The following is a 127,526-nucleotide window of genomic DNA, read 5'->3' as shown; positions in this document are numbered from 1 at the left end:
ATACTAAATTTGACACTGAATGTCAATTTACTAGTAACTTTTGTTTACATAGTTAGCAAGTTCTATTGAATGACACTTTATAATGTAGCACCCTCGCGTGTTAGATTAACCATTGCTCGTCCATCTAAATTTGTTCGAATTCTGTATTAGAAGGGAAGCAAATAGCCTCTCTCATGTTGAAAATGTTGAAATTAGGTTAAGTGAGCCACTGTTCTTGCCTTGACCCTATTTGTCGTAGCACTTGGGAGAAGAACTTAGCGTGGTCAAACTCTAACAGTGCTTTTACTTTTATCTACACACATATATAGGCTCTATGATGCATTCAAACACCGCAAATTACGACCATCGTAAGGATAAAGTGTTTTGTTACAACGCTAATAGTAATAATATCGGCGATATCGATTTAATAAAACAAAGGAATTTGAATAGATCACATTACTGGTAAATGGCGGTCGTAACATCCCACACAATCGTATTTTAATAATGCCTTTTATTATGTAGCATTCACATAAAGTATAAACTATGTAGGATCTTAGGTACCTACTAATATTCCTGAATGTATTAGGTACTCCCATCTTAAAATGCCAGCAACGCACTACCCCTCTGATGTTGCAGGTGTCCATGGGCGACGGTAATCGCGTACTATCAGGCGACATCTACGTCTCCCATTTAATTTAAAAAATAACTAAATCACATTGTAATCTGTGATAAAGGGATGGTGTATAGGAGTACCCACCTATACCTATATTTTTTGTGGTAGGTACCTATACTAAGTATATTTTTGCGGCATTGCTATAAAATTTCGGGCACCAAATAAAATTAAGCTCACTAAGTTAGCATCACGCGTTTATAACATAAATTTGCATAATTACGAACCTAACCATAAAAAAAAACAATAACATTGATTTCACGCTTTTGTAAATCATAACAAAATAACTCCAGACGATTATGGACTTTCAGTTCAAATGCTAAAGTTCAAAATCAAATAGCGGTTTGATGGAAGATCGTTCTAAAATATGTGTTCTTTATTTAATTTGTACAAATTGAACGTAATATTTTATGGGTGTTTTTTAGTAGCGGTTGGCAATAAATCTTTTACGAAATTAAGACTGGCCGGTAGGTTCGGTAGCGACCGCTGGCCGACAGAGGAAATAATTTATTGTCTTTGGTTGCAGGGGTCGATCACATTTTGCACGTTCTAATGGTTTGTAAACCTCTCGCGCTCGCTCGAATTGATCCATATGACAGTTCGTTTTTATGCGGAGTCAGCGGAGTAGCTGTCACGTAAAAATATTTTTCTACTTTCGTACTTTTATCTGTCATTTAAAGGGTCGTGCACACACCTTTAAAACCCTACCTTATACTTGTCAAGTCAAGAGAAGTCTTTAGTTTATTCCCCAAAAAAGCATTTTTGCATACACGCAGTATAATCTTTTTTGCACTTTTTCGATACTTCGTGTAATGACCACTTAAAAAATATTGATTGAAATACATTGTTGCCAACCTTATTTTAAATGTCATCTCTGACAAATAAGTGAACCACAGACATGTTTTTTAAATTTCATTCATTCTTTTTTCGCCCGTACCCTCAAAAGTATTGTATGTAGGGTTACCAGATGACAGGAATTTTCCTGACATGTCTCCTGACCATTTTGGCCTTTTATCAGGAATGGGGACGGAATACGAAAAAGTCAGGATTTTTTTGAAATGATAGACTTTTTTTATAAAGTACCTTTTTATTTACTTTAGATCTTTTTAGAAATCGAAATCATGTCTAATATTCGCATTTGCAAAGATAACAATATCGACTCAATCGGGTGGCCATCGCTAACGGCTAAACGACCCCCCCCCCCCCCCCCCGTCGTCAAAAATGTTACTTACGCCACTCACCTTTTTTGACCTGTCTTAAACAACAGTTGCATAAAATACTATTATAGACGTTTTTTGGAAGTTTAGCACATTAATGTACCATTGTTTTAATTGAAAAACACACTTTAAAAATAAGTTACGGCAAATATGTAACAATTATGAATCTAATACGATCATTTATATTCTTCTGCTTTCATAAGTCATAGTTTTTGATTTTTAAAAAGCGTTTTTCAATTAAAATACATGTCAAGATCGCTTACCTTCTTGCAAGTTCTTTCTAATGCTAAAAAAAACGAACTATAGTACTATTAGATATTCTGTGCCATGACGCTCCGCGATTGTTGAGCCATTTGGGGTCCTATCTGAATTGGTTCATCAATACATACGCTATGGAATGTCCAATTTAGCTAGAACCCTAAATGGCTCAACAATCGCGGAGCGTGATCGAACCTTAAATGAAAAATTAATATAAAATGAAATGTGTTTTTTAAATTAAGACCAACCAAAAGAAATGTCATAGGGACAATCATTCGACGCTAGATGTATACCTAGTCCTAAACCAAAATGGATGTATTAAAAAAACTGCAAATTGTTCGCGACTCGTGCTCATTAAACAAGTGTGAACCGAACGTTATTTATTTGAATTGATGCGTTTTTCACTGATTTAAACTTTCACGATTTTTACACATTATTAAATTATACAACGGGACTTAATCGCGTATCTAAGTTTTAAGATTTACCTCCGACGTTTCGAGGACGGCGTTGTCCCCGTGGTCTCAGAGAAGACTGGCTTAAGTTGACATCAGCATCGTCTAACCGCGCGAGTTTTTCGAACTACCCGCACTTGGTCTTGTTTATCCGCTTGAACGTTTTGCGCACTAGGGATGTCACTCTGTCGACACACATCAACACTAACGATATTCGATTTATCGACTGTCGATATTCGTTTACGCTTACATTTACTAATGACTGGATTCCATGTGGATGAGATCTTGAAACGTCGGAGGTAAATCTTAAAACTTAGATACGCGATTAAGTCCCGTTGTATAATTTAATGATGCGTTTTTCGTTACTCACACAATGGAATAGAAATACTTTGAGACGTAGGGTTGGTCCACAGACCACCCTACTAGACGGAGCACATAAGACAATCGAGGTCACTACACATAAGCGCTCCCGTATAAATTTAGTACCTATGGAAGCGCGATCGCTTATTTCAGTGCCCACAATTACGACCTGCGCTCGTAACGAAATAGTAAATCAAAAATATGTATCTAAATCAAAACTGACGAGATCGGGTGTGAAACATTACTTACACATAGAAAATACAAAAAATAATACAAGTCAATTTAAATCAGGAACACCTTCAGTTGTAAACGCAATCTTATTCCCTTAAAATAACTTAGATCGCTTTTGTTGATATATTCAAAGAGAAATAGGGTAATTGTGTCTGTTTGCCGTCCAGTGCCTGTTTCCGTCCACTTGGCGGAGTTGCTACAAAGAATTGCGGAAAATTTGAATATAAACAAGCCTTCTCACACATGTTTGGATTTGTTGCAATCCATAATGTCTAAGCAATATTTTTACCAAAATAAAAGTGTTATTTGACAAATAGCGGCTTTAAAAAAAATTATGTAAGTGGCGGCATTGCATCCAGAGCTTGAAAACGTCATTTTGCAAGAAAAAAAAAGTGTTGGCGGCAAATGTTCACGGTAAGTTTATTAATTAATTTAACTAGTTTAAGTTACGTTATTGGCACATACTGCAACTTAAAAGTATAGTAAACGCAATTTTAAGTGTTTTTTATAGTTTTTTCATAATAATCTTTGATAAATTTAGTGGACGAGTACTGACATACTAATTTTGAAAAATATTTAGTTTCCGACCACACGGACGGTAACTGGAACAGCTAGGTGAGTATTTGTTATGATCGTTTTACTTCAAAAGACTTATAAACTACTATATATTTTCTCTTAAAATGATGTTTCTTGCTTATAAGATTATACATTTTAGTTTTCGTCCACGATTTTGTCAGTGTTGCTTGATTAAAATCATGTTTAAAATACGTGGTCGAAAACTAAAAATAGCTTTAAATATTGTTTCAGTTTCCGTCCATGTACTATGAGTGGTGTAGACGAGATTTATTATTACATGATTACTGAGGGCGAAAATAGCAATTCGTGGATGAGTTTCGATTTTGTTCGACGAAATGAAAGAATTGAACTGAGTCCGACAATGAGACGATTCCACGAATTGCTATTCCCACCGGAGCATAGTGGTTTGCCCCAAATATGCGAGGAAATAAGTTAAAATAGGCAATTAATTATTTAAGCATCAAGCATTACTCGAATCTTAATATAAAAAATGTCAAATCTTACGATTTTCCCTCCTTAATATCTCGCGCACGAGTGTGGAGCGGGCTTTAAAATAATTGAAATGTCTATGATTATTAAGCAGTATTTACACGATGTTACAAAATAGTCCTGCAAGAATGAGACATATAATTGTCTCCCTATCTCGCTCTATATCCTACAGCATGAACTGATAGCTGTACCAGGCCGTGTGGATGCTGGTTTAATAAGTATCTGTTTTTCGCTCTCACTTAAGCCCCGCATTCACACTCCTACCTTGTAGGCCGCCTCGTAGTCCGCCTCGTTGGGTAGGATTGTGTATGGGGGTTGTAGACTACGAGCCGTCCTACCGTTTAGCCGTTTGTAGGACGGCTCGTAGTCCACAACCCCCATACACAATCCTACCCAACGAGGCGGACTACGAGGCGGCCTACACGGTAGGAGTGTGAATGGGGCTTTATAAAACTGCGTCCTTAAAAGCCATCTCTTTCTCGCTCTCACTCATGGGTGCGGTTGTCTGTTACACGGCTTTAATGGACGTACATACGGCGGATCACCTTACACACGATCGAACGTGCGCCGGACCGCAAAGTCACGGTCCGGGCGTCTGTAAGGCCAAGCGCGCACCACGATTTTAATTTTTGCGAGACGATTTTAGAATCGCGCTGTAATTTATCGCAGAAAATTCACTGCGCGCACTGCGATGAAAAGTCGACGATTTGTTCATTCTCGAGTTTCTCGACATGGATTTCGTACCAGTCGCCAGGCGTGAAACAATATGCAATCGCTGTATGACTGAGTATTTATACCACAAAGGTGATCTCCTTCTATTTCTATAATTAAACGGTCAACATCTAGCGTCTCATCTTGTGACTCCATTGGAGAAGCAGGTTCCGATATGTTGACTCTTGGAGAGCGAAATGCCGACTGAGGTCCGGGGTGCGATTTTATTATCGCAGTGCGCGCGGGGCCATACAACTCCGTATGCTGCAATTCACTTTGTGACAATGGCGTCGCGAGCAGTCGCGGAAAAATGTGACAAATCACAATTTTAAAATCGCTGCGATTTTTTTGTCGCATATGCAAAACAAAACTAAGTCGGTACTAGTAACGTACATAGCTTAAAAATAAATGATTCCTTATTATATTGATATTATATATTATAAATGCGAATGTAACACTGTTTGTCGGTCTGAGTCCTGAGGAAGGAAATATATATAAATATTTATCACGAAAATAACCATTCTACGCGGTCGAAGTCACGGGCAGAAGCTAGTAACTAACTAAGAATTATCTATATAACATAAAAACAAAAAATAAAGATAGGTATAATTGATTTTCAATGCAATAATGCACCCTACAGTACTTTTTCATACAGTGGACGAAAACTGACTCATACGTGGACGAAAAGTAGCTCACAGGCGGACGGAAACTGAAATAACCCTACTTTTTCAAAATATATTTTTTATAAAATAAACCGTAAATATTATTTAAGGTCACGTAATATTAACCTAAAATAGACAATATGAGCAATACAAACAAATATAGCACATTTAAGTAAGACTACTTAAATATTTTTTTTTAGCATTTCAAAGTAGACATCTCCTATAATTGGACGGTATCTGACACAATTACCCTACGAATTTCTGAAAATAAATTTCTTTTTTAGATTTCGCCACTTTAATTAATTTAATTTTTGAATACTTTGCAAATTGCAAGTGAGTTATTTGGAATTTCCTTCCGCTAACACTCCTGCCCTAGTAGCACGGTCGCATTTTTATCGTTTGTCACCATGCCTGTCACGTTCTAACTAGTATGTAAGTGCGAAAGTGACGGGCATAGTGATAGTCGATAAAAATGGAACCGTGCTGAGCCCGCTGCTTCTGTTGTGGAATGAAGTCTTTAACGAGAGGTTGTCTCGAGGTAACACTGGGCTCCTAAAAAAAGAGTACAGGTTTTTAAGCGGCCAGCAACGCGCATGTGACAATAGTTGCATTCTTCCATAGGCTATGGTAGCCGCTTACCATCAGGTTGTATATCCTTCAATTAAATTACGATTCTTGTTCTAAGTATTAGGAATAAAAAAACTCATCACAAATGTTACGAAATAATTACCAAACTAAACCTCCTACGCCCTTCCATTATACTTTCACTATCAAATAACCAAAAAAACACTAAAGACCTCATGCCGGCAAACTACCGAAATCTGATACTCAAAACAAATTTCAACATGCCTTAGAAAAAACGCCTCTACGACAACGCCATAGAGTGTAAAGTTTTTTCAAAAGAAGGGTCCGAATCGCTCTTCATGCCCCTGCCAGGCAAGCGTGAAATACGTCCAAAGTGGGTGCTTCGCGCACGCAATCTAGCCACATGTGCGATTTGGAACGTCCGGAACGCGCAAATATTCATTACTGGCAACCCCGCGGAGAAAATTGGCGCGAAATCTCTTGCGTAGTGATAGTGCGGTGCTCGAAGTAGTGTGAGTTATCGATGTTTTGATATAATTACTGGGTGAAATTTTTAGGTGATAAAAGATAAATGTCAGTAAATAAGAACAAAAAAATCTATTCTCATCCTTTTCTTTTGGGTGCTAGTAATAGTGTAAGACAAAGGTAGTATGATTCTCTCTGTCTATGTTTGAAATGAGGCAGTCCTTTGACAAACTACATGTACGGGGTCGTACTCATTTCTAGGGTCAACTTTTCCTTTGCAACCCAGAAAACACAAAAAAAATATCCTGGTTTCCATATGTAGGTACATCGTGTATCGTGTCGAATTTAACTTCGGTACGGGGCACCAATTATTTGTGCGATTTCAGGGTTGCTCTCGTAACAAAACTTACTCATAGTAATGGGTACAGTCACGTATCTCATAAAAAATAGACGCGTTAAATGAACACGTTGTCATATTGATATATACATAATATATATGACATATTTCTACTGTTCGCAATGTTCGCATTCTAAAGTCTCTGTCACAGTCTATTATGGTCTAAATACAGGGACTTATTGAGGACTGCTAAGGGGTTATAATTTTTTTTTATGCTATTAGAGAATGATGTTGACATTGCCGACTGTAAAACTCCATTCATATAGCTTCATCATTTTTGTATTTTATTAATTTCAAGAACTTTACAATAAAATCAAATCATCATTTGATGAGGTTTATGTAGTCCGAAGCCTAAAAAAACCGGCCAAGTGCGTGTCGGACTCGCGCACTAAGGGTTCCGTACCATTACGCAAAAAACGGCAAAAAAATCACGTTTGTTGTAAGCTTAAATATTTATTTTATTTTATGTTATAGCGGCAACAGAAATACATCATCTGTGAAAATTTCAACTGTCTATTACGGTTTATGAGATACAGTCTGGTGCAGACAGACGGACAGACCGATAGGGTTCCGTTTTTACCCTTTTGGGTACGGAACCCTAAAGACGCGAAACTATCGATAATATCTGTATTAATAGAGGAGGCGTATGTTGCATCACTGAGAGGGGTGAAATTTAATAATATTCATATGGCAACTCCTGTTTATATTCGCTCTAACCGCGATGATGGGACCGCCGTATGTCTATTACTTCTAGATTTGAAAAAATGAAATCATTAAATAAAACTATATAAACGGATAGTTTCGAAACGTCGAGATGTATTTTAAATTCATTATACGCTACATACATATTATTATGAAATCCGTTTCGATATTGTTATATTATATCATATGAGTAGGCAACTATCTCAGTTACAAAACAATTATTAAAAAGTAATGATTACATTATTGAATTATTTCCAACTCCGGTGGAACCCTGGCGGATAAAAATTTCAATTTATTATTTGCAAACGTAAGCCTCACTTTAATTTGAACCTCGGTAATGGAAGAAAACAAACAGCGTGATATTAAAATGGAGTTTATTTAATAAAGTTGCTGTTAATACGCGGTTTTACTTCTATTTATTTAAACATCATACTGATAATAGTGATGATGTCTATTTATTTAAACATCATATTATTGATGTTCTTTTTATAGGTACCTACTAGTTCTTGCTAGTGTCCAACCGACGTTTCGGTTTCGGCATAAAAATCACGTTTCGGCCAAAAACTTCCGAACTATGTTCCGCGCCGAAACTGAAGTTTAGTTTCGGCAGAAACTAGAGCTAAACCAAATCTTCAATTTCAGTTTTGGTTCCTAAACCAAACCAGAAAAATCCCCCTTCCCTAGAAAAATCTGGTTTCGAACGATCAGACACTATAGTTACGGCCTGCTATTTTGTTTCACTTTACCTACAGGGTGTGTAAGTACTTTCGTAAGTAATTTCGAAAATCTGATACCTAGTAGGTAGGTAGGTAGGTAGGTATCAGATTTTCGAAACCTTCGTAATACGAAGTATGTGAAATGAATCTTGTCGTTTTAATGTAATATTTGGCCATAGGTAAGTGTTTTGTAATTAATTAAGTTATTTTTATACCTAATTTAATATATTTTTATTCATTGAATAATGTTTTATAATGTAGGTACCTAGCATTTATAGCAGGCGATTATTGAAACAAGAACTATATACCTTAGTACTTATATCTTGGTCCATGATATACATGATAGGTATACCTATAGATAGGTATTTTGGTCTAAGATAATCTTTCTGTTAAATTCTCAAAATTCAACATTCAATTCATGTGAAAATAATTTTATTATTCGGGTCCAGATTAAATTAAAATTGTAATTTTTTATTTGATTATTTCTTATTTGATACAATACAAGAATTAAAGTAGTTCTTGGCCAGACATCAATAATATTGTATAAGACATTTAATTCTTGGACGAAGATAGGTATCAAGTTTCCTTTTATCAAAATTCTTAGTAAGTACTTGAAACAATTTTTTTAGTGACGCGTACCTTAACTTAGTCGCACTACCTTAACTATACCTACTTTGCCAATTTAAGAGCTAAATTGAACACACAAATAACTTTCAAAAACCCTTCCACCAATGTATTGTATCTACACCTAATAAGCACGGAACCCCCGGGGCGAAGCCAAATAGCCGCCAAAACGCGCCATTACCCACCGGCGCCTCATTACTTAATGGACAACGACATTACATTTATTTTTGAGAATATGTATCAAGAAGAGAAGAAATCCCATACAGGGATAAGTTCGCCTTTGTTGTATTTAATTTACTCTGTAACTATGTTTCTCGTGTTTTTATTTCTATGTGCAATAAAGTATATACATACATACATACATACAAGCTTTATTATATTTTAAAAGCAATGTTTCATTTTCTTTCTAGTTTAAGTTTTTTGCGACTACATGGGATTTGGAGAACTAATTTAGGTAATTAATTTTCTGACATTGCCATGTAACATTTATCACGGAAACAGAAATCAACTTGCCAACGAAGTCATTACGAGATTAGATTTTTAATCAAAACTTTTATACTTACCTAATAGCGGAAAAGTAGCGATAGCTACAGGCAGTCACCTGCTTTATGTAATTTATGTTACAAAACGAAGGCATCAAAAATATCTGACACGATCTTCTTATAGAGCCATAAGCGTATCACATATTTTTGAGGCCTTCGAAGAGTAACATGTTATTGCAGGTGACTGTACAGAAAAGGAAAACATCGCGACTATCGCGAGGAAACCAGATAAATTCTAATATTTCTAATAAGGACAAAATAAATAGTAATTAATAGTTCCAATAAGAAAGGAATAATCTAAGTAGTTATTAACGTTTGCAATTACACTGATTTATATCATTCAGAATAAATATAAAAGTCAATCATAATGTTCTCAAGGATTCTAACCTGTGTTATCTAATCTCTAATACCTAATGTCGTTAGGATTTCATTTACCAATCGCACCTAACTTAGATTTAGGTACCTAACTGAAATAATCTCTACGTATACTCTCCTCTAATGGAAACCTCTGTAAATGAGACATACCTACATACTTACATATACTTATTTATACCTGGCTATCCAAGACACTGAATAAAAGTAATACCTCGACATATTTTCTGGTCACTCGCTGTCTCATTTATCCAGGTTTCACTGTATCCGATAACCCAAAACAAGCAGAGAAATAGTTTTCCCTTAAGTCTTATAAAATCTCGCTAAACCCTTAAAAACGATAAAGGCATGTTTATGAGTGCCGAAAATTCAATCTTAAGTCTTTGAGTCTCAATAATAAGCGTTCTTATACCTACTATTACTCTCTAATAGGCGTCTAGTCAGGCACACTTGAACACAATCACGACCATTACCCATTAATAAGCCCCTTGTATCTATTACATTAAATATCCATCGCTAGACTGTGCCCTAATCCCCTTACCTTTCCATAAATCATAAATACACCATTATTTATAGCCGCTTCAATTTCACCCACGTAAGTACGACATTCATTGTTTATTTCATCGCATAAAAAAACTGTCACGAAACTGTCGAGAAAAAAACATCTCGTGGGCCTCTTTTAAATAAAACAAAGACGTAGACATGTCGGTAAAACAATTGACTCGATATCGATAATGAACAGCACATCACTATGCTCTCGACATTCAAAATTTAAATTTCTCACTTACAAAATAAGGTTGAATTTATAGTTGCAAGTTTGCGGAATAAAGCCGTTAGGAGAGCGGAAAGACGCAACGGTTACATATTTATAAAATGGAATCGATTTTTAAATAAGCCAATGGTTGGCCTTCGTTAGAGGGGCGGGATGCGTGCAGTACCAATTTGTTTCTGAATTGTTAACGCCCTTATCTCGTTGAAACAGGGTCTATAATTGTGTATTAGTAACATGGATAGGTTGGTAGATCTGTAAGCCCCTCCCCGCTCGGCTCAGATGAGCGTCTGGCACGTTTTCTGTTTTCCGTTCACTCTCGCGTCGAACGCCGAGGCGGACGCATGGCCAGGGTTGGGCAGTATTTCAATTACATGTATTTGAAATACGTATTTGAAATACAAATTAGTATTTTGTATTTCAAATACTACCTCAAAAGTATTTTGTATTTGGTATTTCAAATACTGCACTCACATGTATTTAGTATTTTGTATTTCAAATACTTCAAGCTTCAAAATACATTTCTATAAATACATTTTATTAAATTCTATAATCCTAAAATGTCTAATCTCTCGCACAAGCTGTGAGCCGACCGCGAACCTCCGATCCAGCCGAGATACAATTTACATTGGCTGGATACTGGATCTATATTAGGTCAACTTCTGCGTGGAACTTTTCGTTTAAATCTAGGGGATAGGGTCATTGCAGTAGTTTCCGTCAATGCACTAGTTTTCGACGACTTGACGGATTATCAAATATATATTTCATTTTTAATTTACTACTTTTTGCGAAATCTTCATCTTCCTCGCGTTGTCCCGGCATTTTGCCACGGCTCATGGGAACTTCCGCTTGGAAACTAATCCCAGTAATTGGCGTTGGCACTAGTTTTTACGATAGCGACTGCCATCTGACCTTCCAACCCAGAGGGTAAACTAGGGCCGTAATTGGAATTACGAGGGGCGTTCAAAATATTCTCGGTATTGATATCTTACGACCTCTTCTAAAATTTCTTTCGTTACTGGCCGCTAAGGTTTATTCATTGACATTAAAAAAAAGTATAATTCGAACCGAGTTAGTCTTTTGTTTTTCTGCAATTGCTGAACAAACATGGACATCATGTGCGAATTGACAATGTTAACTAAATTAGAACATCGATGCGTGATAAAATTCTTGACAAAACAGGGTAAAAATCAAAAAACCATAAAAGAGGAAATGGATTGTGTTTACCGTGAGTCTGCTCCTTCTTTATCTACCATTCAAAAGTGGTCAAGCGAGTTTAAACGCGGAAGGGAGAGTATTGAAGATGACCCTAGACCTGGCCGGCCTGTAGTAGCTACTTCACAAGAAAATATTGATAAAGTGGAAAAACTTATATTGGAAGATGGTCGAGTGAAGGTAAAATCTATAGCACAAGTAACCAATCTCTCTATTGGTACCGTACATGATATTATACATGACCATCTTAATATGTCAAAAGTAAGTGCAAGATGGGTTCCGCGAATGCTGACTCGGCTTCAAAAAGACATGCGTGTAGCTTGTTGTTCCGATTTTATTGACCTGTGCGGTGAAAATCCTGATGAGGTGCTGCAAAGAATAGTTACTGGAGATGAAACCTGGGTTCATCATTATGACCCAGAGAGTAAACAAGAGTCCATGCAGTGGCACATTAAGGGTTCAGCTCATCCCAAGAAGTTCAAGGTCATCCCTTCAGCTGGCAAGGTCATGGCCACGATATTTTGGGATTGTGAAGGAGTATTACTAATCGATTATAAAGAAAAAGGTGTAAATATCACAGGACAGTACTACGCTAACATTCTACGTCAATTAAAGGATGTAATTAAAGAAAAGAGGCGAGGAAAGTTAACAAAAGCTTCTGCATGACAACGCCCCCGTCCATACTGCTCATATTGCCAAGGCAGCTATTGTTGAATGTGGGTTTAAAACTGTTACTCACCCACCGTATAGTCCGGACTTAGCCCCCAGCGACTTCTTTTTGCTCCCCAATCTTAAAAAGGATCTGCGTGGAAATAAATTTTCTGACGATGAAGCATTGAAGGCGGCAGTGGAGGAGCATTTTTACACGAAAGATAAAAAATATTTTTACGAGGGATTAAAAAAAATAATTGATCGATCTTTTAAGTGTATGAACATAGGGGGGAGTATATTGAAAAATAAAAATATCAAACTTTTCGTACTTGTTTGTTTTCATTCTCATACCGAGAATATTTTGAATACCCCTCGTAGTCCGGTTTCCTCACGATGTTTTCCTTCACCGAAAAGCGACTGGTAAATATCAAATGATATTTTGTACATAGTTCCGAAAAACTCATTGGTTCGAGCCGGGGTTCGAACTCGCGACCTCCGGATTGCAAGTCGCACGCTCTTACCGCTAGGCCACCAGCGCTTCCTTTTTGCGAAATATCATTGTTATATGTAGACAGATATATTGCTTAGACGCCTTAGACATAAGGATTGAAATCAGTCCAAATTTGTGCAGGAATGTAGGTATATATTCAAATTTCGTCAAGTGAACGTAAACTAGAGCTGGACGAAAACTAGCGCCCTATAAGTTTATATGAAAGGATATTCGTTAACGTTAAAACTAAATGCTAAACAAAAAAATAAATAAAGGTATATTTTGTAATTGAAATACATTATTTTAAACACTGTAATTTGTATTTTGTATTTCAAATACCCGTCACCAAAGTAGTTTGTATTTTGTATTTCAAATACTTTTAAAAATGTATTTTGTAATTTGTATTTCAAATACGTGGAAGCCAGTATTTTGCCCAACCCTGCGCATGGCTCACAGTTGATAAGAAGTTTATGGCTCATAATTATATGATAGTTAACGAATGGCTGCTTGAGTGGGACTAATGAGCTGATTAGTGCATAGATTTTGACCAAGCAAGATGTAGAGATGCTTAGTTCCGATTTTTTATTTTATTTATGCTTTGAAACTACTGCGAGATGTTGACAAAGCCGGATCTATCAGGCCTATTGGAAATTAAATGTAGTACCGTAAACCGGGGTGACTTTCAAATGCAGGGGCGACTTCGATATTTCAGTTTTTCAGCCGTTACATATTTTTATTCAGATTTTTTAGTAGTAGGTAAACAAGTATGTATAATAATCTAACTTGTTACACGAACAGTTCGAGAAAATAATGAATAATGATAATTTAGTGGCAGTTTTAAAACTATCAAAGTATCCCCAAAATTTCCTAAAGTCACCTCGTTTTACGGTACATAGGTATTCAGTATTCAGTATTCAGTTCTTTATTTGCGAATATAGACAAAAGCCATGCAAATACAATAATAAAATATCAAATAAATACTTAATCAATCAGTCAACAATAAAAACATTATAAGAATAACAAAAACAAACAAAGAAGAAATCCAGAAATAAAACATTACCAACAGTTAACAAATAAATTAGATTGCTTAATTAATTGTAAGTATAAGGAACGATCATTGCGTCGACTTTTTCCACTTTTCATTTATTTCTAAGCTTCGTGGTATCTATGTTTGCAGACGTTTCTGTTTAATACAACATTATTATTTTTATAGCCATTAATCTCAAACCAAATAGGTACACCTATGTTGAAAGAGACATTACTCTATGTTTGACCTATCACTGCAAAGGGCAAACGACTTTACGAGTGTTTTTACTACCAACCTGCCTATTTATTTTGGAGTTCCTTAGAGTTCTCCATCGTTACTCTATCAAGATAGGTAATTGAATTAAAAATTGTTCTAGAAACAAACACATCATTTATGTATAGGTACCTAAATGTAAACCCGCCATCAATTATAAAACAAGGCCCTCGTAATGCGAACTTTATTTGGTCTCGCAATCCGTCGTAATCTGTCGGCTCGACTCAATCGATGCGTCTGTCGTGAGTTTTAGAAGAGCGTTGACTTTTACTCTTACGGATCATGTCGATATCGATATTTGAGTGACAACCACATCCCTGCGTATAATCGTAGGTATATGTTTAAAGACCGTTTTGGTGTGCATACTTAAGTGATATACGCGGTCAGAATAAAGTCTAAGTACTTAATTGAATATATTATTACATAGTATACAATTTGTAGCGAATGTATACCTATACTCACACAAATGAGAAAACAAATGAGTAAATAGATAGGTACCTATATTTTTATGGAGACCGATATTTCCACCTCTTAAAGTAGAAATTTCAATATATATAATAAAACACTTATTTGTTATGATTTAGTTGACTGACACATTAGGTATGCCTAAACAGCTAGGTATTTCTACCTACATATTTATGCCTGACAGATCTGACAGACACGCCTAAATAATATCTATCGATAACTGTGTCCCACCACTAGCCATAAAATCGGTGCTAATTCTAGCTTACTGCGGCGACTAGTTTACAACCTAATATAAACTATAGTTCAATTGGTCGATCGCTATCTGTCACTCTCACATGAGTATTAAGAAAAGGAGACAGAAAGTATTTTAAAATCTAGATATGCTACATTTTGAGTGCGACTATATTTATTGAACGAAGCTATGTTATGTACTAATCGTGTAACCTTATAGAAATATCTCAAGTTCGGAAGAGTCCAGAGCCAGTTTCCGTCCACTTGGTTTATAAATAAATAAATTAGCAAATTTCATTTTTAATTTGCTTCTTGCGTATTTTTTTATGTAGATAGATAAATTATTTAGATATTGAGGGTTGCAATAAAGCCAAATTTGTGCAGCAATGAAGGTTTATATTCAAATTTCGTCAAGTGGAAGAAAACTATAGCGCAATGACCCTAGGGACTACCTAAGACTCTCCGTCTAAGCTCGACTTGAACAGAACAAAGTGGAAGAGTATCATTAAAAAAATCTTATTTTCATATAAATTTGTGATTAAGTAGATAATGATGAAATTACCACATTAAGGCTCACTTGCACCATTCCACTAACCCAGGGTTAACCAGTTAAACCTGGAGTTACCATGGTTACCAGGACAATTTGACACTGGGTTATCGGTTTAACCGCTTAACCTCGGGTTAGCGGGATGGTGCAAGTGGGCCTTAGGTACCTCTACTTACATTGCAAATGCCATGAATACAACAAACGTGATTTTTCACCGTTTTTTGCGTAATGGTACGGAACCCATCGTGCGCGAGTCCGACTCGCACTTGGCCAGTTTTTTATTATTCTTCGTTGATTTTGCTTTGAGTCATATTAAACTCGGTAAAAACGTAACGAAGGGGGAATAGTCAACCAAACCAACTCTGAACCGACTTGGCAAGAGACAGAGTGTGGCTGCGCCACTATAAAAACATGTGGGTGAACTTAGATGGACTCTTCCTTCTGCTGTAATAGGTAGAGCCCGTCACAGCTACTTAATTTCTACTGACTTGGATAGAACAATATGAGGAAGTGTCATTTAAGTGTATTTTGATATTTTCACAAAAATTTGACATTGATGATGACATTTTCACACTTTGTCATTGCAAATGCCATGCAGACTTAGGCTGACTGCGCCAAACAAGTATTTAAGATTACTTCTTCTTAAAACACTTTATTGTACAAAAATCAGAACAAAACAGGAAAAGTAACATTCGTCATTAGTACAAAGGCGAACTTATCTCTTTAAGGGATCTCTTCCAGTTTGTCTCTTCAAGATTATTACCTAATATAAACTATACTAACATTCTTCCTGCATTCACACAAGGTTCAACTTAGCGTGGCTCTACAACGATATCGTTTATTTTATGAGTAGGCATAGGTTGAAGCTTACTTTATAAAATCACACTTATTCGCGTACTTTAAATACGACAAAATGCAAACTAACATCACGTTTATATTATTATTTATAAAGTAGTTTCGCAACGAACATATTCCATACGCCACGATCCAAGGTCCAACGAAAAAAAAACACAATGTCCACCTCAACCGCCTCTGGAATGTCTATGCCGTCGTTCCTTTTTTAAATATTCAAATCGAATCACCCAAATTAAGTAGCCATAAACGGAATCAGCTTCCAAATTTGAATATTTCATTCGTGCTCGTACGGCGTGAGCTTCGATTTGTGTGAGTCATTTTGTGTATGTGTGTGTATAGTAGGGGTGAGGGATTATCGATAAAGATCTTTGTGATCGATAGATAGATGTGGTTATTGTGAATCAAATCGTATTGGCTGTATTTTGCTCTATGTAACCATGAGATGACGGAATATACTTTTTTGTCAATATTGTTTTGTTATTTTTACTTCCGCGTAACCGAAAACGATATTAAGGATGCACTTAATACTGTTATTATATAAAATCCCTAACTATAGAATAGAAGTTAATATTTAAGTTATGATCATACCACCACGCATTAATATTATTATGTGGAAACACCGGCAGTAATGCTAATTACACTGTTCCCTTGATAGCAAAACCTTATCGCGTTGTTTTCAAACACTAACGAGTAATCATTGCATGCAAACTGCATAATTAGCAGCTTAGTGCACTCAACAATAAGCAAGCATCGAGTGCATTTGTCTATAATAATTTAAGAACTAAATTGCAATGATAATTACAATTATAACTAGATAATAATAGAAATTGTTTTGTGAAAGTAAATTTCACATGGTGTTTTTTGGGATTAGCCTTATTTGTATAGAAAATTAGTATTCCCGCGTGCGTTAGTGATTTTGTTATTCCGCGGAAATATTTTGTGATTTTCCGGAGTTAAAGCCTGATTCAATCTGTATGTTCGTAGTCCTTTGTTAAGAAAACAATAATATTCCTTGCACAGTCTGTTCAACTAGAATAGGTAGAGGCTTTATTTTAGTTTTATAAAAATATTTACATTTACACTTATTTTTATGTTACATTTAATTTACTAGTGAGTTAAGCCATTTTTGTACGTATCTACTACCTAACTCAATTTAATTTAAAAAAATGTGTCTTTATAATACCATCATATCATAGCACCAACATCAAAAACCATTCTAACTAAATTATCGATAAGCCATCAAGAACCTATTCCCAACACTACACCTATTGTCGCATCCCGCCGCGCGTTGATAAGGAACCATTTTAAATTAGTAGAAAAGAAAAAATATTATAAAATTTATTTTTTATTTATATATTTTATCACGCCACAAAACGGGTAGCGGCTACCAGATATAAATTATATCATTTTTCATACCGACAACTGTGAGAGGTAAAAAATGACGTCCATTCATGTTCTGAGTTTGAAATCGCCGCGCTTTTTATGCGTTTCCGGGCGTTCGGATTCCAATTACAAAAACGGCCGTTTGGTTTAAAAGAGTTTGGTTCCATTGCTGGCCATAGAAAATGAGACGAAGGTTTTTTTTTGTAATAGGCATAGACAAGTGTAAGTTATGGTGGTAAACATAGATTTATTGGTCCAACTTCAAGCAGTTAGGTTAGATGCATTGCCTATTAACGCTTTCAGAGTTGAAGACATACCTAAGCCAAATTAGCCCCCGGCTTGCCTATGAATATGTTTGACGCGCCGCAACTGATAGGTAGGTATAGGTAGGTACGGTCGAAGATTTTAATTTCGGACCTATTTCGTACCTTGTCACAGTGACAACCAATAGAGTCTGTGCGGAAAGAGTCGTGGAATGCTGTGGTGGAATGTCAATACATATGCCCAATGGCCTCATACATTCCACGACTCTTCTCTTTCCGCACAGACTCTAATGAAAGGCGGTAGAGACCTCATACTATTGTCACTGTGACAAGGTACGAAATGGGTCTGAAATTAAAATCTTTGCCTGTTGGTACTATACCTACTCGAATTTTCCAAACCTTTAGGGCACTTTCCTTGGGTTTTTTACTGCCTGGGGCCCGTTTCTCAAAAGCTTGTAACTTGTAATTTTTTGCTTTTGAGAAACGGGCCCCTGATCTTATGCAAAACACAAATTATATAGGTACCTATACCTATAATTATACGCACTATACACCCTTATCACGATAGAGAAATATAAGTAAAGAAAGAGTGGTAACTCCATACATCAGTTTTCTTACCAAAACGCGAGTTATTTTGTAGTATATTTCTCTATGCTATCAAAAAACGCTGGTAGCCTAGCGGTAAGTGCATGCGACTTGCAATCCGGAGGTCGCGGGTTCGAACTCCGGCTCGTACCAATAAGTTTTTCGGAACTTATGTACGAAATATCATTTGATATTTACCAGTTCGCTTTTCGGTGAAGGAAAACATCGTGAGGAAACCGGACTAATCCCACTACGGGCCTAGTTTACCCTCTGGGTTGGAAGGTCAGATGGCAGTCGCTTTCGTAAAAACTAGTGCCCACGCCAATTACTGGGATTAGTTGCCAAACGGACCCCCAGGCTCCCATGAGCCGTGGCAAAATGCCGGGACAACGCGAGGAAGATGATGAAGATGATAATTTCTCTATGCTATCACTAGCTTAATTCAAGCCAGCAATGTACCCGAAACAAACTGTATTGTAAACTTTATTGAGCGTAGTTTATTCGGCGGAGTGTGACTAAACGACCTTTGATATGGGTCACTGATGTTATTTCATTCGGGATGCTCACTGATATCTTTTAAATACGCCATATTGATATCTCAGGTCAGTGACCTTGGTGTTGTAAATCTAGATATTATGAAAATAAAAGCACCCAGTATTTTTTATTCAAGTAAAACATTGTTTATTTTTAAAAATTAATATGTATAAATTTATTAACTCCGTTTGATTATTTCGGTTATTTTGTTATAACTTTACTAGCGACCCGCCCCGGCTTCGCACGGATTAACAAATTATACATAAACCTCCCTCTTGTATCACTCTATCTATTAAAAAAAACGCATCAAAATCCGTTGCGTTAGTTTTAAAGATCGAAGCATACATACAGACAGACAGACAGACAGCGGGAAGCGACTTTGTTTTATACTATGTAGTGATAGTGATTATAAGTGTAATAAGAGGTACGAGCGAAAAACTAATTCCATAGGTACCTTTAAATTTATAAAAGCTCCTAACTCTCTAAATTATGAGAGTTCATTTTTATATGGAAAAGCTGTCACATAAAGTGTCATTCTATGGAACTTGCTAACTATGTGAACAAAAGCCACTAGTAAATTCATCATCATTCAGAGACAATTTCAATATGGCGGTTTGTTTTCAAGCGCGAGCGGGAATCGTATGTCTGTGGTTTGTTTACATAGTTAGCAAGTTCCATAGAATGACACTTTATGTGACAGCTATTCCATATAAAAATGAACTGGTATAGGGACCATCATTCGACGCGAGAGGTATGGCAAGGTGCGAAGTCGGTGGAGGGGGAAGTGGCGCTGATCGACTAGGGCTTCCAATACCGGGATCCCGGTATTTCGGGATCCCGGGATCCCGTCTTTTTAAACGCATTTTTTTATACCGGTATTTTTAAAGGCAATACCGGGATCCCGGTATTTAAAAAAAATGAGGGAAATGCGCAGTATAAACCCTTTAAATCCATTATATTCGGCTGTATCAAAAAGCTTACTAAAGGTCAGACGCATCTAGAGTTAGACCAAGAAAAGTCTGCAACGATTTTGATAGCACGCGCAGTGCAAGTGTTATATTAAACGTCAAACTTCTATGAAATTATGACGTACAAATAATACTTGCACTGCGTATGCGTATGCTATCAAAATCGTTGCATACTTTACTTGGTCTAACTCTAACTGGTCTCTAGCCCGCATTTTATTATTGAAACAAGATCGTTGCCTAATGCGTCAGATAAATATTTGGTGGTTGGTGGTGGATGAATCCTGAAGTTATGTGAGTGATGAATATGATGATAGTGACATTAACATTAACATAATTAGTTCTTATAATTTTATCAAAAAATACCTAAAACGAAAGAGCAAGGATAACTGTAATAATGGCAAATCAATTTTGACGGAAATTTGAAAAAATGTTGTCTGGTTGGTTAAGTTGGACTACAAATGTGACTGGTGAGGTGAAGTCAACAAATTGGATAAAATTATTGCCAACCTGGAGTGTGAAATAAAATTATTGCAGATGGCGGCATTGATTGTTTATTGTTGTAATAGCTTTTAGGACATATCTGGTATTCCAGTGAGCCTTTCTAATTCCCCTTTTTAATAAATCTATATATTTTTAAGAGATTCATATCCAATACCGGGATCCCGGGATCCCGGTATTGATGAAGACAGTTTCGGTATTAATACCGGTATTGTGAGAAGTCCGGTATTTGGAAGCCCTATGATCGACACAAACACAAGTAATCTTGTGGAATGTCCGACATTAGTACTAGCGGCAGCCGCTTGAACTAATTTTACTCCATAAGATTTAAAAAAAACGTAGAAAGTCCGACCAAATGAGGGCAGCACCAGTCGTGCCCCTAGCGAATAGTAAAATCATCACATTAATACATATATTTAGTAAAATATCTAAGGTTAAATTTTAACACAAATACTGATTTTTATTTTAACCAATGGCTGGCTCTATCTAACATGTTATCATCAGATATTTTTAGCATTTGATCATATTATCGCAGGCAACTGTACCTATAATATAGGTTCAACATACCTACTTAACAGTTATAGCTGTAGCTACTGGATTATTATAAGGGACGATATAAAATTATAATATTTCTGTACCTAGGACCACCGGTGCACTAACATTCAGGTACAAAATTATGGAGGCGGTAAACGTGTGTTAAATGTCACACTTGAGTTGAGATCAATTAAAAAAGGCAACTTTCTATGGAAATGAATGTCCAAACTAACTGACCAGTTTTAAATGAGCTTAGGTGTATTTCAAACACGAGAATATTTTTTGTTTTGTTGAAAATCATCATCATCTACGTCTTTCTAGCATTGTTCTACAACGGTTGATTTGAGGAGTCTGGGGTCTGCTCGGCAACTTAATTCCAAGAAGTTGCAAAGGCAATACTTTTACGAAAGCGTCGACAATCTGATCTTTCAACCGTCTTACCGTAGCCTTACCACTACCACGACTGTCTTATAGCAGTCTCAAACTGACAAAGTACGAGCGAGATGCATAGAAAGTAAGTTACGCACATGCTAGCGAATATGTCAGTGTCAAACTGGTAGTAGCCGACCATGAGTCACTGACAGTGTCAAAGCTGACATTTACGCTATCGAGAACGTAATTTACTTACTATACATCTCGTTTGCACTAATATGATGCGAGTACGAGCGAGATATATGTATAGAAAGTAAATTACGTTCTCGACGGCGTTTATGTCAAACTGATGGTAGCCGTACAGGAGAGGTAACTAGGCGTTTTGGGGTCACCGGTAAGCCCGCAAGAATTTTTCACAAATAAAATAAAATAAAATAAAATAAACTAGGCTAACTAGGCTTTAATATTGGGATGAGTCCGAGTTCTAAAGATGTTTTTCTTCACCAAAAAGCGATAGGCAATGTCAACTGTTTGGTACAGAAGTTCCAAAAATTAATTGTTTTAAATTAAATGATAATTATGGTATTATAGGAGGCAAACAAGCATACTAATCTCCTTGTGGTAAGCGATTACCGTCGCCCATGGACACCCACAAGTCCCACAACCCACAACATGAGAGGGGTTGTAAGCGCGTTGCCGGCCTTTAAGGTGGGAGTAAACTCTTTCCTGTGAAGCACAACTACATAACGCATAGGTATGTTTGTCTGTGCGTTTTAATAAGTAGTATAAAACTAACCTCTTCGTAGCTCCTATAAAGGGCGCGCACGGCAGCGGCAAAGATAAACAACCGACAAAAATATAAATTTATGCGCGGCACTGAAAAGTAAAAAATATCGTATTTAACATATATCTCACTTTTGTGGCTCGCCGCGCCGCGCGCTAGCGACTAGTGGATACGACATGGCTGACTCATCTTTATTAGAAAAGCTAAATATACGATTTTTTTGGATTTATCATTTTTAGGGTTCCGTACAAAGGGTAAAAACGCGAGCCTATTACTAAGACTCCACTGTCCGTCTGTCACCAGGCTTCTCATGATAGAAATTCGTAGAAAATTAAAAATCTAATATAATGAAATCAAATTGCGAATCTGTCAGGTGGACGAAAACTAGAGCTGGACAGAAACTAACGCACCTACCCTATTTCTGTTGCCGCTATAACAACAAATACTAAAAAGTACGGAACCCTCGGTGGGCGAGTCCGACTCGCACTTGTTCGGTTTTTAATTATTCAATATAGATAGTAATCTACTAATTTTTTTGTAAAATACGCGTTGTTTTTAATCCTTACCCAGACTTTGCTCGATAAGAGGAGATAGGCCGGTCAAGGAATTTAATTTCAGTGCCAATTCGTACCGTGTCACAGTGACAATAGTATTAGGTCCCTAGCGACTTTCATATTGATTGTCACTGTGACAAGGTACGAAATGGTACTGAAATTAAATTCTTTGACTGTAGGTATATAACAGTTTTTATTATGGTTAAATGAAATATCCCACGTCCCACATAAAACATTGACATTTTATCAGGTAAAGTTGATAATTTATCATTATCAATGATAAAACAGTAAAAGGATATATTGACTTAAGAATCGACAGCCATGGAAGGTAAGTACTTTGTTAGGCTCCAAACAGGGATTAAAGCTCCTGTCAGGTAACAAAAGTGAACGGATACTTCTCAGAAAAAAGGTAAAAGTGAAAATCCTTTCGGATTTTGAGGTTAGAAATTCCCTATTGCTGATATAGGTAGCGCCAACTAAAATCAATGACTTTACGCTACTTGTCTAATGATTTATAACTCAAGATAGGTTATAGGCGTTCCAAAATTGAAGCGCTTACCTTGTGACAAATTGGACAAGTTGCCTTTAGTTGAGGCTGGACAAGAGAGAAATGTGCACGTACTAACGAGCTCCCGCACACAGAAAGAGAAAGTGACGACCTTATGTTTAACAACGAGTGTGACAAAGATGGATGGAATGAGAAAATTAATCAAAAATAACAGATTTCTTCGTAGGCACAGAAATAAATATGGAAGTATTTTTTGTGTACCTCAAGTATGAGTTTAACCTATCTATGGTTACCAAGTGGTTACCTATATAATATCATCTTGTCTCGATCCGGCCTTATTCCTGGTGATTCCTGCCCAATCTACCGCCAGTTAGGTCTTAAATATACAGGGTGGTCCAAAGTCCAAACATAGACGTCCAAAATTTTTTTTAGATTCATCACACAGTCTTCTTTTTTCCAACTCGCAGCCAAGTGAGGATGCTCATTTTTTTTAGCAACTGCGCCTGTAGGTATATGAAAATATGAATACTAAATAAATCGTAATATTTAAAAGAAACAACCAAAATAAAAATTATTAATTTTACGACATCTAAGGCACACAATATGTATCACAATGAGAATCGCAGTCGGTAGATTATGCAATCTTATCCTCCCAAACCTAGTCGTTTCATGTTCGAGCCTCCTTCATTAGCCGAACAAAACCAATGACATTTACTATCACCATCCCCATGACCAAACGATACAACTCCAAACAGCACCATTACAAAATCAACTCTATTCATTAAGCATAATAGTTCAGATTAGTTTGTACGGTTTTTCTAAATTAACACGTTTGGATAGGTGTGAAAGGTATGACATTTGAAAATGTACGCAGCGCAGTTGAAATTTGATTTTTAAATATCGAACGTTCGAATTGGGTTCTTTATTGCGGTCGTTTGGGTGGTAAAGGAAACTGAGGGTTTTTTATTTAGGAGTTTGATGGATTTGGAAGTTGATTTTTGAAGACGGGATTATATGAAACTTTTGACCGCCATTGGTCATATCCAAAAAAGTCAAGCTAGGTAAGTAAAAATATTGTTACAAACTAGCAAAAGCGTTCGCGGTGTGTTGGTTGTAAAGAGTTAAAGTTAAAGCTAGTAAAGCTAATGTATTGTATAATATAATAGATTATTACTTATTACCTATGTATATGTATATGTTTGGCCCAGTACTGTCTCATTTCAAACATAGACAGAGAGAATCATACTGTCATTATCATACGCTAGTAACTAGCACCCAAAAGAAAGGGATGAGTATAGTTTTCCTGGTTCTTACTGACTGACAAGTTGAATATGCCAGACTATACTGTCACCTTAACTGTTTTAATTTTTACGCGTATTGTTGGAAATATTATGTTATATTATTAGTTATACTTAGATTAAATAGTTATTAATGTTGCCACGCCCTAGTAGGGTCCATGAATGTACTAACTAACATAAGAACACCTTGTAGTACCATGGTTGCAATAAAGAATTATGATTATGATTATACATACACTCGGTCCAGCCAACCTCTAGAACTTATCTGTATATTTACTTGAATAATCGTTAAAATAAAATTCTGATTATTACGCGTTTCTTAAAAATAAAAAGTACTGTTTCCTAATCGCATGTGATTGTTATAAAGTACCCAATATGGCGGCACAGTAGCAGACATCGGTATTGTAACAGGATTGCTACTTAGGCATTCGGAGTTTTCGGAGTTTAAATTTAACATACGTGATAGCGTGATACATCGTTTTATGACAAAATGGACTCAATGTTTATATTTATTTAATCGTATGGCGATATATTAAAATAGGCATAATTATGGTACCCAAGCACACCGTTGATCATTTTAAAATATATACCTACCTATTTATAATAAATTAGCTTCTGCTCGCGACTTCGTCTGCGTTAAATGATGATAATGATTGATAAAACTATCCTATGTCCTTAAACTATTTCCATACCAAATTTCATCCAAATCACTTCAGCCGGTTTAAGCGTGAAGAGGTAACAGACAGACAGAGTTACTTTCGTATTCATAATACCTACTAGCGACCCGCCCCGGCTTCGCACGGGTTAACAAATTATACATAAACCTTCCTCTTGAATTACTCTATCTATAAAAAAAAAATCTGTTGCGTAGTTTTAAAGATCTAAGCATACATACAGACAGCAAGAAGCGACTTTGTTTTATACTATGTAGTGATTAAGTAATAAATTAAAGCTATTAAACTCTCTTAACCGTTCAAGTGGCATACGTCCTTTGTCAGTTGTTGGAATTTTATTTTATTTTAATTAGTCAAATTTCAAATTTAATTAACATAGGCAATCGACCACGCGCCGGTGACCGCCACTTGAAGGGTTATGGTTATGGCCCATATTAGCTATCCAGTCATTGCCCAAGTACCCATATTTATGGGTGGCGTATCAATGACTACAAATGGCGGCCCGGCCCGAACGATTTTGTATATTATTACTATTATCAGCCGGCTCTGGATCGGTATTCACCCTTCAAAATTCTTCAAATTCATATGATATTACTCTCATTGCTATTCGCTCACACCCAAACTATAATTATAATTTGAAAACCGCGTTAAGCATATGTGAGATGCACTGAAAGCAAGTCAATATCAAGTCAAAATCAGACTGCTAAATGTTGAATGCGCCTCCTGGTGAATGTATCTAGTTAATTCACAAATATTATCGATCAGCGTAACTCATATTTAATTACGCATAGTTGCTAGGAACATTAAAAAAAAACTAAGTACATGAGACCTCGGGTGACCCTAGCCTAGGGTTGGCTCATTCCTAGGTCAAAAAATAGGCATAGCCATCCAGCGGGGTAATGTAGCCAGCATCATGGGCACCCTTCCGCAGGGGACAGACTTGGGGGAAGGTAAATAGTACAGTTCGTATAAGGCCCACTTGCACCCTAGGTTAACCGGTTAAACCTGGAGTTACCATGGTTACCGTACACTTTGATACCAGGTTAACGGTTTTACCTCTTAACCCCGGGTTAGTGGGATGACACGCAGACACGCAGTAGTTGTGTATCTAGATCCTTTTGTAGCTAAGTTTAGAGACGAATACACCTAATTTACCACACATCCAATTTTTTAATACCTCTTCACCTTATCTCCGGTTCTCATGAAACTATGACAGCTAATCTTTTTAAACAGGTACCAGATTTGGACCACAGTCTTCCCAAATGCCAACAAACCGGTATCACAGATTACCGAAGAATTAGAGGGAATTTCGAATAACATAAAAAACACGATTTTTTAATGGGTATAGACAAAAGAAGGATTAGGGCTACCAACATTGACAATATTATCATTAGGGTAGCGACACACCATTGTTTCATTGCGAACTTTTGTTCTTTAAATAATGGGTGATAATCGTTCGCGTTGACAGCTTTTGTGTATATTTTTATTTCGTTTTGAGTAATTATTATTAAGGGTTAACAATAGTATGAAATAGATAAGTTATTATACAGTTAACAATCGACACTTTCACACTTAAGCTGCTTAATAAGCTGGTTGTTTGACTTCCATGAGTTTAACCATTTAGGTGGTCTGGTTAATCAGGTTTAGCCAAGAAACAGTGTATGTACCTTAGTTACACACAATTAAGAGTCTACCTTTTAGGTTTATATTGAAACTAGCGACCCGCCCCGGCTTCGAACGGTTAACAAATTATAAATAAAACTTCCTCTTGAATCACTCTATCTATTAAAAACCGCATCAAAATTCGTTGCGTAGTTTTAAAGATCTAAGCATAGGTACATACAGACAGACAGACAGACAGCGGGAAGCGACTTTGTTTTAACTATGTAGTGATGATTACACGATTAGCTGATTAACATGCTAAACATGCTTAAATATCAAGTTCAAGAGACATGAAAAAGGGCTATTTTCTATTGAGATATCCTCAAAGTGTGACCTGTTTTCCATGCCCTCAAGTGTATTGTGCAACCTTAGAAGACTTATGTGACAATATTATCAAAATAAAGGCAATGCTGTTTTCATTTAAGAGCCCGTTATCGATTTTAGAGCCAAAATGTAAAATGGATAGATTTAGTCGTTGAAATTGTACTCGTTTTGTTACGTAATTAATATCTAAATAACAAGTATTGGTTTCTATTAGCACGTCTTCTCATCTTGCCTTTTAATAATGAGGTCCCGAGCGTGCGTCACCGGCAATATATATGACGAGAAGGGGCAGTTTTTAAAAATTCATCAAAAAATATACTGGTAAATTAAAAAAAAAATGATGTATAAGAACAGTATCAGGAAATGTAGATTGTTTAAGTATCAAAATTACGTTGAAATTAAGTCGATTTTCACGAAAAATGTTCACTTGTTTTGAAGTAATTTCTGATGAAAATTGATTTCGTCTAACTTTCATTTACTCTTGTTATTTACCATATAACAAAAATGTAGTCTATGAAAGTTGGAGTACAGAATATTATGTGTAATACAAAATTACCATTTTTAGCAGTCCAAACTTTACGAAATTGATAAATAAGATCGACTAAATCAGTGCTTTACGCGCGTTTACCTAAACGTCTATCAGATAAATAAGTTTTTGGCAAAAAAATAATTTTTGGTACTAGCTTTTATCGCCGACTGTACTTTTCTTACGACAGACAACTAATACTCATCGAGACAATTCTAAAAACCCCTAACACAATTAGGTTGCGTTGTTTCATCACAGAGTTCCTATGGCCACCTCCTGTCTCCATCATCAGATCAGTTAGACAGTACCATATTATTGTATTGTCATCAGAACTACATACAGCTGCCAATTTTCATGACGCTACGATCCTTGGAAGATGGTTAAATTAGTTACCTTAGATTCCATTACATAGTTACATACAGGTCGACCTAATGGTTCCTCTACACGTTGGCCCAATCTAGTGGTCCAATATGATGGGCCAACGTGTAGAGAGGGTAGTGGTGTCGGTTGGCTTATGGCGCGGCGAATGGCGATGGGTTGGCCGCGGTGTCGATTTTTCGGCACACATCAAAGGTGTGTGTCGAGTGTGGACGTTTGTGCTCAGTATCAATTTACGGTTTTTTTTTATTAAAGCGCGTTTTGTTAGAGAGTGAGTCTTCTGTACCTAGCACTATTATTTATTCTGTGACTGGACATTAGACGGAACATTGGATGATAACATTCTTGCGGAAATGTCCGATATCGATTGCGAATGATTAATCGATTATTTGATTAAAACAAGGTTAAGATAAAAACATTATAATAGGTACATAGGTGTATATTATGTTTTTTTTTATACAGTTTGGTGACAAACAAGCATACGGCCCGCCTAATGGGAAGAAACAGACATTTCAAGGGACAAAGGCATATCAAGAAAATTATTAAATGACATCTAATAACGGACATGTGTCACATGTGCCTAGAGTTTTTTTTAATTTGTTTACCAAAGACACCCTTTTCACTCACTGTACTACTGACAGTTTGTTTACCTATGTAGGTACATAGTTAGGTACAGTTGCCATCAGATATATTGGAGCGGCCAAGGTGCCTATAAATATCTGAGCACGCCTCTATTGTCAGAGTGTTAGAGTGCTTGTTCAGATATTGTGAATACCTTGGCCGCTCCGATATATCTGATGGAGACTGTACTTAACTACCAATTGGCTATGTTAGAAGTTGGTGGTGGGAAATACAAGCGACGCCAAGGTACGACGTGGTGAAAATATGAACATTCGTGGGACGTTACGAGTGTTACAGCATCTTCATACTATTTGCAACCTGCGGTCACAGAAAATACTATCTGATATACCTACTGCGCGCAATACGGCCACATCTCACAATTTATGTTTTTTGGAGATTATAGTTCGTATTTAGCATTAGAAAGAGGGTAAACAGGGTATCTTTTTATTAAAAAATATTGAAAAACGCTTTAAAAAATTAGTTTATATTACTTATGAAAGCAAAAGAATGTAGGTATATGATTTAAAATTCTAACATATTGGCTATGACTTATTTTTTAATGGTGATTTTTAATAAAATGACATAGGTAATTAAGTATGTCAAGATCGCTTACCTTCTTTCTAATGCTAAAAAAACGAACTATTCATCTAAATTAACAAAAAAATTGATCAATCAGACTTAATACATAAGTAGGTACTATAAAATTCGTTACTTTTGTTAGGTAGGTATTGTTTTGTTGTGAACAAGAAATTTATTTTTGTGTAATATTTTGACATTTAATTATCTGTAATATATTGACATTAGTGTATACCTACCTAAGTTACTGAATTGTTAATTTGTTTTATTTTCTTGTAAATAACTGATTGTAAATATTGCATGCCTTCTCTGGTCTCTGGTAGAACATAAGACATGCTTTTTAAAAATGTTCGCAACCAAACAACACCAAGGGTTGCAAGACCGATTGGAATAAATAGGTATGTACCTATCAACAACCAATAGATAAAAACGTGAACTATTTTTAACAAAAATGTCTTCAGTGTTCATACGTAAAATACTTTTACAGATAGAACCTTGTGAAAAAAAGACTAGTATAAGCAAACAATAAATAAATTATGGTCAAAATATTTCATAGTACTGATTGCAGAAAATAATCGCTTCCAGGCAAAGGATCATAACCTCATAACCGCAAAAATACTTTTATTGCTTTACCATGTTTTTGGTAAGTATCTTAACTAAAATAAGTGAACTTTAAATTGTCCTGTATGCTAGCTTCCATTTACGTATTCGATTATTTAAAAAATCCAAATAAAGAAATAACTAAAATTGGTTATTTCATTATAAAAGTGTTTTTTTATTAATTGATTATCTATTAAATAAGCGATGTATAGGTACTCTTAAGCGCTTCTTTAAAAAAAGTCCATCTTGACCTATTTAATAAAAGGAAAATATAAACAAATTCATTTTCCACCGCGTAGGAGACCATTAACTTTCTAAATGACCGAGACGAGACAGGACAGCACGTGCCACTCGTGCAATTTAAACAAAAAGACCACCTACACACCATGAAACTACCTAATTTATGAAAAAGTCGACAATAGACAATTGACACTCGTTTACTTTTTTTTACCTGAAAATTGGTATGGTGGGAGGGGAGGGGTGCGGAGGGCGCGGAGCGCGGCAGTCTCGGTTCGGCCGCTCGAGGGGACGCCGTGCCGCTCGCTTTATCAACAATAGATCATAAAAATCGAACAAATCCTCACTATAACCTAGTTTTAGTAGTTTACATTTATTTTAAGCAACATTTTAATTAGTTTCAATTTAAAAAACGAAGTTTCCAACATCGACTTAGATAAAGAAATTACTCTAAGACTAAAAGGACGTATAGATTAAAATTGTGCCTCTTTTTAATTTCGATAAGATTAAGTTTTAACGAACGATAACGTGAGTGTGCGTGCCAGTGTCGGTAATTAACGCTTTTCAGTGCAGCGGTATTACTAGTGTTGTAAAAAGATTGGATTTTGGTGCTTTTAAGGTAAGTTTTGCCAAATAAACTATTCAACTAAAGCACAAACAGACTAATGCTTTTCCCAATGTTAAAAAATATATACTTTTTCTAAGCATTAATGAGTAAAACCCATGTTCTGGATGAGTTTTTTAAGAAATTGCAATTGTAAAGCAGTTCTCGCGCGGTACCGCCCTATATTTTCTTACCCTCATTTTATTCGATTTTAGAGATACGCCTACTGTGTACGGTGTGTACGCCTTCGTTATACGAATTATATCAGAAACTATTTAAAAAAATTTAATACCAAATAAATAAACAAATATTTCATAACACTACAATAACAGTGGCTTATTTTGCAAAAAAAGTATCAGTGTAAAAAATAATTTATTATACGTGTGTAATTACTTAAACTTAAATTACCTAGTATTCATGGAAAAAGTAATAATGTTCAATTTGAGGTTATATTTAGTTTTGCAATGAATATTTCAAAATAAGATTAGACGCCTCAGACACCTGTTTATGTTAAAGCCGTCTACTGATATCAGTCAGTGGTATTGAAAAAGTAGTGAGTAATTTAGATTTTTAGGACATATAGATAAACAGAGCAAAGCAAATTGTGAAATGAACTTATCAATCGATTAAACCCTTGAAAGATAATGTTCTAACTTTTTGTAGCTACTGACTTAACTGTATCAACAGTATTATTTTGGTACTTATTATTAAATTGTACAACGGGATTAATTCGCGTATTTAAGTTTTAAGATTTACCTCCGACGTTTCGAGGACGGCGTTGTCCCCGTGGACTCGGAGAAAACTGAATACTCGATTAAGTCCCACTGTACAATTTAATAATGTGTAAAAGTCGTGAAAGTTAATATCAGTATTATTATGGTATGTCAAAGAAAACTTAAAAAGTGAGTTACGCAGTTTTATACACCTACCTATTACTTAGGTAAAAAATTGTGTTTAACAATGAATCATAATTAATTAATTATTCCAATAAATATAAATTTGAAATTACATATTTTTACTTTTGTAATAATTATCTATTCAATGAAGTAGGTTAGATATCGATCCTAATATTTATTGAATAACTAATGCGGTAATGCGGTATACACACCATTACATCTAAATTCCGATTATGAATAACGTCCCGTCGGTCTATTGCTTTCTTAGGTATTTTAATTGGGTAAACCCTAAGACTAGTTTTCTTTAATTAGCATAAAATTATCTAAGTACCTACTTACTATTTTTATGATTTTGGTGATGGTTTAAAATTAAATTTCAATTTTAATTTTCAAACAATAATATTGTAGGGCCGATTTGTAATATTTGTATACATATTTAATATTTAGTAGGTATACTATCCTTATTTTTCGGAAAGGGTTCTTCTAGTACTACTTCAGGTTTCTGCTTCGGTCTGAAATGAACGCATATAATCTGAAGTTACAAGCAACCGCTACGGTAACCACTTTTTGCAGTTCCTTCTGGTATAAATAAATAAAAACTAGACACACCCGTCAAATTAGGAGCGAGTACGTATATACCTACCTACAATAGCAATTACTTCTACCTCTCAAACGTACCCCTCGCCGAAAACCATTAAGCTACCCCGCCCAGGGGTGGAACCAGGGAACCACCGTTGGCAACATCGTTGCGTAATAGTGGTGATGTCTATTGTTGGTTTTTATTTTATTTTTAAAAGCGCGGTTTTTGGGAATTGCTACTTGGATGGTTTTAGTGAGTGGTCTTTTTATAGTGATACTTTTTCTTACAATTCACAAATGGAACGTTTCTACAACGTCGTTGTAGGTAGGTACTTGATTTAAAAAAATAGTTATTTGTACAACAAGAGATCAAAGTTTGATATTTCTTAGAGTGCTTATTTTGAGTCCCGTGCAAGCGAAAGATTCTATACTAGAATCTTGAGCGTAGTAAGGGACTCAAAAGCTCACGAGATGTAAATAACTTTGATCTCGTGTAGTTCACAAAACTTTTCACCTCAGCGGTGAGAACATATTAGAGAACCCGAAAAATGTATTCCTTCTTCATCACTTACCTCTATTCACTCATGTTTTCTTAAGATATACCAACAATTAAATTTTCACCTCAGCAGCTCGAACACGGGTACTTTGCTATTTAAAAACAGTGACCAAAATCGCATTTTGCTCACTTAGTGAGCAAAATCGCATTTTGCTCATTTTGTCTCACTCAGTGAGCAAAATGCGTTTTTGCTCACTGTTTTTAAGTAGCAAAGTACCCTTGTTCGAGCTGCTGAGGTGAAAAAGTAGTTTTAATAGTGAAGAAAACAGCTTTAATTTTAATGTTTGTTTTGTATACTTTTCGTCATTTGTCTATGTTTATGAAACTACCTACTTGTAAAAATGTAGGTATCTTAGTGAAAATATTTTAAAATTTTCAATTCTTTTCCATGTTTAATGATACGATTCCAGACCGAAAATAACATATTTGTTTGATTAATTAAATAAATAATAAATTTTATAGATACATATATCTACATGAATATAGATACATGAATCCTATGATAGGTAATACAATTAGGTGTCTACCTACAAACTAAGGTAATAAAAAGGAACCGTTGTAATCACTAAAAAAACTAAAAACTTAACCATAACCGAAACTATGAAAGAACTATGATGTTTTAATTAAACATTAATGTAATATTAATAAAATACAACATTTCTTAGACCACCATCGATAGCAGGTAAACTTATCATTAACTCAGGATTAACAAAATCGGCTATTGTTTTAACCCTACCTACCTATATTTTAATTTTAATCTGCACTCAGAGAAGATGTACGAGAGATAATTTAAAACCACGTTTTAATCTGTCATTAACGCATCGTAATCTGTACTGTAATGGAGATTATATCGTCTGATAATTTTCTTAGAAATTCTGGCATTTCCTGATACGTTGCTATTTACCTACCTACCTGCTAAGCGCTTTTTTTAATTACTTTAACTACTTACCACTCTATTGTAAGCATCTGTTAAATTAACTACTTAGTTTTTAGGGTTCCGTAGCCAAATGGCAAAAAACGGAACCCTTATAGATTCGTCATGTCTGTCTGTCTGTCTGTCTGTCCGTCTGTCTGTCCGTCCGTATGTCACAGCCACTTTTCTCCGAAACTATAAGAACTATACTGTTGAAACTTGGTAAGTAGATGTATTCTGTGAACCGCATTAAGATTTTCACACAAAAATAGAAAAAAAAACAATAAATTTTTGGGGTTCCCCATACTTCGAACTGAAACCCAAAAATTTTTTTTTCATCAAACCCATACGTGTGGGGTATCTGTGGATAGGTCTTCAAAAATGATATTGAGGTTTCTAATATCATTTTTTTCTAAACTGAATAGTTTTCGCGAGAGACACTTCCAAAGTGGTAAAATGTGTGTCCCCCAACTTCTAAAATAAGAGAATGATAAAACTAAAAAAAATATATGATGTACATTACCATGTAAACTTCCATCGAAAATTGGTTTGAACGAGATCTAGTAAGTAGTTTTTTTTCTATACGTCATAAATCGCCTAAATACGGAACCCTTCATGGGCGAGTCCGACTCGCACTTGGCCGCTTTTTACTAATAACTAACTGCATTTCTGCAATACTAATCATGTGAATTAATTATTTAGTATGTAAATATACCGATAGTTATTAGTAATATGTTATTTTAACTCCCATTCTATTGTAAGCATAGGTATGTTAAATCACTTAATTGAAGTGAAAAAATAAGTGAGAAAACAGCCCAAGTTTTTTTTTATATGTAAATATACCTACTTATAGTTACTTGTAATGTTTAAATATTACACCTGGAGTCTGTGCGGAAAGAGAAGAGTCGTGAAATGTATACATTTCACAGACTATAGGTATAGGATGTAGGTAAATAGGTAATAAACATGCAGATTGTAATAGATTTTTTGTTAGTCAACAAGAGATAGAGTTAGAAATCAATTTCTAAATATATCCCCCGACGCAGACATAGTGATATTAAATATAAATATATAAATATACAGCTCAGCCATCTTCGAGAGGGCGTCGCCCAAACCACGCCCCTTCAGCGTTAACATGTTTTAAACAAACTTTATGCAACTGTTAAACAATGCTTGTAGCAATAAATTTTATTGATCATATTAATTGATTTCGTTATGTTGAAAAATAATTATGTTGTCATTATTGGGATAATGAAATTCACGGAAACGTTACAAATAATTACCTACTGTAGCATTTAATTTTTGACAATTATTTGTAGTAGGAAATAATAGTAGATGAATAATGTTAAAATAGGTATTTCCTACACTCTTGATAAAATATCGTAGTTTTTAGCTTGTAGGGAATTATATTTTTTATTAATTAAACATAAAATTAAACCTTATGCACTGTGTGGTTAAATCAATGAAAAAATGAATGTTAGTGCACCAATTAAATAGAAATAAAGTAAACTAACATAAAAAAAACTGTCGGATTTTTATGCTATTACTACATATTTTAAGCCATAAAACGATTAAGGTACTTTATTATTTTGATTTATCTATTTATGGGCACTTTATTCAATTTTAATTTTAACAATTTACACATAGGCAACAAGGATTATGTTTTTATTATAAGTATATTTTCCACATACAAATAAAGATTACTGTACCGTGTACGTTATAAATAATGTTTAATTCCAACGTTACCATTCGCCAAACCAACACCCATACAAGCCATACACGGCCATACACGGCCATACAAAGCCTCAAAACTGCCATTCACCACTTTAATTGGATAGAGGAGTGCCGAGTCATCGCGCTTTGTTCCTCCCGAGTTACGCGCCAAGGATGTATGGCAGTTAAATGAGACATAAAAGGAATCATTAAGATATAGGCGTAAAATGTGAATACAATCGGAATTTATTAATTTTGTTTTTTTAATGTAGCTAATTCCGTCATACGTCTGGGACTATTCCGTCCAAGAGCTTATATTTTTTGATTTTAAATTTTTTTAATTGTAGAAAAACCTATTTTCTCTTTTCAATCGTACTAAAAGCAATCGCTGCTTTGTCGACGAATTTATCAATTTTGTTCGTTGTTCGAGAAAAACGCTAGTAGACGGAATAGACCCTATGACGGAATTAGCCACATTGACCTTATAAAACAGACTGAAATTGACGGATTCAATAAAAAGTACCTACCTAATTGTAATCAAGACTAGGTAATACTTAGTACCATGCATACCTATTTCTAGCTCGAATTACAATGTACGTAGGTATGAGTTATAGACGTTATAGTTAAGTACTATATCACCTTAGGTACTTGCGCCTAAGACGACCCATCGTTATTTTTTATTTTCTTATTTTGTCTAAAAGTGACTGATATTATATATCGCGAAGCGTCTGGTTGACGTAACTGGTGACCGAAGAGCTGGCGGCTACCTCACACAACGTATCAGCATTGCGATACAGCGAGGAAATGTCGCCAGCATCCTTGGTACAATGCCTCAAGGGCCTATTTTAGATTTAAGCTAGTTTTTAATTTCTTTTAGTAATACGCTGTATATATCTTGTACTGATATTTAGATACCATTCTATTAGGAAATTGTGTAGCATAATCGTATATGTAACCCACATATCGTGCTTTAAGCTCATCTAGCGCTAATATATCATAGTACCTAGTCATCATCACGACGATAAAACATCAATTAAGAGTTTCCCATGCGCGAGCGCAAGTTAATCACCGTTTCATAGCCGCAGGCGCCATGTTGGTTTTGTAACCGTCTGTACGTCATTCTATATTTAATTAATAAACTAGCTTGTGTATGGCTTGGCTTGATTTTTGTTAGCAATTCAACTTTTTGTATCTTTGTAGGTATCCCTGGAAAACAGTGTTAGGTATATTTTTGGTTACTCAACTATTTACTGTAGATCGATACTAATGTATAATGTAGGTATTTGCTTATTACTTAAATTATTAACCCGCATATTGTGCCGTATTTTAAGTTAAAGTTCTTCCCTAATCCATGAATTATATGCTAGGTACAGCGCTTGAAAATTATTCAGCAGTAATAAGCTAATAATCAGGTTTATCTCGCGTATTTTTAATCACTCGCGCGAGATGTTTCGGAGAGCCTAGGTGTCCATTTTCAAGCACTAACAGTGCACTAGTAGCACACTATTAACATAGACTATGTATAAATGCACCTACTATAGTAGGTACACGATGTGCAATGGAGACTTAGACTCTCCGAAACATGTCGCGCGAGTAACCAAAAATACTAAACGATTACTTATTAGCTTGGTGTTAGTATGACTCACGACAGTTTGAAATAACAGTTTCGCTTATTCAGGTTTGATTATATAATATCCTACCATGATTATATCCAGGGTTGGGCAGTATTTCAATTACATGTATTTGAAATACGTATTTGAAATACGTATTTGAAATACAAATTAGTATTTTGTATTTCAAATACTACCTCAAAAGTATTTTGTATTTGGTATTTCAAATACTGCACTCACATGTATTTAGTATTTTGTATTTCAAATACTTCAAGCTTCAAAATACATTTCTATAAATACATTTTATTAAATTCTATAATCCTAAAATGTCTAATCTCTCGCACAAGCTGTGAGCCGACCGCGAACCTCCGATCCAGCCGAGATACAATTTTCATTGGCTGGATACTGGATCTATATTAGGTCAACTTCTGCGTGGAACTTTTCGTTTAAATCTAGGGGATAGGGTCATTGCAGTAGTTTCCGTCCATGCACTAGTTTTCGACGACTTGACGGATTATCAAATATATATTTCATTTTTAATTTACTACTTTTTGCGAAATCTTCATCTTCCTCGCGTTGTCCCGGCATTTTGCTACGGCTCATGGGAGCCTGGGGTCGGCTTGGAAACTAATCCCAGTAATTGGTGTTGGCACTAGTTTTTACGATAGCGACTGCCATCTGACCTTCCAACCCAGAGGGTAAACTAGGGCCGTAATTGGAATTAGTCCGGTTTCCTCACGATGTTTTCCTTCACCGAAAAGCGACTGGTAAATATCAAATGATATTTCGTACATAGTTCCGAAAAACTCATTGGTTCGACCCGGGGTTCGAACTCGCGACCTCCGGATTGCAAGTCGCACGCTCTTACCGCTAGGCCACCAGCGCTTCCTTTTTGCGAAATATCATTGTTATATGTAGACAGATATATTGCTTAGACGCCTTAGACATAAGGATTGAAATCAGTCCAAATTTGTGCAGGAATGTAGGTATATATTCAAATTTCGTCAAGTGGACGTAAACTAGAGCTGGACGAAAACTAGCGCAATGACCCTATAAGTTTATATGAAAGGATATTCGTTAACGTTAAAACTAAATGCTAAACAAAAAATAAATAAAGGTATATTTTGTAATTGAAATACATTATTTTAAACACTGTAATTTGTATTTTGTATTTCAAATACTTTTAAAAATGTATTTTGTAATTTGTATTTCAAATACGTGGAAGCCAGTATTTTGCCCAACCCTGATTATATCATACATCATACCTCGGTGCAGTGCCAATTAACTGCACATCATTAGTCGTAGATCCGAAGATAGATCCGGAGATTTAGTCGCTTCACGCGGGGGTGATAGTGATCTGTTTGAATTAAAATGTTTATCTGCCACGACTCGGTCTTATTTGAAGTACGAAACAAATAAATGTCGTTTAATTAATGTAATGTTGCCTTAGTGTAGTATTTTTTCCGTTTTACAATAAAATGGTATGGATAATTAATTTAGAACATTTCGCCCGCATAGCTACTCCCTGCTTAGATACACGACTTTATCTCATTCATTCATAATGGTAAGTCATGCAATATGTTAAATTGTATAGGTACCTAAAATACACTGGTGGGTAGGTACCTACTTACCTACCCACCTTAGGTTACGTCACCTAGGTATCATATGTACCTATATTTTTTCTTGTTATCGTTGTTTCTCGATTATTTCAGTTTCATCTCACTTTATAAAAGTCAATGTATAAAGGTATACTAACAATAGTATAACCACCCTAATACCTACCTACCTTACCTAACCTACGACTACCTATAATAAAAAAAACAACGGGTTGCACTCCGGGAGTGCCGACAGAAGTGAAAACTCAATGACTAGTCCAAAATGTCTGCAGCACTATGTATAATTGACCCATCCTCCTTTCTATTGAAAAACTTTAGTTCCGAAATTGCTGGTCAGTGAGCTTGTTTAAAATTCGAAATTCAAATTTGTAGCGTTAATTGTTTTTTCTACTCCCGTACTTTTGTCATTTACAGGGTCGTGCACACGTCTTTAAAACCCTTGGAGGATATAATCAAACGGAGACGCCATGTCTGTAATTTTCTGTACAAAACCGTCTGCCGATTTTTGCGGGGGAGGGGAACGTCAAATGTATGCGTAACGTAAAAATAGCCATGTCAGATAAACGTCAGTCCATACATTGTGTATGACCGTTGGCCGCCTATTTTCGACAGAGGGGAAAGCCTGTTAATGGCTACTCCGTTTAGTTGTATCCTCCAAGTTAAAACCCTATCTTAAAGTTGTCAAGACAAGTCTTTAGTCTATTCCCTAAAAAAGCATTTGTGCATACACGCAGTATCTTTTTGGCTCTTTTACGATACTTCGTGTAATGGCCACTTAAAAAATACATTGTTGCCAACCTTATAGTCGTAACACACTGTCGCACCGCAACGCGACCTTGGTTCGTCGCACCCATAAGTGAGAGCGAGAAAGAAATATATATTTCTCGCTCTCGCTTATGAGTGTGAATGTCATATCTGACAAATAAGTGAACCATAGACATGTTTTTATTTTAATTTCTTTCATTCTTTTCCCGCTCGTACCCTCCATTCTTTGCTACTTCTTGAATATTGTGAATCTTGAATATGAATACTATTCTGCCTGTCGAATGAAAACTTAACTTTTGTGTTAAAAAACAGTGTGTCTTTCAAGTTAAAATGAATGAAGACAAAAACTTAGTGTCTACGCCTGAAGAAATATCAGTAATAGCACAAGAATCACTAAAACCAGGTACCTAGATACCGTAGGTAGAAGTCCACTAGATGACATGAAAAATATTTGTTAAATTTACAATTTTATTTCAAAGTAAGTGTTTGGTCGTAGAAAAAGTATTGTATGCAACGTTGTTTAACTGAGTCAAAAAATACTCGTGGCGTCTTTATTAACAATTTTCGGCTTCGCCTCATATTGTTACTCACGCCCCTTTTTTGACCCCTCTTAAACAACGGTTGCATAAAATACTATAAAATTCGAATAGAAATTGTAAAGTTACCTTGCAGGTCATGATATTTTGAGTTTTATTCACCAGTACTAGAGTTCACTTTTATTAGCGATTTCATCAAGATGTAGCTTTATTGAATTATATTTGAGTGATATAAAGTTAGGATGTAGTAACTGTGAGATCCTCGTATTTCAGCCCGTACAAGATTAGAACATTGAGCTTTATTGCTTAATATAAAAGTCCATTTTTAAATAATTGACCTGATTATGATACGTTATGACTAAAGTTCTTTGATGAATAAAAACGAAACAGCAGGCTCAGGCATACATTTTCGCCGCGCGGTAGATAGAGAGGGTTACGCCTTACGCCTTACCTACGCCTTACGCTGTCTCGAGTTTATCATTTTTTCCCCACCTCAAAAAGTGCACAGCGCCGCTAAAGAAGTTTTCACTTCAAAAAAGTATAAAATCACATAGTTATAAACATCCTATTGAACATTACACCCCAAAAAACGGATTACATTTCGTAACTTGATTACCAAAACTCATCAATCTGATAAAAATCCACTTCTTGACACTTTCGTATCTTATCTGTGGTCAGAACGTTTACTTCATTACCTACTTTAATCTAAATTAAAAATAAAATTTAAAAAAGATACATGTCAAAAACTAGTTCATTCAAATTTAATATCTGTGGCATGGATTAATAGATTGATATTAGTTTGTTTTGTGTGTTATTTTGTTTCTTATTTTACTGTTGTTGATAATTATGTATTGTTATCGCAATAACTAATCTCCGTTTGATAAAAAAAAGTCGTGATTCGGTATAATACACGCGTAATGCGCCTGTATTGGCAGATTATTTGTTAATACGAAGAATTTAAATGTATTATTAGGTTTAAACTTCGTAAATACTTATTTTGGTAGGTAGATAATTTACCAGAGTCTGTGCATGTTTTGTTTTCAATCTTGTAACTAGACATCATACATTAGGTACATATATAGATCGATTTGATGTAGAATCAGGCATCCTCCTAATTATAGATCGATAGGTACTACCTACACACGTATTAGGAAATATGGATCTATAAATTTATATACTGAATTAAATAAATAAATATTTTATAAATTACTATGACTTTTAAAAAAGGTGCATAAGTAGTTTAGTGTTTTTATCTCTCAATACAATTTTCCTAATATTCATAGTAAATGTAAAAAAATACATCAGCAATTACCTAATACAAATACAATGTGGAATTGATGGAATTATTAAAATACAATTTAATATTAAAACAATACAATTTTAATATTACCTAATGAAGTAGTTATAACAAGTCGAAAGTAATCCCCAAAGTACTTACTAAATATACCTACGTCTATTGTGACTTGGTAGTTTTTATGACACACAATAAAAAAAGACTATAAAGAGACCTCCTCCTACCTACTGTGCGCAATTTGCAAAACAAAGCAGTGCCAACTTGAAAAATAAAACCGCCCAGAGACAATAACTTTTTTATTTCACAAGGCAGATGTTCGAGCGCATACTGCCAATGATGTTTATGTGTTTGTTGGGAAATAATAATAATTAGTGGTACGCCCTTTCACGGCCCTTGCGGATTAGCCGCCCTTTAAAAAAAGTCGCCTCACCAGAGGGTAGATGGCAGTGGTTTGGTCGGTTTCTATGGAACTAGAATGTTATTTATGGTTTTCTGTGTCGTCACGAATCCATGGAATTGAAGTAGCAATCGTGTGTATAGATAGTAGCAATAACAAAATCATAATTTACCTACATAGTTAGGTACATGGGTACTTTAAGTAGAAACTAAAAATAATCGTAAAATTATTTCTTCAGGTCTGTTATTAGTGTTATTTTTGGCCGATTTATTGTTTGCATACTAAGTAGGCATACATCAGGCATAGTTTTGCTAAATAAATATACCTAGGTACCTAACATAATATGTAACTAAAACAGATGTCGATGTCACATTAGGTATCTGTTTCTGAATAACGGTTACCTAATCTCAAAAGACAAATAAAACATTAGTAATTACTAATGTAATGTAATTTACTTTGTTTTCCAAAGAATTCGAATCGTTTCTGTTTTAGGTAAAGAAAGTAAAATCAACAAAATTCAAGTAGGTAGAAGAGGTAGATTTTTCGTTTGGTTTTCAGAATTTAGTCTGCAATTTGTGATTATTTTGAATTTTTACAAATTTATAAGTAGTAGAAGTACCCTATAAATATTGACTCCCTTGAGAGTATCGAAATATAGGTAGGTACATACTTATGTTTTTAGCGGCATAAACGGCCGTATCTTTTTTTACGTTAACTAAGAAGTTTGATTTTTTCACAGCTTCAAGGGTCTGTTGACCTGAGTAGGTAGGTATAAGGTAAAGCCTTATGTAGGTACCTACCCACTAAAATATTCCATTTGTATAGGTATTTATTCATTTATAGCACAGTACATAAAATCATTATCCTGTTATAGCATAGGTACTTTTTATTTGAAATTGTAATTGCGAAGCGTCATAAAAAACATTCATTATTTTTTTCTCGTAGGTTGGCATTCAATTTAGGTCGTTAAAAAGGACCACATTTCGTACAATTAAATATACCGCCCACACACGACGCTATAAATTACCTATGAATAGGTAGGTTCTTTATTGTACACAATCGTGCGTTACTATTTGTTGCTATCACGTTCCACTTGCATTCATGCATGCGAAACTCACCCGATAAAATACCTATTGTATTCACGGCTTTTTAAAAAGTCACGTCGAGGCAACATTAAAATCAAATTTGAAATTCCATGTGATATTTTCGGTGACATTTTATTAGCAAGCTGTAATTTATTTCAAATAGGCCCATATAATATTTTATTCAACATCACTCACATCTTATACTTAAGTATTTCACTACGAGTTAGTCGTAAAATAAGAAAATGTTCGACGTCGTTTTAATATACGTCAAATGTATCTAAAGATCCAAAGCTCTTGCATTATTTAAACTTATCGAGTCTAGATTTCCAGAATCACTCGAAAACCCAATAAAACACCCATCTATACCCATCTTGCTTCCACTTAGGAAGCGGCTAACTTAAAAGCAGCTATCTCTTTTTGTTTGCTAGGCGGGTGATTTTAAAGCCACGCCTTGCAACACCCTCTGTAAGTTCTTCTATCCTGTTCTTTCTCGTGTAAAGCGTATGTTGCGTCGCGCTGACGGTTGGTATCGATTTTCGTTTTTTCATGTTGTTTACTTGGTTGAATGCCGCCAGTGTTCGCTTTTCGAATATTTCTTGGTATCGCGTGTTGACTTTACGCGGGAGAGTTGTAATTGCAACTGGATTTATGTGTTGCCAACCTTTTTTGTTGGGGTATTTTATAGTGCAATTACTATAAATAAAAAAATCGAAGCGCATGTTGAAATGAGGATTAAAGTGCAATCGTCCGTAGATATAAATTTGTGATAGAGTTGAATTTAAATTTATTTTGAAGTCTACGTTAGACCAAACGCTTAGGTAGTTCATATTTACCATTTGATATTAGAGAAAACTAAACTTTTTTTTTAAATTTCATACCTACATTAGGTACCTACACAGTGGTATGGCTCATGGCTTTAAAAGAAGGACTAATAGGAAGGACTTAGGAGTTTTATAAATCATCATTATCATTAATTATTACCTATTATTCTTTAGTCGTCATCTCACTAGGATAAGCTAGTCTACTTACCTAATATAAATTTAAAGCATACCATACTTTTTTTGGAAAATTAATCAAAGTATTAAATAATTTACTATACTACTACTACGTACTACTACCTACTATAAGCAATAAAATATTTCGAAATAGCCATTCACAACTTTATCTGTCCACTGCCAATCATCGACAAATTTCATGCCCACATGTAGCAATTACAAAAGTAGCAATATCCGACCCTCGCAAACCATAAACAATAACTTATTCCATTTATCTCCGCGCACCATAGCCGAAAACTCGAAAACTCTCAATTAGAGCACGAATGGCCAAGGCGCGTGCCCATTGTGCCAGTACCAACATGGGGGAGCTAATAAATTGAATATATGCGAAGTGAATTAGAAGCCTTATGTTGGCTACATTGGATGGCGATTAGTTTTGTATTATAAGCGGGGGAAAACGAACGGTCTAATAGTTACGGCCGAGTGAGGACACCTTGGCCCTGATGTCACGTCAAAAATCGATTGTCAAAGTCTAAACTTTTTGGAAATAAACTATAAGTATTGCGATGGAAATATCTAGGCTTCAAAAAAGCAAAAGTTTGAGTAGGTAGCGACCTAATTACAAAGAGAAAAGTTTATTTTTATATTGACAATGAGCATCTCTCGTACAGCTCTGCTGAAAATGCCCCTACATTTTACACGGCAAACAAGATAACCAATAAATTTAAAAAGATTTTCGTACCTATCTAGCTATATACCTATGCAAACAAAATGCTACCCATGTTAACTAAAGTCTATTTTTTTATTCGGTAGACTAAAATGACATTTCATAGTATGAACATCATGTGTCATTTCATACAATGAAATGTCATTTTAGTCTACCGAATAAAAAAATAGACTTTATGTAAACAAAAGTCACTAGTAGATAAATTGACATTCCATAGAATGACACTTTATATCAGGGATGTTGCGAATATCCGCATCCGCATCCGCAACCGCGGAACTTCCGCATTATTTTCAACATCCGCATCCGCATCCGCATCCGCATAAAACCGATGCGGATGTAATGCGGATGCGGATGTGGAACAGGTCGGTACAGGAACGTCTTAGCATCGGCGTAAGTGCTAGACTGCTAGGTAATTTAGTCATTAACCAAAAAACCTATTAGAAATGAGCAGTCAAGCGTGAGTGGGACTTATTGTACGGAGCCCTTGGAATGCGAGTCCGACTCGCACTTGGCCGGTTTTTTGAAATAAAAATTACTAAAATGTAATATTTGACGTTTTTTATGGTAGTATCTTGACATCCGCATCCGCATCCGCATCCGCGGATGTGAGCCTTTAAAAATCCGCATCCGCATCCGCATCCGCGGATGTCAAAAAATCGGCATCCGCAACATCCCTGCTTTATATTATGAAGTCGTCTTCATAATTTCACTCAATTCGTAACTCTTTCACATTTACACCAGAAGGCATAGAAATCAAGTAGTCATTAGATGCCTATTGTTAAAATATATCGCATAAAGACATACCTACGAGCTACGTAATTTCATTTTAAATTGCAGTAAGCACTTTACCTACTTTTATCAGACTTGTTTTCTGTATAATCTCTGGTAATTCCAATTTGACTACTACAATTATCTTTCCTAATCATTTTATTCATATTCAACGTGTAGCGCTCCTATGCGCTTGGTCAGAAAAGAGTACCTACCTACCTATGGCGGTAAAATAGCGTATAATTTATTACAAAATCTATGACTCCGTAACCACGGGCTGTTAGCGGCCATTACATTACAGACCTCCTGGGACTACAAACCCTCGAGACACGCTAAAAGGGAGGGGTTCTTGGTAACAGTCCTTGATCTTTGAACAGATTCAAGTAATAAAAGTACAAGTAGGTATTTGAAGAAGTAAAATGTCAATACAGTTTTATAATTTAAAGTACCTATATTTAAACCTTCGAATGTATTGGCATGATTAAACGACACGAATGATGAAGCATACTTATATTTAGAGAGCTAGCTTCTGCCCGAAACTTCGTCTGCCTGGATTAATGATGATGATGATGCTAATTGATGAAAATTGCAAACTATCGTAATTCGTATGTCATTCCTCGGGCCTCAAACTATCGGTAATCCATATAAATTTCATCTAAATCCGTTCAACGGTTTGGTAACCGCCGCCTTGATGACGGTTTAGTCTAAAAATAAATAATTACTTTATTCAAAATAAGTATTTTTATTTATTTTACCCGAGCAAACCGGGTTCTCATCTAGTTTATGGTATTTTTACCCTGGTCTTATTAAGATTTTTTTTTTACTTATATAGCAATAAACTCAATGATCTATGATACCATGTTGATATGATACCTATATTTCAAAAGTAGATGTTTCACAAAAAGAAATTGGTTCTAACAGAAAAGCAATCTCTGAACTGTTTTCCTTCCCCGCTACTTCTCGCACACTTTCCGCCTAACCCCCATCAATACTGCCAACATAATCATTTGTACCATTGCCCCTAATGAGGCATCGGGTTGCCTCTCAGGGGAGTCAACTGATTTACTTTTAGTATTTTGTCTGGTTGAATATTAGATTCCCTCCAACAACTAATTGTTTATTCTCCGAATAAATCTTTTGGGAATTATTTCCATTACGCCACCCCATTTAGTTTTGTTTGATTGTAAAATACCTCAATTTGACCGGTGTAATTATGGACCACAGATAACACGAAAGATAAAAAATGTGTACAATTGTCTTTTAATGTAATTACAGATTAATAACGTGTACGTAATTTTTAAATGTCATATTGATTAACATGTCATTAATATGTCAGCTTTATTTGATTAGCTGTACATTTGTATTGGGGCATATTTCTTACGACGGCAAAAAACTAGCTACACAATAAATTTGTCAGCTTGAAATTCGAACAGAGATGTTCCAATTTCAAAATTTGAATGGGATTCCGAGGTGTTTAGTGAACTGTCAGGGACAACAATGGTCATGATATGAACGCACCCCGAATTCGTGTCGAATAACATTTTATTTCTTACAAAAAAGTGTTTAGTTGCTGTTTAATTTGGATGCCTGATATTTAATAGAATGTAGATTCATATTTGTTTTGAGAAGAGGATTTTATTTTGTGAAGAAACATTTTATCTTTTCATCTTGTTCTTAACAGGAGTGAGGTTCCATCTTATAATTGACTGGTTGTTAGATGAATAAATTGTAGAGCATGGAAAGGACTTCGTTGTATTCAAGTCGGTGCAGAGTTAGCGTAGACGGACTCTACTTACTTATGTGAGAGACACATGTAAAATGATTGGGATAGGGGCCATCGAATGATTAGGTACTTTCTTGACACGTAGTTAGGTACTTTCTTGATAGGGTTATGGCACGTTTTAAGCACCTATTACGTTTGTCCCCATCACAGTATCAAGTAATTTCTGGTCATATAATATGTCGTCAAAGTATTTTCTTTCTTAATATTAAATATCTAACATGCTTACTAAACTTTACTACCATAAAATGGAGGACTTTATGAAAGGGGTTACTTTGATAGTATTAAAACATACACTCAATTAGCATTACCTATTATTACCAAAAACATTGTATAAATATTGATTATGGCTTAAAAACTGAAATTAAAAAGCCGCCCCGGTTTACCAGTACCTACCTAATACCTTTGAACTGAATCTATTGATAATTTACACTAATATGCAAATCAATTTCATTATTTTATATATTGTCCTGAACCTTAACGACCACCATGATGGATGAGTCCCATTGTTCCTATTAAAGATTAAAAAAAGGTGACGTAAAAGCTACCTCAAAACCTCATACGATTCAAATTTTCCCTCAAACCACATTTCCCAAGCCCATTCATTGCGTCGCACAAAAAGTGCCGAAAGGGTCCCTTGTGACAAATAGTTATTGGAAAATAATAAAAAAACTTTTCAAATAGTTAATAGTGTCCTCCGAAGCGAGAAATTCTTGACAATGGCGTCCCAGTGGGCAATTATCACGCCCAAAATTAACGTTTTTGTCATAACAACGGCGGTTTTACGCAGTTTTGGGTAGTGATGTGCCAAATACTCATAAAATGTTTCCATTAAGAAACATGTTGTTTCATGGAACATAAAATACCTATAATATAAAACATAAAATTTATTGACATTAATTTGCTATAGGCATAACCTAATATGTACCTACACGATTATAAAAAAAAAAGAAAATCGCCATTCAAATACATAAAATATAGCTGGTCAACCAAATCTTGTCAGTAAAAAAAGGCGCGAAATTCAAATTTTCTATGGGACGTTATCCCTTCGCGCCTACATTTTTTAAATTAGCGTCCCATAGAAAATTTGATTTTCGCGCCTTTTTCTACTGACAAGATTTGGTTGACCATCTATAGAATTCGACATGCTAGGCACATTTACCCGAGTAGGTACTTATCGACTCTAGCATATGTAGTATCCTTAATTTTTATATTTGAAAGTGTTCCAGAATAAATAGGGTATTTGACTGTATTTAAAATAAATTATTTTATACCATGCATGAAATAAACCACCAGTAGATTAGAGAAACGCAAGTTATTTTTAGTCACAATTTCTATTTTAAAACCCGTATAATAGTAGTTTATGCAACAGTGATATAATATGACTGCTAGCAGTCATCTTAAGAGCCTATAGACAAATCATTCAAATGACATTGCTTTAGATATCACTGTCAGTCATTTAATTGACACATTTTAGTGCTGGAGTAGAAAAAACTATAAAGAGTATTAGGTTATTTTATTGTGACGTCATATGCTAGTGTTTCATATAAATTCCATAGTAGCAAAATCGTTTTGACAGTTCGAAAAAATTTTTTTTTAAATATTTTATTGCATATAGACATACCAAATCCATATAATTTATTCAAGATTAAGTACCTAAGTTAGATAATCCAGTTCAGTTAGTCCAAGTGTAGCTTACCCACATTATTGCAGCAATTTTTATTTCGACGTCTCAAAATGCACCCCAAAAAGACCTTGCGCGGAGCTACCAACTGCGCAAACAAGACATCAGCGAAGGGCGCGAAATGTTTGTTTTTAAACAATATGGCGAATGTTTGCCCGCGATATTTATGACGCGTTGCGTTTTTGACAAATAGATTTTGGCCATTGACACCTTTTGTGTGGGGGAGAATTGATAGTGTTTTTTTTTTCTTTAATAATTGAACGTTCGTTTGTTTTGTTAGGAAAGTAAAAATAAAACAAAGTAAAAATATAAGGTGGTATTAATCGTAGAGTAGTTTTAAACTTTAAATCACTAACTTTGAAAATACCTAAGTATACATTACATAGATTTAAAATGTAAACATTATTTCTAAAAGGCCAGGCTACATTTGCAGTATGCGTATTTAAGTTTAATTTTAGAAATGTCTTCTTTAGTACATTTTCTTTCATTAGGCACTGGTCATAGCCTATCACATAAATATCATATGTCATAAAATGTTATAGGCAGTTTTAACGATTCGAGCTTAAGCCGAGCAATTTCATAGCTCTTCGATTATATAAGAAACATCGTAAAATACCTACTTATAAATACAAGATAAAGGTTACTGGCTATGTTTAGGCGTGTTCCTCTCTGCACGCAGTAATATTAAGGTAGTAATTAGTCAATAGTTATAAGTGTTCTTATGTAAGTACTAACATATGATGTAAGTTTTTCTGGTTAACTAACAAAAATATGGATCCCATGGTCTGAAATAAACAATATTTTTATTTTTTTAGGCTATAAATATTAAATAGGTAGGTTAAGTTAGGTATAATGTTTAGTTGTTTACTGCAAATCTGTATTAAACTAAGTAGTTTAGACATGTTAATTCTGTATTAAGAATAAGTGTCGCGCTCATAGATACCTACACTGAAAAGCAATGCAAGCTGATTGATTCTTTTAAAGCAAGGACCGGAAAACCCCTCTTTACGCTTAATCCTATCCATTCGGTAACCCAATCAATTCGGTTACCTTATCATTCGGTAACCCTATCATACTGTTACCTGATTGTAACGGTAAGCTTATTGAAACGGTAACCTTAACCGTTAACCGAGTTAATCTCAAAACCCCATCGCGTTAGGGTTTTTGTTAGGGGTTTTTAACCGGTTTTTATTCAGTTATGGTAACCTTTATTATCGGTTGCTTATTGGTTTGCTACATTCGTATTTAGTGATGTGCCGTCAGTCAAATACTAAGAAAAATTGTTAATAATAAGGCTAGGCCACGATTACCACGTTTGCCTATGAATAGACGCAATCTAGCGCTAATGGGAGCCCTAAACGCTTTACTAGAGCCATATTTGCGGACTAGTAAAGATTTAGATGATACGCACGCGATCATGTATTGCGGAGCCATCGCGGCGTGCCGTGTTGCACGAGTCAAGTTTCCGGACTCTGAACGTGCACCTAGGACCGCCGGAGGTGCCCCCGCATGGCAAATACGGATCGAGCGACGTATCAGCTCCTTTAGGACTCTTATCGCAAAGCTGATCTGCTTCAGGGGGGGCAACAATCGCCCCCGAGTAATGCGCTTTGTAAACCAGGCGTTCGCGGGGACGGATATCAGGCCCCGCGACTACATGGCCAACGTTACGGAGCGCATCGACTTTCTAAAGCAGAAAGTCTATGCATGGGCAAACCGTATTCGCCGCTACAGAGAGCGTGTGGATCGATTCCAGCAGAATCGTCTTTTCCAGAGTGACCAAAGGAAGGTGTACCGAAAGTGGGAGGAAACCAACCTTCGTGAGTCCGACACGCAGCCGCCGGATCCTACTGTCATGACTGACTTCTGGCGTAGCATCTGGTCGGTGCCTGTCGGACACACCGAGGGGAGTTGGATGAATGTTGTCGAGCGTGAGTGCGAGTCCATCGAACCTATGGGGGTAGTCACTATCACCCCCGATGACGTAAGTTGTGCCATCCGCACGACCCAGAACTGGAAAAGTCCTGGGCCGGATGGATTGCACAACTTCTGGCTAAAATGGTTCCGATGCTCGCACTCCTGCTTGGCAGCACAATTTCAACAAGCCCTCGAGCTTGGTTCTCTCCCACCTTCCTTAACAACTGGTGTCACCTTCCTGCTCTTCAAGTCCGGTAGTACCACGGAAGCAAAAAACTACAGACCCATCACATGCTTGCCTACACTCTACAAGCTCCTTACATCCATTTTGAGAGCAAAAATCAACGCGCACATTGTCGCAAATAATATTTTGGCTTCCGCTCAAAATGGATGTAGGGTTGGGTCCCGTGGTACTAAAGAGCTCCTCCTCATAGACATGACCATATGCCAACAAATCCGGCGGAACAAGGGGGCCCTCTCAGCCGCTTGGATTGACTACAAGAAGGCCTATGATTCGGTGCCTCATTCATGGCTGGGGAGGGTCTTAGAGCTGTATAAAGTTGATGCAACTTTGAGAGCCTTCCTAAGCGCGTGTATGGGGCGGTGGACCACAGTCCTTCGTCAACCAGGAGGCGGGAATGACCGCTCTGGTCCGCAGGATTTTATAAGGATTGAGCGAGGAATCTTTCAGGGTGACAGTCTGAGTCCCCTGTGGTTCTGCCTAGCTCTGAATCCCCTCAGCACCCTGCTGAAAGATTTGGGACTAGGTTGCCGGCTTCGGAGAGAGGGTGAAGTCTTCTCACCTTCTGTACATGGATGACCTCAAATTATTTGCACCAAATAACCAAGACTTGTTGGACCTACTGAAAACTACCGAAGTCTTCAGTAGTGCCATCAACATGGAGTTTGGTGTCGATAAATGTGCGGTTATACATGTAGAGCGGGGGAGGGTTATAAATTCAACAAATTTACAACTCTCTGAGACAATGGCTTTCAGATCTATCTCTGAATCAGAAACCTATAAATACCTTGGTATGTCACAGTCGTTGGGTATTGAGGACGAGGGTATTAGACGGTCGGTGAAGGAGCGCTTTTTCAGTCGGCTCACAAAAGTCCTTAACAGTCTTTTGTCAGGAGGCAACAAAGTGCGCGCCTTCAACGCCTGGGTAATGCCCCTACTCACATACTCCTTTGGCATACTAAGGTGGACTCAGACCGAGCTGGACGCCCTGGATCGGAGGGTCCGATCACTGCTCACCGCACATCGCATGCTACACCCACGCTCGTCAGTTATGAGATTGTACATCCCACGGAAATGTGGAGGCCGAGGCTTCCTAAACGCCAAGGATCTCCACAACCGCGAGGTGTACAATCTCAGGAATTATTTCCTTAACAACGAGTGTGGGATGCATCGTGATGTGGTGGCAGTAGACAGGAACCTCACGCCGCTCTCCTTGGCAAACGAGAACTGGCGCAAACCTGTGGTACTAAGTACTGCGGATCGCAAGGCGGCATGGGAGAGTAAAGTGCTACACGGGCGGTTCTACAAGGCCCTCACGGGACCTGATGTGGACCTGCTCGCGTCGGTGAACTGGTTACGATTCGGGGACCTCTTCGGAGAAACCGAGGGTTTTGCCTGTGCAATTGCGGACGAAGTAATGATGACGAACAACTATCGGAAATATATCCTGAAGGACGGTACGGTCGACATTTGTCGGGCATGCCGCCGTCCCGGAGAGTCACTCAGGCATATCATTTCCGGTTGTTCTCATCTTGCTAACGGCGAGTACTTGCACAGACATAATCTCGTAGCCAGGATTATTCACCAGCAGCTTGCTCTTCTATACGGCCTTGTGGACCGCGAAGTACCGTACTACAAGTATTCACCTGCGCAAGTTCTCGAGAATGGTCGTGCCACGCTCTATTGGGATCGATCTATCATCACTGACAGGACTATTGTAGCCAATAAGCCTGACATTGTGATAATAGATCGATCGCAGCGCCGGGCCGTGCTCGTTGACATCACCATCCCCCATGATGAGAATCTCGTGAAAGCCGAGAAGGACAAGTCTAGTAAGTACCTAGACTTGGCTCACGAGATAACCGCCATGTGGGATGTTGATTCGACGATCATTGTCCCGATAGTTGTTTCAGCGAACGGTCTAATAGCGAAGAGTCTCGACCAACATCTTGAGAGACTCTCGCTAGGTGGTTGGATCAAGGGTCAGATGCAGAAGGCGGTGATCTTGGACACGGCGCGGATAGTCCGCCGGTTCCTCTCTCTGCAGCCCTGACCACCGGCTGCTTGGGCCTTGCCCCGCTGCTGGCGGCACCCTAGGTTAGGTTTTTTATAATATGTTTATAAGTATTTTGTATTGTTTTTGTAAGTGTTTTTGTATTTTATTTTTATATCCATATTATAAAATAACCTAACTTTAGACCAAAAATAAATAAAGAGAATTAACTATTTTATAATAGTTTATTTTGTAATTTTTGTCAATTTTCTTAATTTTGCTTATTTTAATGTTTTTGTTTATTTTACTTATTTTGTTTATTTTGTAATTTTTTTTTATTTAGTTTATTTTACTTATTTCATTTATTTTATTTGTTATTAATTTTGTTATTTTTATTAATTTTATTTATTGTATTTATTGTATTTATTGTATTTATTGTATTTATTGTATTTATTGTATTTATTGTATTTATTGTATTTATTGTATTTATTGTATTTATTGTATTTATTTTATTTATTGTATTTATTGTATTTATTGTATTTATTTTATTTATTGTATTTATTGTATTTATTGTATTTATTGTATTTATTGTATTTATTGTATTTATTTTATTTATTTTATTTATTTTATTTATTTTATTTATTTTATTTATTTTGTTAATTTGTTTATATTTATTTATTTTATTTATTTTGTTATTTTTTTTTAATTTGACTAATTTTGTTTATTTTATTTATTAAACGTAACCTAACCATTGTTCATTAATTTTTGTCATAAGCATTTATTTATTTAATTTTATTGTTAAACATTTTTTTTACTCTATTAAACATTTAGAAGACCTGACGTATTTTCCTTTATATAGTTAAATGTTCCCAAGTTTTAATTTAGGCATTCTGGGTTTCTGGCTTATATTTATATAGCTTGCACTTTTATACTACATACATTACTACTTAATTCCTTTTACTCTTTCGGGTTTAAAAAAATCCCGTGAATTGGAGAAGAAAGTTTTGTTGGAATGTAAAAAGCATACTAAGTGTCAAGTCTCAGAGTTGGACTAAAAATAACTTGAATAAGAAGAAGAATAAGAACATACATTTTATTATTATTCCAATCGATTTGAATAAGTATAATTCTTACACTCGTTATTTTAGAATAAAATAAAAGTTAATAAATCATGTCACTTTTATTTTATTAAATGAAAAATAAAAAACGGAATATTTATTCCAGGTGTAGGATTATTATAAATAACGTTTTATTCAATTAGAATGTTATTCTGAATTAAATTAATGATGGTTCAATGTATATTTCTTTGCGTATTAAGTATGTATTTTGTTTATTATTCCTATCAGGCTTGAGGTCATACGTATGCTATCTCTTTCACACCTACGGAAAGTGAATGAGATAGTAAATTACTGCAGGTAAGAAAAGAGTCCTACGCTTATCACTAGATTTGCAGAAAGTTGCAGGCGTGTTTCCACTTGAGACCGTCATTTATTACTCATTAATAGGATTAAGTCGTGGCGTGGTGAATTCTTTGTCAACATTTGCTAAACACGTGCGGCAAGCGTTGTTGTGTCAAACGATATTAATATCTGATAATTTCCGACTAAATAATAAATGCAAATTTTAAATATCAGAAGAATATCGTCATATCGTGGGAAACGACAGGTTAAAAGAAATACGGGTATCGTCCAATACCAAGACTATGCGGCAGTAAATTAAATTTGTAAGATTTTATTGCATAAAATCAGGTATAAATTAGACAAGAAACATAGTAGTTTCTTGTCTAATTTACTTCTATCTATACGTAACGCCTATACGGCACCCAGACTGCATGTTTAATCTAGGAATATTATTTAGAATGCTGCTTACTAAGTATGTATGTATCTATTTAATTTAATCAAAACTATTTCACCTATCAATGTTATAGATACCCAATAAATATAATGAATTCTGGTATTAATGAAAGATTTGAAGTATTAAAATAAGTTTATTTATCACTGCTATAGATATATATTTTCTAATCGCTGCATTAAGCGGTACAAGGTAAATTACGACTTTTAGCTCATACAACTCACCGCATATGAAAACATTTTAAACTAAAGTCTATTTTTTTATTCGGTAGACTAAAATAACATTTCATAGTATGAATGAACATCATGTGTCATTTCATTTCATACTGTGAAATGTCATTTTAGTCTACCGGATAAAGAATAAACTTTAATTGCTTATTATAAAATAAGCTCATAATAACTAGTACATATGTCATTTGTTAACAATGGTAAAATATCTACCACAATCCACTAGCGCATGTATCTTTATCACAAAGTGATTTTTTTTAATCACTCTATCTCTAATCTCTGGAATCTAAAGATAAATTATACCTAACTATGTACCAGTAAAATTACTAGTTAGGTAAAAAAATTTCTTTAAATCAGTCTTTAATCTGTAGGTACATACCAAGTGTGAACCCGAAAATAAAAATAATAATCTAAGTAGCATAAAATATAACTAAATAACAGCAGATATTACTAGGATAGGATGTTGTTTACTTGCAACCCCTTTTCTAAACATTTCTAAACTAGAATTGCTCCGAAATGAACAAAAACAACAGGAACACACAGGTATAAAGATAAACAAAGGAATAATCACGCAGCGGCTGACGCTCCAAAATAATACTGTAATCGCTCACTTAGGTTTTCAATTTTAGCTTAAGGACTCAAAGTGCAATATTGTTTGAATTGACAATAAGCGAAGTTACCGGCAAAAAAACTTGTTTGTGCTGGAGGCTTCATAGACCGCCCATGCCAACCACGGTTATTCAATAATAGGTTGTATTTAAGTCTGCGTAAAGATTACAATCGTTTGAACTGGTTCAAAACCTTATTATGAGGTAACAGAATCGACTGGGTTTTTATTTCGGTTACCGGTAACAGGGGTTAACTCGATCTGATACGGTTACCGAATCAAAGTGTTACCTTATCAGACGGTTACCGTTATGGTAGGGGTTTTTATAACCACTTCTAAAATAACCCTATGAAAAACCCCGGTTAAGGTAACCGGTTCCGGTCCCTGTTTTAAAGTTTAAAATAAATCTGTTTTAGTACTCGGAGTATAATTTAACATTTTCGAGTAGGAAAACTACTGTAAGGACTTAAAGGAGGGGTTGACCAAGGGCGGGTTTAAATTCGGCAAGCTGTACCCGGACCATTTTCATTACATACACAATTTGTTGCACAATGTTTAGATAAATACTTACCTACTTACTCCATATACCTAAGATGGACTAATTACCTACCTGACCCTTATATTATACAAATAAATGCATTTGTATTTTTTGTATTTATATTTTGACTTTGTAGGTAGGTAGGTAGGCAATTCTAATGCAAGAATTGAAACTAACGTAAATGTCTCAGTACTGGATTGGGAATGACCCTGGTACTGATTTGTATGGCGAGAATCGGGAATTCCCGGTTCCGGTACTGTTTTGTACTGTATTTGTATAGAAAACCAGTACCGGGAGCATTCCCTAGTACTGGACACTGTCCCAATGGCCTCCTCTTAATTCCAAGCAATAATCGGTGACAAACGGGCTGTCAGCTTTTAGATTAGGTCTAACTCTAGGAAGTTTAACTTATGTGCGTAAGGCACCCATTTACGAAAAATGCACAGACTCCTACCCCGGACCAACAAGAAAAAATGCGTGTTTACAAAAACACCAACATACCTGTACCTACACTACACTTTCCTTAGAAGTGACTCAACCTAAAAAAGAAAGTCCAGTGACGTGAAAACACTTCAAGCCCACCGCCGTTCGGGTTTAGCGTTAACAAATGAACACCTTGGGATCTGGCAAATTTCACCAGAGCAGAAATCCTTCTTAAATGCCCTAGCGATTCTGTACCTTGAACCTATGAGCGTAAGATACATATTTGTTTGTGAGACTTTTGTCCGGGATTGGTTTAGGATAATCTTTTGTTGATAATTCAAGGTGCCTTGGTGACAATGTGGTTCTGGGAATATGTTGGCGACAGTGACGCGGTTAGTGCAAAAAGGAAGCAGAGTCAAATTATTTGCCGTGATATTTGAAATTTGGGTCTCTATTGTTTCCCAAAAAGTTTCATAATTATGTATTGTTGGCCGAATTTTCGTTAGTTTTCGTTAGTATATTATTTGTTTGGTATAGAAACGCGTATTTTTTTTTAAAAACCTAACCTAAAGCGTAATTCTATGGAACTTGCTAACTGTGTACCTAAACAAAAATCACTACTAAATTCATATTTTTTGACATAATATATATAATAATTATGGCGGTTTGTTTAGTTTTACCCGAAGTCATAGATAAAATCCATGATTTAGTTTTAGCCGACCGAAGATTGAAAATACGCGAATTAGCTGAAGCCACAAACATTTCTTCTGAGCGGGTGCATTTTATTTTACACAACGAGTTGCACATGAAAAAGCTTTGTGCAAGGTGGGTGCCGCGATTACTGACTCCAGAACAAATGCGTATTCGCATGCGATTATCTGATGAAAATTTGCAGGTGTTTAAAAAAAATCCAACAGAATTTATTCGCCGCTTTGTCACTATGGATGAAACCTGGATCCATCACTACATCCCGGAGACGAAACAACAGTCGAAACAATGGGTTGGTCATGGTGAACCAGCTCAAAAGAAAGCCAAATGCATCCGTCTGCTGGAAAGGTGATGGCGTCTGTGTTTTGGGACGCAAAGGGAATACTTTTAATTGACTACCTTGCCAAGGGAAAAACTATAACTGGTGCATACTACGCATCACTTTTAGATCAGTTACAGGCGGCAATAGCTGAAAAACGTCCAGGGTTGGCAAAAAAAAAAAGTGATTTATCACCATGACAACGCTCCGGTGCATTCAAGTCGTGTTGCTGCACAAAAACTGTCGGAGTTACGATTTGAACTTCTTCCACACCCTGCTTATTCACCAGATTTGGCTCCGTCGGACTATCACCTCTTCCCTAAACTCAAAACATTTCTCTCAGGACGAAAATTTAAGTCCAATGAGGAGGTTATATGGGAGGTCAATGCGTATTTCGAGGCCCTTGAAGAGACGCACTTCCGTGAAGGCATAGAAAAGTTGCAGACTCGTTGGGACAAGTGCGTAGAACTTCGGGGGGATTACGTAGAGAAATAAAATAAATACATATACAATATTATAACTTTTTCATATCAAACCAAGTTACTTCTCAAACAACCCTCGTACATTGTACTTGTACAACGATATACGCGGAGACTTACGACGCTTCTAGTTTTGGGAAAATTTACCTTCTATAAAGAGCCACACTAAGCTTATATTATCCATGGTCATGAAAAAAAAAACATATGGCTTAATTCAATAGATTTTCTTTATCTGCTGATTCAAACTGTACGAAAAGCTAGCTAAATTCGTCTGAGAATGTCATTTCTACATAGATACCTACTGTTTAATACTCTTGTAAATTTAAAATTTTCTTGCCGTTTTTTGCATTCCGTGCATATGAATATAGGTATATATATGCACTATTCGCTCCGTGTAAAGCTGCAAAGCACCTGGTAGGGGAAGCCGAAACGATCGCAGCGCTTGATGTGGCCAATACTGACAAGTTTGGTAACTTTGTTTCTGTCAATTCCCATACTTCTCAGTTATTTTAGCTTTATAATCACACTTACGATAAAAATGGGTCACGATATGTATTGTGTGGTAAACTGCAATAATACTGGACGAAACAGTAATATTAAATTTTATATATTTTCAACGCCGAGCCTTTTATATCATATAGTACTATTCCAGGCTTAACAACGTAATGGCTAAACATTTTATCTAGTCTATGTCAACACAGAGTTTTTCTTGTATGTTAATAAAATAGTATGGCTAATACAGTGTACCAACATTAAGTGAATGTAATATTAGTTATTGAAAGCCCGTCAAAAGCACACTTTTGGCACGTAGGGTTATCTGTCGTCTGTCACAAGTGTCACAACAGACATTGTGCCTAAAGCGAGAGAACATACATTTTTAACACAAAATATGTTGATTAAAACCTGTGAAAAAGGTCAAAGTTTTTATAATGGCAAGCATCGTACGTATCCCCAGGATGAGGATCACTAAGTAAGTCATCAAAACATAGCGAAACATATATTTTTTTCATTGAATTTGTAACGAAACAACAACCAAGAAAATTGACCGAATAATATAAAATACACAGATAATTCTTACTGTTTTCACTAAAGCAAAAACCAAGTGTATTTAACATGAAACAGGAATAGATTCCGCACATTGTTAAGTACATTATAGTAAATATTTTTAAGGAATAATCTTTATTTTGTTGCGCTCGTTATTTGACAGCGCCGACCACTTGCGAACGCTAGGCGGCGCTGCCATCGTGCACGGTGCCAATAAGGATAAAAAATTCCTAAGTGTTGCCAGGTCTTAGGTATATTTGTTGCAACGTTTACTATCTACCTGCCTACTCATTTCATGAAATAAAGTACCTGCCAGAATTTACACGGATTGTCATAATGACTCCTAACACACCTAACCATAGACAGCATAATTTATTTTCTTGTAAGCGGACTTTCACTCCTTCCAAATTGTTTCAACTATGCTACGGAATGCATTATCAACATCAGAGGGGACCATTAGAAACATCATGAATAGACCTCGATTAGTACGAGTATCATGCCCACCTTTCATCGCTTACATCTCGTATGTCAGCACACTTTTTCTGACAATACAACCCCTCATACTACCCAAGACCAGGTAACTACAAAAAAGACGTGACAGAATGTCGGCAAACATGTACCTACTCCCAAAAAAAACCTTTACAGAATTGCAATTTTTGAATTCGGAACGCCGAAATCGTGACGAATGAGTCGTTTTTCAATCTTTAGCGTCCCACGTGTTTGACTTTTAGACCTTTGTGTTGCAATGCAGAAAAATTTACGGGCAATTGTGGAGTTGTGGAAAAAACGCAATTGTAATTGATGTGTTCAATCGAACGTGTAATTTCAATGTCGTGTGTATGAGCCGTGAAAAATTGGTCTTTATTGGAATATAATTACGTTGCCTTGTTAGAAATAAATGTTTGCTTTTGATATTGCTATAAGGTTATTTTTAGATGAATAGATACTTGTACCTAACCAATTAAGTTTCAATTATTACCAAACTTTCGTACTTAGTTTTGACATTGGAACAACATAACACTATGACTGTCATATAATCCCTCACCTCGTGATAGTACTAGATCAAACTAAGCGAAGTCGGTGTTTATTATATTTTTTTTGTATACACTAGCAGCTCTTGAAGCCGATGCGTGTATATCACAGCACTTTTTAAAGTTAAGATTACCTCTATTTTGTTCTTTCCTTCTAAAATAACACAATTCACCTTTTTCCAGACCGAAAAAATGGCAGACCGCCAATAAACGCCCAAAAATGCCACAAACGCGCGCGCGGCAGCGGTGACTACCAAACGACAGATGGCGCTGCTCACCAACTCGACGCAGCCTAGCGCCTCGGCGTCGCAAGCGCACCCCGCCACGCCGCTGCACCACTACTTCCACTACTTGAAGCAGCCGTCACCGTTGGCGCAGAACCCTTACGCTCATCACACGAGCGCGCACCACATGGGGATGGGACCAGGGCCGTTGGGCGGGCTCGGCCCGTTCGGGCTGACCCATCATGGGCTTGAGGCTGTTGGGTTTCCGCAAGGTGAGTGCTTCAATTGTTTATTACAGGACGTCGAAAATGGCCTGAATCGCTTCCAGAAAAGGATGGTACGGCCGTGCCTCTTTGTTTTGCTCGACTTGGCGGGGGCACTGCCGTGCCCTCAGAAAATGGCCGCCATCTCTGATTGACGTGTGTTGACACATTTTATTTGATGATAGCAACATATCTCCCAACTTAAATAACAATTGGCCAATAGAATGTGGGATACGATTATAAAAGCAAAAAAAAAGTGAACTGGGCAAGGCCTTGATTATCGTATTCCTATAAGTACAGTGACACTGTGTAGGTATGTACAATACCGTCAGGAATATCCTTATAGCCTTGTATGTAATTAATTAGTCTGATCGCGTCATGTTCTTTGGTAACAACTGTAACAAGTAAATGAGACTTATGTGATATAGCTCACATCTCTGCTCTACACATTAAGTACATATATCTGTCCCGATACATACGAACCTAATTTACTTACTCTCAAAAACCACATCCTCATGAAACAAGCTATTTGTTGAAAGCGTTCCTATGTTACAGCGAACCACGTCAGTTTACAATCCTTTAACGTTTTACAACCATTTATATGGCAACACCTTCCGCTGTTGCCAGCTCGAAATTAAAGAGGCTTGTAAATCAAACGTGCTTAGTAGAAATGGTAGGATTTATGAGTGGTACAATAAGATTAGCATTCGTTTATTAGTTAGTTGCGTGCTTCAAGATTCGAGTGATTAGTTTAGGACAGAGGTCTTTGAATTATTTTTTATATTTTGTTTTGATACATATTGATAGTGACCAGAATTCGTGTAATGGTGGTTGCATACTGGCTGTTATAACCAATGATCGGAATAGGTAGTGCCATTTGGGGTGAATGACCTCAAACATTGTACTTAACATGGATAAGACTCGGGATTCCAAGACTCTCATTTTTAGGGTTTCGTACCTCAAAAGGAAAAAACGGAACCCTAATAGGATCACTCGTGCGTCTGTCTGTCCGTCCGTCTGTCACAGCCGATTTTCTCCGAAACTACTGGACCAATTAAGTTGGAATTTGGCACACATATGTAAGTTTGTGACCCAAAGATGGACGTGTAACGTAAATAAATGAATTTTAAATATGGAGGCCATTTTTGGGGGGTAAATGAGAAAATTAAAAAATAAAGGTTTTCAAACTATATCGTGTTACATATCAAATGAAAGAGCTCATTGTAAGGATTTCAAATATAATTTTAGGATTAATAGTTTAGCAGTTATTCAAGAAAATAGGCAAAAAATTACCATTCCACCACATCCCCCCCCCCCCCCTTATCTCCAAAACTACTGGGTCTAAACTTTTGAAAAAATACACATAATAGTTCTTTACCTATAGATGACAGGAAAACCTATTAGAAATGTGCAGTCAAGCGTGAGTCGGACTTAATGTACGGAACCCTTGGAACGCGAATCCGACTCGCACTTGGCCGGATTTTTTCACAAAAATATTTTTTGGCATGTCTTTAATTGAAGTAGGTAATATGAAATTACGGGGTGAAAAGGTATATCCATACTAAGCTTATGCACCGAAGTCCCGTGAAATGGCACTACCAATTCCGATCACTGGTTATAACGTTATTCAACATTGTTTGACAGGGATAACATTAATAAAACACTATAAATACCGAGTATAATTCTATTAGTATCTTATTTAGTGTAAATACGGAAAAGAAGCAATGAGTTTCGTAATTAAGTAGTTTCTGGTGGCACAAATGATTTTCTCATAATTTTATTATCACATGTACTCGATTGCACATTTAATTCAAAAATAATTAAGTCTGGTCGCATATGCATGCATAGACATTAATCGGATTAAGATCTGCCGCATAACGAATAAACTCTTGTTTTATCTATTTTAAATATTGATACAGTCTGATATCGTCTGCGAAATATAATCCCTAATACATTCTGTTGGATGCAACTCACATTTAATATGATAAAGTTTGATCCATTAAGAATTTCTAACCTAAGCTAAATCGTTAGCCGTCTTAGACTCCCAAATCTCAAGAACTAAAAACTCGTAGGGGTACCATTAGCATTCCCTATGGCAACACCGACATGACAAGCGAAAACAACCGGGAGAGCATTGCATAATTTACGTTTCAAGAAGACATCCTTCGGAATAATCAAAACAGCCCCGCGTAAGCCGCTTATCCCCCCCTCCTGAGTGTTGCCAGTTACCCCTCCCCCCCGAAATGGGGAAACGGAGGAAGTTGCTTGGCCTTAATTAGCAGCGTTGTGTTTGTTATTTTTGATATTGTTACGTTAGTTGCGTGGGTATTTACTATTTACTATGTTGTGTAGTATTTTTACTTAAATATACCATAAATAGAACGGAGTGATAGTGAAAAAGACATAAATAAGTAACATATTTATGCTATAAATGATTCGAGTAGTAACGAAAAAAGGAAAGTTAAAGTTTTGTCATGTAGATATTTACTAAAGTAGCGGCTAAAATATTTGGCTGATACTGTTAAAAAAACTAAAACTTTCGTAATTTCTTTTTAATCCCGGACTTGAAGGTCGAACATAGATTACGTATGTATTACTTTTATATTCTATAAACATCCTTTTAAGGTTAATATTTTATTTTATAAAGAGAGTCAGTCATATTTGATGAAACAGTTTGGACAAATGTAATAACTAATAAGGTACTATAGTGTTTTTATATATTTCCCAGCTAGTTAATTGTTTGTGTACTATAGTTTGGTCAAAGTAGTTTGTCAGTGGAGCATAGACAAAGGAGTTGGGGTAATGTATTTTTCTTATGCTAGTAGATATATAACCCCCAAAAAGACGGATGATTTTCGTTTTTTGATCTAATGTTACCGATAGAATTGGTTTGCCAGGCTATACATATAGTCCGACAAAATTATTTAAGGACGCCACTTCCTACGTATAGTCCGTCAACCAAATCTTGTCAGTAGCAATGTAAAGCAAACTAAAGTAGGGCAACACTCAAAGAGCAGTATTGCGCTAAGAAAAGCAGCAATGTACATCGAACCAAAAGATTTTTTTTTTCCGCTGAGCGCGCCCTGCGTACGTCAATTCAAATTGTCACTCGCGGTTTATTGAAAAAATTTGAAACGGACGGACAATTTAAAAGCGATGTTAAAACAATGTTAATCAAAATGATGAACAAATTTGAAGATATCAAAAACAACTCCCTATCGTAGTGCTTATATTCTCTTTGTTCCCTATCTATGTCTTCTAAGTTTACTAAAATAAAATCATATCAAAATGCAGATAATTAGATAGTGCATATATTTGTTATTTACAATATAATATGCCACTTGTTAATGTAAATTAGTGTACTCTTCTGGATGAATATGACATACCTGTGTAATTTTTTTGATTGGTATATATTGTACAATAGGATTACATATTAAAAATAAAACAACTGATATTTGGGTGTTTATTTAATTTAAAGGTAAATAAGATAAGGGTCACTTTAGCTTACACTATAATTCAGGTCATTAATTGAAAAAATATAATGAAGTTACCAATGTTACCGGGTCACTTCAACCAAGCATAATACTCTGTAGTATTCTATTGCATCTTTGTAAATAGTCACAACTGATTGCTGAAAATATTAGACATGTGGGCCTATGGACGGTTTCCAGGACACAATTTATGGTCTTGTTGGATAGATTTAGGCATACGTTTTAATTTTATTTATGCCTTTCAACCCTAAAACAAAAAAACTGAACATAATCTTAAAAGTTCGAAAGAGTTCTTCCAGTGTGTACTTGTCATAACCTCAATTTTTAGTAATGTTTACCATCAACGAGCATGATTGTACATTGTAGGCCCCTTAGCTTTGCTTATTCTTATTTAATGTATTGGTATTTAATGGTCACAGCAGAAATATCTCTTGAAACAGAAACGATTCAGAATGAAAACCAAATGAAAACAAATAAGGTGACGGCTGTCGTTCACGATCCACATTCCACAGATAAAACACAGATGACACGCATTTTGGAATTATTCGAACACAGTGTTGCTAACCCGCGATTTTTCAAATTTGCCGCCTTTTACTACTGACAAGATTTGGTTGACGGACTTTAACTTTCACATTTTTGACGTAAAATGCTTGAACATGGCAACAATTTAGTATGGATTTTTTTTATTTCTATTTTATGTCGCACTATAACTACTACCCACATCTATAGTTTATGGTACACGCCCCGCCCTCTATTCTCTATGCACAAATAATCGACCGCCGCAAACCGGCCCGTTCCTCGAAGGGCCCTAATCCTCCTTTAGGCTCCCCGTATTGAAACGCTTTTAAAAATTCAAATCTTTCCCTTTCGTTGGTTTAACAGGTGCAATGACGACATTATTCGGTTATCATCCCTTTTATCCATGTTTTATTTGTTAGGTTTTTTAGACACACAAATACCTAATCGACAACGTAACCCAGCCTATATCATTTGAAATTTACCAGTAGCTTTTCGGTGAAGGAAAACATCGTGAGGAAACTGGACTAATCCAAATAAGGCCTAGTTTCCCCTCTGGGTTGGAAGGTCAGCTAGATGGCGGTCGCTTTCGTAAAAACTAGTGCCTACGCTATGTCCTGGGATTAGTCGCCAAGCGGACCCATGGCCAGGCTGCCATGAGCCGTAGCAAAATACCGGGACAACGCGAGGAAGAAGAAGTCAGTTTAAGCCCGACCGAATATTCGGTTCGGTATGAGCTGAACCGAATATTTATTTATTTATTTTATTTATTCGGCAAGGTCCATATTCGGCCCATCTCTAGTGCACATTATAAGTAATGAGGTATATCCCTATATAGAATATAAATACTTTAATTAGTTGTTAGAGCTTATGACCTAACTGACACCGACACATCTTCATAATTTTTTCCAGTTTTGCAAAATTTGACACTTTGCAATATGTTACCAAGAATTTATGGCACATATTTTATTATCTATAGGTACCGTCAGAACCCATAAAAAGTGGGGCTTAATCCCAAAAAGGGTTGCTCTAAGGAAAACTCTGTGATATTTTTAAATCGACGGGTGCGTTTTTTACGCTGAGAGTACAATAGTCATTCATTTTTTGACATCTTTTTGTTTGAAATCCTGTCTTAGAGAAAGGCATTTGTGTCAAATGTTAGAAGCAATGTTGCCAAGGTTATTACATTTTATAACTCCCAATTAAAAGAAAACATTTATATTTTCCTCAAACCTCCAAATTTCAGTCCGCTGTAAATCACCAAACTAAATTAACGGCTCGCCATTTTTTCCATTTAAAAACTGAATACACATTTTAATACGGGAATAAAATTAATCCGCGGACTTTTTTTAATCCGTATACCCATCCTTTTCGCCCCCATTATTTCCCATTGTCGTCTCTTTCGCGCTACGTTGGCAGCTGGGCGTTCTTTTTTCGAAATTTATTTTTTCCTCATTGTATATTGGCATCCCTTAGAATTTTATACGGCCAGTTGCTTTTTTAATCTCTTGGGCGGAATGAAATTAATTGATTATACTATAATATACATTTTATCGCGTCGGGGGTGCTTTTTAACTAATTTAAATCAATTTGATATGAAATGAAATGTATTATTTGTTTACTTTTACACAATACCATAAATAAAAAGTAGCCGCTGCTAGTTTTTATTGTGAATTTATGATCGTTCAGGTCGGATATATTTTTTACAGACATATTTTACAAATATGAGACAGTAGTTATATTTTTTATTTCCTGTTCCGTAGATGCAAGAACTTTTAGAATGAGGGAACTTTATTTTAGCCCGATAATTATAAAGTATAAACCAACTAAATGAGATTTGATCAATGATCCCCTTGGACTACCTACTGAAAATAGTAAGCGATACTGCTCTTCATATCTCTGTAAATTGAAATATTTAGAATTTTTCGATTCAAGGTTACCATCTTATAGTTTGCAATGATATTATATAACCATAGATAGGTTATACTCATACTTGAGGAGCACAAAAAATACTTCCATATTTATTTCTGTGCCTACGAAGAAATCTGTTATTATTGATTATTTTTCTCATTCCATCCATCTTTGTCACACTCGTTGTTAAACATACGGTCGTCTCTTTCTCTTTCGGTGTGCGGGAGCTCGTTAGCACGTGCACATTTCTCGCTTGTCCAGCCGCGACTAAAGGCAACTTGTCCAATTTGTCACAAGGTAAGCGCTTCAATTTTGGAACGCCTATAACCTATCTTGAGTTATAAATCATTGATAGTTTGTCGAAAAGATGTATTTAGTTAACTGATTTTAAATGGCAGTAGGCAGAAAAACCGTTAATTCTCAAAATTCCTCGATATCTGCCGAAACCTCCCTAATCGCATTAGGTAGTAGGGTTTCTCTTCGCTTCAGTGTTGTCATACTGCCCTAGATTCGGCAACGGTGTCATTCGCCCGATAAGGGCCTTTTTAACACCCGCCTTTAATAAGGACCAACGAATCGGGCCTGAGATGGTCGTGCTTTTTTCCTAGCCTATCTGAGTGTCCCACTGCTGGGCAAAGGCCCCCTTGATTTCCACGGCTCCCGATTTGTTGTTTCCTCTGGCCAGTTGTTCAGGAAGCTGTCCAGTTCATCCCGCCATATAGTGTCTGTTCGGAAAGAGAAGAGTCGTGGAATATATTGGACCCCATACATTTCACGACTCTTCTCTTTCCGCATAGACCCTATCTCCGTTTGGGCTTGCCTCGTCCACGTCCTACCGGCATCCACATTATGTGGGGCTTTTGGGTGGTGCTTTTTAATAGACTTACATTTCAAGGAGGTTCTGTATTTGGTTGTGGCTATTTTTATCTTCCCATCGTACTTGACAGTAACTACAACTGATGGATGAGGGCAGCTCTCAAACATAACTGTGGAAATTCTTTGGACTCTTTGTTCAGGATTTATATTTGATATAAGTAATGATGGCACTGACGGAATTCTTCTTCTTATGAGTATTGTGTGTTAAATATGTCTAACTGAATTTTGCTATTAGACCATCCCGGAATCGCGAAATAAAATTGGTTATCTCATAGTAGGTTATACTGAATGTATAGAAAACAGAGGAAACGATTGGCCAAAATTTAAAGCACTAACAATTTTTAGTACTCCGTACAAAACTTTGTTCACGAAGCACTTTATGGGATCACTTCGATCTTGCAAATCGTACCAAACTATGTTTACGAAAAACTGCAGGGATCACTTCGGCGTGCGGCATAATAGTTTTGCAATTGCAGGGTTCAATATAGGTATTCACAATCCAACTTAACTATGCAAAGTTCGACGATAGGTCTGGCCTAGTGGGTATAGTGACCCTGCCTGTGAAGCCGATGGTCCTGGGTTCGAATCCCGGTAAGGGCGTTTATTTGTGTGATGAACACAGATATTTGGTCCTGAGTCATGGGTGTTTTCTATGTATGTATGTATTTATCGATATTAGTAAGTATGTATATCGTCACCTCTAGCACCCATAGTACAAGCTTTGCTTAGTTTGGGGCTAGGTTGATCTGTGTAAGATGTCCCCTAATATTTATTTATGTATGGTTAAATAAGTGATAGGTGTTTAAAACATGTACCTATTTCGTTAGGTGGCTCACCTCTGCACGTGAGAGTGTGAACGGTCCTGCGACACAAACGGTAACTCACACCGGCCGACCGCCGGATTACACTTGGTGGGATTCCGATCGATACGAAGCTACCGGGTTTCTTCACTGCAAGATATCGCTATGTCTTTTAAAGTATATTTTGTAATGGAAAATACAATAGTAGTATTTGACACTATCCCTATAAACTGACATAGATGTCATACAGGGTGCTTCCTGTAACATGAGCAATAAATTAAACCGTAGTAATTAATTACCCGTAATTTAACCGTGTTGGTCCTCAAACTGACCAACATTTGTTCAGCAACTTTTGAAAATAACTCGTGTTTTGATTTTTATTACACTTTAAAGTTTATTCTAAGACGCAATGTATTGCAAATTTTGTTATGTTTAAAGCGTGACAAGCAACGTCAAACACACTGATGTCAGCGTACTACATTGAAGGCAATATTTATTTTGTATAAAAAAGAGGAAGTCTAAAGGATTCATAATTTCCAAAAGTTGCTGAACAAATGTTGGTCAGTTTGAGGAGTACAGCCTTTAGTTTAATTTATTGCTCCTGTTACAGGAAGCACCCTGTATATTAAAGAAAAAGTGACGAAGCCCTCCAGTGGTGAAGATCGAACTCGAAAACACAAATCAAAATATTTAATAAAATAATTTGATTTGTTCCCAGAGTTGTGACTAACCCTATAGTTAAACATAATATTGGTGTACAGGTGTATATTAATATATTTGATTTTGGGTATATACCCAAACTGTTTGTCAAATTCTACGATGTCTATTTCAGAAGCCTACAAATTGTTTTTAACCCTAGTGAACTATTTACTCTGTAACACCTATTGACATGGCTCAAATTTATTAAATTCCGCTACCTACAGGTTGAACGGAAGAGATCGCTGTTTAGCGATAAGACCGCCTGTTATTTACCTTTTCTTAAGTTGCTGTATTCATTATATTGTTTTCTGTATTGAGGTGTGCAATAAAGAGTATAGGTAATATAGTATAAATATTAAAAAACTGAAGAAAGTGTTTCTGTAACTCTGTAACTACTATTAAGTTATTTCGCTTTTACTCAACTGTGACGGGGTGGACAAAGTTTTATACTTTTACGATACTTAGTTTATTTAGCTTCACTTTCCTAAACTTGTCGGTTTATCTACAGAACTTCGCATCCGATTTAGAACCCAAATATTTTTATCGATGAAGACAAAAGCAAAGCTATTTTTAATATAGAACATGGCTCCCACATTCTAATTTATGTTTTTGATGGCATATTCGTTACTCCTCACAAATATAGCATACTGAGTACTTACACAACATTGCGTAACTTTTTTATTACAAATTAAATCGCTACCTATTTTATGATCTTGCTCTTTGAACTTACAGTTTGTTTAGCAAATAAGATTAGCAACCACGGGATGACCGTGTACACTGCCATCTATTTCTGAGCCTTCTCTTTAAATGAGTCATAATCTTAAGGTCACGTTATATTTAATCGAGTTTATAAGCAAAGAACATAAAAGTCGAACAATGTTCGATCTTAACTTCATGGGAATAAAGTTACAAAACTCTCTATGAAGTCTATCTTCCGTCAGTCACCTGCAATAATATGTTACTCTTGGAAGTCTGCAAAAACATATGACACGCTCTTATGGCTCTACAAATAAGATCGTGTTAGATATTTTTGCGGCCTTCGTTGTGTAACATATTATTGCACTGTACAGTAGTTCAAACGCTCGATTACGTTGACTTGTTAAAGAAAACACCATACAAAGTTACCTTAGGAACTGTGCCATCGAACTTTGGGTTTGACAAATGAATATTATAATAATTGAAAGTAAGTGTCATGCGTGAAATCGCGGCGCGGCCGGACCACATTTTATGGGACAGTTTGGAGTTGATACTACCGCTAAAACTTATTGGTGTTCGGTCTGTGACTGTGGCGCCGCCGTGGCGGGTTTGAAAAATAGTTGACAGTTGATAGCATGATAGCTGTCAAATAAGATCTGCTGTTCAAGCTGTGAAAGTTCAATTTTTTTCCCACGACCCGTGTGTTTAGCTGTTGTCTTTTGTATTTACATTCCGCACATTTCGAACATGCCAAGGGGTCAGCCGCATTTGAGGGAAGCTAGTACTGTAAGGGCTGATTTAGACGGCGCGCGAACTCGTATACGATTTTAGCTACACTGCGGACCATCGAGGTGACATCAATTCAGCCGACCGATCAAATGACGCAATGTAATGAAACTCGCATGCGAGTTCTCGCACCGTCTAAATGAGCCCTAAAACTGGTGTAACTTGACAGACATTCAGATGTACTCTTTGAGTGATAAACTCGAACATAGCCAATAACTCTATAATTTACCGCTAGCTTTTCGATTTATATCAACATCATAAGAATATCTTGCAGATTTACGAACATAAACAGATTTGTTTGTCATAACTGCATTAGACAGTGGACTGTAGTATTTTTAACCGACTTCCAAATCTAAAAGGAGGAGGTTATCAATTCGGTTGTATTTTTTTTTTTTTTTTTTTTTATGTTTGTTACTCCATATCTCCGTCATTGCTGGACCGATTTTGAATTTTTTTTTTGATTGCTTGTATATGCTTACAGATTGGTCCCGTTTTTGTCAAAACCCAGTTCTGATGATGGGATCCATGAGGAATCGAGGGAACTCCTCAAATCTTAAAGGCATACATATAGTGATTTTTGTATTTTTATCAACAAATCAAGCATATACATTCAAAAAAGTGACATTTGATGAAGTGGAACTGCTGATGATGATCAGAACGGAACTCTTCAACGACGCATAGTACACGTTTGACGATTTGTCCTCTTCGTTATGTTTGTTAAGCAAGTTAAGTTTTTAAGCCACATTTTTGTCAAGCTCGAGTTCTGATGATTCCCATCATGTGGCCACGAGGAATCGAGGGAACTCCTCCAATCTTAAAGGCATGCGTATAGAGATTTTTGTATTTTCATCAGAAAATCGAGCATTTTCATTAAAAACTGTCTCATTTGATGAAGTGGAACTGCTGATGATGATCATAACGGAACTCTTCAACGACGCATAGCTCGCATTTGGCAATTTGTCCTTTTCGTTATGTTTGTTAAGCAAGTTAGGTTTTTAGGCACATTTATGTCAATCTCAAGTCTTGAACATGGGATCCATGAGGAATAGAGGGAACTTCTAAAATCTTAAAGGCATACGTATAGAATTTTATATATTTTCATCAGAAAATCAAGCATTTACATTACAAACTGTGGCATTTGATGAAGTGGAACTGTTGATGATGATCAGAACAGAACTCTTCAACGACGCATAGTACACGTTTTGTGATTTTGAATTTCGATTTTGACTTGGACTGGGCCCCGGACTCCGGACTCGGACCCGTACTCGGACTCGGACCCGGACTCGGATCCGGACATGGACCCGGACCTTGTCCCGGAAAATCACTATGGTACCTAAACTAAATATACCACTATGATTACCATAAAATGTATACATATTACCAAATAAAGTATAAGCGCCGTTAAGTGGGTCCAGGCTAGTAGTTAGAGAAGTCGGTTTTTTTCTATTAAAGATTATTAGCAAGTACTTTCCACCAAACTTACCAATCTATATTATTATCAGGTGGTCAGTTCACTCGTTTACTTATCCTAATATTTAGTATCAAGAGTTTTCACAAGTCATACAAATTGTCACACCAAAACAACCCAGTGGCATCGCAACCTCTCTGAACCGTATAACTATATTAAATTTATCATTTACGAATACCGCTACCGGCGGCACCTTTGACGGCCATCTTGCGCCGCCATGTTTGTTTTGTTTTTTTTTTTAAACTTTAATGCAACGGCCCTGTCACCGTCAGCCGTTATCTTCAAACGTCAGTTTTATGAGATATTTGTTGGAAAAAGTTTTCGCTACCGAGTTGATAAACAATTTTAATGTGGTCAGTTAAAAAGCCGCGTTTTTAGGAGCTTAAAAAAAAGGATTCTTTAGGTCGAAAAAAAAATGGTATTCATAGATATTGAAATGTCGTGGGATGAGTCATACATTACGTTCTTTTGTTTTCTATTCCCTGTACCTGTTAGTACCTATTAGCAAAATATACAAAAATATAGATCATCTAAAAATCTAGTTTACCAACTAATAGGCCATAATTTAATCAAAATACATTACCCCCTTTTCCCCACCGCATCAACCTACAGTTACAGCCGTAAAGACAGACAGACAGACACATCGAGAACATGACCGATTAGCATCCGCCGCAGACACACGATTATGGATTAATGCCTCCTGTTCCAATTAACTTATCTTACCTTATCTTTATCTTTCAGGTTCGTATATTAATTACAATAGTTGATGCAAATAATGTTAAGGCTTGTCATGTTTGTGAAATGAATCGATTCATTTGTGCGTCTGTGTCGATACTTTTATAATGCCCTACGAAAATACAAAAATAAAATCGATATTAATTTAACCTTTTCGACGCCGTGTCAAACACAAAAGCTGTCACGCTGACGCCACGTCACCGAAGTGTCTAAACTGAAATTGAACTTTATGCATATGCACGTAGGTCTATGTTGCTCTGTGGTCTGTGACCGATTAATCGGTCTTTGGCGTTGAACCTACGGTGCGGATATATCGGTCATTGGCGTCCAAAAGGTTAACACTGAAAAGAGTAGTAGAGTCAGTAAGGTAAGTCTGCGGCAACTTGATAAGCGGCAGAGTGTGGAAGTGTCACCATAAAGGTCAAATTTCTATGCAATTATGGCGCTCCCACACTTAGTCGCTGCAGACTTAGCTTAGTTAGACGAACTCCATATTATTTATTTTGTTAATGAATTAGACATCAACGGGCTACCTAAATAATTAAATATAGACCTTACTTTTTAATCCCAAGAACAATTTCAAAAAACTTATCTGACATTTGTATAGTTTGCATACCTCAGGCGCAATAACCGAAGCAAGATATATGTCAGGTTAGTGGTGAAAAACACCTCACAATTAGAAAACACTATTTTCTCTAACAAGGTAAACACAAATATACAACATTTGTGTTTCCATCACCCATTCTAAACACTTAATATAACAGTAAGACACCGTGGGAACCCTCCCGCTGCCGCAGGTTGCCCCCTCTACCCCTGTCGTCAGTTGCCCCCGTTGCCATTTGCCCCCGAAGTGACAATGTTTTGACAGCGCAATTTTCACTTGATTCGTTTTTCGTGTAACGCTCCGAGTTTGTTTTCAATTGATTACCGATTGTGCATTTTGATTAGAATACAAACAAAGAAGGGAGGGTGAAATGAGGATAAAAAGTGTGTTTGATTTAGAATGTAATGTTTGACATGATTCTCAAAATCGTTGTCAGCGATCCTAGGTATCTAGGTGTTTTTTTTTAATCTCCCTACAGTATATAGTAAATACTGTAAGGTGGTTTGTATAGTTAATATCTGAAATCACAAATTTTTATGCTTATTTTGACAAAAAAAACTAGTTTTGTAATAGTAGGGTTTCTACTTGAAAAACACAAATTAAAATATTTTCATAGAAAGTAATTCAATTTGTTCGTAAAAAAAGTATTGTTTTAAATATAACCTTTCAGGTGATAAACTCCCGCGGTAATGTTTATTTAAATTATTTGTTGTGTATTGTGATGTGAACTGCTTAAAACGGGCTTCCCGGGTTAGGAAATGTCATTTTTTGCAAGCAACAAAAACAAAACCTACATACTGCTAAGTTACGATCTAGAAAGTTGTTTTTTTTTCAATACCTCATTTAATCAAAGTCAATTTATTTACTGTCTTTATTGATTGTTGCACTGATTGACACTCGCGTGCAACATGTCAAATTACAGATCAATTATCTGTCTAGAAGTGAGTGAAAGCGAACTTGATAGAAAGAAACTTGCAAGATTTCACATTATCGCGACAAAATGAAAATTCACACACTCCTCAAACGTATTTTTTTTTGCTCAGCTGTCATAGTTCTAATGATTTAGTTATAATCAACAAAATTAAATTGTGACTATTCACCTTTAAAATAACAGTACAGCACACTATGTCTCGCAATGCTGTAAAACTGTAAAAATCTCTTATTTACTTACTTACATATTAGTCGGTTCAATTAATATTACAAACTGTGTTAGACACTTGTTTCATTAATATTTAATGTTTGTTATTTTTTTATACATAAATATCGTGTTTTATATTATAAAGCTATATATAGAGTTTAGGGACATATTCATATTCATATTCATATTCAATCATTTATTTGCATAAAAAACACAGAAATGCATGCAAATACAATTTTTAAAAACACAGAGATCGCAACAATACAGAAAACAGAAATAATAAAACACACAGCTATACCTAAGTCAAACAGAAAAACAAAACAATAATACTAAGTCAAATGTCAGGTACAATGGTCAAATACAACTTCTACGATTCGGACACACACAGGCATGTCGAATACCTAATTTCTTTGGACCTATTTTTAACGAAATGTTTTTCCATTTAGTTGATATTTCCGGTTGTCTAGTAAATAGTATTCAGGGACCTCAACAAACACCCAAAACCAAAAACCATCATCAAAGAGAGAAAAAAACTAAATAGGTTCTGATATTGGCCCTTTATTGTTATTTGTACCTAAATTAAATAACTTGAATACATAAATTCCCGTATCAAGTATCATAAAACATTATTTTAATTCAGTTCCATATATGTTGCAAATAAAATTGCAACTCCAAATAAATTCACACCTCTAACGTCGAGTCAGTGCCCTGTTTATTTTGAGCACCACTGTTTGCCCCATTAGCCCCCGAGTGCGATGTTTGTGGAGCGGCCGCGGCACGCGCACGGTTAATGGTAAAAAACGCTGGCAACACTCGAGTGGACAGAAGTAAAAATGTTATAGTCCGTCAACCAAATCTTGTCAGTAGCAATGTAAAGCAAACTAAAGTAGGGCAACACTCAAAGAGCAGTATTGCGCTAAGAAAAGCAGCAATGTACATCGAACCAAAAGATTTTTTTTTCCGCTGAGCGCGCCCTGCGTACGTCAATTCAAATTGTCACTCGCAGTTTATTGAAAAAATTTGAAACGGACGGACAATTTAAAAGCGATGTTAAAACAATATTAATCAAAATGATGAACAAATTTGAAGATATCAAAAACAACTCCCTATCGTAGTGCTTATATTCTCTTTCTTCCCTATCTATGTCTTCTAAGTTTACTAAAATAAAATCATATCAAAATGCAGATAATTAGATAGTGCATATATTTGTTATTTACAATATAATATGCCACTTGTTAATGTAAATTAGTGTACTCTTCTGGATGAATATGACATACCTGTGTAATTTTTTTGATTGGTATATATTGTACAATAGGATTACATATTAAAAATAAAACAACTGATATTTGGGTGTTTATTTAATTTAAAGGTAAATAAGATAAGGGTCACTATAATTCAGGTCATTAATTGAAAAAATATAATGAAGTTACCAATGTTACCGGGTCACTTCAACCAAGCATAATACTCTGTAGTATTCTATTGCATCTTTGTAAATAGTCACAACTGATTGCTGAAAATATTAGACATGTGGGCCTATGGACGGTTTCCAGGACACAATTTATGGTCTTGTTGGATAGATTTAGGCATACGTTTTAATTTTATTTATGCCTTTTAACCCTAAAACAATAAAACTGAACATAATCTTAAAAGTTCGAAAGAGTTCTTCCAGTGTGTACTTGTCATAACCTCAATTTTTAGTATTGTTTACCATCAACGAGCATGATTGTACATTGTAGGCCCCTTAGCTTTGCTTATTCTTATTTAATGTATTGGTATTTAATGGTGACAGCAGAAATATCTCTTGAAACAGAAACGATTCAGAAAACAAATAAGGTGACGGCTGTCGTTCACGATCCACATTCCACAGATAAAACACAGATGACACGCATTTTGGAATTATTCGAACACAGTGTTGCTAACCCGCGATTTTTCAAATTTGCCGCCTTTTACTACTGACAAGATTTGGTTGACGGACTTTAGTTGACTTTGTAAAAAGCTTGCAACACTGAAATGTAAAAAAGTAAATGCGGTTGACTTTTTAAAAAGCTTGCAACATTGTAGTATAGTGTGTTCAGTGTATTGTAAAGATACAGCAAAGCATTTGTCTAGTTTGACTAGCTGTAGGTGTAGGTACAAATCTAATACGGAAGTACAATGGTCATAACTCACAAGGACTGATAAGTTTGTTTTATCAAGCATAGCATAAAGCTTGTTTTACACGATATTCTTTCTAGCCATAATAACTAACCTACCTAAAGATTCTGCTGTTCATAATTTATGTCTGTATAGTTCGTTTTTTTTAGCATAAAGTAAACAATCTTGATGTGCAGGGGTCGGACAAAAAGTGCGGATGACGTCAAACCACTTATAGGATGATTTCAAATAGTATTTTTGATTTTCATAAACAATTATCACTTATCATTTATCAACCTCTTTATTAAACGATATCGCCACTTGAAATGAGTAAGTACGTTTTTGACTGACACATTGTCAATCAGATGAACAATAAATTGACTTCGTTATTGTTTAGCTATTGTATCTTCACGATTATATTTAGCTAAAATTTATATTTACTAATGTATAAGAAAACGCTCTAAAATGTCATCTTAACTCGAATATTGTGGCAAGTTTCGTGAAATTTATTTTATTCACTACATCACCCTACCACCTGTATTAATAATTCCATGGATTTATTTACGATTATTTTGTTACTTCATTAATACTACTTTGTTACTACATGTCACACGGAAGTTTAAATACAAACTCAAACATCATCCTGTGTGCAAGATTACGTCATTTTTACGTCATTCGCACTTTTTGTCCGACCCCTGTTGATGTGTCTTTTAATTGAAAAACACATTTTAAAAATAAGTTACGGCAAATATGTATCAATTATGAATCTAATACGATCATTTATATTCTTCTGCTTTCATAAGTAATAGTTTTTGATTTTTAAAAAGCGTTTTTCAATTAAAAGACATGTCAAGATCGCTTACCTTCTTGCAAGTTCTTACTAATGCTAAAAAAACGAACTATAGTATATGTCTGTATGAACACCGGTAACATGCACGAAAAAGTGTCACGTTGTGGACAGATCTCCATGGTAAGTGGACACGGACAGATCTCCATGGTGACGTATAAAAGTAGGTATGCAATTTTTCATCAATGTTTTCTTATGACGTTATCACGCAAAGTTATCGTCCGTAAACCGACTTTACAGACAACCGTTTTTTTAGAGTTACCAAACTCAACAACGCTTATGTCACACCTTGGGACTTGCAAGCGTCCATACACCACGATACTGCTTTAACTCCTTATTAACGATGGCTATCTGTTTGTTTTGCGCCGATGTGGTATAAAAAAAGCAAAAAAAAATTGCACTGCCGCTGAAACTTGGGTTCTGTTTTCGCAAATGTGCTCAGTGTTTTTCAATTCAATGCAGTCAGAAACTAACCAGAAATAGAGGGCATGTGAAATGCCTGCACATTTTCCACGCCTATTTTCCCATTTCCACCGCTTCAGGCCAGTGATTGTAAAGTCAACATGCTATGTTTGTGGAGCGTGAGGGTAGGTGTTAGTGTTTAGTGTGGCTGGTTGGGATGGTCGTCGCATTTTATAGGGGTGAAAACGAAAGAATGGTATACAGATTACATACAGAAACGAAAGAATGGTATACAGATTACATACAGAAACGAAAGAATGGTATACAGATTACACACAGAAACGAAGGAATCGTATACAGAAGAGTAAACGGACAGCAGTCTGAAAAATATCGTGCGTTGCAGATGTTTTATAAATGAAAAGCAATAGAAACTTAAAAACAAAAGTGTTTTTTTCATAAAAAAAAGGATTTAATCGATTGTAAAAACTTTTGAATCACGTTTCACCTAAATTATTAACATGATTGTGATAACTGGTTTACCTACGCGTAAGCCTTATCGAGGTACTTAATCTCATGAAATTCACGAACGTAAAATATCAATTCAGACATAATATTTTTGAATAATTAATATTTGATTGTTTCGCTTCCATAACGGCACACACACGCACACACAGCGACAGTTTTACTCGCTTTTTTTTGTAACCAGGTGCGTTATGTTTTGGAGAGCTAGGTCTCAATTTTTAAGCTCTAAGAGTGCACTTTAATGCAAGTCGTTTCACCATAATAAAGTCATCGCTATGCCCTACAGTAGTTATTATTATCATCCATAATTGGCCGAAGTGCACTACCTGATAAAGTCGCAGCACGCGCCGGCACGTGCGGCGTGGGGCGTGAAGATAAACACAGATACTTTCACATTGCACTTGAAATTGTTGGCCGATTGTTAAGTGTGTTTCAACCCTTAGCTTTACCACTACTCCGTGAGGTGCATGTATACATTCAGCAGCAGAAGTGCTAAGCGGGCCAGGCCCCGTAGACAACATGCCAATTGCCAATCGCTAACGCTCCGTAGCGAACGAAACGCAACTGTCACTGTCACACTAATATGGAAGAGTGATAGAGAGACACAAAGCGATTCGATGGCGAAGCGATTGTCACCTTGGCTAGGCCGACAGGTGTTCAAAATGATCTTGACGCGACTTTATTGATGAGAATAAGAGCGTGTCAAGGTAATTTTGAACACCTCGCCCGCTTAGCAACTTCTGCTGCTCACTGTACAAAGGTGAAGCACATTACTGACTGCATTACTGTTGCGGGGTCGTTGTTGCCGCCGCCGTATCTGTCAATTTCTTGATAGAGTCTGTTCGGAAAGAGAAGAGTCGTGAAATGTATGACTCTAAAATGAGTGACGTTCGCCGCTGCATTACTGCCGCGATTATGACATTCCTTCTGTCACTCTCTTTGTCAAGGAAATTGACAAATAGCGACGGCAATAACGACGCCACAACAGTCATGCTGCAGTTGACATCTGAACGTCACTTTAAAACTTTTTGCCTCAACATCGCCTCCCCTTCGGAATATCCTCTTCCTAGTCCTTTCAGCAGAAAATACTGGCTGGAGCTACCCCTTCAACTGAACTGAAACAGAAAACACATAACGTCCCGTCCCGTCTCAAAAATCCTCCCCAACCTATGACTCCCACCGAAACCGAGCAAACACTTCCATTAACATGTAACCCAGAATAATCTAATGCTTCCACACATTACCCCCGCTACAACAAATAAGCAATAATTTATTAGATAAATTTCAATTCACCAATTCAGTTAGCGCCCTAACGCTGGCAACATTATGATGGTAATAAAACCTAGTATCCCAGGCACACACACAACCAAAAACCAACTTTAGTTACCCTAAAACACGGTTGAATTTCGCAGGAGTTTTGGTTATTTTCGTTTGCTAATCTGTCACAACTTGTCGCGTCCCCCAGGGCTGTGTTGCCAACGCAATTTATGTGTTAACATGATTTATAGGCAGGCAACCCTCGGTGGGTGTTGCTTGGATAAATGGCTATGTATTTTGGGAGTAAGTTTGCGCTGGCGTGGGCACTAGGAAGCACCTGGGGCGATTCCCATAGGCTGAAATCTGTTGTTTAGGTATATTGGCGACCGGTCTGGCCTAGTGGGTAGTGACCCTGCCTGCTAAGCCGATGGTCCTGGGTTCGATTCCGGTAAGGGCATTTATTTGTGTGATGAACACTAATATTTGTTCCGGAGTCATGGATGTTTTCTATGTATATAAGTATGTATTTATCTATATAAGTATGTATATCGTCGCCTAGCACCCATAGTACAAGCTTTGCTTAGTTTGGGGCTAGGTTGATCTGTGTAAGATGTCCCCCAATATTTATTATTATTGGAACTTTGAGTAAACTGTATAGAAATATAAATTATCGATATTAAACTTTCGTGACACATATTTTAAACTGTTTAGACGACAACGGACAAGTGAGTGAAACCGATGTTGTCGTCTAAACAGTTTGAAGTATAAATTGTTAAAACAACGGAAAATTACAATATCTAGGTATAGGTGATTTACCAGCTCAAAGCTGTCAAATATTTAAACAATCCCCCGCCTATTGTCGAGGTATTTGATATTTTTGGTCACCTTGGTCGCCTAGATGTAGTATATTTAGGCACTGTTTCTTTGAAGCCAGTAGGTAATTCATGTTTTGTAAGGTAAGTACCTATAAATACCCAAGATTACATTTTTCTTACTCTAATTTCGTCATACTTACTGAAAATCCGCGTGACTTAAAAAGACGACTAAAGTCTGACCACGCTAAGTTTTCATGCCAAGTGCTATGTCAAGTATGGAGCTTATAGGGATATGTATGCATTCTTACTAGTACAGGACTCACGAACGCCATATTGAGTAGCGTACCCCGGAACAAAACATGTTTTTTTGGTATTAAACCTAGATGGCGTTCTTATTTAGCGGGCTGTAGGTGGCGTAATATATTCCGCAAGAGGGCGCTGCCACTAGAAGAGTCGTAGACGTTGTAGTTGTTAGTTGTAGTTCTTAGTTTTTCTTAAAGGAGCGGATATATAGTAGATTAGTCCATGGTACAATGGTACTGCCAAGTATATGCAAAATTAGCGTCTAGGGCAGTCTAGGTCAATAATGTGGAATGACGTATGGAATGTAAATCACTAAAAATTACTAAAATTTTAGTTCCTGAAGTAAATGATAAATCATGCCTAAAAGTGTATTTGTTTATATTAATATTAACAATCAATTATAAAATGTACAGAGATTAAGAGCAGATGCATTCAACAGCCCAATTATTCGGACCAAAGTGAATTCTAATCTGATGCAAAATCTTAATCAGCTAATTTAAAATATCCTGGCAACTCCCTGATCTAAAACAACAATCCGGGATTAAAAACAAACGACCATCACCCTTTCACAACTGTCAAACTGACAGTTGACGTTCCCTCTATAAAAAGTTGTCCATGACATTAGAGTTCAAAATGGCGGATGTCAGCGATTGCAGCTGTGCGGATCACAAACTTTTGAAACGACTATCAACACCCTTATTCAGCTAATTTTAGAGTTTAAAATCTCGAAAACAGGTGCATTAAAGTTTGTTTCTTAAGTGCGTCTATCAAAGTTTTTAATATTGTAGATATAAGGTTTAGAATTGTTCGAATCGGGGGTTTTATTGTAAGGGCGTTTGAGAATATTTTACACATCATTAGCAGATAGGGAGGGTCGGTCAAACACCGTGAAAAACGGGAGATAATGTATTTGCCGATGCTAATAGGTGGTGATGGCGCGTGCTGTGGATTTTTGGAGTTAATGGCCATGACTTAGGAAGTTTTTTAATGGGTAGATATAGGTACTAGGTTTGAAGAATACCTATACATTTTTGCTATAATCAGAGATCGGACAGATTGGCGTCATTGCTCGCAATAATGTGGACATGACTCCAAATTTGATTAAATAATTAATCATAAAATTTGTTTTATTAATTTTTTACCTGAAATTTAATTTTGTTCCCTAGTCAATAAATAGCACTTAAATATATTTTTGATTTTAAAAAATGAGTACCTAAAAAAAATTTGGAAAACATACTGATTATTTTTTTAATAAATTTACATTATAATAAGATATCTTTGTGTTATTTATTGATTAGGAATCAAAATTAAACCTCAGGTAAGAAATTAATTAAATGATCAATTATTTAATCAATTTTGGAGTCATGTCCACATTATTGCGAGCAATGACGCAAATTTGTCCGATCTCTGGCTATAATTCGTTCAACTGAAACGGATATAAGTGCATACACATATTATGATTTTTTTAATAAGCTGTTTGGTATTCTAATCTAATCTAATATGCAATGTGCATATGGTTATGGTTACTGCGTTGTTTATTTTTATGATTTAAAAATTATTTGATCCTTCGTGTTATGACTACATATTTTTATGATCCAAACCTTTAAATTGGATTTATTACATTAACGGAGATGTTCATTAAAGTTAATTTAATGATAAACCGAAAAGATATACCTATGTAATATCAACTGAGCTAAGCATGTACGGAAAACTAAACTATTATGTAGCCTGTTTATAAAGAAATGTAATCCAAAATCAATTCTGTATCTATTCTTTGCTGGTATTCGTTCGTAAAGTACTTAACAAACTTCGAACTAATGGGCACTGACGTAATAGTGAAATGTATTCAAAATATTGAAACCACAAACCGCATTTTCCTGAAACAATATCCCTCGCATGCCTCCGAGCTCGTCCCAAGCGCGCATCGAAAAATCGTTACAACACCGATACCGGATTAAAACCGAATAATACAACCGAACCGTCCATTCAAACGACGTCCAAACAAACATTTCATACGAAACTGTCACATTACCTAGCCATAGAGAAGTGAAAATAAATAGACTGACATCTGTCCCTCTCTAACTTTAAATCTGACGTGGGTCGGAAGAGGACGGATGCGTTTCAATTGTCGTAGCTCACAATAGGGGCTAATCCTCGTGACATGACGTAGTTTTTTTTAAAGATTTTTATCTCTATGCCCGATTTCTGATAGCTACCGCTTGTTTACGGCGGGGTTGTCTATGGTGCTAATGGTATATTCGTGTCTCGTTACGAAAGCGATGGAGCCGATAATGTGGTGGTTTCGCTTTGGGTCGAATTTCTCCGTCGTGTTTGGTTATTGGGAGATTGGCTGATAGGCTAATTTTAAAATGGTTGTCATACGACGGACAAAGAGCTCGACTCGGTATCTGATGTTGACGCCTTCACCGAAAGTTTCACTACAATCTAAAACAAAGATACATAATATGGAGTTGAATTGATTGCCGCTTTGGCATTATCAAAATGTACGTATATGCCTTCTATGGTCCCATCAAAGGACCTTACCAACTGCAACATTTGTACTAATTATTAAAATTGGTATAGCTACAAAAATGATATGTATATGTAATTCTATACTAAACATTTAAACTGTTGGCTATGTGCGAAGTTGATGGTGGGGGAAATACAAGCGAAGCCAACGCCTGACGTGCCTGACGTACTTAGTAAAAAATGTAAAAATATGATCTTTTGTGGGACGACAACTTCATACTACGTATTTGGCAGCTGTCATCCGTCAAATAAGCAATATGTCCGACACTCACTAACTAAGACGGCGCAACAGTTATATACGGAGCGAATAGCTCACTTACTAGGTACCTCTAGATCAGACTGCCTTGTGGCACACCTAGTTGTACCTACAACGGAAACAATACTTCAAGAACAAGATTGCACCTTGTGTCATCAGTGTCATCACCAACTGTTCAATGTCATTATTTTCATAATAAAATCAAAAGGATGAACATCCTAAACTCCAATCCAAACACGAAACTATCGAAATATCAATCGATCGGCGCATAAAGAATAGAGCAGACTCTTGCGGCATCACTAAAATGCTAGAGTCTGTTCGGAAAGAGTCGTGAAATGTATTGGGCCCCATACATTCCACGACTCTTTTCTTTCCGCACAGCGTCTAGACGCCTTTTTTTAATGTTAAATCATAAATGCAAATTGTAGGGTAACGGCACCAGTGGCCAGCCGGGTACCAGTGGTCAGCCTTATGAGCCGTTTATTGGTCATAAATATCTGGTATATTCGTTTAAACAAATCGCGAGTACTCAAATAGGAGCTTTGATTCCTTATTGGTTAATACGTCACACGACAAGTGCGGTGAGGGAACGGGGGGAAGAAATATACTCCTTCATACAGGTGCTGTTTGTCGACGAGTGCAATAGTGTCATGTCGGCCATATTTTTTACTGCACGTGGTGTTCTCTTAACAGGCAAGAAAAACTATGTTTTAATGTTAAAAGTTATTGTTTTTGTTAATGATTGGTTTATTTATTAGTTTATCTATTAAATTGCATTATATTTGAATGAAAATATCAATATTTCACTTATAAATTGAGGGGGCTGGCCACTGGATAACACTTTTTTCCAAAGAATCTAGTGCCCAGCCCCCCACGGCTGACCCTTGGGTTATTCGTTTATTTTATTATTTTCGAGCCAATGCGACCGTTAGGACCGTTAAATTTACATTTTCAAATTTAGTTAGGCATGCCCTAGTCAATTTAAAGTAAAACCCAGTAGTCAGCCGCATTTGAAATAACGTTTTAATGCGGCTGAGCACTGGGTTTCGCGGATCCAGTACTCAGCCATTGACCTTGCTTGGTACGTCGTCGCCAAAAATATGTCCACATTTTTAAACCCTATCTCATTGAAATAAGGTTCAAAAGTGTATACATATTTTTGACGTTAACTATACATAACTATCATTTTGCTTTTTCCTGGTCGGTATATGACTTTGTTTATTAATGATAATTAGATCTGCATAGACTCGATTAATTATTTTTTACCGAATACCTACTAGGAACATAATTATATATTACCTGATTTACCTCATTAATTTTTGACGGATTAATTATTAGAAAATAAATATTGCGATTCTTAGTTTGCAAGAATAATGTTAGTTAATTAAGTACCTATGGCCAACAAATTTCGTGTCATAAGAATTGTATGTACCTATAAGATTTTTTATTTATTAAATAAGTAAACAAGTAGGTAAATAATACAAATGTATATGCAAAAAAATTATAAACTAAAATTAAAAACTACAACTAACTACAATAACAATAACTAAAATAGTTCTACATGACATAAAAGCTCTCCAAGGGGCCTCTACGTGTTGAATCTGTGTCCCCACGCAATCCTATCAAAAAAAGCGGCCAAGTGCGAGTCGGACTCGCCCATGAAGGGTTCCGTATTTAGGCGATTTATGACGTATAAAAAAAAACTACTTACTAGATCTCGTTCAAACCAATTTTCGGTGGAAGTTTACATGGTAATGTACATCATATATTTTTTTTAGTTTTATCATTCTCTTATTTTAGAAGTTACAGGGGGGGGGGGGACACACATTTTACCACTTTGGAAGTGTCTCTCGCGCAAACTATTCAGTTTAGAAAAAAATGATATTAGAAACCTCAATATCATTTTTGAAGACCTATCCATAGATACCCCACACGTATGGGTTTGATGAAAAAAAAATTTTTGAGTTTCAGTTCGAAGTATGGGGAACCCCAAAAATTTATTGTTTTTTTTCTATTTTTGTGTGAAAATCTTAATGCGGTTCACAGAATACATCTACTTACCAATGAGAGGAACTTTCGGGGGAGGTGTAATATGGCGATTAGCCAGTTTCAATGTTTAGCAGTAACGCTTTGGTTTACTGCGACATAAACGCATATTGCTTGTGTCAGCGCAACCTAACGTGTATAAAACAATAGGCATTTAGAGAATAAAGGTTCAGAATGTTCTTATACTAGCACACATAAGGTGTTTAACTTCTACTCCCATCACCTGCTCGAAGTGGAAGTTAAACACCTTATGTGTGCTAGTATAAGAACATTCTGAACCTTTATTCTCTAAATGCCTATTGTTTTATACACGTTAGGTTGCGCTGACACAAGCAATATGCGTTTATGTCGCAGTAAACCAAAGCGTTACTGCTAAACATTGAAACTGGCTAATCGCCATATTACACCAAGTTTCAACAGTATAGTTCTTATAGTTTCGGAGAAAAGTGGCTGTGACATACGGACGGACAGACGGACAGACGGACAGACGGACAGACAGACAGACATGACGAATCTATAAGGGTTCCGTTATTTGCCATTTGGCTACGGAACCCTAAAAACCGGGATTATAGGCCCGTGATATCCAAGGAGATACAAATAAACTAAAATAGTAATAAAAAATAGATATTTGTATAACATCGTTGATTTTGATATATGCAAAAAATTATAAACTAAAATTAAAAACTACAACTAACTACAATAACGATAACAAAAATTATAAAGAAAAAATAAATATTATAATATCGTTGATTTTGATATAAATATTAGTGATTTTGATCTAATTATTATGAATAGTTTATATAAGCTGAGTACTGGGTACACAGAGGCTGCTTACTGGATTTTGGAGGCTGACTACTGGAGAAAAGTGCCATTTTTTGTTTAAACTTAATTAGAGATATTATAAAGAGGATTGTTATTTTTTTAAATATTTTGTTTTAAAACTATGATAAACAATTGATCTAACCATGTCATTTGTTTAATTATCCGACTAATGCTGTAGAAATGCCGAACGTTCAAACTTAAAAAAGTCGTTATAAGGCTGACTACTGGTGCCTTTACCCTAATTAATCTATCAATTATCCAAACACGGAACCGGTTTACGATAAACAAACCCACACGCCGTGTATGCAAATCTTAACAATTTCACGCTCCATAGACTCGACGTGTAGGCAGAGTTTAAATGGTAAGCCTGTCGGTTTAAAAAGCTTGCAAAGATGTAGTTTCGTAGTTTGGATTAGGTTAGCGCCGTTTAATGCGATTTAGAGGACAAATTATAATATACGATTGCTTAACAAGTGAATGAAGCTTGAAGTTATTTGGTGTTATACCTAGACCACTTGTTAAACAAACAAGTTTGTTGATATCTCATAATCATATGAAATCAGACGCGAAGGTATATTAGTATATACATATAATATTATATCTTTAATAAAAAAATTGTACGGTTTATATTAAAGCAAATATAAACCGAATAATAAGAACTGAGTATAGATTTGGATTTACCTTCAGTATCAGCCAGAATGAACAAGATTCAATAATGATCATTACTTATAATAAGTTGGAAAATCGTCGTGAGAATTAAAGTGGATAGATTAGTAGGTTAGAAGTTAGAACGCTCAGGTGAGGGGGTAAAATTCAAAGAAAATGTTTCAGAGTATTTCAAAAGTACCTACTTCGTGAAAGCGATGGGATTAATCAAGGCTTACATGTTATACCTATATTTTTATTCCGAGCCGATTTTATATGCCTTTCCCATAATATATCTTCGCAAAATCATATTTCATAGTTTTCCTTTACGCATTAACGCTCAACATCTGCTCTAAAAACTTCTACACCCACCCAACAAACGGTGTACAGTCGCAATCAGATATATCGGAGCGGCCGAGGTGCTCAAAAATATCTGAACACGCACCTAGCACCATGACAATAGAGGCGTGTTCAGATATTTGTGAGCACCTCGGCCGCTCCGATGTCTGATGGCGACTGTACCTATTACTCTGATCTTTCACGGCTCTGATAATCAAGAGGCTGATTCAAATCAGAATAGCCTCCTCCAATAATGTCAAGGCAATATTATAAAGTTCCCCACGTAAACTACCAACGTAAGTCAGGTGTGCCATCAGCCCAAGTTCACACATTAAGTAGCCCATTAGATAACCGACGACGTGCGAAAGTGATCATAAAATAATCATAACTTATTTGATCTTTGCCTCCATTAGGCAACCGAGATGAAATATTACGCTGACGCTCATAAAATAGCTGGTCGTTCACCTTACCAGTTTGGGGAATTGTGTTAAACTTATTGAGTATTTAGTGCTTATAATCGAAATGTCACTTTCGTTATTTAATTAATTGGATATATTTTTCTTTTAATAGTTTATTATTTTTTATTTTATAATTAATATATATTTACAATATTTACAAAGGTATTACATCAATTTTAGACGAAACCTAATGTCACCTGGGGCATAGTCCCCAGGACACTGGCCGCATTTCCCCGCTGTATGGTTAAACTCAGTCTTTGGGCAAAATATGACCCTGCTCGTAGGTCGCCAGACACCCGAACAAGTTTTCGGGAAATATCCTTTATAGTTTATTACGTATATATAGCTGGTCAACCAAATCTTGCCAGTAAAAAAAGGCGCGAAATTCAAATTTTCGATGGGACGGTATCCCTTCGCGCCTACATTTTTCAAATTTGCCGCCTTTTTCTACTGTCAAGATCTGGTTGACCAAGTATATTTCTGTAATCGGCAATGGCCATTTTTATTAAAAATAATCGGGGTTGTAAAACTAGATAGGACATAGTATTATGTAGAGGCTATGTGACCTAACACTGCACCGAATTTATAAGTGATAATGTGTGGAAGTAACATTATATAGTTGGTCAAACCAATTTGTCAGTCAATAAGAACCAGGAAAACTATACTCATCCTCTTCTTCTGGGTGTAAGACAAATATAGTATGATTCTCTCTGTTTCTCTATGTTTAAAATGAGACAGTCCTTTTACAAACTATAAACGTTATATTTTCATAGAAGTTTGACATTTATGGTGTAGAATTGGCTTGATCCGACTCTACTATAGAGTCCCAATACTATACTATTTATATAGTTAATATATAGTTATACCTCCCTTATAACGCTTTTCTCATAAAGTATAGTAAAACTAAGGCACATATAACAATTTCTTGTCTATGATATATTATGTTTTAATAACATTGACATTGGCAAATGACCATAACCTAACAAAAAATGCCTCACACTAGTAATTAAAAAAAACTAATCATAATTAATGACTTCCAATTGACTACATCACACTGTAACCAGTTTTCGCTGAATATCATTATTTCCATGTTGACTAAAATATGTATATTTGTGCGTATTCGGATTCCCCGTGTTATTGTTATAGTTATAATAAAACTGACCGAATTCCTCTACTGTGTTACGAATTACAAATTAGTTTTAGAATTTACAACTTATTTTATACATACTAGAACAAATTTAATTACGAGTATTTTCAGAAAATATTAGCAGAGCACGCTGGTTCGATTCCAGCCTGGGGCACTAGAGGCTTGGGTCAGTTTTTCTGAGTATATGACATTTATTTCAGTTTATAACTTATTTTATGTTGATATTCTATTGCAGATAGGGTTAAAACCCCCATATTATGCTAATTGAAAAAATCATTTATTTACAAACAAGATATATACAGTGGTTTTACTAAAAGAAATTAAAAACTAGCTTAAATCTAAAATAGGCCCTTGAGGCATTGTACCAAGGATGCTGGCGACATTTCCTCGCTGTATCGCAATGCTGATACGTTGTGCGAGGTAGCCGCCAGCTCTTCGGTCACCAGTTACGTCAACCAGACGCTTCGCGATTTTTGCGAACAACTTATGCGCGCTGGGACCCCATGGACCTAGAGTTTCAATTGAAAATATTTTTAAACCAAATGAAAGTCTCGTCTGTATTCTATGGTACCTACCTATATCTTTCGATCATTCCTAATCAATCTAATTAAAATAAGTGTTCCGTGAAGACAGTTTTGTACGGAACACTAAAGCCATGTACGGAAGCTATTATAGTCCGTCAAGCCATTTCCGTCAGTAGAAACGAGCGGCAAATTTAAAATGTAGGCGCGAAGGGTTGACAAAGTTGTTTGACCGGCTATAGAACTGAGAGGATTGCAAAGTTTACCCAAAAGTTTCAATTAATGCAGGCTGCTTTATTACTCTTCATCTTTATGGCACCACATTTTCTTCGTCTCTGTTGCTAATTCAAAGTAGGTTAGTTTATATTTAAAATGGAGGCTACCGATAATATGCGCATGCAATCTACCTAGGTACACTATTCATAGAAGTTTATTAAACGATACAGTACAGTATCATAATGCTTTAATTTATCACAGACATTCCTTTGGTAGCACTTTCATTTTGTAACTGACAAAGTACTCGCAACGCAATCTTCGCTCGTGCCTTGTGTAAAGCCCTACCAACATGTTACAATTACAATACCACGCAAAACTCTAAAACCATAGACAAAATGTCTACTCTTGCTTGACGCATTTGTCTCGTTTTGTACGCTCCATAGTACCAACCTACACTTACAAAAACGTCTTTCAATTCAACTTAGGAATGTATCTGTCATCATTCACAAAACAAAACAAACTCGAAAGCGGGTCATATGTTAATACCTGTAATCCTACACAATTAAAAACTATACCATCATATTTCAAACTCAAATTACATCCAAACTTAGAATAAAATCGACATCTGTACAACTAGTAAATGTTTCAGACGTTTAAAAAGATTAATTTTTGTCTATGCGCGTTGAATGAATGGTCAAAGACAGACTGCTTGTCTCGACTTTTGTGTACCATAGAGCATAGACTAATTCCTTTTCATTTTCAGTTAGGGAATGTTATTGTTTGTCAAGATTACACGTTTACAAGTACTCAATAGATTTGGTAGCTTGTTTGTTTAGCTTGACAAATTGCCTTTACTATAAAAAGAGAAAGCCTGGATATAACGTATGCTGATTCAGCATACGTTATATCCAGGCTTTCTCTTTTCAGCATTGCTGAATGGTTAAGCTATCCTTAGAAGGTAGGTAGGTAGGTATGTACATACAAAAGATACGAGAAGAATTCATAATTTTACTGTAATCTCACGACAAACAATTACAAACACTTCTCTTGATTTTAGCAAGCAAAATAATAAATAGGTATGCTGTTTTGCAAGTTTTGCAAACTTTGTAGGGTCCCATAAGCCGTGGGTCAGACCCTCAGTCAATAAGAAAGACTTTGTACATAGTTTCATCATGGAAGATAGTCTATCTGTCTGTCTGACCAACTCGCTCAGTTACCCAAAATTCATAAATATCTAATACCTTTAAACGAGCAATTCTTGTTTATTTATTTATATATTTATTTATTTATTCATATATATATATATATATATATACATATATCGGGGATCTCGGAAACGGCTCTAACGATTTCGATGAAATTTGCTATATGGGGGTTTTCGGGGGCGAAAAATCGATCTAGGTCTTATCTCTGGGAAAACGCGCATTTTCGAGTTGTTATATGTTTTCCGAGCGAAGCTCGGTTACCCAGACATTGTTACATTAATATCACATCAAACTTTTCAAACAAAAGTGGGTAGGATTACAGTGTTAGAGCTCAACGAGGGTACGGGGTGTTAGGGTCGGTCGCTTACCATCAGGCGGGCCGTATGCTTGTTTGCCACCGACGTAGTATACAACAAAACACACAACCCTTGATGTCCTATTTATCCATACTTGGTTGACAAATATATAACTAAATACATATTAATATATATTTATCTTTTCTCAGGCGTGAATCCCCGAAAGCAGCGGCGGGAGCGAACGACGTTCACACGCGCGCAGCTCGACGTTTTGGAGGCGTTATTTGGCAAGACGAGGTACCCCGACATCTTCATGAGAGAAGAGGTGGCGCTCAAGATCAACCTGCCGGAGTCTAGAGTTCAGGTAACTTCTTCTTTCTTCTCTTCTTAAAAGATTTACTTGTACTTAAGGTTGTAGAATAGGTATGAGCCGTATGAGCCGAGCGAAACAATGTAGATAGCGGGGTCCCTTTGTTTCCCATAATGTATTGTTTGTCATATTATAATTAGTCGTAAAACTGAAAACGTTAACTTTTTCAGGGTTTTCGTAAGGTTATTTTATAGATACATAGGTTAGGTTTGTTTTATGGCAATCCTGGGTATCATCTTGGGTCGTCCCATTCGTTTTTCGTCAAGTTCTTAAATTAGTCCTATTCTGCTTTCGTCACTCATTCTACATTCGTCACAATCGTCGGTGGCTTTCAATGTAGAATGAGTGACGAAAGCAGAATAGGACTAATTTAAGAACTTGACGAAAAACGAATGGGACGACCCAAGATGATACCCAATCCTGAAAAGTGACCCGTTTCTGAACCAAATGAATTATGACTAACAAAAATGCGGGCAAACAATACATTATGACTTAAAACTTTTTAGGAAGCAATAGAGACCCTGTAGATAATACTTATGTGTGTAGTGTAATTGTAGAGGTAGATTAAGCCCTTTTTACGGAACATTTGGACCAAAACATGTCAATAACTAGAATAGCAAGCCTTTTTTCCAACGTGCAATAAGCAAAATTTGAGCAACAAATAGTTATAAGAAAATATAAATATAAACATCAAACAATAATGGCGTGGATGAGCGGGTGAATAGTACGCTTCAACAGATTTTTTCTAGACCTAGTTCGTGTATGTAACCATCAACCGAATGATCTATATAATCATCTTAATTGGTAAATATATAGTAGGGTCATTCTCTCATTTCGTGCAAATCGGTGAGATTCTCTCGATTTGTAATTTTTCTTTTAAATGGTAAACTTTTGGGTTTCGTCAATTTGTGGATTCATTTATTAACATTTTTCTGCTAAAGGCACCTTTGTAACCTTATTACTTTTCATTTAATAAGGCTACTGGTAATGAACTACGCGCTGGTAATGAAATCGGCCGAGATGGTAATTTTATCTGTGGACGGTAATGAAACAAACTTATGAAATCGAACATAAAAAAACTGTATTTCAAGAAAATTAACACCAATTAAAATCGACAATATTAAAAACATGTGTCTTAAGCACTGTGGAGATGATCAAACCGACTTAACATACACTTGGGGTTGACAATCTCAACTTATAATGTTCAAGCTAGATGGTACATTTACCATTTACTTATCATCATTATAAGTCGAGATTGTCAACCCCAAGTGTTTGTTAAGTCGGTTTGAACATCTGCGCACCATATCACATAAAACGTAGTTTTCAAATTTTCAAAAATTAGCATAGACAAAATATATTTAAATCATTCGCGTTTTGTACCTATGTAATTTATTTTTATCGTTTTAACCCTATAGTGTGGGGTGTCGTTGGATAGGTCTTTAAAAATAAATAGGAGTTTGCAAACAACATTTTTTGATAAAGTGAATCATTTCGGAAATAATAATTTAGAAAGAACAAAAAACGGTTATTCCTTCTAACTTTTGAAAAATCGATCCAAAAATATGAAAAAAAAAATCATAAAAATAGTGCTTAATAAACTCATTCAAACAAATTAAAGCAAACTTGATAAGTTAAGCCGTTTATGAGTTATCGCTAAAAGTCTTCCCTTCTTATTTTATTTAAAAGCCTGGCAACCCTTATTTGTGATCGGATTTTCGCAAGCAACCCTATAACCACATAATAGTGACCGGGAAAAGATAGGCAACCTAGTTGATTTATATTGTACAAGTTGTATACTTTCCATTGGAACTTATTTTGTTTGTCAGACAGATCGGTGAAATTTGAAAAAAAAAATTTTTTTTCAAAAAATAATTAAAAATAGTCTTGACCATATTTCTTTAAGCAACCCTATTTATTTATGTTCAGGAACATATTTTCTTTCATAATATGTAAGTTTCATCCGTCAGACATATCGGTGAAGGTCGACCATCTTAGACTACAAAGGCTCCCCTATTATCATATACAGTTTTAAATGTTTATAACAGCGTAGTATTTATAATTACTAAGCCTCTTTTCATTAAATGCACTGCCTCGAATATATTATCATTACCTTCTTAAATCATTCATTACCTTCCCCAGTAAAATTGGAAGGAAAAGAAGTGAATGAAACCGATATGAATGAAGTTTTGGAAGTTTTTGTCGCCTACATCAGTTGGCATCAGACCTTAATTTTGCAGAATAAACCATCTGAAAGGCGACACTAAAACACTTCATTACGTATAATTATAATAATGTACACTTGCTACTTACTGTATAAATCACGCGATGGCGATGAAGACTATCGAGAACCACACTCCTTCCCGACCCGAGAGATCGTATATATTTTCGCTAACAGTGGCACACGGGCATCCGCTACGAGATCATGCGGCCAACTGACTGACGAACAATGTGTTGCATCGGCGGTAGGCGCTATATACCCTCGCTATGTAGCAAAATATAGCTAATCTATTTCTCGCGTCGGTAATGAAGAAATTACTTGAACCATACACTTATAAGGCTGTATAGTTTTTATTATTTATTTCTAGCTTCTAATATTATACGATTTAAAACATAACTAAATAAGTCATTTATTGCACAAACAACGAATTTTCTATTTGTAGTATCTTAAGGTTAAAATGTAGGTCAAAGTTATATCTTCACGCGTTACATATAGAGATGAATGAAAAAATTGGGTGTTAATTGTACATATAAAGAAAATACTAACTTTTTTAGAATTGTTCATTGGAGATACATATACTTTAGGCCCTATGTTACAACCTTGCATTAACAGATATTCGAAAACGCCACCACATTTTTGGTAAATTTCCGAAAACACCGATTTGCACGAAATGCGAGAACGACCCTTAGCAAAATTTAAAAAAGTATACGGAGAATAGCTTTGGTTTATAAATTTGTTCTTAAAGAACTTCTCAAATACATATTAGAAACTGATTATTAATTAAAATTATGTTAAATATAATTTCCTACGAGACATGTTGAAAGCCACGAACTGTATCTACACTATTAAGATTATCTCTTAAATCTCATCCCAATCGATAAAGCAAGAAGCTTCAAACGGTAGCTTATTTACTCCGATAATTATAGATAATAACGTTAAAATACCGAGAGTGTGGTGAATCGTTAAATCCCCCCTACTTTAAGTGGACTAGTTCCAAACCAGCCCTTATGGCTTTCACTTAAGGTGTTGTATGTGTTCTTTCGATATTCTCAATTAAGTTAAGATAGCCTGTAGATAAAAAGTATAATCCGGTATAATGGGAAACCACCCATAAAGTGTGGTAACCGGATTGGCTCTTACATGCTGAGATAGTCACGGCCCTCTTGTGTAGGATCGAGCAGTTTCAATATCTGTACTCGCAGAGTGCTCAAAAATATCTAAACATGTACTTAACGTCCTTACAATAGAGCCGTGTTAAGATATTTGTGAGCTTCATGTTCGCTCTAATATGTCTGCTTGCGACTGTGTTAAGCCTCCCGTTGATTCCCTTTTCTAGTCTCCTGCTATGTCCATAGCCCGTTAGAATGTATTAGTACCTAAACGTTGTGATAATCTATATTTACATAGGCATTTAGCAAGTTACATGACACAAACTTTAAAACCTACCTACCTTTACCTACCTCCCTACCTCCTTTGTCTACCTAGCTTTATTTGACGTTCATAAGCGCATTGTAATTATGCCTACTTGAATAAACTATCTTTTATCTTTATCTTTAAAACCTTTGGATCTTCACCTTTAAGAGCTCCACAGACTTTACAACAAATCGTATGCGATTTTTGATAATTGCACGTTGCAATATAACGCAAATCGCATGCAATTATCGGTGACGTATGTGGAGCCCATTAATTTACTTCATTTAGTCGCCAGATAAAACCATAGACGAAAGCAAAGCCCGCAGCTTTTCATTTCAGCCAACATAACAAACAATTCAAAATGGCCGCCGACAGCGACTCGTTAGCGAGATAAGAAGACGATAGAAGATCTAATCGAGAACATAATTGGACAAACATGAGTTTAATTATTTTTATAACGATCTTGTTAGTCGTAGTCTTTTGTAGTTATCGTTGTTGGATTAAAAATAATAGGGCCCCGCTATAGTAACTTGGAAAATCTCTTGACCATTTTTTTTTAGTTTCAACATTTCAAAGATGGACATTATCAACCTACAGAATATAAACACAAAACATAAATACAAAAGAACGACAAATTATAATCAATGAAAACTGTTTCAATGAAAAATTAATAATATGTATTTGTAATTTTGTATTACTTTTTTTAATGAAATGTTTGGTTTATTGGTACATTTTTATTAGTTATTTAGCGCTCAGATACATAATAATATTCATAGGAAGTTAACATAGACTGATCTACTATTTGTTTCGTAGTAACGCGAATTTATTATGGTTTAAGAATTTATTTCTCAAAACAATTGTTTTTGAAAACTAGGTAGGTATAGCAGGTATAGGTACGAGTATAGGTAGGTAAGTATAGTACCTATATTTTTTTTCCTGTAAATAATCACCAATATTACCCGAAATACCACAAGTTATGTGGTATAAACGCCCAACGAAAAGTAAAAAATGTAAAAATGTCAGGTTGACAGATTCTACGAAAAGTCACGTGACTACTTTAGTTTCGATACTTTCGATAGGCGTTGTCTATCAACGATTGTCGTCTTAGCTAAGCTCCTATTTATTACAAGTCTTACAACGTTACGAATAGGTACTTGTTCAACCTCTACAACTAGCTATCGAAAACTAACCTCCAAAAATACCGAATCACGCCAAAGTCATTCTATCCGTGCTCCGCCACGGCCCGCACGGATTAGTGCCCCAAACTTGTACCCATTGTGCACATTTGTACCCCATTGTACCCATTGTGCCAGCTGAATGACTAATGAAGTAATTTTTACGAAAAGAGCAAACGATTGAAAGTTTTATTTGAATTGGGGCGGAAGGATTAGGTATATACCATTTCACTAATATGGGCGATTTAAATTGTTATAGGTTACATAATACATGATAATATCTAGTTAAGTAGCTCTATTACATACATAAACAATGCCTTAAAATATTTTCTATGAAGACTAAATAGAAAATATTCCCTGTTACAAAACGTATTCTACCCTCCTTCACACTTTGGGTTGTTTTTTTAGGAGGACCTAACAAAAAAAATTCTTAAAACCAGGGACACCTGTGATTTTCAACAAGGTCACAGCCCCTCCGAATTAAGTACTTACATATTAGAACCGATGGGCTATTGATGTCGAAGATGATTCAGCACAGGATTTAGGTATTTAACAACCACTTTGCGCCGCTGTTTACGCTAAATCAAAAATATTACCTGCAACAAAACTTCTTAATAACCTAGCCCTTCTTTGTTTTTTACGAGAGCCTCACAAAATATTCCGTTTGTATTTCTTCTGTTTTGCGTTTCGTCTTCAACTGCATTAGTTAAAGAGTAAACCAATTAGCGCGACCCAAGTACCCTTGGTAGCAAGTGTAGCAACTATTTATCAACCACTTAGCCCCGCTGTTTACGCTAAATCAAAATATTTTATGTAACAAAACTTCTTTTCTTATATTCTAGCCCTTTGTTTTGGTTATGTAGCATAATTTCTAAAATCAAATTTCCTAAGTACGAAATTCCTAAAGACAGAACTGTTGTCGCCGCGAGGTGGCAGCACTTGATGACGTCGGTTGACGTCACATCCGAGCGAGCAGAGTGGGCCGACGGGTTCTCACGCCACCAAGTTGTGATGGAAGGGAGAAGACCGGCGCGCCTCACTTTTGTACTTGACTTCGAGCGAGAATGTTGTCTTGATAATTATTGATATTTATTGTACATTGTTGATCAAATTAATTATATTGGTTATTTATTACTACAACCCTTGGCTTTCATTTATATCAGAAGTGCGCGAACCGCGCCATGGCGCCAAAAAGGAAATATAAAGAAATAAGTCGTAAAAGTAGAAGTAAAAATAAAAATTCTCATAAAAAACGTAGATATAAAGACAGTTCGCCCTCGGAGTCAGGCACGTCTCGAAGCAGTTCGTCATCAACATCAAGTAGCAGCAGCTCGGGAGACAGCAGGCGACGGCGGCGGAAAAGCAAGCGGAGTCGTAAGCGCTCCGAAACCGTGAGTCAGAATGCATTATTATCTTCGGTGATTCCTGAGTTTGATCCGTTGATTGACGATATATCTATGTGGCTCAATGTTGTGGATGCTAATGCTCGGGCTTTCGGATGGTCAGATAAAGTAATTAAATATCAGGCGTTACAAAAGTTACGAAATACTGCGAAAACTTGGTATGATTCGTTACAAAAAAATCGTACGTGTTGGACTTCTTGGGATTGGAAAGATTGGCGCAATGAAATGTTAGACACTTTCCAAATAAATCGAAATATGTATACGTTGTTATCGGATTTAATGAGTGCTAAGCCCACCGAGGGGCAGTCGTTGTACGAGTTCTACTTCCAACAAAAAAGTAAGATTGATAGGTTGCGGCTATCGTTTAAAGAGAAAGATGTGATTTCGATTATAGTAGGGACTATTGGCGATACAAATATTTGTACAGCAGCTGGTAATTTCCAATATTGTGATGAATTAGCTTCATTTTTACATGGCAAAATACATTCGAGGGTAGAAACGAAATTGTTAAATAAAATTAATGCAGTCAACGTTCCGTCAAAACAGCAGACTTCTCGGTCTAATAATAGTGGGCCTGTTTTTAGAAAAACAGACCAAACCAATAATCAGGGTTCGTTTAGTAACGAGCATTCGCAAACGAAAATAACTTGTTTTGCTTGTGGTGAAATGGGGCACAAAAAAATTGATTGTAATCAAAAAGACTCCTTGAAATGTAACTTTTGTCAGAAACCGGGACATTTAGAGGCGGCATGTAGATCTAAACCGAAAACAAAGACCGAAACGTCTGCTGAAGTGAAGTGTATAAGTACATCCAACACTAAAGAAAAATTTTATAAAGAGGTGTATTTAAATAACTGTAAACATCAAGCTTTCATTGATATGGGTAGCGCATGCTCATTAATGGAATCAAATTTGGTTGCTATGTTGAATTTAGTTCCGCGGCGGTTAGACGCGCCGGTTACGCTCACCGGGTATAAAAAAGATATATGCAGTGTGGTGACGGAAGTGGTGTCAGTGATGCTCAAATTGGATAAGGTACAGTTAGAGGTAGAGTTTTATGTTACAGATGAGATATCTGGATGTGACACGCTAATAGGTAGAAATTTTACTGAAAACGAAAATATTATGTACACTCGAGTGGGTAATACATTGATGTTCCAACCAGTAACAAAAGAACAAATTTGTTTGATTGAAACATCGATGTTCAATGCCGATAATGCAGAGCACATTGAAATTCTAAATCAACTTTTTACAAAATATCCGAAGTGTGTAGCAAATGACTTATCCAATTTGGGGAAAACATCATGCGTTGAGCTAGATATTGAAGTTACCACGAATAAGCCCGTGTGTCAGCGACCATATCGTATGTCGGAATCGGAAAAGAAAACTACACGGGAAATAGTTGACGATTTATTGAAAAATAATATCATACGCGAGAGCAATTCACCCTACGCGAGTCCGGTTTTATTAGTTGATAAACCCAATGGTCAAAAACGATTGTGTGTCGACTATAGACAATTAAATAAGATAACTGTAAAGGAAAAATACCCGATGCCGATTGTAGAAGATTTGATAGATAGAATGCGCGGTTGTAAATATTTCACGTCATTAGATTTGAAGTCAGGGTATTATCAAATTAAAATTAAAGATGATTCTATTCCTAAATTGGCGTTCATTACATGTGATTCAAAATATGAATTTTTAAGAATGCCTTTCGGGGTTTGTAATGGGCCTGCAGTTTTTCAGAGGCTGATGGACACGGTATTGGGTAAACTTAGATTTGGACGGGTTATATGTTTCATGGACGATGTATTAATAGCGACGGAGACACTGGAGGAAAACATACAATGTTTAGAGTCCGTTTTGAGTATTTTACAAGATAATGGTTTAACAATTAATTTAGAAAAGTGCAATTTTTTTCAAAACAAGATAAACTTTCTTGGCTATGATATTTCGGGCGAAGGAGTTCGACCAGGCACGAAAAAACTGTCTGCAATCAAAGATTACCCAATACCAGAAAACGTGCATCAAGTTAGGCAATTTCTTGGGTTAGTAAATTTTTTTCGAAAATTTGTGAAAAACTGTGCAATTTTATGTAGTCCTTTGACGAAATTGTTGAAAAAGGGTATCGCATGGGAATGGGGTGACGAACAAAATAAAGCTGTGAACGCATTGAAACAAGAACTATTAACAAACGCGCTACTTACTATATTCGACCCCAAATTACCTATTATTTTATATACAGACGCGTCACGTGATGGGATCGGATGTATTGTGGTACAGGTTACTAAAGATGGTGAAAAACCAATTTATTTCTATAGTCGACAGACAACGGACGAAGAAAAAAAATACCATTCGTTTGAACTCGAGTTTTTAGCCATTGTTGTGAGTTTAAAGAAATTTAGGCATTATCTGTTGGGAAATCAGTTTAAAATCGTGACTGATTGCAATGCGGTAAGGTACACTATTATGAAACAAGAGATAAATTCGCGCATTGGTAGGTGGGTGTTACAAACACAGGAATTTAATTTTGATATTGTGCATAGGCCGGGGACTCAAATGCAACACGTAGACGCGTTAAGTAGAAACCCAGTCGGTAACTTGGCGGCCCCTGTTAATGAAAGTGTGATGGCAATCAATGTTTTGGAATCTGATTGGCTATTATCGGTACAGTTGCAAGACCCTTGTATATGTTCAATTAAAGATATTTTAGCGTCAGGCGAGGCCGAGTCGCATAAGCAAGTTTTTAACAACTATGAATTGCTAGGGAATAAAGTGTATCGTAGAACTGAGTATGGTAGGAGATGGCTAGTACCCAAACAATGTATATGGCAGGTAATAAGGGCTAACCACGATGATATAGGGCATTTTGCTGTAGATAAGACGATTGAACGTATAAAGAGCAAATATTGGTTCTCTCATATGAAGAAAATTGTAACAAAATATGTATTTACACCAACAATCACAGGAAACTTTGAGTCATGACACTAGTTGCATATAACTTGTTTTGTCTCTCGTATTTATATAGACTTACCGTTCGTTTTTTGTCCCTTTTGCTTTGCCATATCGCTTCTATTATCATTTCTATTAATTTTAAGTTTAGGTTAGGATTACGTTTTGTATGCTATGTCGCAGAACTCATAGACAGCCAGCTGTACTGTATTGCCGTTACTTGATGTGGCTGAACAGGATTAGTGACACTCGCGGTAATGAGTTTGTTACGCCCACTTAATATTGTGTTGTCCATCTTCTAGTTTAACTTTTCCCATGGTGCGACCATGCCATGCCATGCTTATGCAGTTTTAGTTTCGCACGTCGCCGCTGGCGCTAGCAGTTGCAGGCAAGCGTTGACGCATGGTATGGTCGCGTTCATAATTTCTTAATTTCTCGTCTATTATAAATTTTTGTCTATGTTTATGTTTTTCTTTTCTTTTTGTTTTGTTTGTATTCATAATTCGTTTTCATGTATAATTTTTTGTATTCTCTGTTTTCTTATTTACTTCTTCTGTGTATCTTTTTCAAATGTTTTAATATGTATCTTTTTTTGTGTTATCTGTCGTGGCATCACCGAATGGGCCCTACGGAAGACCAGCGCTGGCTTTATAGCTAGCATTATGCTGAGTTGGGTCCATTTCGTGATGCACACTTATTGTTCTCTTCTGTTCTTGCTGTTGTTGTCTGTACATGTTCGTACATGTTTTGTGAACGTCACGAATAAAAATCTTTTATCTTTATCTAAATAATTGTGTAAATTGTATATATAGTAAAAATGTTCATGGGAAAAAGGCTGGTAAATTGTATCCGATACCTAAATATGCTAGGCCTTTCCATACGTTACATATAGACCACTTGGGGCCCTTTGTTAAAACAACAAAAAAGAATACCTACTTATTAGTTATTGTTGATTCATTTACAAAGTTTGTATTTATAGCCCCGGTACAAAACACCAAAAGTAAATGTGTAATAAATGAATTAAACAGGATATTTAAAGTATTTGGAAACCCCAAGAGAATTATATGTGACGCTGGAAGTGCTTTTTACCTCTAAGATGTTTCGTGATTTTTGTATCGAGGGAAAGATTAGGCAACATGTCATAGCTACAGCGATGCCACGTTCGAATGGACAGGTCGAAAGGTATAATCTTACAATTTTGGAAGCTTTGCGTAGTAAAGGAGCAGATACCGATAACAATAAATGGGACACTCATGTTACTGACATCCAACAAGGCATCAATTCCACAATTAATAAGTCCACAGCCGCTGTCCCAAGCGAGGTATTTTTTGGATATCGATTGCAAACTGATTCCGATAACCTTGTTGACGATATTGAGCAAGCAGTAGATGTAACGGCCTTAAGAAAGAAAGTCGATGAAAACATAAAAATAGCTGCAGAAAAACAAAAACAATTATTTGACGCGAAAAGAAAAGAAGCCCGAGTATATGCTGTAGGAGAGCTAGTTGTTATTAAGATACCCAGTCAAAGCAATGACGGACAAAGTACAAAATTACTTCCTATTGTGACTGGTCGTATGCCTATTACATACCTAGTATTAACCTAATGTGTTCATTACAAAACACACAAACTAGAAAGAAATACTTTGTATACTAAAATCTCTTTCAGTCGCATATTTCATACATGATTCCAATGGATAGTGTAACAATTACAACTTGAAGCACACTTTTTCATATTTTGCCACTTGTGGTCTCGTTAAATATATAACACACTATAAAATTTTCGCTATTTAAATCAATAAATTGCGTAAAGTAATCATCTCAAGTTGAAACTAAACTAAATATGTGAACTTTGGCATTGAGAATGACAGTGACATTGACAGCGTGACGTTCGGTCGTATTGGAGTCTGAACTCCTAGTACAGAGTCAATACAAACAGTCCAAAACGCCTAAGATTTTAAACTTCCCGCTATGTTTTGAGTATGTTTGCTACTGGTGAACGTAAAATACTTCCACACAGGAGTGTTTTTCGGAAAGAGACTAAAAGTATCTCAAAGTAAAATAATGCTTGCAGGTTCGTGCGTGTAGAGGGGCCATAAAGCGTTCCTTTTTATTCTAATTTAGTCTACTCAAACTGGCTACCCAACTATTGCCTGTGAATGTGTGCGTAGACGTCATTGAGAATATCTCCGTCTTTCTCTAAGACGCAAGCGTGAAAGGGATAGATCTTGGTAGCATCGAACTTTACGACTTTTGACCTCTTCCTCGGTTATAGTAGCCTGGTACTTTTGGTAAACATTTGTCTTGATAAATCACTGGTCGTCGGTTGCATATCGCTAATAGGTACGGGGCAAATGACCTCTTCCTCAGTCATGGTATCCTGGTACTTTCTGATTAATGTTTGTCTCGTTGTGTCGCCATTATGTCGCCGTTATGTCGCCAGTATGTCGCCGTTATGTCGCCAGTATGTCGCCGTTATGTCGCCATTGTGTCGCCATTGTGTCGCCGTTATGTCGCCGTTATGTCGCCATTATGTCGCCAGTATGTCGCCATTGTGTCGCCAGTATGTCGCCGTTATGTCGCCAGTCGCCAGTATGTCGCCATTATGTCGCCGTTATGTCGCCAGTATGTCGCCGTTATGTCGCCAGTATGTCGCCGTTATGTCGCCATTATGTCGCCATTGTGTCGCCGTTATGTCGCCAGTATGTCGCCATTATGTCGCCATTGTGTCGCCAGTATGTCGCCATTATGTCGCCAGTCGCCATTATGTCGCCAGTATGTCGCCATTATGTCGCCAGTCGCCATTATGTCGCCAGTATGTCGCCAGTCGCCATTATGTCGCCAGTATGTCGCCGTTATGTCGCCAGTATGTCGCCATTGTGTCGCCATTATGTCGCCAGTATGTCGCCAGTATGTCGCCGTTATGTCGCCAGTATGTCGCCATTGTGTCGCCAGTATGTCGCCGTTATGTCGCCAGTCGCCAGTATGTCGCCATTATGTCGCCGTTATGTCGCCAGTATGTCGCCGTTATGTCGCCAGTATGTCGCCGTTATGTCGCCATTATGTCGCCATTGTGTCGCCGTTATGTCGCCGTTATGTCGCCAGTATGTCGCCATTATGTCGCCATTGTGTCGCCAGTATGTCGCCATTATGTCGCCAGTCGCCATTATGTCGCCATTATGTCGCCAGTATGTCGCCATTATGTCGCCAGTCGCCATTATGTCGCCAGTATGTCGCCAGTCGCCATTATGTCGCCAGTATGTCGCCGTTATGTCGCCAGTATGTCGCCATTGTGTCGCCATTATGTCGCCGTTATGTCGCCATTATGTCGCCGTTGTCGCCATTATGTCGCCAGTATGTCGCCGTTATGTCGCCAGTATGTCGCCGTTATGTCGCCAGTATGTCGCCGTTATGTCGCCGTTATGTCGCCATTATGTCGCCATTATGTCGCCATTATGTCGCCATTATGTCGCCAGTATGTCGCCAGTCGCCATTATGTCGCCAGTATGTCGCCGTTATGTCGCCAGTATGTCGCCATTGTGTCGCCATTATGTCGCCGTTATGTCGCCAGTATGTCGCCGTTATGTCGCCAGTATGTCGCCGTTATGTCGCCAGTATGTCGCCATTATGTCGCCGTTATGTCGCCATTATGTCGCCGTTATGTCGCCGTTATGTCGCCATTATGTCGCCATTATGTCGCCAGTATGTCGCCGTTATGTCGCCAGTATGTCGCCAGTATGTCGCCAGTCGCCATTATGTCGCCAGTATGTCGCCAGTCGCCATTATGTCGCCAGTATGTCGCCAGTATGTCGCCATTGTGTCGCCAGTATGTCGCCGTTATGTCGCCGTTATGTCGCCATTATGTCGCCATTATGTCGCCATTATGTCGCCAGTATGTCGCCAGTATGTCGCCAGTATGTCGCCGTTATGTCGCCAGTATGTCGCCAGTATGTCGCCATTATGTCGCCAGTAAAAGAGTATAAAAGGCAGGAGCGGACCGCCGGTATTCATTCATTCTTCAACCATCGGCTAGCAGTGACTCTGGTTCTCGGGCGTTTAAGTATTCGGTGAGCAAAGTTCCTCTACTACTGTTACTATGTTTGTTTTTGCCGGGAATTATCCTGGTGAATTTAAACGTGGAAATGGTGTCTGTGTTTGGTTTTGCGGGGACAATATCGTCGTAAAGCTGATCTTAGACTTTTGTGGAGATTCTTTGTTACCGTGTACGGGATTTAAATATAGTGAAGTTTCCTACGCAGTGTTTTTCTAAGTGCCGCCACGTTATGCAGGGACAATATCGTTGCATAGCAGGGACTTGGAAAGCGTGTCTGTGTTTAGTTTTACGGGGACAATATCGTCGTAAAACTGAACTTGGGCTATTGCGGGGATTCTTTGCTACTGTGTGTTGTTATAGTGAAGTTTTCTACACTGTGTTTTCTAAGTGCCGTCACGTTATGCAGGGACAATATCGTTGCATAACAGGGGCTTGGAGAGCGTGTCTGTGTTTGGTTTTGTGGGGACAATATCGTCATAAAACTGAACTTAGATATCGGTGTTTAAGGGAATTTCACTTCTGTGTTTAGTCAGTTTGATTTTGTGAGTAGTTTGGTTCGTAAAAATTGAACCTAGTTATTTTTAGTGTTTTACTATGGGGTCTTTTGCTATATAGTTTAAAACCAGATCATTGTTTGGACTGACTGTTTGTCCGACTGGACCGCTCACCCCTTGCGGTGTTAAATGTGAGCTGTCTAGGAGTCTTTTTGCTCCAAGATGAGGGTTATCTTGGCACCTTCTCTTTACCAACATAGAAGGTGAAAAACGTCTCCCTCCTTAGCTCTCCAATGTCCAGCTGTTAGATGAATAATGGGGATGTCACGTGCGCATCATCCGGAGTAATCTGGGCCCATTTGAAATCTACAGTATTTGGAGGCTTCGTATATTAAATATATTTATTTATACCACTTATATACATAATAGGGCCCTGTCTTACCCATGTTGCCACCCTGCCTTTGTGCAACCCGCCATGGGGGGAGACAAGTCCACGAGCTGTTAGGTTGCATTCTCGGAATCGCTCGCCGAACTCTTACAGCTTCTTAGTAGGGATACACTTGCGTATATTCCAAAGTACCAGGTCGATGGTAAGTACGAACTGTGCTTTGGTTATACTAGAGTAGGGACAAGGGTAGGTTTAGGGTAAATTCACACACTAATTATTCGGAATTTAGGGTTCGTTTTAGTCTTGGTCTGTAAAACTGATGTATTTTTCTTTTTAAGGGACTTCAACTACGGTCTCGCTATACTAAAATTGTGCGTAAATAGGTATAGGGTTTGAATTGCTTAGATCTTCCAATATTTAAATTATTTGGGGAAAATAATTAACGTAAAATCTTATCTCTATTTTTATTTATGAAATTCTGGTTTTCTGGTGTAAAGATGAGGTACTGAGTATTACAATCATGTTTCTAAGGTATTTACACAATTAAATCTTAAATATCAAGTTGGGATTAGGAACACAGTCTATTCGGAGATAGAAAATCGACGTCTAGCTGTTTTAGGGAACCTTTGGCAGGCAAGAGTAATCCAAAGGATGATTTGAGTGAAATAATGCTCATCTTGATATTTCAGTCTCATAAAATATAGTATATTTTTAACAAATAAACTTAGTACTTCGTTTATACTTCTAAAAGACTAGAAATACAGTTTATATTTTAGTTCTGGGGAATGGAAATGGGATTCGCATCCCTAGCTTTTGAAATAAAAAAGAATAGTAATTTTGATGACTGATGGATACTTTGACACTTCTTTCCATAGCCATCTAGGTACGCATAGGTTCCGAAGTGTTGGTCATAGCCCGTCTGGCTAAAGAGGTAGGGTAGGAGTTCCAATTGACCTTGCTGATTGGACTAGGAGCCCCCAATCCTGCATCGAGCGTATGGGTAGCATATTTCGAATAGAAGCTGGTAGATAATAATATTAAATGCTAGGGTGTAAATGGGCTTACCCCAGGAGTGCTACTCATATGTTATCCCGGAGGCTTAATAGATTGTAGCAGGCTTTTACCAACCCCATTTTTAAACTCATTTTACCAAATATATTTCTTTTATATTCATATTATCATATATGCTGCATTTACCTAAATAACATTATTTGAAGTAAAATATAACAACATTTACATTACAATAATAAATTCTGGTAACTTTCAGTACTATTTCTGTATTTTAATAAATTATTCTAGTAAGTTACTCGTTAACATCATAATAAATGTGCTTCCAATTTCATAATATATTTTTCCCAAAGTCCAGGTAATTGTAAATAAAATCAGAGTCCAAAATTTAGCTGATACTCATTAAAGAACCTAGGGTACCGCGGTTCACTTCGAGGGGTCCTAACGCTAGACTAGACGATCACGACTAAAACACATGGCCATATTCTAAGGGTAAATCTAAAGAGGGTGTTTATATTATGGTTAGTTAAGTAAGTAAGTAAGTAGGTAGTGGGAGGTGACATTTTGGTGCCGTGACCAGGATCTAAAATTTACCTTTTAGGTTCATTTTGGATACCGAGGTTTCTAAAAATAAATAATAGAAAGTAGCCTTTACGGCACATTTTGCTGACCGTGTTATGGAATGGGTACACTTAGTTTGGACTCTGCTTTTATTGTGGTAGAAATAAAAGTCATGAAGCATTATCTTTATTATATAATAGTCACTACGCATTGAAAAATAAAATAAATAAATCCTTAAGAGTTACTGTTTAATAAAAATAAAAAAAGTTTTATTATTTTCATTCATCATTCTTGCTGTTGGTAGGGATTCCTTTTTATATTCATGAGTTAGGATGATTACCATCAGAAAAAAATCAATTTTAAGTCCATCTTCTTGCGTCATTGATATCTGAAAAATAAAGTAACAAAATTAAAGCCATGTAGTATAATTTTAGCTCTTACAACGGTTATTTTAAGCGAATACAATCAGACATTTCCCCTTGCGTCATAGATTCGTTAAGAAATTAGTTTTATCGCCAGTATCATTAATGAAATAAATAAATAAATATATCGGTCAGGACAATCTTTCACATATCGACCTGGCCTCGGGCTAGGCAAGGCTTGTATTGTTGGTACTAGGCGGCGCATTGCATACTCCGCATATTGCATTGTACGGATAAGTAAGTATGTCAACCATAACGCGCGGGTAGATGCCTTTGTCTGGCAATATTCATAGGCAGGGTTGCTATAGATTGGGCTAAGAGGCTGTTGCCAATAATCTAGACATAAGGCTACCTAAGTTAATCTAGGATGTGGTTAGATAAGATATCTAGTTGTGTAAGAAGATATACTTAAGTTGAGAAATCATGGGGGCGTAAATTGGTTCATTTCACGTAGAATTTCTGGAAATACTAAGGAACAGGGGGCGTCCCATCTTAAAAGCCAGCAACGCACTTACAACTCTCTGGTTTTGAAACAGTAATCATTCACTACCGGGTAAATTGCCTGTTCTTTTGCCTTCTATATCATAAACAATAAGTAGCTACTCACAGCGTGGGTCTAAGTGACAACCACACATGCTAGGACTGAGCCTAGTTAGTATTTGTGTACACACAAACATGTATGTATGTACGAACAAGGATTTCAGTGGATACGCCTGACAAATAGTTATCTATCACACCTGTTAGGATATTTAGTTTAAGAAAACAGTAATAGTATCATTATTCATCTCAGCCGAAAGATTTCCACTCGACTAAGGCCTTCCCCAAGAATCTCCACGACCATTCATTCACTGCCCTCAACTCAAACAGCAATTATTACTAGAGGATTAGTAGAACATACATTGTATTTGAACATTTACCTACATACTCTACGGTACGGGACCCTAAAATGTCACAATGTCTGTCAGGAATAAGAATAGCACTGAAATATGTATAATTACTGTTTCATTGTTTTACCGTTATCTACAAGGGCTCCTGCGAGCTGTCTTGTGTACCTCAGTCATTTGATAATGACTAACTACTCAATCAATTTCATGAAAATCGATTAGAATTTGTAACGAGTTAAGCACCTGGGCGAACAGTGTGCATACATAAGCATTTTTGTAGTACAAAGTGGTACCATGTTATCATAGCTTGGCTTAGGATTACAGTATACTGTTCTGCTGACGGCACTTTGCTATCATGTTCTGATTACTATCAAATAATAGTGTACAGTAGGTTAAGTTAGCATTCTTAGTACCTAACATGAAGGAAAATCATGGTGTTTCATTTTTTCGGTAGTGTTCTGTGTAGACAACAGGCACAGCCATGAATATTAGTGACAGACATAAGCCATGAGTTATTTAGCTTATAGTAAGTTTTGTATTTATATAATAAGATCAAATACCTTTCATAAATGGGAGCAGTCAGTAGATGTACAGTGAAGGCAGTGTTGACACTGTGGCACGGGTAGTTCTCCGGGAAAACACTGGAATTGAAAGTGTGAAAATGTTAGCTAAAGTAAGGTGTATTTATAAGCCTCATCAAGTGTTAATTATTTACTGCAAGTAGGGTCTTCACAGTAAAAAAATTGGAAAATAATAAATAATTCAGAGATTTTTGAAGAACAATTGAAAAAAAATTAAATTTATTTATTTTCTAAGTGTGATTTAGTCTAAGAATTACGTTCTAGTGGCATAGTAGTTATACTTACTAGAGTAGTGTCAAATCACTCTGAAGAACCACGAGGACAGCGATGGAAGGTTGCTCCGTTCGACTTGATGTACCATTGACGGCAGCTGACCATTTGGTTTGCTGAAAATTTCGGCATATATTGGTGAATTTATTGCAAAAAGAATAGTTTTGACCAGTGAAACAATTGGATAGATAGATAACATTAAAATTAAATTTTGTGACCACTTCAAAAGTTAAGGCGTTCACTCTAAAATGGTTTGTACATAGTTAACTAAGAATAGATTGTAGCAACAGATAGAACGGGTCAAGAATGTGTTTATGGAAATTGTTTTCATAATTTTCAGCCATAAAAAAAAATGATTCATTGTAAGTTCACAGTCAGTAAGTAACTAATATAGTGTGTAGGGACATTAACGATAAAAAGCTTTTTTTGAACGGAAATTGTCTTCTGCAGATAGTAGGGTCGACATACTTTATTTAAGTTGCCGGATCACCGCTGGTTCCTTTTTAAGAAAAATACATATTCACTACAAATTGCCATTAACATGCAAAGAAGCCTGTTTATTTTTAGCTGAGGCATTCATATATTTAGTCAATTTTATTGTATTGCGCTTACAAGTTCGAGTTTTTATTTAAGAAAAACAATTGAGCCAAATCATCTTTCTAGAGCGTTGACATTGGAAAATTCCAAATACAGTAAGTACAACTCTAAGAGTATTTGTATGGTAACAGAGTTGTTTTACTTACGTTAAAAGGTCAGGAAAGAATCGTCAAAACCAGCAAAGGCAGGTTCCACAGCATAATTTCAACTTCTTGTTCTTCGGTAACAGGTTATGTCATATCGGACACCGGGATTCATTTCAGTAGTTGTCAGCTTACTGAAAAGGCAATCGTAGTTGGTAATTATTATTGCAATATAAATAAGTGTAGAGAAGGACTATTAATGTTAGATAGACAGCGATAAACAAAAATCGACACGTCCATTTTTTTTAAATACCGGGTTTTACTTTGATCTCTTTCAGTTTTTCAAGAAGAAATGTGGTTAAATTGCTGTACAAAGAGTAAAAATAAGGCAACAGGATACATTAGTCATAAGCATTATAAGTAGAATCATAACAAACTATGGAAACCATATAAAAAGTTAGTCTGTAATGAACAGAGGATCGGCCAGAAAAGTAGGTTTATTTATAGAAACTTAGGTCAAATTGCGACCGAAATTACTTTCCGTTAACTGATATTTAAGTATATTTTACAGGGTCTCCACAGGAGTGAGTCGTCTAAAAAAGGAGAAACCAGAACGTAATCTTACCTTGTTTGCAGGAACGGTCTTTAAACTTTCAACAACATTTCTTTCACTTTGGTAGTAGTTAGACACATTAAACCGCCTTTGTTTTAGATTGTAAATTCACTTGTTAACACAAGAAACATCGTCGAACTGATGAGACAAGTAGAAAACACGTGTTCATTCGGTAATTTTGTTTTTCCATTTCATTTGACTCGTAGTATGCTTGTCGGATTCCGCCATGACACTACAGGTGAAAACATATAAAACTTTTGCAGACATTCTTAGCGTTATAGTTTTGTTCTTAAAATTAGTTTAGCGATTTAATTTAGCCATCGTAAACTTCTAAAGCGTCTTCTTTAAAGGTTTTGAAGAGAAAACACACAAAGAGAGGTACGAAATACAACGGAACTTAGAAAATTGACAGACACTAAAGTTACTATAGACAAATGTCTTCGAACGTTCCGTATCATTCCGATTTCATCAAATATTCTGATTTTCTAGTTGTAAAATGTGTCTATTAATATAAAATACGTATTAAAACAACAAAATCTTTGCTGTTTTTTATTTATTTAAATTCAATCACAGGTAAACAAATGAACACGACCATATTGTGTTGTTGGTTTGGTGTATTGTCGGGTGCGTTAGAGCATGTGTTATCATTTCGTCACATTGTGTATGCGGTCCATTGTAAAAGTGAGTTTACACGATCAATTTCGTTTAGCATAGGAATAAATAAATAAATAGATTGCCAGTCATTACTTTATGAACATAGATAAATACAGATTAATTTTTAAGCAGAAAATTCCAACCGTTGTCATAAAATCAAGTACTAATTCCGTCTGTTGTCAAATTACAGTTTGATTTCTTTCTTTCTTCTTTCTGATATTTTTAGTTATGTAATATAGATGTCGTTAGTAGTCTAGAAATTCTCCGAAAACCTAGATTTATTTAGTTTCAATTTTGACAGATTCATTAACATTATTAATATAGTTCGGAAGCCGAGGTCGCGGTGCGGTGCGGTAGTGTGTTAGGACCAATCATAGTGACGCGTTGCGAATGTTTTGTCTCTTTTGAACGTCCACGTATAGCGCGTCTATAGGATTCTACCATCTATGGCGAACATAGATATAGTAACAGTAATGGAGTTGCCGCTTGACAATAAGTGCAAACAAAACAAGTATATTAGTTGATATTGTCCGTTTAGATTGCTAGAAATATAAAAGGGATAGTTTCTAAAAATAAATAAAATAAAATACAATTTAGCAGATCGCGCGGGATTCAAGTTTTACTTCTGAAAGACCGGGTTTTACGCATACATTTTTAAGTTTGCCGCCATTGCTACAGACAAACGTGGCTTGACAAATTATACTTAGAACGTAAAAATAAGCCCTCTGGAACGATTGTCACTATTGTCAGTTGTCAAAGTTATTGTAAAGATGGAGGTTGTTTTTGTTTTTAAGGAATGGAAAAATAAGACTGGCCTGCTTTTAATGAAAATCTTTATGTAAGATAAATACGGATAGCTGTAAAGTTTAGGTTAAGTGCGTGTTAACAAATTACGGCCATGATATCTGGTCAAATCGTGTTAAAATAAAACGTGTCGGTTTTGTAAACGGGTCAACTTTGTTTTGGACAGAAATATGTTATTAGGCAGTATTACAATGGAATATACAGTGTTTTGAACAAAAATAGACGTAGATGCTTACTCAGAGAAGGTTCTTAGTGAGTGAAAACGCGTATTTTGAGTGAAAAAAGGAGTTATCTTGCGAACGCAAGACACGCAGTGTACGAGTCCATTTTGTAAACAAAGAATTAAATTCACGTACTTTCCTGTGGCAAATTTACATTAAAGTGGTTATTTTACGTGCTTTAGTGCAGTGTACATACGTACAGCGGTGAAAAATAGTCAAGAAATAACACGTAAGTACAAATATTTTGACAATTAGACCCGGAACAATTGTAGGTTACGATCGTATATGAAAAAGTATCTAAAATCGCCGGTTCACATTACATAATAATGATTTGCATTCTAATTCCAATCCTTCGAATGTTCCAAAATATTAAACACATGCTTTTTTCTCGTTCAATAGCGGGTTTATAAAGAATTCCGTGTGATTTGTTTGTGTGGATTGTAGGTACAAAGTGTTCGTATTTACCATTTAATTGTTTGCGTTCCATTTTGTTTCCTTTATAAATAAAAATCTTTTTGTTAGTAAATATGCGCTTAATTTACTTGAAAAATAAATCAAAACAAGTAAAAGTGTTTCTGTGAAACCCATTGCTAAATTTGTCCAGTTTTCTCAATGTTCAGTTAGCCTAGCGGTCTCAGTGTCGGACGAATGTATGGAGAAAATGCTTATGAATTCGAGTTCGAAGCCTGGGTAGTGAAAAATGTTTTAATTTTTATTGTGAATTTATGAGACATTTTGCAATTTTATTGCTGTATTTAGGATAATTTTAGAGCTTCATTTTATGTAATTTGTTTAAGTGACGTGGTATATTGAGGTATTTTTATTAGCAATACAAAATATTTTATGAAACAAAGACGAGTTATGAATTAAATTACGGTCAGTACTCAGTGGTTAAGGAACACCTATCTACGTACCTATCTACGTACCTATCTGCGTACCTATCTACGTACCTATCTGCGTACCTATCTGCGTACCTATCTACGTACCTATCTACGTACCTATCTGCGTACCTATCTACGTACCTACCTACCTACCTATCTACCTACCTATCTACCTACCTATCTATCTACCTACCTATCTACCTACCTATCTACCTACCTATCTACCTACCTATCTACCTACCTATCTACCTACCTATCTACCTACCTACCTACCTATCTACCTACCTATCTACCTACCTATCTATCTACCTAGGTACCTACTTAGTTCTCAAGATACCTAGATGTTTAAAAGCATTGAATCGGGTTTTATTGAATGTTTTATAGTGTAAATATAAGTGTTAAAACCAGTTCAGGTGAAGTGAAAAACGAAACTAACGATATTCAAATTGAGTGAGATAAACGTTGAGAAAAGTTTTAGTGTTACAGTGAGTTATGTGTATAAGTGCATACTAAGGCTTCGGAATTTTTGGATATTTTAGTCACGATGCCCGTTGGCAACCGGATAAACTGGACAAGATGGTTGTGCCATCGATTTGGAGGAGAAGAGACAGCATCCAGTCTTCAAGCTGCTAGTGTAACTAAGAAACAACAAGCATTACTGTTCCTGTGGCTACCATCCTAAGGACTACAGAGAACTTTCAAGACACAATTTTCGGGATAGAAGATACAGGCCAAGAAGAAATACCTAAACATAAGCTTTTGAATGTTCAATAGGAAATTCAATTTTTTTTAAACTTATCTTTTTCATTATAATTTAATATGAGGTAGTTAAAATCGTATAAAAAAAGGGGATTGTTTCGCGCAAAATATGTTGTCGATTTCAAAAACCCCAGTTAACATGAAGGGATAGCATTGTTGTATGTTTGTAGGGCATAGCTATTTGGTGTCAACGTAAGTGCGACAGGTCACCTTAGAAAAAAAAACGGAGTAGATTCCTTTATAAAGTTCATAAAATAAATCGTTATTTGAGTATGTTTAGCCGCATATTGTAGTTTACTAGTATTTATGATTTATCATCATCATCATCATTATAAAAGTCATATAGGTGATCAGTATTTGTACTGGAAAATAACTTCTGATAAATCTTAACTTCGGATTTCTGGCTTTGAACCTTATCTTATATCTTTAAACGAGCAGTTCATGTGTGTTTGTATGTTTCAGGGATCTCGGAGCCGGCTCTAACGATTTCGATGGGGTTTTCTATTTGGGGATTACGGGGGCGAGGAATCGATCAGGTTGGGGCTTGACTCTGGGGGGATCGAGTTTTATAATTATGTATTTCTAGCGGGGCTGGGTATCCCAGATATTTTTGTTTATTCGTAAACACGTTTTGAAATATTTTGACTACCCAATGGGCTAATTGTATAAAGGAAATGTACAAGTACAAGTAGAGTCGAGTTAAATGTACGAAACTCATTCTAGTTTTGTTCGGGTATTTTTTTTTTTATTATAAGAGGCGAACAAAGCCTTGTAACAAAGTTACCCAGTGTTAAAGTGCTTAGGTCGGAATCGTATGACAATCAGCCGGTACACGGTTATTGGTTCGGCGATTTTAAAGAAATATTTGCGCGCTGCAAACAGCCATATAAATTATCTGGGCTTGACAGTGAAATATAATAGCGCTTCTCAAAATTAATTCCATTAATTGTATGTACAGTCAGCAGTAGTATTCGCTTGTTCTTTTCTCGAATCCTCATGACTAAGGGCCGAGACCATCTGAGGTCGTTATTTTGTTCACCCAAACCTTCCACTCTGCAGACGCCTGTGCAGATCATTATTCTCTATCCTTATTTATTTTCACTTAGCACTTAAAATCATACGCAGAAGGGTCGTTTTCTCTGCCACCTGCGGTTAATTATCTTAATGTTTCTTTTCTTTCCCTAAATAGATCATGTTTAATAAATAACAAGAAAAATTAAAAATAGGGTAGGCTCTGGATGAGTGCCAAGTTTTTTTATCATATCGGACTATAAATATAATGGACTTTTTTTTAAACCATCTAAAACTAGAAATAATGGGCTTTTATTTGGATAGGACGGTATTGTTTTTTTTTGTTTCAAGTGCATATGTAACTATAGGCTTGATTTCTATTATTTCATTTTGATTACATGACAACGCCTTGGCTGTCTGTTTCAATCGTGTGAAAGTGTAACTGAGGAGGAATGCGTTGAGTGCTTATAATTATTAGTTATGTGGATTTATGAGAGGGATGTATGGATATGAGATGATGGATGCCTAGTGGACGTATGTACCTTTATTGGAAAAAATGGATTGCTACAGATAGACATAGGCTAGAGTGTAATCAAACTAGATTTGTCGGTATTTTCAGGGGATCAATCAGGGGTGGGAAGGGGAAACACAACTAGCCAGGAAAAATCTTATCAGTAGGTTAAAATCCAATGGATTAACCCATTTACAGGGTAGATTTTTATGGCTAGTACTCCACAAGGTAATAAAACTTTCACGAAACCACTCACTCGTCTTGGATGAGATATATCGGCATTCGACATATTCTGATGAGCCGTGAGCGTCCAGAAAGGGCGAGGCTCTTTTCAAGAGGTTATAATTATTTAATTATTTAATGTATTCACACTTTTATGTTGTTTTATTGGTGGTATGACTTATAATTATTGTCAATTTTTTTTTCTAATTTGGATTAATGATTCTTTGATTTTATATGTTTATCGTATCATGTTGAGGTACTTGTGTCAATTTTAAGTTTGTTTTCTATAAAAAAAAAAACACACCCAAACAAACTTAAAGGTCGGTGTATTTTATTCAAATACGAGACATACGCCAAGAAAACGTGGCTGGGGGTGATAAGGCAATGAAGTTTGGTTTGAATTCTGGCAATGGAGATTGAAAGCTCCGTACTTATAAAAATTAAAGGTCTCTTCGTTTTGCATGGAAGTTTTTGCTGTCTCATCAGATGCTCTTCTACGGAAGTGTACGGCGCTAAAGGTAGAGACAGGAGTAATACCCGTGCTGCCGGGTTGAGCTAGCAAGAACGGGTTAATTAGTAACCTGCCAGACCCACAATCTGGTTATCTTTGGCGGAGCGAGGTGACTGGGGAAAGGGCTGTCATGGTTCATTGACAGAGTTCTGATGGACTGATTACAAAGCTGAGTCACTAACGGTCACTTAGTATTGAGACACACACTACACGTTTAGAAAAGGGGGGGATATTTCCGACTAATCTAGAGTAGATTGAAGTTTTTTACAAATTACTGTTGTAATTCATAAAACACTTAAATCGGGGGCGGATGTGACTGGTCGTATGCCTATTACATACCTAGTATTAACCTAATGTGTTCATTACAAAACACACAAACTAGAAAGAAATACTTTGTATACTAAAATCTCTTTCAGTCGCATATTTCATACATGATTCCAATGGATAGTGTAACAATTACAACTTGAAGCACACTTTTTCATATTTTGCCACTTGTGGTCTCGTTAAATATATAACACACTATAAAATTTTCGCTATTTAAATCAATAAATTGCGTAAAGTAATCATCTCAAGTTGAAACTAAACTAAATATGTGAACTTTGGCATTGAGAATGACAGTGACATTGACAGCGTGACGTTCGGTCGTATTGGAGTCTGAACTCCTAGTACAGAGTCAATACAAACAGTCCAAAACGCCTAAGATTTTAAACTTCCCGCTATGTTTTGAGTATGTTTGCTACTGGTGAACGTAAAATACTTCCACACAGGAGTGTTTTTCGGAAAGAGACTAAAAGTATCTCAAAGTAAAATAATGCTTGCAGGTTCGTGCGTGTAGAGGGGCCATAAAGCGTTCCTTTTTATTCTAATTTAGTCTACTCAAACTGGCTACCCAACTATTGCCTGTGAATGTGTGCGTAGACGTCATTGAGAATATCTCCGTCTTTCTCTAAGACGCAAGCGTGAAAGGGATAGATCTTGGTAGCATCGAACTTTACGACTTTTGACCTCTTCCTCGGTTATAGTAGCCTGGTACTTTTGGTAAACATTTGTCTTGATAAATCACTGGTCGTCGGTTGCATATCGCTAATAGGTACGGGGCAAATGACCTCTTCCTCAGTCATGGTATCCTGGTACTTTCTGATTAATGTTTGTCTCGTTGTGTCGCCATTATGTCGCCGTTATGTCGCCAGTATGTCGCCGTTATGTCGCCAGTATGTCGCCGTTATGTCGCCATTGTGTCGCCATTGTGTCGCCGTTATGTCGCCGTTATGTCGCCATTATGTCGCCAGTATGTCGCCATTGTGTCGCCAGTATGTCGCCGTTATGTCGCCAGTCGCCATTATGTCGCCGTTATGTCGCCAGTATGTCGCCGTTATGTCGCCAGTATGTCGCCGTTATGTCGCCATTATGTCGCCATTGTGTCGCCGTTATGTCGCCAGTATGTCGCCATTATGTCGCCATTGTGTCGCCAGTATGTCGCCATTATGTCGCCAGTCGCCATTATGTCGCCAGTATGTCGCCATTATGTCGCCAGTCGCCATTATGTCGCCAGTATGTCGCCAGTCGCCATTATGTCGCCAGTATGTCGCCGTTATGTCGCCAGTATGTCGCCATTGTGTCGCCATTATGTCGCCAGTATGTCGCCAGTATGTCGCCGTTATGTCGCCAGTATGTCGCCATTGTGTCGCCAGTATGTCGCCGTTATGTCGCCAGTCGCCAGTATGTCGCCATTATGTCGCCGTTATGTCGCCAGTATGTCGCCGTTATGTCGCCAGTATGTCGCCGTTATGTCGCCATTATGTCGCCATTGTGTCGCCGTTATGTCGCCGTTATGTCGCCAGTATGTCGCCATTATGTCGCCATTGTGTCGCCAGTATGTCGCCATTATGTCGCCAGTCGCCATTATGTCGCCATTATGTCGCCAGTATGTCGCCATTATGTCGCCAGTCGCCATTATGTCGCCAGTATGTCGCCAGTCGCCATTATGTCGCCAGTATGTCGCCGTTATGTCGCCAGTATGTCGCCATTGTGTCGCCATTATGTCGCCGTTATGTCGCCATTATGTCGCCGTTGTCGCCATTATGTCGCCAGTATGTCGCCGTTATGTCGCCAGTATGTCGCCGTTATGTCGCCAGTATGTCGCCGTTATGTCGCCGTTATGTCGCCATTATGTCGCCATTATGTCGCCAGTATGTCGCCAGTCGCCATTATGTCGCCAGTATGTCGCCGTTATGTCGCCAGTATGTCGCCATTGTGTCGCCATTATGTCGCCGTTATGTCGCCAGTATGTCGCCGTTATGTCGCCAGTATGTCGCCGTTATGTCGCCAGTATGTCGCCATTATGTCGCCGTTATGTCGCCATTATGTCGCCGTTATGTCGCCGTTATGTCGCCATTATGTCGCCATTATGTCGCCAGTATGTCGCCGTTATGTCGCCAGTATGTCGCCAGTATGTCGCCAGTCGCCATTATGTCGCCAGTATGTCGCCAGTCGCCATTATGTCGCCAGTATGTCGCCAGTATGTCGCCATTGTGTCGCCAGTATGTCGCCGTTATGTCGCCGTTATGTCGCCATTATGTCGCCATTATGTCGCCATTATGTCGCCAGTATGTCGCCAGTATGTCGCCAGTATGTCGCCGTTATGTCGCCAGTATGTCGCCATTATGTCGCCAGTAAAAGAGTATAAAAGGCAGGAGCGGACCGCCGGTATTCATTCATTCTTCAACCATCGGCTAGCAGTGACTCTGGTTCTCGGGCGTTTAAGTATTCGGTGAGCAAAGTTCCTCTACTACTGTTACTATGTTTGTTTTTGCCGGGAATTATCCTGGTGAATTTAAACGTGGAAATGGTGTCTGTGTTTGGTTTTGCGGGGACAATATCGTCGTAAAGCTGATCTTAGACTTTTGTGGAGATTCTTTGTTACCGTGTACGGGATTTAAATATAGTGAAGTTTCCTACGCAGTGTTTTTCTAAGTGCCGCCACGTTATGCAGGGACAATATCGTTGCATAGCAGGGACTTGGAAAGCGTGTCTGTGTTTAGTTTTACGGGGACAATATCGTCGTAAAACTGAACTTGGGCTATTGCGGGGATTCTTTGCTACTGTGTGTTGTTATAGTGAAGTTTTCTACACTGTGTTTTCTAAGTGCCGTCACGTTATGCAGGGACAATATCGTTGCATAACAGGGGCTTGGAGAGCGTGTCTGTGTTTGGTTTTGTGGGGACAATATCGTCATAAAACTGAACTTAGATATCGGTGTTTAAGGGAATTTCACTTCTGTGTTTAGTCAGTTTGATTTTGTGAGTAGTTTGGTTCGTAAAAATTGAACCTAGTTATTTTTAGTGTTTTACTATGGGGTCTTTTGCTATATAGTTTAAAACCAGATCATTGTTTGGACTGACTGTTTGTCCGACTGGACCGCTCACCCCTTGCGGTGTTAAATGTGAGCTGTCTAGGAGTCTTTTTGCTCCAAGATGAGGGTTATCTTGGCACCTTCTCTTTACCAACATAGAAGGTGAAAAACGTCTCCCTCCTTAGCTCTCCAATGTCCAGCTGTTAGATGAATAATGGGGATGTCACGTGCGCATCATCCGGAGTAATCTGGGCCCATTTGAAATCTACAGTATTTGGAGGCTTCGTATATTAAATATATTTATTTATACCACTTATATACATAATAGGGCCCTGTCTTACCCATGTTGCCACCCTGCCTTTGTGCAACCCGCCATGGGGGGAGACAAGTCCACGAGCTGTTAGGTTGCATTCTCGGAATCGCTCGCCGAACTCTTACAGCTTCTTAGTAGGGATACACTTGCGTATATTCCAAAGTACCAGGTCGATGGTAAGTACGAACTGTGCTTTGGTTATACTAGAGTAGGGACAAGGGTAGGTTTAGGGTAAATTCACACACTAATTATTCGGAATTTAGGGTTCGTTTTAGTCTTGGTCTGTAAAACTGATGTATTTTTCTTTTTAAGGGACTTCAACTACGGTCTCGCTATACTAAAATTGTGCGTAAATAGGTATAGGGTTTGAATTGCTTAGATCTTCCAATATTTAAATTATTTGGGGAAAATAATTAACGTAAAATCTTATCTCTATTTTTATTTATGAAATTCTGGTTTTCTGGTGTAAAGATGAGGTACTGAGTATTACAATCATGTTTCTAAGGTATTTACACAATTAAATCTTAAATATCAAGTTGGGATTAGGAACACAGTCTATTCGGAGATAGAAAATCGACGTCTAGCTGTTTTAGGGAACCTTTGGCAGGCAAGAGTAATCCAAAGGATGATTTGAGTGAAATAATGCTCATCTTGATATTTCAGTCTCATAAAATATAGTATATTTTTAACAAATAAACTTAGTACTTCGTTTATACTTCTAAAAGACTAGAAATACAGTTTATATTTTAGTTCTGGGGAATGGAAATGGGATTCGCATCCCTAGCTTTTGAAATAAAAAAGAATAGTAATTTTGATGACTGATGGATACTTTGACACTTCTTTCCATAGCCATCTAGGTACGCATAGGTTCCGAAGTGTTGGTCATAGCCCGTCTGGCTAAAGAGGTAGGGTAGGAGTTCCAATTGACCTTGCTGATTGGACTAGGAGCCCCCAATCCTGCATCGAGCGTATGGGTAGCATATTTCGAATAGAAGCTGGTAGATAATAATATTAAATGCTAGGGTGTAAATGGGCTTACCCCAGGAGTGCTACTCATATGTTATCCCGGAGGTTTAATAGATTGTAGCAGGCTTTTACCAACCCCATTTTTAAACTCATTTTACCAAATATATTTCTTTTATATTCATATTATCATATATGCTGCATTTACCTAAATAACATTATTTGAAGTAAAATATAACAACATTTACATTACAATAATAAATTCTGGTAACTTTCAGTACTATTTCTGTATTTTAATAAATTATTCTAGTAAGTTACTCGTTAACATCATAATAAATGTGCTTCCAATTTCATAATATATTTTTCCCAAAGTCCAGGTAATTGTAAATAAAATCAGAGTCCAAAATTTAGCTGATACTCATTAAAGAACCTAGGGTACCGCGGTTCACTTCGAGGGGTCCTAACGCTAGACTAGACGATCACGACTAAAACACATGGCCATATTCTAAGGGTAAATCTAAAGAGGGTGTTTATATTATGGTTAGTTAAGTAAGTAAGTAAGTAGGTAGTGGGAGGTGACACTATTTTCAAGGGACCATTCCAAGTTGTACAGGTACTAGGTCACGACCGGTACAAAGTGGCAGACATGCGAGGCGCTGAGAGGACCGCAAGGCGTTACGAGGGCGTCACGTGTGCCGAGAATATGAAGCCCTGGGTTCGTATCGCTGAGGCACAGGTTGACGAGGGAACCCCGGATATGTAAACCGGATGTTGTCAGGTATGCTTTGTATCAATCATTAAAATGGTACCTAATAAAAATAATAATATTAAAACAACAAGTTCTTTGAAATCATTTTATTACATGAAATATAGTTTACAATTAAAATTGTACATCACTAATTGTTACAGTAATTATTCTATTGATTATAAGTTGTGTCTAATGCATAATGCTACGAATATGTGTATGTTACAGTGAAGGTTGGCATGAGATTGGCCACTGATGGAACAATAAAGCTAACAAAAACTGTAAATACAATATCGTTCATGATGCGTACATGATATGTGTTACTGGTAATGTGTGTACGTGAGTTTATTGACCGGTGAAGGAATAATAGACTCCTGAGCACACATTACTTAAGAGTGAGCGTGCGGGTGTCAAAGCTAGCCGATGATGGAATAGCTAGGACACGGTGGTATACCTCACTCTTTGAAAGAGGTAAAACCTTGCAAGTATGATTATGATGAATACTAATTTGTTGTTTTCTTCGCAGCATATGCATCAGACTTGAACGCATTCGGGACGTAATGCGTACGTAGGAGGGCCGGATGTTGTCGCCGCGAGGTGGCAGCACTTGATGACGTCGGTTGACGTCACATCCGAGCGAGCAGAGTGGGCCGACGGGTTCTCACGCCACCAAGTTGTGATGGAAGGGAGAAGACCGGCGCGCCTCACTTTTGTACTTGACTTCGAGCGAGAATGTTGTCTTGATAATTATTGATATTTATTGTACATTGTTGATCAAATTAATTATATTGGTTATTTATTACTACAACCCTTGGCTTTCATTTATAGAACATCGAAAATCAAAATGTCTAATGTACGAAATTCCTAAAGATACATGTCCTACGGTTAATCAACCTACTATTGAAATGTTTAAAGTACAATACTGCTAGTGCACGAAAATACTAACGATTTTTTTTCCTACGTTCAGTTGACCTAAGTTTAAAATGTATAAACTGCGAAATTTCTAACGACATTTGTCCTACATTAAGCTGACCTTAGCTTAAAGAGTCAAACGTACGCAACATTATTTTCAAAAAACTTCCTTTACAACTTAACTAGACGGAGCTCCGCTTCGCAGGGCTCCTATTTCTGGGTGGTTTTCCCTTCGGGCATCTGAAGCTACCTAACGAACCTAACCTACCTACCTCCCTACGCTTTTTCCCTCAAAGTGTACTGTTTTCACGGACGTCACACTAAACTAAATCAATAGGTAGGTAGGTTAGGTTCCTTAGGTAGCTTCAGTACCCTTGGTAGCAAGTATTTATCAACCACTTCGCCCTGCTGTTTACGCTAAAAATATTGTATGTATGTACTTCTTTTCTTATATCTAGACTCGCTCTTTGTTTTTGTACGAGATTCTCACAAAAATGCCATATTTTAACTGCGTACAAATTAGAAATTAGATATATCCTGTAAGGCTAAGATGGCCGGCTCTTTATCAATGACTGTCACGTTCTGACAAATACGTACGTGCGAAAGTGACGCATAGGATGACAGGTGATAAAAATGCGACCATGATAGCTGTACGGATATGATGGTCGTTCTTGTCTACGTGACAGCGTGATAAAACGGTGTCCGTCACTTTCTTTCCCACGGTGTTAAACAGTGACAGTTATTTTATCACGTGGATAAAGATGGATAAAGCTATCCATAATAGGCTGGCTGGTCTGTTTGTATTTCTTCGCTTTTGCGTCTCGTCTTCAACTGCATTAGTTAAGAGTAAACCAATTAGCGTGACCCGAGTGCCCTTGGTAGCGCGTATCAATAAAATTACTCTCCCCTGTTTGCGCAGCGATTTGAGACTGATTCATGAGGCGAGAAGTGCGTAGTTAGGGCGGTAGTTTGTTTAATTTGCACCACATTTGTACAGTCGACGAAGTTGAAGTTAGTTAAAAGATTGTTGCACATGCGGTCATTTTGTGTTTTGTCCGCGACTAAAGTACAGTCGTACTCAGTGCTGCAGATTCAATTTTAAAACATGCAGATTTTTTTTCTTGGTTACCGAAAGTTAAGGATTAGAAGGACAAATATTTATTAAGAATTTAAATGATCTGTGTACCAGTGCAACTTTTACTTTTTTATGTAGGTAGACTTTTTCCGCGTAAGAATGCCAGAGGATGCCAAAACTACTTAATGTTATGCGTGATGATGAACTATCCTTCCCTGAAATAACGGAATATCATTTAAATCGGACTTACCTATTTTTAATCTAAAAGTCAGGCATATGATATCCTCCTAAGACCCTGCGTACAAATTTTTGTACATATTCCAAAAAATATTTTGAACTTTCATTAAAACCAATGATGAAGACTGTCTCCTCCATAATAGTTTACGGTTATTTAGTATAATTATTAAAATTAGTGCAAAAACTTATAAAAACATTTTGCCAACAGGTCTGGTTCAAGAACCGAAGAGCAAAATGCCGGCAGCAGCTCCAGCAGCAGACCAACACGCAGATCTCCAGCAAGTCCTCCAGCTCCAAAACCTCCATCTCCTCCAGCCTCAAGTCCTCCAACACCTCCTCAAAAATCACCACCTCCAAGTCCTTAACCAGCTCAAGCAACAGTCTCACTACAAACACATCCAGTATAGCTACATCATCACCTAACTTACCCATAACCCCTACCACTTCTGTGAGTCCCCCAATAAATGTTATCTGCAAGAAAGAGTCCGCACCAAACTATGACTCTTCCTCCAAAAACAACACACTATCGTCCATAAGCCACCATTACTCCAATGACGCTTTACGATTAAGTGGAAAAGACGATTCAAACGTCCATGGATACGGAGTCACCCCAAAACAGGAATTATACTCCAGCCCGAAAAGACTGGATTACTCAGGAAAGGTGGACTATTCTGAAAAGTCTTTTGGTAGCAGCTTGGTAAAAGACCAGTACAGCTCGAGATTAACCGGGAATCTAACGCCTTTAGGGTCGAATTCCTCTATAATGACCACCCCCTCCCCTCCCATCACTCCCCAAAGCCTGAACGGGCCGGGGAACGTCTATCACCCGGACAGCTACAACAGCTTCCATTGGCCGGGCAGTTCGGATTATATAAGAAGTTATTCGTCGTCGCATCATCATCAAGGGTATGGGCAGGGCGCCTATAACTCCCCGTATTATCCCAGTCAGGTAAGAATTAAAAGTTACTTTAAATAACTAGATCAATAATCATGATTCTCTGAGATTCTCTGAGATTCTGTGAGGTGATGGATGTGAGGCCTACATCCGTGAAAGTGTAATTATAGATGTGATAATAGAATCGTAATTGTACCTACCTATTATTTGTAATTATACCTACATAGAAAATAATAACGATAGTTCTAAAATATTCATTAGTGACCTGATTAGTCCAACGGTTAGGCGACATGGGCGACATTAACTCTCAAAGGCAAAGTTAGACAATTTCACAGAACTTTTTGAAATTCAGAATTTTATATCTTTTACAAAAACTTTCATTTGTGGGATACTCCGAGTTTAGGTTTAAACACTTTAAACATTCTAAAACTCTGCCGTTAATTAAGTGGGACATTTGTCTTCTAATTTATATACCCACAGCCAGCCTATTATGGATAGCTTTATCCATCTTTATCCACGTGATAAAATAACTGTCACTGTTTAACACCGTGGGAAAGAAAGTGACGGACACCGTTTTATCACGCTGTCACGTAGACAAGAACGACCATCATATCCGTACAGGAGTAAAAATAGCTTTCTTATCGTCGAACAATAAAAATTCTAGTTAACAGCAGCAATAAATAAAAGATTGCTTTATTTAATATCTGCTACTGGTTTTCGCTAATTGAAAGTTAAAATGCAGCACTCGTAAAATAACAGGTTTTTAAATTTAATTTTAATAGATTTTGCATACTAGATGATTTATCTCTTTGGTAGATATATTCATAGAGCTGAAAATCAATAAAGCGGTAGTAAATTATAAATTACTTATTCTATCTAATTTAAACTAGCTTAAATCTAAAATAGGCCCTTGAGGCATTGTACTGTACCAAGGATGCTGGCGACATTTCCTCGCTGTATCGCAATGCTGATACGTTGTGCGTTACGTTTTTTAAGCTAGTTTTTAATTTCTTTTAGTAATACACTGTATATGTGTATAAAAAAAAAAAATTTAAACTTAGTTTTACTTAAAGGTATTGAATTTTTATAACTCACTTTATCCACAGATGGAATACTTCAACGGTTCCTCCGTCAACCAGTCGCACGGCAGCCACCACGGCCACAACCTGACCACCAACGGCAACCAGCTCTACAACCAGGTATCCTTCGGCAACCCCTCGCCCACCGCCGCCTGGCCCTCTCACCACAACATCCTCTCCTCTGGCCCCGAGTCCCCAGAGAACCAGTCCCAGAACTCCCCACACCTGAGCATGCTCCAAGCTTCACAAATAACCAACTTCTCCAACACCGGTAACAGTTACTTCGCGCCGGAAAAATACGGTATCAACATGGTTTAGTGTATCTAGTCTTTCTTAGGTTATTTTGTAAATAGTGTGTCAGCCGCCGGGAAAACGAGCGCGCTCGCGGAAACTCCCGTTATTTCTTGTTTTCGACGCGTATTTTCATTAAACTTTAAAATGCTATTCAATATTCGCGAGCGTGTTCTAAATTATTTCTTTTTACAGAATATTGGGTAGCTTTTAAAGGGTTTTGAATGTACGTTTATAGGACATATCATTGTTAACAAAAATAACGTTTTTGGTAACTCGGAGCGGCGGCGCGCGGATTTCCCGGCGGCGCTGAAATTGAGGCGAAGTTTCTTTTGTAAATTAAAGTTTCGAGCGAGGGAGGGATTACGTTTTGCGCTTACTTAAATATTCTCACATTAATCAACTTAAAACGACAACTTTTGCGTTACTTTTTCTTAAATTAACGAGATACTTTATTCATATTACGGACACTGTTCATTTTCTTAAAAGTACCGCTAAATTTGGAACTAAAAATACACCTTTCTGAACAGCGATAATCTCAATTCTCGCTTGAATAATAATTTACTAATAAATTAAAAAGTGTTTAAAACTAAAAATTACCAAATAACGAGAATCAACGAAAGAAAAACCCTGGTCATCAAAAGGCCTAATTGAAATTGTATCGAAATTTGCCATATTGTTTTACCCACTAACTTTAGTTTAATGTATAGAGATTTCATTTTCATATACTTGCCTCTTTCCTATGTAAAAAGACCTGAGTCATATCACTTATTATATTTAAAGAAAATAGGCTATGTTAGTACAGAACTCGCTAAATAAAATAAATAAATATAGTTTTAATCCTGTAAATAAGTTAAGAGTTTTATTTTTAAAAACAATTTGTAAATGTGTGTGCTCCGGATGTATATGTGACTTATATAGTTTAGATTAAATTTAAGATTTATTTTTATGACCAGTGGGCAACTGTGATTGTCTAATACTTAAATACTCCTAACTTATTACTTTGGGCAATTAAGGATCATATGAATTATATGTTCTTTTTATTGCAAAGTAATCGTATTTAATTATTATTGAGTGGACTGTTAACATTTGATTGAAAGGTTAAAAGTATTAACCTTTTAAATCTTTATGGAAATCGTTCACTGCTGAATTTATGAGAAAAGCAATACCGGAAAATTTTATTAAGTTTTTTTGTTGTATTTACATTGTTAGGCGCAAAACACACCGTACCACGCTTTTCAGCGTTCGGTGGTCTATATATTAGTTTCGTTAAGATCGGTTTTCCTAGGATAGCGGTGCCGTCATATAGCGGCCGTCTCCATACTAAATAATA

At 36.5% G+C, this 127,526-nt stretch overlaps 1 protein-coding gene across 1 annotated transcript; it reads left to right on the top strand.

Moving 5' to 3' along the window:
- The first annotated feature begins 30,628 nt into the window (after positions 1-30,628).
- Positions 30,629-127,278, top strand: LOC134658813 (homeobox protein OTX1 B). Its single transcript, XM_063514476.1, has 5 exons — positions 30,629-31,029; positions 60,490-60,802; positions 91,482-91,636; positions 124,137-124,877; positions 125,930-127,278. The coding sequence occupies exons 2-5, from the start codon at positions 60,571-60,573 to the stop codon at positions 126,218-126,220; spliced, it is 1,419 nt and encodes a 472-aa protein (XP_063370546.1). The 5' UTR covers positions 30,629-31,029; positions 60,490-60,570; the 3' UTR covers positions 126,221-127,278.
- The last annotated feature ends 248 nt before the right edge of the window (positions 127,279-127,526 follow it).

Source organism: Cydia amplana, chromosome 23 (genome assembly GCF_948474715.1).
Source record: "Cydia amplana chromosome 23, ilCydAmpl1.1, whole genome shotgun sequence".
NCBI lineage: Eukaryota > Metazoa > Arthropoda > Insecta > Lepidoptera > Tortricidae > Cydia > Cydia amplana.
This window is presented reverse-complemented; position numbering and strand designations above follow the sequence as displayed.

Excerpts from the sequence above, each read along its gene's own strand:
- LOC134658813 (XM_063514476.1), top strand. The coding sequence starts at position 60,571 with ATGGCGCTGCTCACCAACTCGACGCAGCCTAGCGCCTCGGCGTCGCAA. Across the intron at positions 60,803-91,481 it reads GGCTGTTGGGTTTCCGCAAG|GCGTGAATCCCCGAAAGCAG; the intron begins GTGAGTGCTTCA and ends ATCTTTTCTCAG. Across the intron at positions 124,878-125,929 it reads CCCCGTATTATCCCAGTCAG|ATGGAATACTTCAACGGTTC; the intron begins GTAAGAATTAAA and ends CTTTATCCACAG.